The sequence below is a fragment of the Hevea brasiliensis genome, chromosome 11 (genome assembly GCF_030052815.1).
Source record: "Hevea brasiliensis isolate MT/VB/25A 57/8 chromosome 11, ASM3005281v1, whole genome shotgun sequence".
In the NCBI taxonomy this organism is placed as follows: Eukaryota; Viridiplantae; Streptophyta; class Magnoliopsida; order Malpighiales; family Euphorbiaceae; genus Hevea; species Hevea brasiliensis.
Window position 1 is genome coordinate 67,167,351 of NC_079503.1, and position 144,179 is coordinate 67,311,529.

The 144,179-nt window shown below is 35.4% G+C and overlaps 1 protein-coding gene across 3 annotated transcripts; it reads left to right on the forward strand.

Moving 5' to 3' along the window:
* Positions 1-40,236: 40,236 nt before the first annotated feature.
* LOC110663260 (vacuolar sorting protein 3) lies at positions 40,237-83,153 on the forward strand. 3 transcript variants are annotated; one of them, XM_021822523.2, is made up of 14 exons: positions 40,237-41,576; positions 43,615-43,890; positions 49,656-49,852; positions 49,939-50,080; positions 51,128-51,400; positions 51,481-51,553; positions 51,640-51,688; positions 52,174-52,462; positions 52,653-52,708; positions 60,408-60,476; positions 60,586-60,697; positions 61,407-61,496; positions 81,709-81,879; positions 82,721-83,153. In XM_021822523.2, exons 1-14 carry the CDS (start codon positions 40,398-40,400, stop codon positions 82,811-82,813), a joined length of 3,069 nt encoding a protein of 1,022 aa, XP_021678215.2. In that variant the 5' UTR covers positions 40,237-40,397; the 3' UTR covers positions 82,814-83,153. The 3 variants fall into 3 exon arrangements, with proteins under 3 accessions (XP_021678215.2, XP_057986078.1, XP_057986079.1); XM_058130095.1 differs by lacking the exon at positions 61,407-61,496; XM_058130096.1 differs by lacking the exons at positions 81,709-81,879; positions 82,721-83,153 and adding an exon at positions 78,786-80,737.
* Positions 83,154-144,179: the final 61,026 nt, after the last annotated feature.

Sequence of the window (144,179 nt, forward strand, 5' to 3'; positions counted from 1 at the left end):
CAACCATGTCTCTAACAAAATTATATTTAATATCAATATACTTACAGACACCTTATTATCCAATGTTGATATCTACTTATCAGCTCAACAACATAAGTAGATATTAGGTCTTGTACAATCATAGAGTACATCAGACTACTAATTACAATAACATAAGGAACTCTTCCCATTTCCTCCCTTTTGGTAAATCAACTAATGCCATTTCCTTAACATTTGTCATTGGCCTCTTTATCACCTCTTTCTTTATCTTGTGGAGTAACTATAAATGTTTCCCCTTCAATCTCAAAATGATGAAGGGGAACATGCATATGATTTGATCAACGTAATTAAGATTGATAAATTGACTTGTCAGTGTTTATGTTACTCCCGCTAGGACCAATAATATCAAATGGATTTACTACACATGGCATTTCAATGTCAATAGGAACCAATTCCTTAATAAATGAAAACACTCACACTAAAAAAATAAATAAATCGATTTTGAATAGTGGAAAGGATCTAATCTACAATTTCATAAAGAAAGATTTGACCTATCTTACCCTCACGAGGAATCTCATTCTTTAAGAATGTGACATCTTGTGATTCAAATTCAGTTATTGTGTCACTATCTTGTTCACCTATAGAAACATATCCTTTTGATTGTTATGAGTTTTTCCTTCCTCTTGCACCTCATTTTTCATATTTATAAGAAGGATTATGAACAAAAATAGCACACTCCAAGGTTTCAAAAAAGCACTTAAGTCAGGTATTCTAGTAAGCCTATACTCATATAGAGTTATAATAACTGATATTGAAGGTACTTTGATTAAGGAAAAATGCAACAATAACTTATATATCACCCCAATTGGTAATAGACAAATTAAGAGACTCTTGCTCTTCTAAGATATATGGGATTTTCATATTGATATATAAATATAAACTAATATGAGGCAATATGTAATAAAGCCTAAACTCATATACACAAATATCCTATACAATAATTAATTATGCTAACACTTATTTCACATTAAACTTAGAATCAGAAGTTCACTAAGTTCTTAATCATCATTTAAGATTCTAATATGTAATAAGGTTAACGTAATTAATTTTGTAAGGAACTATAACCTTAAATTACTCAAATTAAAGATTAAACAACAATATATTCAATATTTAATATTGAAATATTTAATAATAAGACAATACACCCCAAGTAAAATAAAACAATGAAAATTCCATATTCAGCTCAAATAAATAATTTTATTCAATTTCTAATCCAATTAAATGTATAAAATTTCTAAAAAAAAATTAGAATTTAAAATTAATTTTTAATGAAGTCAATTAAAACTAATTTTAATTGAATTCATCAAAATATTAATTTTAGTTTGCCTCATATTATTTTAGAAAACTCCTTATCTAAAATTTAAAATGAATTAAACACTTCTAATTCCATTTTGTAATCATATTAGGAATATTAATTCTAAAACAATTTTAAAATTAATTAAATTAATTTTAAAATTTTTTAATTTTGATGAGATCAATTAAAACTCATTTTAATTGAACTCATCAAATTAATTTAATTTGCCCCATTGTTTGCCATTTTTAATCTTAGAAAATAATTTTTCTAAAATTAAATATTGAATTAAACAATTTAATTCAATGCAAATAAATTTATTTACCATTTAAATAATTCTAGAAACTAATTTCTAAAATTAATTTTGAATTAAGCAATTTAATTCAATAAATTTTTCATCCAATTGCCCTTTAATTAATTCTAGAAACTTATTTCTTAAATTAATATTGAATTAAACTTATTTTGATTATGGTCCTAATTGAACCAAAATAAAATTACAGTTTTATTTGTTCTAAAAAAAATAATTTTAACAAAATAAAATATGCAATTTACATTTTAGTTAAAATAGGAAAGATCAAGGGCAATTAGGGCAAAGGAAATTTTAATGACAAAGTTGTAATTTCAAGTAAAAAATTATGGCATTCTTGTGATTTTCATTAAAATCCAAGGCAAAATAGAAAGTGGTAATATCGTAAATATTGTAAAAATAAAGGTGCAAGTAAAATCTTAGGACATTGACCAAAAGCCATCTTCTTTCTCATATTGGTTCACGAAAAACCAACATAAAAAAAAAAAAAAAAATTGCATGATACACATTCACCATGATTTTTTCCAAACTTAGAAAGGCCATAACTTTCTTGTTGTTAATCAAAATGGAACCTGCAATATACCATTTGAAAGAACTTCATTTCTACTTTTTAATGGTGTTAATATTGCACAAAAATATAAGTCATACAAGAAGATATAAAGGCCTAAAGTATGCCTCTTGATCAGATTTTAAAATTCCATAACTTTAACTATACAATTCCATAACCTATATAAATTTATTCTAACTTATAGAAGCATGTTATAAACACATGAAAGACTAGGAAATAAATATTAATGCTCCAATACCAATGAAGAAAAAGTTAATAAATCTAATATATGGATTCAAATATATGGGTTCTAACCCATATTTATACAACCTTAAGACTCCACCATATTGTTTTATTAGTCTATCATGTAATCACGAATTTATAATGAACTTCATAGATTTATTCAAGGTCTAGATGTATAACTTATTTGCATAAACAAATTGCTCCACAACTTATTTAAAATGAGAGCCTCCAAATATTAAAAACCAAGCCAAACTTGCACACGCACAAATGCATACTCATTTATCCTTTTGTTACACCTTACAAAGGCTTGTAAGGTTCTTATATATACTATTGAAAGTGTGCTAACCTTTTGGCCAAAAGATGCATCTCTTCATGCATATAGCATTTGAAGCATTTGTACTACTTCTATAACCATTTACAAGCTGAATGATCCCACCATCAATTTGGAGTTGCATTCTGTATAAGGATTGATCTTCGGCTGCCTAAGTATGCCTGGTCAATATCTACACCAACTGGACCACTTTTTTGCCATTGCTCTTCTGCCACCCCTAACTCCTCTGCCACCCCTTGCTCGACTGCCTATGGTGCTTGGTCCCTCATTCAATCTCACATCATTAACTGCATTCACTTGTCCAGTAATCTACAATTGCACATAATTAGACATTATCCCAATAAATTACATCCCATACATGTTGGCTTATAAACGTAATGTCACACCCTATCCCTCAGTAAGATGTAACATGATCCCATAGTACATCTAATGAATTACTATACTTCGCCTACCGGTAACCCATTAAATATACTACAAGGAATTTTAAAGCAATTTTCTTACTTTTCGAAGGTGGCGAGCACTTTTGGTAGGAATTAAAAACTTTTACTTGAAATTTAAAGACTAGTTAAAATTTTGTACATTTTTATTTTTACACAAATTTTGAAAAATTTTCGGCAAAGTGTCGTCTACATTTGGGAAAAACAGTTCTTCAAACACCTGTAAAAACACTTCCAATAATTCATTTCATCAAAATCAATCACTTTCACAACACAAATCAACATCATTTCTCCTAACTCCATAATTCAAAACAATTATCAATTTAGTTATTTTCAAAAATAATATTAAATGACTTCATTCATATTCCACTAAAGAAAATTTCATTTACATTCATTACAAAACTCAAAAATAAGTTTGAACATTACAATAATTTGCATTTCATCACATACCAAAATAATATTACAAAAGTTTTTGTACAACTGCTCAAATAATTTACACACATATATTTACATGCATAATCAAAATCTAATATACAAGGGTATACCTATAATATACCCAAGGCTAGTTACAAGCAGTCTTCAAGGTGCAGCTGTAGGAATCTCACTCAATTGTTCTATCTCTACTCTCACCTGTGACAGCATACAAAGCTATCGCTGAGTGGTGAACTCAGTGGTGCACAACTATAATTTAAAATGTAATACAATATACATTGACAATAATTATACCAAAAATTTTGAAATCTCGAAACTTAACCAGTTTCCAAATGTCAAAATTTTCATTGCCAATAATAATAGTCACTTGTTAAAATAACTTTGATCAAAATTTCAATTTGTCAAATCACAACTAAACAATAAAAATAATTCCTGCAATTATGGAAATAAACAATTATTTTAACAAAATTATTTGTGCATAATCTCATTTAAAATCACAATTTCTTATCAATCAAAACCCAATCTTTATCTTACTAACTATGCAAGACTAATCCGAAAGGGCCATTTTTGGGGTGATTCTAACTCCCTATGATCGGGGAGGTTGAATCGGGATTCTAACTCTCTATGGTCGAGGAGGTTGAATCATCGTGCATAGCACACAACACAATAATGAAACTTCCGATGGGTCAATAACAAAAACTTAGATCTAACCTCTAATAAGAGGAGAATCTAAGCCTGTGCACATACCATGGTATTCAAAACAAAACAAAGCTAACTCCATTGTTTCATCAACAAATGATATGGAGACAGGTAATAACCTAGTCAAGCATCTATAGTGAGATATAAAATCATATCATGCATTTCTTTATCCTTTTTGTGAGCATAAATCACAACACAATATTAATTCAAGATAAATTCCAATATTCCAAAAAATTTTTTATGCTCATCACAGTCCAAAACAAAATTTTATATTTTATTCATGCAAATTGCCCATCACAATTCAAAACATAATTTATCCAGTCCAAAACAATATTCAATAATTGTTGAAATAGTATTTTAAAAAACTAAACTCATGCTTGCTATACTCATTTCAATAATCATTGAAATAAATTCCATAATTGATAAACATAGTGCATAAGGAAAAATAAAATCATTTAATTATGTAAAATATTCAAAACAAATTCAATTAAAAACTAGTTGTGCACAAACCTCTTTTGTTGACTCAATTTACTCAAACTTTCATTTATCCTTTAAAGATCCCTTTTCAACTGAAACACATAAATTTAAAGTGCTTCAATATCCATTTCTAATACTTAAATTTCAACAATTTCTTTCCAAACTTATCCTACCTATTACGGTTTATAAATTTTGGGTCTTTCACATTTTTGTGCATGGTGGCACTATTAAAGTCAAAATGTTGACTTTTCTATACTTAATAGGTTTATTAGTTCTAATGGCATCCATATACCACATTTTTTGTGTCAATTTTGTTAGCATTAATTACCAATTCAATTTCTAAGTCTCCTAAGAGATTATAATTTTTCACTTTTAGTCCCTTGTTTTCTATTATTCCATTGTGTAATGCCCCCGTTGCATAGCCTGGTATATTTCACTGTTCCGGTGACCGGTGTCGGTCCGGACAATTAATGGGACTAGGGCCACACTTAAGACAATTTGAGAAGCCATAAACACAAATAATTAGTAATGTTTAATTAGTTAACTATAAACAAGAAAAATAGAACATAAGAAGTTAAACGAGCCGAGAGTCACAGCGATGGGTGACGTTCTCGGGAAGGACTGCGAAGTAGTTTTAAACTCAAATTTTGAACCGTAAAAAGTGACGCTGCGGTCCTTAGGACCCTTATGAACACAGTGGAAAAGAGAAAATCACGAAAAAGAACTGTTAAGCCAGTCAAATAATTAGGTCAGGGAGCCGGAAGAAATATTGGATTATTTGCAAACCGGGATGAACCGGCGAGGGGCAATTTGGTCAATTGACCCCGAGAGCTGACTCCTGACCTAACTGTCCAATAAAATCGGAGAAAAGAAAATTTCAGAATCGAGAATTAAATTAAAAAACTAATAGAAAAAAAATAAATAGAAAAAAAAAGAGGAAAAGATGGAAAAGTCAAAGTTGATGACATCATTAATGATGTCACAAACAAATTTATTAAATTATTTATTAAATTAGATTTTTGGTCTTCTTTAAGTGATAAAGATGAAAGGAAATAAAAGAAAAAAAAAACAAAAAAAAAGTCTTCTTCCTTCCTTTGGTTGCCGCCTCCCATTTCCCTCTCCCTCACCATGATTAAAACCTCCATTGAAGCCATCTAAATCTTCCCTTAAACCCTAAATCTTTCCATGAAATCTTTACATCTCATAACTAAAACTTATATTTGAACTTTGATAAGAAGATTGGGAGCAAATAAATCAAGCAAAGTTGAAGAATTGGATAGACAAATTCTGCTCACTTAAGGTAAGCTAATCCAACTTCTCTTTTTAGTATATATGATGGATTTAGGGTAGAAATGAATGAGATTATATGGGAAATTGAAAAATATTGCATGTTTAGAAAGAGAGGAAATTTCGGCCAGCATTGTGAAGAGTGTAATTTGCATGGCTTGATTGGCTTGGATAGGAATATGAACCTTAATGAGTTAAGTGATGATAGTTAAAGGCATTGAAATGGTTAAATGCAAGAGTTAGTGAGATTGGGGTTTCAATGCTAGGGTTTATGAACCAAAATTTGGAGAAATGCATAAATGGCATGTTTGACCTATTGTGAAATGAAATAATGGTCAATTATGACCAAATAAGTTGTGTGGGAATTGTTGGAATGAAAACCAAATTCGTAGGTCCAGCAGCATGACCAAACCCACTTTGAAGGACCAAAACTCAAATTTTACAAGTCCAATTGATATGCCACCAATTGGGGATGAAAATAGACATAAAATAGCACAATTTTCATTAAGGAACCATGGCCAAAAACTGACCAAAACTTAGTGAAACAATTGACCAAAGTGAAATGAGAGCAGGCTGCCACTGCACAAACTGACCAAATGAATAGTAACTGTTCATTTGGTCATAACTCGAGCTAGGAAGGTCAAATTGACTTGAAATTTTACCAGCAATTAGATAAGATATAGACCTAAAACTTTCATGAAGAACACCATCCCAAATTATGCCATTAACCTAGTCAAATTATTGAGCAAAGTGGAGTTACTGTACCTGCGATTCTGCAGAATTGCCATTGAGCAGTAAAGTTCCAATGGCTATAACTTTCTCTACAAAACTCCGATTGGGGTGATCCAAAAATGAGAATACACGTAAGACAATAAGGAACATTTTCTATGAAGGAAGTTTTGCCAAATTCCAACAGTAGATTGACCAATGGAACAGTGCAACTTCGGAGCACCAAAACCGAAAATTGGCAATTTTGCCAAAATGACCTAAGCTTTGAGAAAATGACCAAAACCAACAAGTTTAATGACCAAAATGTGGTATGTGGGTGAAGTTGGAGTTCCCATACCTATTAAGCCTTAAAAAGTCAACAATTTGACTTGAATAGTGCAGTAAATAGTAACCCGAAACACAAAAACTTCGAGAACGTCGAATTTAACGCAATAGAGCTAGTTAAAATGAAGTGAAATTTATTTTTGGATTTATGCTAAGTTATGGTACTGAAACACTGTGAAATTGTGTGTTTCAGCTGAAAAAGACTTGGAAGCCCTTAAAGACTGAGTCAAGGCCTAGAGGCGACTCCAGTCAGGTTTGTGCACAATAAATTTATGTAATTGTTTTCCAATTGAAAATTTGAATTGCTATACTTTATGAAATCGCTGTGTTATTTATGAATTGTGTTGCCACTTTGTGACTACAAAAATGACTTTGAAAATTGTTTGGGATCTCTCGTAAATTATTGAAAATAATTGTTTTAAATTGATTTTGGATTCACACTTAGCATGACAGTATCACATTTTCTCCTCCATTTATGGGGTTGAGATCGTTTATTTTCCTCCCTCTCTGGCTTGCCAGTTGAGGTTGTAGATCGGATGAGTACTCATTAGCTAGCTAGCCACCTCCCTCATTGGTTTCGATTAATGGGGTTGAGATTGCTTTGTCGTGGTGTACAACACGACATTGATCGGAAATTTTGTGTCATGACTTAAGTTGTATATGACTTTGGCAACACTGTGTTTATGAAATTGTTTGACTAAACTTTGTTTAATAGATTATTTGACAAATAGTGTTATTATGAACTTTGATCATTATTGAAATGTGATTGAGAAACATTTGAATTGTGTTTGCCAATGAATGATTTATTTATGGCATTTTAAATTTTTATTGTGCACCACTGAGTATTTTTATACTCAGCGATGGCTTATTTTGCTGTCGCAGATAAGAGCAAGGAAAAAGCAGCAGAGTGAGCTACGATTAAATCGAGGATTACATTGATCTTTTGTACGGGTATTATTTTATGCCCTTGTAGATAAATTTTGATGTAAATATGGAAATGTTGTATGTATCAATATAAAGTCGAGCAGTTGTAAATAGATTGTAATAATATTATTTTGGATTTTCTTCTGTAAATTAATATTTGTACATATAAATTTCCTGCTTTATGTTTTGTAAATGGAATTATTAAATATTCTGAGTTGACAAATTTGATTTGGATTGTGGAACTGTTTTGGAATGAATTGATTTGAGTTGAATTGTGAATTATTGAAGGTTGGGAGTTGTGAAATATTTTTGGAAGTGCTTTTTTACAGGTCTTTGAAGAACTGGTTTCTCAAAATACAGAGGGAATTCTGTCAAAATTTTTATAAAATTTGCGGCAAAATTTAAAATGAATAAAATTTTTACTAGTATTTAAGCTTTGAATAAATGGTTTTTAATTCTCACTAAAATGCTCACCACTTCCAAAATGTAAGAAAAACGTTTTAAAATCCCTTGTAGGATATTTAATGGGTTATCGGTAGGTGAAGTTCGGTAGTTCATTAAGTATTCTACGGGATCATGTTATGCCTTACGGAGGGGTAAGGTGTGACACATTGGTCAAGTTGCTATTCAAATTTGGCTAAGTTTTCTTCATCAAAGTTATTCCTTATTATCTTAGCTTTAATTCCTTTTTTGAATCACTCCATTTGGAGTTTTGTTGACCAATTTATGCCTATTTTCCTAAGGCTGGCCGGATTTAGTGTTACCCAGAATTCTTGGCATTTTTTGGATATTGGCAGTTTTTGGTGTGTTGATTGCATATGATTTTTCAGATAGGTTATGGTCAAAATTTGGGTTTGTTTTCTCTATAAAAGTTGTAGGGCTATGTCTCAGCTTTCATCGGTATAAAATTCAGGTCATTTGGACCTTCCTAGACCAAGTTATAATCATTTAAGTAACGACTATTCATTTAGTCATTTTTGTACAAGGCAGTGTGCCCTAATCCGAATTTGGCCCAATTGTTCACTAAGTTATGGTCATTTTCTGGGTATGATACCTAAATGAAAAATGGTCCATTTTGTGTCTTGTTTCATTCCCAATTAGCTTCACACCAATTGGGTAAGTAAATTTTTAGTTTTGGTCCCTAAAAAGGACCTAGGTCAAGCTGTCTGCATATTGACCTTAACCAATCCGAATTGAAACTTGATTCTAACAATTCACACACACTACAAATGGTCACAATTGACCATTTCTCAACTCAAATAAGGTCATTTACATCAATTGACTAATTCTTAACTTTTTCTCCAATTTTTCACATGCTCAAAACCCTAATTACATAGAGTTCAAATCTAATGCATTCAAAGTGCACATTCAATGTTTACATACTTCATTCAACTTAAACAACTAATCAAACACATCAAACTCGTTCATTTCAAACCCTAACTAAGGCTGGACAAAATTCTCTTTTGGTCCTCCAACAATTGTTTTTTTTTATTTTAAGTTATGATCTAAGTTAATTGAGTCATAAACACAACAAATAAACTTAAATTTCTAAGTACAAGTGCTTACCTCCACTAGAATTTTCAATTCTTCCCTTCCTTCAATTTTCCTTTTCTTTTTCACCTTTAATCTTCAAATCAAGACCCAAGAACAAGTTTAACTAAGAAAACATCAAAATCTATGGCTGAATTTTTTGTTTAGAAAGCTTTAAAATAAGCTTTCATGGTGGGAAAATGGAAGAGATGAGAGAAAGAAAAGAGAGAGGGTCCGCACCTAATTGAGAAGAAGACCAAAATGATTTTTTTTTCTTCTAATTTGTTATTTTTATGTATATTTATCCCAACATTGACTTAGTCAATTTAATTAATTAAAGTATAATTAATTATGACCTCATTTTGGCATTATCATGATGATGTCATTAATCCTTTATTCTCTTTTTCTATTTTCATTTATTTTTATATTAGTTCTTTAATTTAATTCTTGATCCCGAAATTTTCTTTTCTCCGATTTTATTAGACAGTTAGGTCAGGAGTCAGCTTTAGGGGTGAATTGACCAAATTGCCCCTGGGTGGTTCAATCCAGTTTCCAAGTTATTCGATATTTCTTTTTAATCCCTGACCTAATTATTTGACCTGCTTAACAACTCTTTTTTATGATTTTCTCTCTTCCACTGTGTTCGCAATAGTCCTAAGGACCGCGCCGTCACATTTTTCTGTTCGAAATTCGGGTGATTGACCTCGCAGTCATTTCCCGGGAATGTCACTCATCACTGTGCCTCCCTGCTCATTTAATTTTTTATGCTTTGTTTTTCTTCTTTACACTTAACTATTTGGCAATTACTAATTATTTGCGTTCAGGGCTTATCTAGGTGTCTTAAATATGGTTCTAATCCCCTTAATTGTCCGGACCAATACCGGTCACCGGAACAGTAAAATATACCAGGCTATGCAAATAGGAGTGTTACAATTCTACCCCACTTAAAATAAATTTCATTTTGAAATTTTACCTGGTATCAGTCTCTGAACAGCTGTGGGTGCTGTCTCCTCATGTCCTCTTCACGCTCCCAAGTAGCTTCCTGGCCTGAATGATGGTTCCACAGCACTTCAACCAATACTATTTACTCATCGATTGCTCACCTCGTGTGCTAAGTTTCTTATGAGCTTCGGTCATAAGTTAGATTCAAATTCATTTCAATTTTAGAGGTAAGCAAATCTGTGTGCTGGTGGACCCACTTTTTCTAGGACCTCGTATGATCCTATGGGTAAGAACTTAGTTTTACTCTTTTCTTACCAAATCTCTTGATCATTTGATGCAACCTTCAGTTTAGTTTGGAAAATTTTAGTATTTTCTTACTGTTGTTTTAGCAATTAATTTCCTTTGTAGTCTTTTTTTTTTTTTTAAATGACCCTGTTGGTCATATATGAACTATTTATCTCTTTATTGGCCATAGGTCTATAACCATTATCTTACCATCTCTATTTATAACTAAGGCCTATGTGCCATTTTGCACTATCTTGTTTGCTTTTGTTTAACTTATTTCTTTCTTGATAAAATAGTTTGGAATATCGTTACGCGTCTTAAATAGGTTGTTTGCCTTGGTGGCAGTTTCTCATCTAGTGTTTTTCTCATTTTTTACTGTTCTATTTGTTTCTTTTTCTTTTCATTTCACAACTTAACTTTAATTATTTTATTCCTCAATCTTATCTTCTTCCTTAACTTGACTGTCGAGTCATGATTTAGCACCTTGTATCATCCCTAATAAATTCGCTATACTTCAATATTACTTTGATTTGGTCCTCTGACCATTCTAGTCAACACTTTAACTAATATTCATAACGTTTCTTTATTACATTTGCACCAACTATTCTAATTTTTACTTCTATATTTTCTTTTATCTACCGATATCCTATAACTTATTTTCCGCTGGTTTGCGATCATTACCCCCTTTTTTTTATTGAACCATAAACAATTCTTTAACCTTAAGAAGAGAGTCTACCGGACTCTCTTTTTTCACATGCTATTCAAAAGTTTCGCATTAATCATAATCTAATCCTTATGATCCACACAATAAAATTATGCTCTTCCTAAAGAATGCCTGACCAACTAGTTCTTAGCGAATTACTGTTATCAATAGAACATCATTTCTTAACTGTTTTATAAGTTATAATTATCATCCAAAGCATCCTATCTCTTCCAGGGGAACAAAATCATATTTTGTGCCTTACTGCAACACAAATAGAATACTGTTCCTTACTAAACTTTGAGCAAAAAATCCATTGTAATACCATAACAACTATAAACCCCATATCAAAGACTGGATGACTTAGCCCTATAGGTGTTATTTTTAAATTTTGACCATACTAAAAGCTCTAGTCCCATAACAATTCCTAATGTACTGTAATTCGTGCTAGGGTAACGGAGTCGTTAACTCTCACTACCTTACAACCATGATCTTTTGATATTCTAATTATAGAGTTTTAAATCCCAAATTAGGATTTTCAAACTCAGTTCTAGTAATAAAACTCTATTTTAGTATATTTGTACCAGAGCAAAAGCCATTTGTAACTATTCTTATCCTTGTGTACTATTGGGTAGTACGTAGCTCTACACAATAAATCCCAAGTCAGTACTGTAATCTGCAGCTTACAGCATAAACATCAAGAATATTGCATAGCTACTACGATACATCCCAATAGATCAAACTTCCCTATATTTTAATTCTTTTAAATCCACTAATATCTTAAACTTATTTTAATTATGGTACCCACTGATATCTATCAGCAGTAATGCCCTTATCCGCATCTAAGTTAGCTATATTACTATAACTTACTTTTATGTCCTCTTACCTTACCTAATTAGGCTTACTAATTAACTTTATAATTTATCATAGTCTAGGAGATGTCTCTCACTAGAAACTTTTTCAAAATTAATTCCAATCATGCTTATTATCGTAATTCTTATCCTAAAAGACTAATCACTAACACATCAAAATTTATCTCCATGCAAGGGAATAGCAATAGAACATATAATTTTAGCATTAGCATATAAATAAGTAGAGCCGAAATCAAATAGTACATAATTATTCCTTTCAAAAGTTAAGAACGTACCGACAACTACATCTGAAGTCTTTGCTTCTTCCCCTCGATGCATGGCGTTCCATCTTTCTAGTGTATTCCTCAGCTCGAGTTGGTCCATTGTGCCAGGATTACCCGAAGTTCTGTCTCTACTTCTGCCTCTGCCTCTACTGAAAATTAATGAGCCTCTAAAATCAAAACCTTAGACTGATTTCTCTGGTGTAGTATGTGGCATAAATCGACTTGCGCTAGTACAATCTCGGGCGTAATGCCCGATTCCACCATAATTGAAGTAGGCTCCAGTAACCCTATAGCAAATACCCCCGTGTAACTTGCCACATACCTCACAGACACGGATAGGGTAGAAACTTCTAATTATTTGCCGATGGGTTCTCAATTGCTTCCACCGTGAAGATCCGCCTCTGTCATATCTAAAAGTTCGGGGTTCCTCAAATTCTTTTCTTTTCCCCAATTGCCTATTCGAGTTCTGACCCATAGATTTCTCACTCTTTTCTATTTCATACTGCCCTTGTGGGGGTTGAGTCTGTACTTGGGCTTGAGCTTGAGTTTAAGCTTGGGCTGACAAACTATCAGCCATTTGTTGGAAGAAGGTGGCCATTTGCTGCGCCACTTGTGCAGTGATTTGTACTGGTGGAATTGGTATAGTCGAGCCTTCGACACTCCGAGGAGCTGAGGCCTCCTCTTGTGCCTCAACCGTATCTAATTGTTCTACTGGTTTATTCCCCTCTTCCATTTCTATTCAGAAAATTTTCCTTTCTCGGGATAACCAACACAAGGAGATTTCTCTCCATTAATTCATATTTATAATGCAATTGTACTATATGTATCAAATATTTGAGACGTTGTATGTACCAACAAAATATTTCAAATTCACAGTTCAAAATTTACTTTAAAACCATTGCTCTTATACCACTAAACATGTCACACCCTACCCCTCAGTAAGATATAACATGATCCCGTAGTACATCTAATGAATTACCGTACTTCGCTTACTGGTAACCCATTAAATATACTACAAGGGATTTTAAAATAATTTTCTTACTTTTCGAAGTTGGCAAGCACTTTTGGTAGGAATTAAAAACTTTTACTTGAAGTTTAAAGACTAGTTAAAATTTTTGTACATTTTTATTTTTACGCAACTTTTGGAAAATTTTCGGCAGAGTGCCATCTATATTTGGGAAAAACAGTCCTTCAAACACTTGTAAAAACACTTCCAATAATTCATTTCATCAAAATCAACTACTTCCACAATACAAATCAACATCATTTCTCCCAACTCCATAATTCAAAACAATTCTCAATTCAATTGTCTTAAAAAATAATATTAAATGACTTCATTCATATTCCACTAAAGAAAAATTAATTTACATTCATTACAAAACTCAAAAATAAGTTTGAACATTACAATAATTTGCATTTTATTACATACCAAAATAATATTACAAAAGTTTTTGTACAACTGCTCAAATAATTTACACACATATATTTACATGCATAATCAAAATCTAATATACAAGGGTATATCTATAATATACCTGAGGCTAGTCATAAGCAGTCTTCAAGGTGCAGCTACAGGAATCCCACTCAACTGTTTTATCTCTACTCTCACCTGCGATAGCATACAAAGCTATCGCTGAGTGGTGAACTCAGTGGTGCACAACTATAATTTAAAATGTAACACAATATACATTGACAATAATTATACCAAAAATTTTGAAATCTCGAAACTTAACCAATTTTCAAATGTCAAAATTTTCATTGCCAATAATAATAGTCACTTGTTAAAATAAGATCATTTACATCAATTGACCAATTCTCAACTTTTTTTACAATTTTTCACATGCTCAAAACCTTAATTACATAAAGTTCAAATCTAATGCATTCAAAGTGCACATTCAATGTTTACATACTTCATTCAACTTAAACAACCAATCAAACACATCAAACTCATTCATTTCAAACCCTAACTAAGGCTGGCCAAAATTCTCTTTTGGTCCTCAAACAATTGTTTTCTTTTGATTTTAAGTTAAGATCTAAGTTAATTGAGTCATAAACACAACAAATAAACTTAAATTTCCAAGTACAAGTGCTTACCTCCACTAGAATTTTTAATTCTTCCCTTCCTTCAATTTTCCTTTTCTTTTTCACTTTCAATCTTCAAATCAAGACCTAAGAATAAGTTTTAACCAAGAAAATATCAAAATCTATGGCTGAATTTTTGGTTTAGAAAGCTTTAAAATAAGCTTTCATGGTGGGAAAATGGAAGAGATGAGAGAAAGAAGAGAGAGAGGGGCGGCACCAATTTGAGAAGAAGACCAAAATGATTTTTTTTTTCTTTTAATTTATTATTTTTATGTATATTTATCCCAACATTGACTTAGTCAATTTAATTAATTAAAGTATAATTAATTATGACCTCATTTTGGCATTATCATGATGATGTCATTAATCCTTTATTCTCTTTTTCTATTTTCATTTATTTTTCCATTAGTTCTTTAATTTAATTCATGATCCTGAAATTTTCTTTTCTCCAATTTATTATACAGTTAGGTCAGGAGTCAGCTCTAGGGGTGAATTGACCAAATTGCCCCTCGCTAGTTCAATCCAGTTTGCAAGTTATTCGATATTTCTTCCAAATCCCTGATCTAATTATTTGACCTACTTAACAACTCTTTTTCGTGATTTTCTCTTTTCCACTGTGTTCACAATAGTCCTAAGGACCGCAGCGTCACATTTTCCGGTTCGAAATTTAGGTTACGATTGACCTCGTAGTCATTTCCCGAGAAGGTCACCCATCGCTGTAACTCCTGGCTCATTTAACTTTTTATACTTTGTTTTTCTTCTTTATACTTAACTATTTGGAAATTACTAATTATTTGCATTCAAGGCTTATTTAGGTGTCTTAAACATGGTTCTAATCCCCTTAATTATCCGAACCGATAATAGTCACCGAAACAGTAAAACTCATGGAAAAGCAATTCCCAAAATCATGCCTGATGACGTGACAACCAGTCTATTCCCAAAATCACGTCAAACTCATGGAAAGGCAATTCAATCAGGTCTGCCAAGAATTCATACCCCTGAATCCTTAACGGGCAACCTTTGTACACCTTATTCACTACCACACTGTGGCCCAATGGATTAGTTACCAGAATGTCTTGGTCACTCTCCCCTACTAGTATCCCCCTTTCTACGGGTAGGTTGATGCAGATGTATGAATGAGTGGATCCTAGATCCACCAATGCATGCACAGATGTGGTGTAGAGGGAGAACATAACCCTGATGACGTCCGGGGCATCTTGCTCCTAAGCTCTCATGGCATAAACTCTGGCAGGTGCTCTGACCTCTGGCCTCTCGGCTGGCTCAGATGCAGGTCTCTGTGATGGACCAACTACCTCAGATTTACCAGACTTCCAACCCCTTTGAGGTACAGGGGAAGGTCTATCAGCTTGCATTGGAGCAGCTGTAGCAGTTCTGTGTGGATAGTTCCTTAACTGATGCTCTATCGACCCACAACTTAGACAGGCACCCTTCACTCTCTAACACTCCCCCTTATGCCACTTCAGGCAATGTGGACAGGCAGAAAATATTGGGGTTGGTCCCCTGAATACGGTCCCTAGAGAGCTACCCATTGATGGTGTGGACTGGCCTCTCCGAGGTGTAAATTGTGGCCTGGGCCCCTGGGACTGACCCTAACCTTGCGGTTAACCTGAACTCTGAGCAGGTGGACCTTTGAACTTCTTCCCAGGTGTAGGAGATGAGCTAGACTGATCTAGACCCCTTTTCTGCTGTCTCTCTCTTCTGGTCTGCTCACTTATTCTAACTTTCTCAACTTTTATTGCAGCTTCGACTAACTTGGTGAAGTCTGTGATTCCCAAGGTAGTGATCATTATCTTTATGTTGTCATTTAGCCCCTCTTCAAATCTTTTACACCTCTCGGCCTCATTAGGGACTATCTCCCTTTCATAACGGCTTAGTCTAACAAATTCTTTTTCATAATCTACCACTGTCAACTATCTCTGCCTCAGGTTAATAAATTCTCTTCTTCTCTCTTTCAGATATACACTACTCACATACTTCTTTTTGAACTCTGAGAGGAAGAAGTCCTAGGTTATTTGTTATGGCTGCACTTCACTGGACACTGTATCCCACCATTGATAGGCATCATCTTGTAGTAGAGATACAGTAGCTTCTAAGTTTTGCTCTGGGGTGCAGTGAAGTTGTTTTAAAACTCTCCCTATTCTGTTCAACCAGTTCTCAACTGCAGCAGAATCATCTTCTCTCTTGCCAAAGAAACCCACTGCTGCAAATTTTCTCAGTTTTTCCAAATGGGATTTCTGCTGTAGAGGTGGTGGTGGCATTACCTCTACTATTTGTCTGAAAAACTCGGCCATTTGCTGAAACATGGCCTGTGGAGGTTGAGCAGGCTCTACTGGAGCTGGTGGAGCAGGTTTTCCCCTGCCCCTAGTTTCAGCTGCTGCAGGTGAAGCATGACTCTCCACTTCCTCCTCAACTGCCCTCTGAGACGTGGGGTCCATATCCTAATCAAAATAAGAAAACCAAACAGATCTGCATTAGTGTCACCTCGACTCTTACAAATAATGCAGGGTATGGACTCGATCTAGACCCAGAAACGCCTAAACCCTGCTCTGATACCACTAAATGTGACACCCCTTACCCGTCTACAGTATAGCCGAGCAAGATATGCCACACTGTGTACCGGAACACCATATTTTATCTCAATTATTTTTATCTTTCCTTAATTTATTTCTTTATGATGATGAAATGCAATTTTGGAGATTTGACTCATTTAAGTCATTTATAAAAATTATAAATTCATTTAAGGTTCCAAAAATTTTATAGAAAATCCTGCAGAAGACCGGCTAAAAATGGAGAAAACAGTTCTTCGGAACCTGTGAAAAATACTCCCAAATATTCATCCATATTCTCAAACTCTAATAACCATTAACATGGTCTCAACAATTTTTAATAATTTCTCATCAATTTTTCAAACTTTTCAATCATTCAATTCACATCATATTTATACTCAAATCATAAATAAATACTCAATTTTCATTTATGAACACCATTTATAGATACTTTCATTAATACATAATCACATGAGTTTCAATATACATGACAAAATAAAAGTTTAATTACAAAGTTTACAAGATACAAAACACAAAATACAAAATGAAGCCTAGCATTCTACCAATGCACTGTAGCTGAGAAGTAACACAGGACACTAGCAGATCTGACTCTCTCACGCTAATTGGGGTCTACTGGGATCGCACTCTGTATCTCCAGTACCTACGCGTATCAAAAAGCAACGCGCTAAGCAATAATGCTTAGTAGTGCCAAAAATAAAATAAAAAGAACTGAAAGAAAATAAATATGCAGTGTGTATATTGATGTCTCATGCAAATAAATTTTTTATAATTATTTATAGTCTTATTTATTTGATACTTGTTATATCCATTATTTTATTAAATTTATCAACTTTTATTTTTGATTGCCTAAGTAACCTATACTGAATGACTAGACTGGATAAACGGGTAAACTGGCACGGGTACCAAGTACCTCGGGCCGTCACACCATCGGTCACATATGTATCTCCCGGTGTGCAACAGAACAGCTGATAAGCTGTAATAAACATTAGGCACAAGGCCAAGTATCATCATAATATCAAAATGGCTAAAATCCATAATGTGCAGTACTGCTAACTGAACTCTATTGGCATGCCAACCTATCCAAACCAATCTTACTAGGTGTACTAGGGCACATTACTAAGTTGTTGATTGAATTTTCATGCTTTACATGTAAGGTTACTATTCATTTTACTATTTAGGTCAAATTATTGACTTTTCAATGCATAATAGCTACATAAGTCCTAATCACATAAATTTACCACATTTTGGTTCCCAAAAGTGTTAGCATTAGTTGCCAATCCATACTCCTAACCAATGGTGAATAAATCAGAAATTTCAGTTTTGGGTGCTAAAGTTCACTGTTCCATTAGGCCATCTAACAGTGAAAATTTAGCCAAATGTTCTTTACCAAAGTTGTTCCTTATTGTGTCTAGTTACATTTCACTTTTTAAATCACTCCATTTGGAGTTTTATAACTCAAGTTATGGCCTAAACACCATAACTGGCCGGATTGCTATTTTTCAAGAATTTCTGAGCAGAATCAATTCTGCAGTTTTTGTACACTGGTTATAGGTAAGTTTTTAGACATATTATGGTCAAAATTTGAGTTTATTTTCTTCATAAAAGTTGTAGGGCTATGTCTCAGCTTTCTACTGGTAAAAATTCAGGTCAATTGGACCTTTCTACACTGAGTTATAACCAAATGAATGAACACTGTTCATTTGATCATTTTGCCCAGGCATAATGTAAGTCACCCGGATTTGGTCAATTTTTAAGGCATCCTATATTTAGTTTCTGGACAGAGTTCTTTCACCAAAATTGTGCCATTATGTGTCTAATTTCATGTCCAATTGTCCTTGCACCAATTGAACCTACACAACCCAAGTTAGAGCTGCCCAAACATGCTGGACTCACATCTAAACCTGTAAGGCACTCAAGGTAGCACACCCAACCTCAAATCCCAAGCTGCCATTCACTTCAATTCCTCATTATACTTAGCCAAATGGTCAGTAATTGACCATTAAAACTTCCATTTACCCACACATAAGCAGAATCCAAAGTTTTCCCCCAAACCCTAACTCCAACAACTTCAATACTTCATATACATGCAATCAATGAGTCAAGGCATCAAGCTTCTATTCAATGGCAGCCATGTACAACTATAATTCATTCAAATTAAAGGAAACCTAATGTACCCTAAGGCTACCAAAATTTGATGAAATTCAGCCATGCAGAATTTATTTAAATTAGCTTAGTTTCATACTCATTTCATGTTCTCCGTGATGTATACACAAAGTAATTAAAACTAATTGGCACTAACCTTGATTTAGCTAATTCCCAAAGCTTGAGAACTCTTCTTTTTCTCTTTCTTTTTGTTGCCCAAGACTTGCTCTAGGTGTAAGGGTAAATATTTGTGAAGGGAAGCTGGGGTTTTGGGGTGATTTGGGTGGGTTAGCTCAAACTTGATCAAGCTCCCATGGAGTTTTCTTTCCTCTCTCTCTCTCTCTCTACATTTTGGCTGCCCAAAGGTTGAAGATAGCTATTTAGTTCTTTAATTTTTATCTCCTTTTATTCATTTTTAAGTAGTTTATAATGATGTGTCAAATTTTGGTTGGGTGAAAATATTTTAATTGCATCATGCTTATGTCATAAATATGACTTTTATTTCATTTTCTTTTCTTTTCTTTTCTATTCATTTTCAATTAATTTTTCTTCAATATTTATTCATATTTTATGTCACAATAATTATTTACTTAACTGGACAAGTCGGCCAAAAATCATCTCTGAAGACGAAATGACCAAAATGCCCTCCGTTTGGCTTATTGAGCCAAAATTATCTGTACCGATTGAAAAATTTTTCTAAGCCTTTTCTTAGCATTCTAATGCCATAAAAACCTTAATGACTCTTCTCTGGAGTCTCATAAATTATTTTATGAATTTTTTTCTAGATTTAGGGCTCCTAGTTGTAAAGACCACAACTTCCCACTAGGTTACCCATCGCTAGGGCACCGGCTCATTTAACTTGGTTGTATTTTATTTTTAAAATTTTTCCTATATTTTTCTTATGAATATTTGAGTTAATTATGACTCCTCACTTTAGTATAAATATTTTTCCAGACGTTCTAACTGTCCAGACCGACACCGGTCACCTGAATAGTATAATGTACGGAATTGCTACAATGAGGGTGTTATATGCTTAGTAATTGAGTTATAAGTACCTTTCTTCTTTCTTTCAATGGTAATCTTGCTCAACATTAATTATAATTATGTCATTTTTCCTTAGCCTCTTTCTTAATGTATCAGGCAAGTCTCTTAGTGTTGCTCTAGTTCTGCGTACAAGTGGAAGCCTTCCTCTCTTTTTATGTATGTATAATAATACCCATTGATTAAAGTTAGAACACATTAATGGAAGTATATCAAAGAACACACATAAGTTAAAATACTTACACCTATAATATTGTGCTCTAGTCCATTGTTCTCAGGTACAGTAATATGTAGATTCTTGCAAGATCTTTTATTGTGACCTTAGGTGTTACAATTTTTGCATTTCATCTTCAAACCAGAACTTGCTAACTTAAAAGTCCCATTTTTCTACTTAACTCTATCTCTGTCTTCATTTGGATCCTTCTTCTTATTTTTTCTTGGCCTACCAAGCACCTTTTTAATTGGTGGTGGCTGTATTGGCCATCCCTCAATAGCAGGCCACATTTTTTTACCATTAAATGGTCTCAATCCATTCTTGTAAGTGTCTATGTGTCTTTGGAATACACCTTATCAACATAATCAACAGGGTCTTGCCTCATGTAATTTACACAAGCAAACACATGATGACATGGTATACCAGTTAAATCCCACTCCTTACAACTACAGTGTTTACCTACCAAGCCAACAACAAATATTCGTCCTTAATCATCACCTCAAATGTATCACCAACATCTGGCTTCAGTGTGCAAAGTGATGTCAATTTCTTATTATTTTCTAACTTCTTCCTATCCTAGGACATATGACATCATCTTATCTTTCATTTGTGTCAAATTCTTATGCATTAACATAGACCTAACATCTTCAAGCATATCTATAAGTGGTTGTTTCCTAGAATTAGCAATGAAAGGATTAAAACACTCACATATATTGTTTTCAACTATGTCAACCTTGGTCATGGTGCCAATATAAGCTTCGCAAAACTTATTAGGATCCTTGGCCATGAAATCTTCATTAGCAGCTACTGACTCATTTTTCATCTCTTACATATTCTCCATAAAATCAGGGACATGTGTGTAATAAACTGCACCTCATAAGAGTTTCTTGTATTTTTCACCTCTACGTGTCTTCTTCTAATTAGCCCATATATGTCTAGCAAAATTCCTATGTTCAGCTCTAGGGGTCAATTGGTATATTGCATTAATTAGATCCTACATTAAGTCAATAAGTGCATTAAAATGAATAGGAATACTTATATGGTATGAACACAATATTAAAATAATTTAACAGTAATAAAACGTTTTATTGATCACTCATAAAAGTCCATCTAGTGCCATCTCTAATGTGAAGATCTTCAAACAGAATTTGGAGAAACCATAGCCAAGTCTCCTTTTTTTTTCACCCTCCACAAGGGCCCATGCAACAAGGAACATCTAATCATTTCCATCTTTTCTAGCTGTAGCTAATAAGGCACCACTCAAAAAGGCTTTCATAAAAGTACCATCAAACCTAATGAATGGTCTAAAACAATTTAAGAACCCTTTCCTTAGTGTACTAAAACCCACACAAAATCTCTTGAATATTGGCTTCATAGATGTTGGATCATTATCAAGAAAAGAATCAAAACTCCCCTCTCGTCAGTCTTCAATATCTCAGCTTTATAAAGCTTAAGCAATTCATAATGTTGTTAAAGGGACCCTCTCAGAATATTCAAAGCCTTCCACTTCCCTATGTAGCATTGAGTCATGCTAATTGTCAAAGTATACTTGTCCTTCAACATAGACAACATGTCTTTCACCTCCATATCAGGCTTTGCTTTAATTTTTTAAAGAAACTCATTTGCAATCCACTCAGATGTTGCTTGTCTGTTTGTATGGTATTTAAAACACTTATGCTCCTTTGTATAGGTCTTTATCACAAAAGTATGCTCATTTTGCATTGCATCCTTACACTGCTTACTATCCACAAACCTCATGCCAACTTTAAAGTCAATATTTATATGACCACAATCTATGTCATGCAGAATTTCCTTTCTCTTCTGGCTAATATGTTCTTTAAATTCATATTTATCACTAGAAGCTATAATGTGTGACATCTCATCAGAAGATATTTCACAACGCAAGTTAATATTGGTTAGTGAGATATCACAATGAGATTAATTATTTATTTCCATGTCATTCACATTCATCAAAATCATTGACTTCCTCTACACATACTGTATTTTTCTTTTTTCCTAAGCTGAATTATTGACTAAAACTCACTGTCATCAATCAAGGAGTCATCAAAAGCTTCATTCTCCAATTCAACATCAACATTCTCTGCTTTATCCTCAACTAGATCATAATCCCCATGATGACCGTTTTCATCATCTCCCATTACTTCAACACTCTCATTTGGAGTTTTTACACTATTTTCCTCACCATAACCTATTATACTACCATCTTCATCAACCAATTCATAATTCTAACTAATTGCATCATTTTCATTTAGCTTGGACTTTTGTGTACCCCGCATTTGGCCACAATCAATCCTAGGCTGGTTTTGACCCTCAAAATCATTTCCTTCAACAGCTTCAACAAACAAATGGATATCCCCATTCTCATTCCACTTCAGCATCTCTAACACATCAGTATCACTATATTTCCTAACATATCTAATACTTTTCTTCTTTGGCATCCCAAGTATGAAGTATGCCATTTTAGTTATCTCCCCATATCCCAATTTTTTTAATGCATCCTCTATATCTAGATAAATAATGCAATCAACATCATGGTCTTCCCAGTAAAACACCTCACCACCCTCGTATTCAAAGCTACTACTCCCGTAAACTAAAACCCCACCATGGTGAATAAATAATGAAACATACACTATCCTTTGTAATCTATGTCATGCACAAAAAGAAGAAAGAAAATGGACTCGCTACAGATATACATATTACATGCATGAAAACATATTTTACACCTACAGAGAAAAGAGAAGAATAGAATAGAAAATCATACCTTGACTAGCATAAACCTTGTCGACTAAAGGAGGCAAGCAAGGACCTCTCACTGTTGTTGGCACCAAATGCTCTATTGGTCCAGTAAATAATACACGAAAGGAAGGGACCACACTCTCGGGCATGGAATCTCTACTGTCTTAATTAGGGATTTTAAAATTGTAAGTCAATTCTAATTTGGGGATATAAGGGTTTAAATAATGGGTCATTTAGGAATTCAATTAGGGATTATATCAGGGGTTGATGTGGCATGCCATGTGGGATTTATGTTTGGGTGATGTGGCATGCCCATCACTCATTTAACTGTATGAGTAATGGTAGGGTAGAATTGAACAACTTCTCAAAGTATAGGGTTTAATTGGTAATTTTGAAAGTATAGGGTAAAATTGAAAAAATTTTGAAAGTACAAGATTTTTGTGGTAATTTTCCCTAAAATTTTATAATAAAATTTTAAAAATATGAAATATAAAAAAGTAAATAATAAATTATATTATTGAAAATAAAATAACAAATAATTTGTGCAACACTTGAGTAAAATGACTAATTAATTTTATAAATTCAAGTATTTAATAGGCCATGATTTTAATTCAAATGTTTAATAAGTTAAATTAAAATATTAAGAAGTGTAATTGTGTTTTTGGTCTAGGATAAAACTTAAACCCTTTGTTTTTTATTGAGAGAAATGGAGAGAAGAGAAAATCAAAAAAAATTTGATTTTCTTAAATTCTCTTATTTGGATATAAAATAGAGGAGAGAAAAGAGAAAAAAGAAGAGAAATTACATTTTTTAACTTCTTGAATTTAACCTAAAATATTTCTATTTAAATTAGTGGGAAATGGAGGGAGAGAGAGAGAGAGAGAGAGAGAGAGAGAGAGAGAGAGAGAGAGAGAAAGATATATATATATATATACTACATGGCATTTTCTATAGTATTGCTACATAGGTTCTTTATTTAATTCTCTTTTCTTCTTCTTTTAAGTATATTATTATTACTATTATTATTATCATTACTAATTTTTATTTAATATTCATATATATATATATGGAATTTATTTATAAAATATAGTTTATTTAATTTTATTAAATTTTCTTTAATTTTTATTAATTAATTATTCAATTATTTTAAATTATAATTAAGTTATTAATTCTTCAATTATGTATATGTAAGTTACAAAATTATTTAATAGTTACTCTTTTAATACTATAATATATAGTTCTTATTATTATAAGGTAAGTTACAATGCATTAACATATCTTGATTATATATATTTGCAATTTTATATAGTGCATATATATAATTTTATTTTCTTTTTTCACTTTATTTATGCTTTTTCATATTTTTAATATTAGTTTTAAGAATAATATTTATATTAATAAATAAAGATAATATTTGAATATGTTATATTTCTTTAACATATTAAGAGGATATAATAAAATTTTGATTTTTAAAAAGATAAAAATATTCATATGATTGAACTAATTTCAAATGATTTTATATTCTTAATCTGTGATACCCCTTACTCGTCTACAGTGTAGCAAAGCAAGATATGCCACGAGTGTACCGGAACACCCTATTTTAATTCAATCATTTTTTATTCTTCCCAATTTATTTTTTTCATAGTTATGAAGTATAATTTATGAAATATAATTCATTTAAGTCATTTATTAAAATTATAATTTATTTGAGGTTCCGAAAATTTTATAGAAAATCCGGCAGAGTACCGGCTAAAAATGGAAAAAACAGTTCTTCGGAACTTGTGAAAAACACTTTCAATAATCATTTCCAATCATTCTCAAACTCTAATAACCATCAACATGGTCTCAACATTAGTAATCATTTCAAGTTCTCAACATTAATCTACAATTTCATTCAAATTCAAAATCAACTAAAGTTTTATGAAGATATTCTCAAATTATATTAATTAACAAAATTCTTCAAATATGTACATCAACATATGATTACATAAATTTACTAATTTACATGAGTTCATAATTTACAAATCACAAACCACTACCTATTACAAATGCAAAAACATAATTTCAAAAGGGACCTAAAGATCCTACCACTAATGCACTGTAGATGAGAGGTGACTCTGACGTTAGGCAGATCTGTGATCTCATCCAGTCTGTGGTCTGCTGGGCTCTCTGTCTGTCTCTCTAGAGCCTACGTGTGGCAAAAAGCGACGCGCTAAGTAATAATGCTTAGTGGTGCCAATAATAAAATAAAAAGAACTAATAAAAAAATAAATATGCAGTGAGTGTATTAATATCTCATGCAGACAAGTTTTTCATAATTATTAGTATTCTTATTTATTTGGTACTTGTTATATTCATTATTTCATTAAATTTATCAACTTTCATTTTTGGTTGCCCAAGTAACCTATACTGGATGACTGGACTGGATAAATGGGTAAACTGGCACTGGGTATCAAGTACCTCGGGCCGTCACACCATCGGTCACATATGTGTCTCCCGGTGTGCAAAATGTAGCTAATAAGTCAGATAACATTAGGCACAAGGCCAAGTCTCAACACAATGTCAGAATGGCTAAAAGCCATGAAATCACAGAATGGCATAATGCCATGTGTAGTACTGCTAACTGAACCCTATTGGCATGCCAACCTATCCAAACCAATCTTGCTAGGTGTACTAGGGCATGTTACACTTTTAAACTTTACAATTCTTGAAATTTAAGTTTAGGTGTTACTATTCATTTCATTGGTTAACTAAAATATTGACTTTTGCATAGACAATAGGTGCAATGGTTCTAATACTCTCAACATACCATATTTTGCATTCTAAAGTTGTTGGTATTGGTTGCCAATACCATTTCTAAGCTTAGTATTAATTATTCACAATTTTCATATTTCAAACCTTATGTTTACTGTTCCATTGGTCATTTGTACAGTAGGAATTTGGTAAAGTTGTCTTCATGAAAGTTGTTCCTTATTTTGTCTAGTTACATTTCCTTTTTTGAATCACTCCATTTGGAGTTTTGTAGCTCAAGTTATGGCCTAAACACCATAACTGGCCGGATTGGACAGAATCCAAAATTCTGGGCAAAACTGGTTCTATCAGATTTGGTAACCTAAGTTTGGTTGGCAATTTGACTAGGTTATGATCAGAATTTGGATTTCTGTTATTCACGAAAGTTGTAGGTCTATGTCTCAACTTTCTGCTGGTAAAATTTCAGGTCAATTGGACCTTTCTACACTGAGTTATCACTAAATAAATAAACACTGTTCATTTGGTCATTTTGCCCAGGCAGAATGCAAGTCACCCGGATTAGGGCAATTTTTAGGCCAACTTAGTTTGGTTTTCTGGGCAGGGTTTCTTCACCAAAGTTGTGCCATTATGTGTTTAGTTTCATGCCTAATTGGCCTTGTATCAATTGAACCTATACAACTCCATTTATGGCTACCCAAACCTACTAGACTCATGGTCAGTCCTGCAGGTCAGCCAAGGCAGCTTACCAATCTCAAATGCCAAGCCACAACTCTCTTCATTTCCTCATCATACACAGCCAAATGGTCACTAATTGACCATTTAAACTTTCATTCACCAACACATGAACAAAATTTAAGTTTTATGCCTCAAATCCTAACTCTAACAACTAAAATTTTTATACACATACAATCCATAGTTTATAACACCAACATCATGTTCAATGGCAGCCATACACAAAATTTTTAGAATAAATTGGCACTAACCTTGACTTAGGCACTTTCCAAGGCTTAAAAACTTCACTTTCTTCCTTTTAAATTGCTGCCCAAAGCTTGTTCTAGTGGTAGGGATAATTTTTAATAAAGGTAAATTAGGGTTTTGAAGTGGTTTAAGGTGGGAATTGAAGCTTTGATAAGCTTTCAATGGTGGTTTGGGTGTGGAAGAGGAAATGGCTGGAAATGGGGAAGGAGATGAATCTGATTGCTTTTATTTATTTTTGTCTTAATTATCCCTTTTTAATAGGCTAGCTTAATTGTGATTGGTGGGGAAAGGAATGATGACATCATGTGATGTCAAAATTGTCATTTAATCTCATTTTCTTTCCTTTTCTTCTATACTCATTTTCAATTTAATTTTTAGCAATATTTGTTCACATTTTTGTGTCATAATAATTATTTACTTAACTGGACAAATCAGCAAAAAACTTCTCTGAAGACAAAATGACCAAATTGCCTTCTGTTTGGCTTAACAGACTAAAATTGTCTGTACCGATTGAAAATTTTTTCTAAGCATTTTTTTGGCATTCTAATTCTATAGAAACCTCAATGACCCTTCTCTGGAGTCCCAAAAATTATTTTATGAATTTTCCCCCAGGTGTAGGGCTCCTAGTTGCGAGAACCGCAACTTCCTACTAGGTTACCCATCGCTTAGGCACCGGCTCATTTAACTTGATTGTATTTTGTTTCTAAAATTTTTTCTAAATTTTTCTTATTAATATTTGAGTTAATTATGGTTCCTCACTTTAGTTTAAATATTTTTTCGGACGTTCTAACTGTTCGGACCGACACTGGTCACCGAAATAGTAGAATGTACGGAGTTGCTACAGGGAGGGTGTTACAACTCTTCCCCTCTAATTTAAATTTCGTCCTCGAAATTTACCTGATGCAAACAGTTGAGGGAATTATTGCCTCATCGTCTCTTCACTTTCCCAAGTTGCCTCCTCAGTGTTGTGGTGCCTCCAAAGCACTTTCACTAGTGGAATCTACTTATTTCTCAACTCTTTCACTTCCCGAGCCAGGATCCGTATGGGTTCTTCTTCATATGTCAAATCCGGTTGTACTTTAATTTCTCCCATGGAGATGACATGTGAAGGATATGAGCGGTATCTTCTTAGCATAGATACGTAGAACACATTGTGGATCTTGTCCAGTTCTGGTGGTAAAGCTAGCTTGTAGGCCACTGGACCCACACGTTCAATGACTTCATATGGACCAATGAACCTAGGGCTTAACTAACATTTTCTTCCAAACCTTAGTACCTTCTTCCAAGGTGACACCTTGAGGAACACTTTGTCATAAACCACATATTCTATTTCTTTTCTCTTCAGGTCGGCATAAGATTTTTGTCTGTCTGAGGCAACCTTCAGATTGGCTTTGATTAGTTTTACCTTCTCCTCAGTCTGTTTCACCAGGTCTGGCCCTACTAATTTATCTTCACCCAATTCAGTCCAGCACACTGGAGTTCTACATTTCCTCCCATACAATGCTTCATACGGGGCCATTTGGATGCTAGCTTGGTAGCTATTATTGTATGCAAATTCTGCTAGTGGGAGGTATCTATCCCATCTTTCCTCAAATTCAATGACACAACTCCTCAGCATATCCTCAAGGACCTGACATATATTTCACATTATTATTACTATTTCAGTTCAATATGTGTATTAATTCAATTGGTTTCAATTGCTTACCTGGATTACTCTTTCTGATTGCCCATCCATCTGAGGATGAAAAGCTGTGCTGAAGTGGAGTTGTGTACCCAAGGACTCATGCAACTTCTTCCAAAATCTCGATGTAAACCTTGGGTCTCGATCAGATATGATGGAAAGTGGAATTCCATCCAGTCTAACTATCTCACTGATATATAATTCTGCTAACTTCTCCAATGAGTAGTCAGTCCTTACTAGCAGAAAGTGTGCTTACTTCGTCAATCTATCTACTATCACCCATACTGCATCATGCTTCTTCTGGGTGATAGGTAGACCACTTACAAAATCTATGGTGACCCGATCCCATTTCCATTCAGGTATGCATATAGGCTATAGCAAACCCGATGGAACTTGATGTTGCACCTTGACTTGCTGACATGTCAAGCATTTAATCACATAGTCAGCTATGTCCTTCTTCATACCAGGCCACCAATACTGAAGTTTCAGATCATGATACATTTTTGTACTTCCTGGGTGCATAGCATAAACACTAGTGTGTGCCTCTTTCAGAATACTGGCTTTCAATTCCCCATCATCTGGTACACATACTCGTCCTTTGTAGTGCAGACGCCCATCTGCTTTCATCTCATAGTCAGTTGCTTTCCCTTCTGAGATTTTACTCACAGTAGTCATTAATTTCTCATCTACCTTTTGCCTATCTAAAATCTGCTGTAGCAGGTTTGGCCTCACTTACAACTCAGCCAAAATAGCTCCATCGCGAGCTAAGGATAGACGGGTATTCAATGATTCAAAGTTATGATGGATTTTCTACTCAAAGCATCTGCAACTACATTTGCCTTCCCAGGATGGTAGTCAATTACACAATCATAGTCCTTTAGGAACTCAATCCATCGCCTCTATCTAAGGTTGAGCTCCTTCTAGGTTGGCAAGTATTTCAGACTCTTGTGGTCTGTGTAAATGTAGCACTTTTCACCATACAAGTAGTACCTCCATATCTTCAGTGCGAAGATAATTGCTGCAAGTTTTAGATCATGGGTAGGGTAATTCTATTTATGTGGCCTTAGTTACCTGGAAGCATAAGTGACCACCTTCCCCTCTTGCATCAATACATACCATAACCCATTATGAGAGGCATCACTGTAGACCACAAAGTCCTTTCCCGACACTGGCTGTGTTAAAACATTGCCTCTGTCAACATAGCCTTCAACTTCTCAAAATTAGCCTGACACTTGTCATTCCAGTCAAATCTGACATTCTTGTGTAACAACTTGGTCATTGGAGCAGCTATTAACGAAAATTCCTTCACAAATCTTCTGTAATACCCAGCTAGCCCTAAGAAACTTTTGAGCTCAGTTATATTTCTGGGAGGCTTCCATTCCATCACCGCTTCTATTTTCTTGGGATCCACCCTAATCCCATCAGTTGACACTATGTGTCCAAGGAATGCAATCTCATTTAACCAAAAGTCACACTTGGACAACTTAGCATACAGCTTCTTTTCTCTCAAGGTTTGTAGAATAATTCTCAAATGCTCATCATGCTCTTCACTGGTCTTGGAATACACCAAAATATCATCAATAAAGACCACTACGAACCGATCTAGGTATGGATGAAAGATACGATTCATAAGGTCCATGAATGCTGCTGGTGCATTTGTTAGGCCAAAGGGCATCACCAGAAACTTATAATGCCCATACCGGGTCCTGAATGCAGTCTTTGGCACATCTGCATCCTTCACCCTCAACTGATGATACCCTGATCTGAGATCAATTTTGGAAAATACTCCTGCTCCCTTCAACTGATCAAACAGATCATCAATTTTAGGCAACGGATATTTGTTCTTCACTGTCACTTTATTCAACTGTCGGTAATCGATGCACAACCTCAAAGTCCCATCCTTCTTTTTCACAAACAGCACTGGGCTCCCCATGGTGACACACTGGGGCATATGAACCCCTTATCCAGTAACTCCTGTAACTGGATTTTCAGTTCTTTCAATTCTGTGGGTGCCATCTTATAAGGAGCAATAGAGATTGGTGTTGTACCCGACAGTTTCTCAATAGCAAATTCGACTTCCCTTTCTGGTGGCAAGCCAGGCAATTCTTCAGGGAACACATCTGGAAAGTCTTTTACTGTGGGTATGTCACATAGATCTGGCTTAGCCTGCCTAGTATCCACCACATGTGCTAGGTAAGCTTTACAGCCTTTTCTCATCAGTTTTCTTGCAACTGTGGCTGAGATGACATTGGACAAGAAATCTGTCCTTTCCCTTACAACTGTGATCTCATTACCCTCAGGAGTTTTCAAAGAAATCCTCTTCAGTTTCCAATCAACCATTGCCTGATGACATGACAACCAGTCCATTCCCAAAATCACGTCAAACTCATGGAAAGGTAACTCAATCAGGTCTGCCAAGAATTCATACCCCTGAATCCTTAACGGGTAACCCTTGTAAACTTTGTTCACCACTACACTGTGGCCCAATGGATTATTGAGCAGGATGTCTTAGTCACTCTCCCCTACTAGTATCCCCCTTTCTACGGGTAGGTTGATGCTGATGTATGAATGAGTGGATCCTAGATCCACCAATGCATGCACAAATGTATTGTAGAGGGAGAACGTACCCCTAATGACGTCCGGGGCATCTTGCTCCTCCTAAGCTCTCATGGCATAGGCTCTGGCAGGTGGTCTGCCCTCAGGCCTCTCTGCTGGCTCAGATGCAGGCCTCTGTGATGGTCCCACTACCTCAGATTTGCCAGATTTTCTACCCCTTTGTGGTGCAGGAGCAAGTCTGTCTGCTTGTGTTGGAGCAGCTGTAGTAGTTCTGCGTGGACAGTTCCTCAGCTGATGCTCTGTCGACCCACACCTTAAGTAGGCAGCAGTCACTCTCCAACACTCCCCCTTATGCCACTTCAAGCAATGTGGACATGCAAAAAATACTGGGCCTGGTCCCCTGAACCCCGTCCCTGAAGAGCTGCCCACAGATGGTGTGGACTGACCTCTCCTAGGGGTGAACTGTGGCCTGGCCCCTGAGACTAACCCTGACCTTGAGGTTGACCTGAACTTTGTGCAGGTGGACCTTTGAACCTTTTTCCTGGTGTAGGAGTGAGCTAGATTGACCCGGGCTCCTCTTCTGCTGTCTCTCTCTTCTGGTCTGCTCACTTATTCTAACCTTTTCAACTTTTATTGCAGCTTCCACTAACTTGGTGAAGTCTGTGATTCCCAAGGCAGTAATTATGATCTTTATGTTGTCATTTAATCTCTCTTCAAATCTTTTACACCTCTCGGCTTCATTAGGGACTATCTCCCTTCTATAACGACTCAGTCTGACAAATTTCTTTTCATACTCTGCCACTGTTAGCTGTCTCTGCCTCAAATTAATGAACTCTCTTTTTCTCTCTTCTAGGTATACACTACCCACATATTTCTTCTTGAATTCTGAGAGGAAGAAGTCCCAAGTTGTTACTTCTGGCTGTACTTCACTGGACACCGTATCCCACCATTCATATGCACCATCTTGCAACAGAGATATAGTAGCTTCTAGGTTTTGCTCTGGAGTGCAATGGAGTTGTTTTAAAACCCTTCCTGTTCTGTTCAACCAAATTTTGGCTGCAACAGAATCATCTTCTCTCTTGCCAAAGAAATCCACTACTCCAAATTTTCTTAGTCTTTCCAGGTATGATTTCTGTTGTGGAGGTCGTGGTGGTGGTGGTGGCATTACCCCAGCCATTTGTCTAAAGAATTCAGCCATTTATTGGAACATGGCCTATGGAGGCTGAGCAGGCTCTGTTTGAGCTGGCAGAGCAGGTTCTCCCCTACCCCCAGTCTCAGCTGCTGCAGGTGGAGCATGACTCTCTACTTCCTCCTCAACTGCCCTCTGAGATGAAGGGTCCATATCCTATTTAACAAAGACAACAGATCTGCATTAGTGTCACCTCGACTCTTACAAATGCAATGCATAGTATGGACTCAATCTAAGCCCAGAAACGCCTAAACCATGCTCTGATACCACTAAATGTGACACCCCTTATCCGTCTATAGTGTAGCCGAGCAAGATATGCCATGTAGTGTACCGGAACACCCTATTTTAATTCAATCATTTTTTATTCTTCATAATTTATTTTTTTTCATAGTTATGAAGTACAATTTATGAAATATAATTCATTTAAGTCATTTATTGAAATTATAATTTATTTGAGGTTCCGAAAATTTTATAAAAAATCTGACAGAGTACCGCCTAAAAATGGAGAAAACAGTTCTTCGGAACCTGTGAAAAACACTTCCAATAATCATTTCCAATCATTCTCAAACTCCAATAACTATCAACATGGTCTCAACATTAGCAATCATTTCAAGTTCTCAACATTAATCCATAATTTCATTCAAATTCAAAATCAACTAAAATTTCATGAAGATATTCTCAAATTATATTAAATAACAAAATTCTTCAAATATGTACATCAACATATGATTACATAAATTTACTAATTTACATGAGTTCATAATTTACAAATCACAAACTACTACCTAATACAAAATGCAAAAATATAATTTCAAAAGGGACCTAAAGGTCCTACCACTGATGCACTGTAGATGGGAGGTGACTCTGACGCTAGGCAGATCTGTGACCTCACCCAGTCTGTGGTCTGCTGGGCTCTCTGTCTGTCTCTCCAGAACCTACGCGTGGCAAAAAGCGACGCGTTAAGCAATAATGCTTAGTGGTGCCAATAATAAAATAAAAAGAACTAATAAAAAAAAATAAATATGCAGTGAGTGTATTGATGTCTCATGCAGATAAGTTTTTGATAATTATTGGTAGTCTTATTTATTTGATACTTGTTATATTCATTATTTCATTAAATTTATCAACTTTCATTTTTGGTTGCCCGAGTAACCTATACTGGATAACTGGACTGGATAAACGGGTAAACTGGCACTGGGTATCAAGTACCTTGGGTCGTCACACCATCGGTCACATATGTGTCTCCAGGCAGTAAATGACTAATAAGTCAGATAACATTAGGCACAAGGCCAAGTCTCAACACAATGTCAGAATGGCTAAAAGCCATGAAATCACAGAATGGCATAATGCCATGTGCAGTACTGCTAACTGAACCCTATTAGCATGCCAACCTATCCAAACCAATCTTGCTAGGTATACTAGGGCATGTTACACTTTTAAACTTTACAATTATTGAAATTTAAGTTTAGGTGTTACTATTCATTTCATTGGTCAATTAAAATATTGACTTTTGCATAGATAATAGGTACATTAGTTCTAATACTCTCAACATACCACATTTTGCATTCTAAAGTTGTTGGTATTGGTTGCCAATACCATTTCTAAGCTTAGTATTAACATACCACATTTTTCATTCCAAAGTTGTTGGTATTGGTTGCCAATACCATTTCTAAGCTTAGTATTAATTATTCACAATTTTTCAGATTTCAAGCCTTATGTTTACTATTTCATCGGTCATTTGTACAGTAGGAATTTGGTAAAGTTGTCTTCATAAAAGTTGTTCCTTATTTTGTCTAGTTACATTTCCTTTTTTGAATTACTCCATTTGGAGTTTTGTAGCTCAAGTTATGGCCTAAACACCATAACTGGCCGGATTGGACAGAATCCAAAATTCTGGGCAAAACTGGTTCTGCCAGATTTGGTAACCTAAGTTTGGTTGGCAATTTGACTAGGTTATGATCAGAATTTGGATTTTTGTTCTTCATGAAAGTTGTAGGTCTATCTCTCAGCTCTTGGCTGGTAAAATTTCAAGTCAATTGGACCTTTCTACACTGAGTTATTACCAAATGAATAAACACTATTCATTTGGTCATTTTGCCCAGGCAGAATGCAAGTCATTCAGATTAGGGCAATTTTTAGGCCAACTTAGTTTGATTTTTCTGGGTAGGGTTTCTTCACCAAAGTTGTGCCATTATGTGTCTAGTTTCATGCCTAATTGGCCTTGTACCAATTGAACCTATACAACTCCATTTATGGCTGCCTAAACCTGCTGGACTCATGGTTAGTCCTGCAGGTCAGCTAAGGCAGCTTACCAATCTCAAATACCCAGTCACAACTCTCTTCATTTCCTCATCATACACAGCCAAATGGTCACTAATTGACCATTTAAACTTTCATTCACCAACACATGAACAAAATTTAAGTTTTATGCCTCAAACCCTAACTCTAACAACTAAAATTTTCATACACATACAATCCAGAGTTTATAACACCAACATCATGTTCAATGGCAGCCATACTCAAAATTTTTAGAATAAATTGGCACTAACCTTGACTTAGGTACTTTCCAAGGCTTAAAAACTTCACTTTCTTCCTTTCAAATTGCTGCCCAAAGCTTGCTCTAGTGGTAGGGATAATTTTTAATGAAGGCAAATTAGGGTTTTGAGGTGGTTTAAGGTGGAATTGAAGCTTTGATAAGCTTTCAATGGTGGTTTGGGTGTGGAAGAGGAAATGGCTGGAAATGGGGAAGGAGATGAATCTGATTGCTTTTATTTATTTTTGTCTTAATTATCCCTTTTTAATAGGTTAGCTTAATTGTGATTGGTGGGGAAGGATTGATGACATCTTGTGATGTCAAAATTGTCATTTAATCCCATTTTCTTTCCTTTTCTTCTCTACTCATTTTCAATTTAATTTTTAACAATATTTATTCACATTTTGTGTCATAATAATTATTTACTTAATTGGACAAGTCAGCAAAAAATTATATCTGAAGACGAAATGACCAAAATGCCTTCCATTTGGCTTAACAGACTAAAATTGTCTGTACCGATTGAAAAATTTTTCTAAACATTTTCTTGGCATTCTAATGCCATAGAAACCTCAATGACCATTCTCTGGAGTCCCAAAAATTATTTTATGAATTTTTCCCCAGGTCTAGGGCTCCTAGTTGCGAGAACCGTAACTTCCTACTAGGTTACCCATCGCTTAGGCACCAGCTCATTTAACTTGGTTGTATTTTATTTCTAAAATTTTTTCTAAATTTTTCTTATTAATATTTGAGTTAATTATGGTTCCTCACTTTAGTTTAAATATTTTTTCGGACGTTCTAACTGTCAAGATCGACACTGGTCACCGGAACAGTAGAATGTACGGAGTTGCTATAGGGAGGGTGTTACATAATCAATATTTTTATTATATTACTATATTTTTATTATGAAATCTTCATTAAAAATTTTGATAGATTAAAAATTAATAAAAAATATGAAACAATATTTAATTAATAAAAAATAAAATTTGAAATAATTAATAAAAAATTTAAGAAACTATTTAATTTTCATATATTAAAATTCAAAAATATATATAAATTAATATTAATTATATATTAAAATTATTATTAGTCACATGGATTAGTACAAGCAATTCCCTAGTGTGTATTATTTGTATTAAAATGCTTAAATACCATTAATCTTTTAAAAGCCTCTCTTTCTTAACTTGTGAGAATATAATACTCGTTTCTCATTTTTTTTAAGAGAGAAATTATAATATAGCTAAATAATATTGGAAAAAAGATTAAATAAGCCCATATATTATTAGTTAAGGGCCAAAAAGCCCAAAATAAAGTTTTGTGCCAAACAAGCTCCTGTACTTTCTAAATAATACCAAATAAATCCACACATAATATTATTTTTTAGTAATAAAATATTATTTTTTTCTTATTTTTTAAATAATAAAATATTAAAAATAATAATTTTAACATTAAACAATTTTTTTACCATGTTTTTCAATTTCTTTTTTTTATTTTATTTTAATTAGAACTAATAAATAATTTTTAATATTTAAAATATGAAAAAGATAATATTTTATTAATAAAAATATTATTTTATTAGTTGTGGTCTTATTAGGCCTTATTAGAAAATATATGAGCTTATTTGATACAAAACTTAATTTTAAACTTATTTGACCATCTACTCAAAATAGAAAAGCTTATTTGGACTTTTTTCCAAACAATATCTTTTCTTTTCTCTTAATTTTTTTCTCTTTAATTTGCCAAATTTGATTTATGAGTTAGGTTAACTGGTGCTGTGCATGTGACTTTCTAGTACACTCTCATTGGGTGATGTGGCAGTTTGTTACTGGCTTGGTCCAAAGGCAGAGGCTAGGACCAGGATAAGTCATGTGTTTCCTGATTTCAAAACCTATCAATAATCGGAGTTGAAGCATGTCTTCTTCTTTTATGGCTTTCTCTACCAAGTCATAGTCCTCTATAAAATCCCTACCTGACAATCTCTTCACAATTCCATGGCTAAGCTCGATCTCTCTACTTGAATTATCTTTGAACCTCTCTCTAACATTGACCTCTTCTCCTACTCTGTCACTTCACTCCGATTTCTTGCCATCTTTTCAATTTCTGATTCTTAATCCCTAATCTACATTGGCACATTCTCTGGATTTGTTCTTCTATTCTCCACTAGCACTGGCGAAGATGCCACTGCTACTGTTACTGTTATTGCTATTGCACCCAAAGATGTGTAGTTTGCTCTCGATTTCAATGCTTCTAAAAGAAATATTTGCTTTATGAGAAGCATTTCTTTCGAGGATTCACCCACAAAAATACTGCTTGTGCTTCTTGAGATTGGGAAAGTTCTTATTCTTTGTGATGGTTACTCATTTTTTGTTGATACTCTTTTGTCTCGATCTATTAAGAAATTTAATTTTTTTAAGGAAGTTTGTGCAATTACGAGGAGGATTTTGTTATGGCATAAACATAACCTAGCATGGAAATAGGGAAAGGGAAGAAAAAGAAGGAGAGGAAGAGGAGGAAAGAGTGGAGATAGAAGAAGAGAGAAAGAAATAAAGTAGGAAGAAGAATTTTGTCATTCTATTCAATTGATGATTGTACATGTTCAGTATCAATGTATTTATACATCGTATGTGTAACTCATTCTTTATTACAACCAATTCAACTAACAGATCATCATATATGTTTATATCACAACATTACTCTCCCCATCAAGCTCATTCTTGTCCTCAAGAATGAAGTCTAGAAATCGCAATACCATAAAATCTTTATCCTCCTATGTAACATCATTAACATACAGATTACCAATGAACTAATACTAGCTTTACTGACCTGCCATGCTTTACAAGTCTTCACATAACTCTTTAGTAGCTAGTAGTCTTTTTTTTTTTTTTCCTTTGCTATAGTTCCGTATGTATGAGTGCCAGTGAGGAAATGCTGCAATCTTTTCCTTTGCCTTCTCCATATCTCAAATTCCAATTCTTAGATAATGATTGAAAATGTTGAATGCCATTTCAATACAAAACCCTCATAACTGCTCAAAGAACTATTTTCTTTTTCTTCCTCAATATTTTCCTTATTAATAAGAAAAAAATTTTGCTTCAAGCTTTGTATGCTGAAACTGACATTTTTACGAATATCTGGAAGGCATCCTTTCTCCATTGACTGAGAATCACAGCCACCATCAACTTGTTTCTTTTCCGTAGCACTTTCATGAACACAAAAAGACCTTAACACTATAGAATCACTCTCAATCATTTTGGTAGAATTGGAAGTCAAGAAAATATCCTTACCCTCTTGAGTTTCTAATGGCAAATTGTTTGTAGATTCAGTACTTTGCACCACATCAATTTGCTCAAGAGATTCTGAAACCTTTTCTTCAAAATCAAATTCTGGAATAGGCTCTAACAATTGTCCCGATTCTACTTCAATTTCCCTCAAGAAATCGAAAACTCCCATAAATTTTCCTCATCAGAATTTGTTCAGCTTCCAATTCTTAAAGAAAGGTTTTTAATTCTTCCACAAACCCACCATGTTTCATTAAGTCTTCTTGAATCATCCAAACCTTCAATAATTTCCTTCATAAGAATTAGAAAATTACATTTTAAAGAATGTAACTTCTCTCTAAGATTCTGAAATTTGGGATTTTCTGCCATAACTTTCTATAATTTTAGTGGTGATAAAAGCTAGGATTTGTGTTAAAGAAAAATGGAAAGAACGGATGAAATTTAATGAAAAGAAGGAATTGAAAATAGTGGGAAGATATCTGAATTCACAAGAATTCAGATTAGAGTGTTTGTAACCAAGAAATCATAGGAAAGGGGGGAAGATTTAGAAGAAAGAGGAAGGGATTCAGAGAGAAGGGGGCGAGGAAGAGGGAGAGAAGAAATTATGGAAGAAAAAGGAGAATTTTCCTTGATCAAATATGCTCTGGTACTAAATTGTTATGGCATAACCATAACCTAGCATGGAAACAGGGAAAGGGGAGAAGAAGAAGGAGAAGAAGAGGGAAAAGTGGAGATAGAAGAAGAGAAAAAGAAATGAAGTAGAAAGAAGAATTCTGTCATTCTATTCAATTCATGATTGTATGTGTTTAGTATCAATGTATTTATAATACATATGTGCCATTCATTCTCTGTTACAATCAATTCAACTAACAGCTCATCATATATGTCTACATCACAACAGATTCGAAGCAGTGAATTGTAGAGCAATAATTTAATGGGTATTCCTATACTTTTAGTTGTAGTCAAATAACTGCAAAATCAAGTTTTAATTTTAATAATTTTATTCGTTTTAATTAAAATTAAATAAATTCATTTTAATAAAATATAATTTTTAATAATAAAACATTATTTTTTTTTTATTTTTAAATAATAAAATATCAAAATAATAATTTTAATATTAAACAAATTTTTGTCATGCTTTTTAATTTTATTAAAATTTTATTTTAATTAGAACTAATAAATAATTTTTTATATTTAAAATTAAAAAAAAATATTTTATTATTAAATAATATTTTATTATGTTACACCATCGTTGGCTGATGTGGCGGCTTGTTTCTGGCTTGGTCCATAGGTGGAGATAGAGGTGAGCAGATTTCGGTTTAAACTGAAAAATTGAACTAAATCGAATTAATTCAGTTCAATCAGTTCGATTTTATATTATAAAAATTTCGATTATTTTACTTTAATTCGGTTTTGAAACGAAAAAATCGATTAAACCGAATCGAACTAAATAGTAATTTTATATATTCAAATCGAACTAAAATGAATTGAATCAATTTTTAAATTAATTTATTTTTATAAGAAATTTATGAATTATATTTAATTATATACATATAAATTATTTAATTTTATTAATTAATAATTATTAATTTTAAATTAAAGTCAAAATTAGATTAAATAATTTAAAAATCAAATCTAAATTAAAAAATTAATAAAAAAAATCAATCAATTTAAATTGAATTAAATTAAAATAAAATAATTAATTTAATTTTTTATTAATTTAATTCAATTTAATTTTTAAAATATGTAATTTAATTTACATAATTAAATTTTGTTCCGATCAATTTGATTAGAGACCGGAGCAAAGCCTGTGCCAGAATTTTCTGATTTCAAAACCTAACAGTAATCGGAGTTGAAGCATCCTAGTCTTCTTTCTTCTTCAATTTCATGGCTTTCTCAACCAAGTCATAATCCTCTGCAAATACCCACCTAACAATCTCTTCACAATTCGATGGCCAAGCCCGATCCCTCTGCTCGAACCGTCCTAGAACCTCTCTCTAACATTGACCTCTCCTCCTACTCTGTCACTTCACTCCGATCTCTTGCCGTCTCTTCAATTTCCGATGCACAATCCCTAATCTACATTGGCACCTTCTCTGGATCTCTTCTTCTACTCTCCATTAGCACTGGGGATGATGCCACCGCTACCGCTACTGCTACTGCTTCTGCACCCAAAGACGTGCAGTCTGCTCTCGATTTCGATGCTTCTAAAAGAAATGTTTCCTTTTTGAGAAGCGTTTCTTTCGGGGATTCACCCATAGAAACGCTGCATGTGCTTCCTGAGATTGGGAAGGTTCTTGTTCTCTGTGATGGTTACATGTTTTTGGTTGATGCTCTTTTGTCTCAGTCTGTTAAGAAATTGAGTTTTTCCAAGGGAGTTTGTGCAATTGCAAAGAGGATTCGAAGCAGTGAATTGGAGAGCACTAATTTATTGGGTATTTCTGGTAATAATTTGGAGTCTTCAAGTGCCAGTCAGCGGATTTTGCAGAAGTTGGGAGGTGGGATTAGAGCTAATGGAGTAAAAACTAAAGAACCTGTGCAACAGAGTGAAGGTAACAATGTTTTTGCTGTTGTAATTGGCAAAAGATTAATACTTGTAGAGCTTGTTTTCAGCAATAATAGGATAGGTAAGACTGACCGAGACATTGATAGTTCAAATGGGTCTTTTGTAATTTTGAAAGAGATACATTGTATTGATGGGGTGAAAACTATCGTGTGGCTTAATGATTCCATAATTGTGGGTACCGTCCATGGATATAGTTTGTTTTCCTGTGTTACGGGGCTGAGCGGTGTGATATTTTCATTACCAGATATATCTAGCCCACCGCAGCTTAAATTGTTATGGAAAGAGAGGAAGGTGTTAATGTTGGTAGACAATGTTGGAATTGTTGTTAATGAGCATGGCCAGCCAGTTGGAGGGAGCTTGGTTTTCCGTAGCAGTCCAGATTCAGTTGGGGAATTATCTCCTTATGTAGTGCTTGTTAGGAATGGGAAGATGGAGCTGTATAATAAGAGATCAGGTAGTTGTATTCAGACAGTTACTTTTGGTGGGGAAGGAGTTGGGCCATGTATTGTTGCCAATGAGGAAGTTGGGATTGGAAAACTTGTTGCTGTTGCTACACCCACCAAGGTATGCAATTGTTTTCTCTTAAATTGTAGTTTTTTTTTTCGCTCCTTACTATTATTCTGGGAGCCCTTTTTTGTCTCCTTCTCCTTCTTTCTTTATTTAATATTTTGAGTAGTAAATCTTAGTTCACCAACAGTTAGACTAATGTTTATAGCATGGTTTGGGGAGACGAAACCTCTTTTTAGGTGGTACAAATCTAGGAAGTAGTTTCTATAGTTAAAATGTTAAGCCCCCTATCCATCCTCTCATTACCTCTTGTTATTGCAGAATGAAATCATAAACATTATCTTGGCCAATTTTTGTAGGAGGAAGGCTGGATAAAAAGGGGAAAGGGAGTGGGAGGAAGGATATTTTATATCCCTTGTTTGTTTATGCAGGAAATTGAATAGAAAACTAATGGAAGTAAATAGAAAAAATTTTCAATTGAGGACTTGTTCTTTCTGCACCATCTAATCTATTTGGTAGGCCTAGTAACTATTTAGTCGTAGCCCTTAAGTAACTCAATTCCTAGTAGAGATATCTTCAAAGAAGAAAAAAAAAAAACTGTTGTATGTTTTTCCTCCAAGTTATATATGTTGACATGGTCTAAAATAAGTCAAACCATTGGCATTGAGACGTCGACACGTGTTAACACCTGCTGATTTGAATGGATGCATAAAATATCTGACTTGAGATCTCATTGAGTCACCCTATGAGGTTGAACATGACCCTTGAAAGGTCATAGGGATCGAGGTCCAATCAACACAACCCAAAGTCCCAAATGACAGAATGATAATCTGCGTCCTATTGAGATCAGTTTCAGAAGGACATTAACCTTTGATGCAGCATAAAGTTCATGGTAATTTTGCTAGAATCCTTCTTTATAGGAAGCATACACAAAAATGGATCATTATTTAACCTGTCAAACACTAGACTAGCTAGTCATGGTGGGGCTACTTTGGAAATTGAGATGCCTTCTCTGGTGGTTCAAGACATAGGCTATCTGTAACCTCATAATTTGCCTGCTCCAATCATTGTACCTTGTCTAATCACTAGACTGCCTAGCTAATATAATTGGAAGAAACAAAGACTCAAAGAAGGAGTCCATTGGGAGGTATCGAGATCATAATTCTCTTCATCCCATTTTGTTAATCCAGAGGCTAACTTAAGTATCGGAGGTTCACTGGCCAGGAACCCTCATCCCTGTTGTAGTCTTTCTCTGTTTTGCAGGTTTCACATGTCAACTCACCAGGATCTATTTATTTCAAACCGCATCATATGTATATCCTGCATAAAAACAAAAAGGAAACCATGCTCTATCAAATTGATAGGGAGATTTAAAATAAAAATTATTAAATGGTAACACAGATACTATAAGGGCTGATTCTCAATTCTAAGGGACAAGCTGTGCTTTATTCAAAAGCTGCCAAAGACAGCATGATGCTGTCTGGTGTTGTATGGAAGAGGGGCAAGTCAAAAATATATAAACTTGCTAGGTTTACAACTGAATTCTTGAGTTAATATAATTAAATCTGACCACAAGGAGGTTTACCAAAGGCCAAATTAATTACTTTTGATTATTTCTTCACTTTGGTCCTAATGTTGGGCATGATCATCTAAGTAATATGACCATATATATCTATTAGGGTTCTGACATTCTGTCATTAAAATCATTATGTGTTTGGTGTGAGTTATATTCCTTTAAACTTGGATGAGTTTAGCTTTAATGTTTAAACACTGTCTTATTGATGGATCCTTACAAATCAATACAATTATACCACTTAAAATTGGTTGTTGATTGTTTTGTTAAAATTATAATGTTTGGCCATGAGTTAAAGCCTGCTTAAATTCATGGGTTGATGGTATTCAATGAAACTATGTGGACCCTGGGTTATGACAATTTAATTGCCTTGGATTCTGAACTTAGTATTAAGGGATTTCCAGACATATTTGTTCTGGGTTTGTTGTCCTAGTTGCAAACTTATGACTTGCGTGCTTTTTTGTTCAGCCTTAGTTGATAAGAACTTTTACATTATTATGTTTCATCTTTGACTATTGCTAGGTTACCTGCTACTGCAAAGTATCTTCTGAAGAACAAATCAAGGATCTTTTGAGAAAGAAAAACTTCAAGGAAGCCATCTCCTTGGTGGAGGAGCTTGAGTATGAAGGTGAAATGTCCAACGAAATGCTATCCTTTGTTCATGCTCAAGTGGGTTTCCTCTTGCTTTTTGACTTGCATTTTGAGGAAGCGGTAAATCACTTTCTCCAGTCAGAGACAATGCAGCCATCTGAAGTATTTCCATTTATAATGCGAGATCCAAATCGCTGGTCATTGCTGGTATATCTTACTATAACCTTATAGGTGGTTTCTATAATTATTGTGTCATCCAGTGGTTCAGAGTATTCTTGGTGAAAACTGTTGCCTTAGTTTATGTCAATGTTATCAAACTTAAGCTTGCTATACATTACAAATTGAACAGTAAAATGGGAAGTGTAGATGAGTAAGAGCTTGCTAATTGTAAGGAAGTTTAGCTTGAAGCCTATTTATATGCTTTGCATTTCTGCTAATGTATTTTCTAGCACTTCCCTTGTTAGTATATGATTTCAGTTTGGCAGCTAGAGTTTTCTTATAATGGTCAGGTAGTGCAGTCCAGTTACCCAGTGCTGAATAGAGAGGGTTATTCAGGGGTTTCTATCTGGCTTTCTTTCTTTCTTTTCTTTTCTTTTTTTTTTTTACATTTATTTTCACTGCCTTTTCATGAAAATGTATTTTAGATGTCAAACTTTTGGATTGTCTCCTGGCTTTTTTCATCCTTGTTTACATGGGTAATTAAGGGAAAAATGAAAAATTGTTGATGGCTTATGGATCTACAAAATATGTTGTTTGATAAAGTAATTGGTAATAATGCCTTAACTGAATTTTGAGAGATGATCATTTGACCATTAATCCATTTTAAACAACAAAAGCTAAAGAAGTAATGGTTTATTATGAAAAAGAAAATGAAGAATTTTTGAATTGATTTAGTACCTGGTTATGCCAAATTGGAAGTGAAGTTCTTGATGTGTTTCTTTTGGATGCTTCGTGATGAAACATGTGTACTTTTACATGCAGACAATGTGTACTTTTACATATAGATTAATTAGTTAATGCGCCTAAGTAGGATGGCTAGCTGTTGTGAATGTGTTTGATTGACATAGATCAATAAATGGAGGAGAAAAAAGGCTCTTCTTTTGATCCGTGTATTTAGACTTGTATACTTGTGCATATGTTAATATGTTTACAGTCATAGTATTTGTAGAAAGAGATCATTCTCCTTAATTTCAATTAATCTGTACATGGGTATATATATACAATTGATTCCTATAATTGTGTTCTGCTAATTAGGAAGAAATCATAAATAAAAAATCCTAAATAGAAATACAGAATACAGAATATACAGAGAAATAATATAGTGATTGACTTTCCATAACACTCTCCCTTAAGTTGGAGCATAGATGTTAATCATGCCTAACTTGTTACAAATGTAGTCAATCCTAGCTCCATTCAGAGATTTTGTAAAAATATCTCCTAACTGCTCTCCAGTTTTAATGTGTCTTGTTGAGATGATTTGTTGTTAAATCTTTTCACGAACAAAGTGACAATCAATCTCAATATGTTTGGTCCGCTCATGAAACACCGGATTAGAAGCAATATGGAGAGCAGCTTGATTATCACACCACAATTTCGTAGGCAGGGAGTTCTTAAAACCTGTCTCATCTAGTAATTGAAGTATCCATATTACCTCATATACTGATTGTGCCATGGCTCTGTATTCAGATTCAGCACTAGATCGAGAAACTACACTCTGCTTCTTGCTTCTCCAAGACACCAAATTTCCTCCAACAAAAACGCAATATCCAGTAGTTGACCTCCTGTCAACCTTAGATCCAGCCCAGTCGGCATTTGAAAAATATTCAACATTCAAATGCTCATGATTACCATATAACAAATCTCTTCGTGGAGCGCCCTTCAAATAATACAAGATTTGTTCCAAGGCTTCCCAATGAGTAACAGTTGGGGAAGACATAAACTTACTTACCACACTAACGGCATAAGCAATATCAGGACGAGTGACTGTAAGGTAGTTCAATTTTCCTATCAATCTCCTGTATCTCTCTGGATCTTCAAACAACTCACTATCCCATGCTAACAATTGTAAATTTGGAGTCATTGCTGCAATACAAGGTTTAACACCTAATTTTCCTGTCTCTGTCAATAAATCGAGAACATATTTTCTTTGAGACAAGAAAATACCCTTCTTATTTTTCTTAACTTCAATACCCAAGAAATACTTTAACAATCCCAAGTCTTTGGTCTGAAACTGGGTTTGGAGGAAGGTTTTAAGAGATGAAATACCTGCAGAGTCACTCCTAGTGATGACAATGTCATCCACATAGACTACCAGGAGAATTAGACCAGCCTCAGATTGCCTATAAAATACTGAGTGATCACAGTTACTCTTTTGCATACTAAATTCTTGTACTGCTTTACTGAATCTCCCAAACCAGGCTCTAGGACTTTGTTTCAAGCCGTAAAGAGACTTCCGAAGCCTACAAACTTTACCCAACTCCCCCTGAGCAAAAAACTCAAGTGGTTGCTCAATATACACCTCCTCCTGAAGATTACCATGAAGGAAAGCATTCTTGATATCCAATTGGTGCAGGGGCCAATTATATGTAGCTGCTAAAGAGATAAACAAGCGAACAGAAGTAAGTTTAGCTACAGGAGAAAAAGCGTCAGAGTAATCAATCCCATATGTCTGAGCATATTCTTTTACTATAAGGCATGCTTTTAACCTAGTCACAGAACCATCAGGATTTACCTTTACTGTAAATACCCATTTGCAACCAATAGCTTTCTTACTAGTGGGCAAAGGTAACAGTTCCCATGTACCATTAGCATCTAAAGCCTCCATTTCCTCTTTCATGGCAGTACACCAGCTAGGATGAGACAGTGCCTCACCAACAGTATTAGGGATAGGAACAGAATTTAAAGAAGTAATAAAACACCGAGAATAAGAAGACAATTAATTATAAGAAACAAAAGAAGAGATATGGTAAGTACATGAACGTTTACCTTTACGAAAAGCATTGGGTAAGTCTAGATCAGAATCATGATCAGTATGAGATACAGGATCTCCTAACGAAGTAGCTGGTGGAGGATCTAAGTCTGGAATCTCTAATCTTCTGGAATAAACATGAACAACGGGAGGTCGAGTAGGTCTATAGATAGAAGGAATAGGCTGTAGGAGAGGACTAGACATTGATTGGACAGTATATATTAAGAGATCATCCTCCTCCCCCTGACTCTCATACATAGATAATTGAGGAAAAAATAGAGTGGACTCAAAAAATGTAACATCTGCAGAAACAAGATAACGATTAAGAGTAGGAGAGAAATAGCGGTACCCTTTTTGCAGCCGGGAGTACCCAAGGAAGACACATTTGAGAGACTTTAGTTCCAATTTAGTAACCTGTGGATGAACATCACGCACAAAACAGGTACAACAAAAAATACGGGGTTCAACAGGGAACAAAGATTTTGTAGGAAACAAAGCAGTATAAGGAATATCCCTATTAAGGACAGAAGACGGCATACGATTGATAAAAAAACATGCCGTAGAAACTGCATCCGCCAAAAAGTGTTTAGGAACTTTCATCTGAAAAAGAAGAGCACGAGTTACCTCAAGAAGATGCCTATTTTTTTTTTCCGGCTACGCCATTTTGGGATGGAGTATTCACACAGGAAGACTGATGAAGAATGCCATTTTGTGTCATATAAGACTGAAATTGTGCTGAAAAGTATTCTTTAGCATTTTCACTTCTTAATATGCACGCAGAAATATTAAATTGAGTTTTAATTTCATTACAAAAGGCATAAAAGATAGAAAACAACTCAGAATGATTCTTCATTAAATATAATCAGGTAACACGAGAGTAATCATCAACAAAAGTAACAAAATAACGAAATCCAGTCTTAGAAGTAACAGAACAAGGATCCCAAACATCAGAATGAACTAACTCAAAAGGGGATGAAGCCTGTTTATTGACTCTAGACACAGAAGGCAAACGATGATGTTTTGCAAACTGGCACGACTCACATTTTAGTACTGATAAAGACTGAAAGTGAGTGCACAGCTTCTTCATGGTAGACAAAGAAGGATGGCCCAATCTACAATGAGCTTCAAGAGGTGTTAAGGTACTGGAGCAAATAAGCGACCGCGGTACATAATTTTTAAGAATATAGAGACCACCTGACTCACGTCCTCTATCAATAATCTGCTTCGTCGTAAGATCCTGAAACAAACACTGGTCAGGAAAAAAGGAAACAGAACAATTTAAGGTACGAGTGAGTTTACTAACAGAAAGTAGATTAAAGAGAATTTTGGTAAACATAAAACAGATGACAAAGAAATTGACGAAGTCAGGTTCGCAGTTCCAGAACTCATGACACAAGAAGTAGAACCATAAGCTAAAGTAACAGTAAAGGAAGTGAGATTAGACTGAAAAATAGATAGAAGACTAGAATTACCTGTCATGTGATCTGTCGCACCAGAATTAATAACCCATTTGGATGAGGAAGACACAAGGCATGTAGTGGATTTACCTGACTCGTGATCGCGATGTGAGGAACCGTAGGCTTTAGAGATGCTTGATACTGGGAAAACTGTGCAAAATCCTCTACAGATACCAAAATAGTTTTTTCAGAGAAAGATACTGTAGAATCCTCTGCTGCTATATTTGCCATCTGTGATCGCTAATTTTTCCTCTGAAGTTGCGGACAATTATATTTTATATAGCCAGACTTATGGCAATAATAACAAATGACTCCTCTTGAGTCTTGATTAAAACTAGCCTCTCCATTACGCTGATTACTTTTGTTGCCTGTAATTCCTCCTCTGCTTCTTCTTCTATTACCATGTTGTCCATTTGGATTACGTCTAATAAGAGCACTACTGGCAAGCTGTGAAGATTGGGTACTCTCTGTACGAAGGACCCGTGTGAACGTTTAATGCAAAGAAGAAATCTCAGAACTGAAGAGGATATGAGATTTAGCAGTCTCATACTCCGAAGGAAGGCCTGCAAGAAAACTCATAGCAACCAATTGCTCCCGTTGGGCCTGCTGAATTTTCACATCAGGACTAAAAGGCAACAATACATTAAGCTCCTCATATGCCCGTTTAAAATTCCATAAAATAAGCCGTGAGAGACTTATCCTCTTTCTCAGCACGGTAGAATGCTTTACAAACATCATAAATACGGGAGATATTCTCTTTTCCAGAATACAAAAAATCTAAGTAATCCATCAATTCCTTAACAAATTCACAGTGATTAATTAAACTAATTACCTCACTGTGAATCGAGTTCCGAAGCTGCAAAAACAATCGAGCATCCTCCCTTAGCCAAGTTTGTCGTGTATCATCCGTAGGTGGATCTTTAGTAAGGTGATCATCCTTATCAATGCTACGCAAATAGACCATAACAGTCTTTCTCCACTCTAGGTAACTCGAACCATTAAGTTTGTGTTCCGTTATCGTAGTCATCACCGGAATCACATCAGAAATAGCATTCTTTTTGTCTGCCATTTGTTGAGACAAAGAAAACTAACCGAAACGTTAATTCAAAGTGTTTACAGCAGCAAAATAACCCAAAATCACAAATCAAGAAAATACCGAAATAGGATCTGAGAGCCAAACCTCAGAAATCCTTTAATGGTGTACTGGATCAGGCAACAGCACACAGTGGTGGAATGAGGGGGTTGAGGCGACGCCGACGATGTTTATCGGAGTCGAAACGGCCGGTTGGCGGCCAAGGTCTCTCCTGAGCTGGGTGGTGAGAACAAATAGTCACCCTAGATAGTTGACCTGCTCTGATACCATGTAGAAAGAGAATATTCTCCTTAATTTCAATTAATCTGTACATGGGTATGTATATACAATTGATTCCTATAATTGTGTTCTATTAATTAGGAAGAAATCCTAAATAGGAATGCAGAATACAGAATATACAGAGAAATAATATAGTGATTGACTTTCCATAATAGTATTGAACTTCCCTTTTCAGGTTCCTAGGAGCCGGTATTGGGGCTTGCATCCCCCCCCTGCACCTCTTGAAGATGTTGTAGATGATGGATTGATGGCTATCCAAAGAGCTATTTTCCTTAGGAAAGCAGGTGTAGATACAGCAGTAGATGATGATTTTATATTGAATCCACCTACTAGATCTAATTTACTTGAGTCAGCAATCAAGAACATTATCAGGTGTTTACGATTTTGACAGGATTTTCACATCTTATGTTTGTTGAATTTTGTTAGCCTGTAACTAATATTGCTTCTGTTTACTACAGATATCTGGAAGTTTCTCGTGAGAAAGAGTTGACTTTGTCTGTGCAGGAAGGAGTTGACACACTTTTAATGTATCTTTATAGAGCTTTAAATCGGGTTGATGATATGGAGCGGCTTGCTTCTTCAGAAAACAGTTGTATTGTGGTATACCCAATTTCCTTCTTGCTTGAGATAATAATAAATTGTTTCCATTGTTATCTTTAAAGATGGATTAGTTACTATCATATAAAAGTGATTGCTACATAGAGGTCAAATTTTCCTCAATCATTTCCCATGAATTAGCAGAAGCTTATATCATAATAAATTGAAATAACTTGAAAATCCTGGATTTTTTAGCAATGAATAACAAGATTATCCATTGTTCTTGCGTTTTTCCCCAGTGCTTATCACAGTAGTACTAGTCCGAAGAATGTAGGTTAGCCTTCCCCATTTTAAAAGCAGTGCTTGGCTTTTGGAGGTCAGTGGTGTTGGGGGGCAAGATATCTTAATTATGGCTTTCAGAGAAATATTGGTTATCCATTCTGATTGATGCTATTAGCTTGTTTGGAAATCATGGAAAATGATGGGAGAGAATTTCTGATGATTTTCTTTTTCTTGGTGGAAGAGAAAATAAATGAGAATCTTACCCTGGGGGCCATAATTTTTCCCCAAATTGTAATTTTAGTTTTTTTAGTATTGTTTCTACTTATTTTCTATGTTCACATTTTCTCTGCATCGAATAATAGAAGAGAAAAGCAAAAAATTTTCCCTCAATTTTCCATCCCTTCATTTTTCTCTCCTTCCTTTCTTTTATCCTCTATTTTTCTCCTTGTTTTACTCTTGATTTCATCTACTATTATCTTTTAAGTAATTCCTTCCTCTTCAAAAGAAAAATGCAAACCAATGGAAATTCCTTGTGCATCTTTGAGAAACAAGAATAAGGCATTTTAAATGAGGTCAGTTGAAATTCTTCTTTTAGAACAATTATATATAACTCAAAAGGAGGCATTACTGGCATCTACAGTTAGCCATCCAAGTTATTTTGGTCTGACATACTGCATTGAAAATTGTGTGTCAATGTCAAGTTAGCTTATAGGCCTCAAGTCAATGGTAGAATGTGGAATCTTAGTATTCCAATGCATTTCAAAACAGAGTGGCTGTTGTCAGGAGCTTGCTTGAAGGATGACTGTACAACTTCCATGGGCGGTGCAGGAGGAGTTAGAAACTCTATTAGATGACTCTGGGCATTTACGGACTCTTGCCTTCTTATATGCAAGTAAAGGGATGAGCTCAAAGGCTCTTGCCATATGGCGCATTCTGGCAAGAAATTATTCTTCTGGTCTATGGGAAGACCCTGTTGTGGAGACTGACTTGCAGGATGGCAGTAAAAATATTGTTTCTGGTAGAGAGATTGCTGCAATTGAGGCATCAAAAATTCTAGAGGAGTTGTCTGATCAAGAATTGGTTTTGCAGCATCTTGGATGGGTATGTGGTTTTTGAGCCTAGTGATTTCTTCAGAGTTTGTTTTGGAAGCTAATCACTAATTCTCTGGTGACTTCTATTAGATTGCAGATATTAATCCAGTTCTAGCAGTTGAAGTTTTGACTTCTAAGAAAAGAGTGAAGCAGCTATTGTCAGGTTGGCCTTGGTTTTAGAGAATTTTGAATTTGTTTCTTTGAAAGAAAAAACTGTGCCTCTATTTTGATTTTATCCTTTCTTTCCAGATGAAGTGATTGCTGCCATCGATCCAAAAAAGGTTGAAATCCTTCAAAGGTACATTCAGAACATATTGAATATATTGCACCTTTGTGGCTATACTATTATTTGAAATTTTTTTAGGCCTTACGAGCAACAGGCAAAGTCTTTGGTTATTAATTTCTTCCCTTACAAACCTTTTAGTTGAGTCATAGACTCATGTTTTATGAATTTTCTTTTTCATATTTATTTGCCCAGTTTTCATCATACTTGTATTCCTCTTAATGATTTATAATATCTGATCAGCCCAATCACAGGCCTTTGGAAGATAGTCCTGCATCCTGATAAGAGGAAGTAGCTATTGGGTTATTCTCCCAACTAAGTCCCTATATATTTAATTTTCAATTTCAAATTGCAAAACATTGTCTCATCATTACTGTTTGTCAGAATCTGTTGCTATAATGTTTTCCTTATGGTTTTTCTAGCTTTATCCTTTATCACCAAGTACTTTTGTTTTTGGACCTACATGGCAAGTACATCACATCAGGTTCTGTATTATGCAGGTATCTCCAGTGGCTGATTGAAGATCAGGACTCTATTGACACCCAATTCCACACATTATATGCTCTCTCACTTGCAAAGTCAGCAATAGAAGCTTTCGAAGTGGAAAGTATCTCCAAAAACCCTGATGATGAAAGGTTAGAGGGGGCAAAATTTTCTGATTTCGGTATGAAGTCGATCTTTCAGAGTCCTGTACGTGAAAGGTTGCAGATATTTTTACTATCATCAGACTTATATGATCCAGAAGAGGTCCTTGACTTGATTGAAGGATCAGAGTTATGGCTCGAAAAGGTTTGTTGGAGCTTCTTTCTTGTGTGGTCTTTGATCTTGTTTGATTACTATGGTACTTTGTGAAATCCTGGTGTTTGTGTCCTTTGTGTCCGTATTCTTAGGGAAATCATGGATGACCTATGCTTTTGGATTGCAAAATGTTCAGTTTTGCTTCTTGTTTACTCACTGAAGATTTGTTTTTATTTGACAGGCTATTCTATACAGAAAGTTAGGGCAAGAGACATTGGTGCTTCAAATTTTGGCCCTGTAAGCTTCAAATCTTTTTAGGAATATTGATGGCAGTAACCTGCGACCAACTTATTCAGACGTCACTTTATGTTGGGTTAATTTCATTTATAGTTATTGAACTGGTCAACTGTGCTGGAACAAGAAAAATTCTTTTAGGGGAGGCCAATGAAAGTATTATATTGAGTGAACAAACGAAAAATTTGGGGGGCCAATGAAACAAAATAATTCTTTATAATATGAAGTATAAATATGATAAGGAAAATAAAAAGATACTAAACATACTTAAAGAATGCATAAAAATCAACTTCTGTAAAGATAATATGAACGTAAAAATAAATATTCATATCTGTTTATGTTTTAAATATGACCACTGCTGTATAATTCAATAGAAATGATCTATTAGCTTGTCAACCCCCAAATTTTAAGCAATAATATGCAGTCAAATGATCTCTAAAAAAGCATCTTCTATCCTATATATTTTTAAAATTTTTAAGGTATATATATTTTTTAATTTTTTAATTGTTTTTATGTAACTACAATGACCATTTATATGAAAAGTGAAACTGAAATTTTAATCAGTTAAATTTTATTGACATTTCACTCGTATATAATAAAAAATAAATAATTTTATATTTTAAACTTTTTATAAGAATGTTAATGTTGAGTGAACAAATGAAAAATTTGGAGAGGACAATGAATATTTTATTGGGACCCATGAAAAATAAAATTTCAACTTCCTTGTTTATATATGTGAAATTTCTAAGGGGTCTTTTCCCCCAGTGGCTATGGCCCTGCTGGTCAATAAGTGTTATGTGTCACTAAATGTCTCTACTTTTCTTAAAACTCATTGGGTCCAAAGTTTGGCCAAATTCAAATCAAAAGTTTGCATGACAATTATATTGGCCTTCCTAATCTATTTTGTATGCTTATTAGGCTTCCCAAGACATTTTTCTCTCTTTTTTTTCTCTCCATCGCATTTACTCTCTTTGCTTTCTTTCCCACACAAGTTTTACTTTTTTATTTCATAATTTTGCTTACGGAAAGAAGAGAGAGAGAGAGAGAGAGAGAGAGAGAGAGAGAGAGATGGATGAGATGGTAGGAAGAAGAAAAAATTATCGAGTGGCCCACAAAGCATACAAAATATAAAAGTCCAATGTGGTGGTTTTATTCGAACTGAACATGGTCATAATTTGTTTTCAATATTTTATTGTACAAAAATCAAGGTTTAGTGATTTTTTTAAGAGACATTGAAATTTAATGCGTTTAAGGGGATTTAGTGACAACGGTAATATTATGAGTGAAATTAAACCCTTTAATTGATAGGATATGATGAGAGAATTTTCTCAGTATGTTTGAAATATATATATATTTTGTTTTCTAGTAAGATTGCCCAAAAATAATTACTTTAAATATCTCGGCTCAATCCTTCAAGTAGATGGGGGATGTGAGGAGGATGTTAGTCATAGGATTAAAGTCGGATGGTTGAAGTGGAGACGTGCCACGAGAGTTTCATGCGATCGCAAGATTCCTAATAGGTTGAAAGGAAAATTTTACCATACAGCCATACGACCGGCCATGTTATATGGTAGTGAGTGTTGGGCAATGAAAGAGCCGTATGTGTCTAAGATGAGAGTTGCAAAGATGAGAATGTTAAGGTGGATGAGTGACCATACTAGACTAGATAAAGTCCGTAATAAGAGTATTATAGAAAAGGTAGGCGCGGCACCAATTGAGAATAAGTTGAGAGAATGAGGATTAAGGTGGTTTGGTCATGTGAAGCGTAAACATACGGAGGCTCCAGTTAGACAAGTAGAGCACATTAGGTTAGAGGATAGTGTAGAAAGAGATGATTCTCATTTATTTCAATTAATCTGTACATGGGTATATATATACAATTGATTCCTATAATTGTGTTCTACTAATTAGGAAGAAATCCAAAATAAGAAATCCTAAATAGGAATACAGAATACAGAATATACAGAGAAATAATATAGTGATTGACTTTCCATAACATAGTGATTGACTTTCCATAACACTCCCCCTCAAGTTGGAGCATAGATGTTAATCATGCCCAACTTGTTACAAATGTAGTCAATCCTAGCTCCATTCAGAGCTTTTGTGAAAATATCTCCTAACTGCTCTCCAGTTTTGATGTGTCCTGTTGAGATGATCTGTTATTGAATCTTTTCACGAATAAAGTGACAATCAATCTCAATATGTTTGGTCCACTCATGAAACACCGGATTAGAAGCAATATGAAGAGCAGCTTGATTATCACACCACAATTTCGCAGGCAGGGAGGTCTTAAAACTTGTCTCATCTAGTAATTGAAGTGTCCACATTACCTCATATACTGATTGTGCCATGGCTCTGTATTCGGATTCAGTACTAGATCGAGAAACTACACTCTGCTTCTTGCTTCTCCAAGACACCAAATTTCCTCCAATAAAAACGCAATATCCAGTAGTTGACCTCCTGTCAACCTTAGATCCAGTCCAGTCGGCATCTGAAAAACATTCAACATTCAAATGCCCATGATTACCATATAGCAAACCTCTTCCTGGAGCGCCCTTCAGATAACACAAGATTTGTTCCAAGGCTTCCCAATGAGCAACAGTTGGGAAAGACATAAACTGACTTACCACACTAACGGCATAAGCAATGTCAGGACGAGTGATTGTAAGGTAGTTCAATTTTCCTACCAATCTCCTGTATCTCTCTGGATCTTCAAACAACTCACTATCCCCTGCTAACAGTTGTAAAGTTGGAGTCATTGGTGCGCTACAAGGCTTAGCACCTAATTTTCCTGTCTCTGTCAATAGATCGAGGACATATTTTCTTTGAGACAAGAAAATACCCTTCTTACTTCTCATAACTTCGATACCCAAGAAATACTTTAACGATCCCAAGTCTTTAGTCTGAAACTGAGTTTGGAGGAAGGTTTTAAGAGATGAAATACCTGCAGAGTCACTTCCAGTGATGACAATGTCATCCACATAGACTACCAAGAGAATTAGACCAGCCTCAGATTGCCTATAAAATACTGAGTGATCACACTTACTCTTTTGTATACCAAATTCCTGTGCTGCTTCACTGAATCTCCCAAACCATGCCCTAGGACTTTGTTTCAAGCCATAAAGAGACTTCCGAAGCTTACAAACTTTACTCAACTCCCCCTGAGCAACAAACCCAGGTGGTTGCTCCATATACACCTTCTCCTGAAGATCACCATGAAGGAAAGTATTCTTGATATCCAATTGATGCAGGGGCCAATCATATGCAGCTGCTAAAGAGATGAACAAGCGAATAGAAGTAAGTTTAGGTACAGGAGAAAAAGTATCAGAGTAATCAACCCCGTATGTCTGAGCATATCTTTTTGCTACAAGGCGTGCTTTTAACCTAGCCACAGAACCATCATGATTTACCTTTACTGTAAATACCCATTTGCAACCAATAGCTTTCTTACCAGTGGGCAAAGGTAATAGTTCCCATGTACCATTAGCATCTAAAGCCTCCATTTCCTCTTTCATAGCGTCACACCAGCCAGGATGAGACAATGCCTCATCAACAGTATTAGGGATAGAAACAGAGTCTAAAGAAGTAACAAAACACCGAGAACAAGAAGACAATTGATTATAAGAAACAAAAGAAGAGATAGGGTAAGTATATGAACGTTTACCTTTACGAAGAGCAATGGGTAAATCTAGATCAGAATCATGGTCAGTATGAGGTACAGGATCTCCTAACGAAGTAGCTGGTGGAGGATCTGAGTCTGGAATCTCCAATCTCCTGGAATAAACATGAACAACGGGAGGTCGAGTAGGTCTAGAGACAGAAGGAACAGGCTGTGGGAGAGGACTAGACATTGGTTGGACAGTATATATTAAGAGATCATCCTCCTCCCCCTGACTCTCATACACAGATGATGGAGGAAAAAATGGAGTGGATTCAAAAAATGTGACATCTGCAGAAACAAGATAACGATTAAGAGTAGGAGAGAAACAACGGTACCCTTTTTGGAGCCGGGAGTACCCAAGGAAGACACATTTGAGAGATTTTGGATCCAATTTAGTAATCTGTGGACAAACATCATGCACAAAACAGGTACAACAAAAAATACGGGGTTCAATAGGGAACAAAGATTTTGTAGGAAACAAAATAGTATAAAGAATATCCCATTAAGGACAGAAGACGGCATACGATTGATAAAAAAACATGCCGTAGAAACTGCATCCGCCCAAAAGTGTTTAGGTACTTTCATCTGAAAAAGAAGAGCACGAGTTACCTCAAGAAGATGACGATTTTTTCTTTCGGCCACGCCATTTTTGGATGGGGTATCCATACAGGAAGACTGATGAAGAAGGTCATTTTGTGTCATATAAGGCTGAAATTGTGCTGAAAAGTATTCTTTTGCATTGTCACTTCTTAATATGCGCACAGAAATATTAAATTGACTTTTGATTTCATTACAAAAGGCACAAAAGATAGAAAACAACTCAGAACGATTCTTCATTAAATATAACCAAGTAATACGAGAGTAATCATCAACAAAAGTAACAAAATAACGAAATCCAGTTTTAGATGTAACAGAACAAGGACCCCAAACATCAGAATGAACTAACTCGAAAGGGGATGAAGCCCGTTTATTAACTCTAGACACAGAAGGCAAACGATGATGTTTTGCAAACTGACACGACTCACATTCTAGTACTGATAAAGACTGAAATTGAGGACACAGCTTCTTCATGGTAGACAAAGAAGGATGACCCGATCTATAATGAGCTTCAAGAGGTCTTAAGGTACTGAAACAAACAAGCGACCGCGGTACATGATTTTCCAGAATGTAGAGACCACCTGACTCACGTCCTCTACCAATAATCTGCTTCGTCGTAAGATCCTGAAACAAACACTGGTCAGGAAAAAAGGAAACAGAACAATTTAAGGTACGAGTAAGTTCACTAACAGAAAGTAGATTAAAAGAGAATTTTGGTAGACACAAAACAGAAGACAAAGAAATTGACGAAGTTCAGCCTGCAACCCATGACACAAGAAGTAGAACCATCACTAAAGTAATGAGAGGAAGTGAGATTAGACTGAAAAGCAGATAGAAGACTAGAATTACCTGTCATGTGATCTGTCGCACCAGAATCGATAACCCATTTGGATGAAGAAGACACAAGGCATGTAGTGGATTTACCTGCCTCAGCGATCGCAGTGACAGGGGAACTGGTAGGCTTTAGAGATGCGTGATACTGGGAAAGTTGTGCAAAATCCTCTGCAGATACCAAAATAGTTTTCTCAGAGGAAGATACTGTAGAATTCTCTGCTGCCATATTTGCCATCTGTGATCGCTGATTTTTCCTCTGAAGTTGTGGACAATTATATTTTGTATGGTCAGGCTCATGGCAATAATAACAAATGACTCCTCTTGAGTCCTGATTAGAACTAGCCTCTCTATTACGTTGATTACTTCTGTTGCCTGTAATTCCTCCTCTACTTCCTCTTCTATTACCCTGTTGTCCATTTGGATTACGGCTAATTAGAGCACTACTGGCAGGCTGTGAAGATTGAGTACTCTCTGTACGAAGGACCCGTGTGAATGTTTCATGCAAAGAGGAAATCTCAGGACTGGAGAGAATCTGAGATTTAGCAGTCTCATACTCTGAAGGAAGGCCTGTAAGAAAACTCATAACAGGCAGTTGCTCCCGTTGGGCCTGTTGAACTTTCACATCAGGACTAAAAGGCAACAATATATTAAGTTCCTCATATACCCATTTAAAATCCATAAAATAAGCCGTGAGAGACTTATCCTCTTTCTCAGCACGGTAGAATGCCTTACAAACATCATAAATACGGGAGATATTTTCTTTACTAGAATACAGAAAATCTAAGTAATCCATTAATTCCTTAACAAATTCATAGTGATTAATTAAACTAATTACCTCACTATGAATCGAGTTCCGAAGCTGCAAAAACAAACGAGCATCCTCCTTTAGCCAAGTTTGTCGTGTATCATCAGTGGGTGGATCTTTAGTAAGGTGATCATCCTTATCAATGCTACGCAAATAGACCCTAACAGTCTTACTCCACTCCAGGTAATTCGAACTATTAAGTTTGTGTTCCGTGATCTTAGTTATCACCGGAATCACATCAGAAATAACATTCTTATTGTCTGCCATTTGTTGAGACAAAGAAAACTAACCGAAACGCTAATCCAAAGTGCTTATAGCAGCAAAATAACAAAAAATCACAAATCAAGCAAATACCGAAATAGGATCTGAGAGCCAAACCTCAGAAGTTCTTTAATGGTATACTGGATCAAGCAACAACACACAGTGGTGGAATGAGGGGGTTGAGGCGACGCCGGCGATGTTGATTGGGGTTGAAACGGCCGGTCGGCGGCCAAGGTCTCTCCTGAGCTGGGTAGTGAGAACAAATAGTCACCTTAGATTGATGACCTGCTCTGATACCATGTAGAAAGAGAGATTCTCATTTATTTCAATTAATCTGTACATGGGTATATATATACAATTGATTCCTATAATTGTGTTTTACTAATTAGGAAGAAATCCTAAATAGGAATACAGAATACAGAATATACAGAGAAATAATATAGTGATTCACTTTCCATAACATAGTGATTGACTTTCCATAACAGATAGAAAAAGAAGAAGAGGTAGATCTAAACTGACTTGGAGGAGAGGAATACAACATGACCTAGAGCCATTACACATTTCTGAGGATTTAATCCAAAATCGTTTAGAGTGGAGAAAGAGAATCGATATAGTCAACCCCAATAAATTTTTGGGATAAAGGTTAAATTGAGTTGAGTTGAGTTTGTTTTCTAGTAAGCAAATCTGCCACTTGCTGCTTATTGTATTTCCAACAGTTGTTCATTTTTAGCCTGTCATTGCTTGAACTTGTTTCAGTTAGTAATGAATTAACTCGGGTTTGGTCTTACACCAGCTGCAGCTTAGCTCGTGTGATTTTTGGACTATTTTGTTGAGTAGGCCATTCTCTTACACGTCTTGAACCTTTGTATGACTTTCAGAGCAGGTTTACAGATTCTGTATTTGTCTACATTATCTGGCAGTATGGTACATAATTTCCTAATTATTGTACTTGAGACTATACGTTAGGCATTGATATGTCTCTAGGTATTGAATTCAGCCAATCCATTATATTGAAGATGTGAGGAGGAGATTGATAGTCGTAGCTTTTGGTTAAGCTTGTGTGGGGAATTTGACATTCCTGGGTATAGGTTCAAGTATGATGCAGCATTCATACATAGTACAAAAAAAGCCTTGGACTTTGGAATGTAGGTTATGGATATTCAGATAAGCTGAATCAAGACACACATAATATAAGTTTAGCAAGCATAGGAATATAGATGAAATAAATAGATACTCCCAGCTGAATAGCGCCTTTTTGTCTCAACCACGAGGGCATTTTTTGTGTCCTTTTGTATGTGAGTGCACACTATTTCGAAGCCATTCTTATCACTGAACATTTAATTGAAAAGCAAACCTTTTTATATTCCTAAATAATCTCAATTGCACAAACAAATACCGTAAATAGTTTAGAGGCAGTTCATATAATATATATTGATTAGAAGTTGCCAGAATTTCTACCCTCTGCCCAAAAAAGGGTAGGGATGTAGATCTAACATATGATAATTTTGGCATATTTTAAAAAACAACATACAATGGTGTCTCAGGAAGCTGGAGGACAGTGAAGCTGCTGAACAATATTGTGCGGAGATAGGCAGACCAGATGCATATATGCAGTTTGTTTCTTTCCTTATTTTTCCATTGTCATTTTTGTCCTTTCCTCCAAACTCTCCATGCAATTTTCTAATATTACACTTTTTCAACCGACTGCAATGCGATCTGTAGGTTACTTGATATGTATTTGGATCCACAAAATGGTAAAGAGCCTATGTTTAAGGCTGCTGTTCGCCTTCTGCATAATCATGGAGAATCGCTGGATCCCTTGCAAGTTTTGGAGGTAAATGATTACTGTGAATGAGGCACATTGCCTAGCATAGTTTGCATATAAACTTTTTCCAAATTATGACCTGATTTTCTAAAAAGCATACAGCATTGCTTGTTTATATCTGGCCAATCAAGGAATTCAAGCAAGTTCATCGGACAATTTTTTAGTGAATATTAAAACAATTTATGAGATTTGCTTACTGTTGAATGTAGAAATCATCACATCTGCCAAAATGTGTTTACTTAAAATAATGATCAACCCTTAATTTTCTGTTTCACTGGTATAATTGCTGTATATAAGCCAGGTTTGGGAATCAACCAGACCCCAAACCTGATGTTGGTAATAGAGTCATTCCCTGTTCCAGGCCCACTGGTTTCCAAATCCATTGTATGAGAAAAAAAACTCACACAAAAATGATGATGATGACAATCAAGACACACTTGCCAAGTCTGCAAGGCCTTAGCTTAACATATCAAATTTCTATCACTCAGAATTCTGTGTATGTCAAGGAAAATATGTCTTGACTGCTCATTCAGTTGCAGCAAATAATGGAGTAGACCATGGTTGGATCCTTGTTATTCCTCCCAAAAGTTATAGATGCCATCATTTCATTATGTAATTCAAAGAAACACTTTGTTCTGCTCGGAAAATTTATGTTAATTATTACTTTATTATATTGGTTTTCCCCCCAATACTCGAGAAATAAAGTTTTGTGTTGCAGACATTGTCCCCAGATATGCCCCTTCAACTTGCATCTGATACAATATTACGAATGTTGAGGGCTCGGCTTCATCATCATTGTCAAGGACAAGTAAGATATTTCACTTGAAATTATATGAGAATCCTATACAGGTCTTCATGCTCATTTTCTTGTTCAATTAACATTTGTTAATCTTCTAGCTTTGCTGTGATTCTACTTCTATCTGAAAATGTCAATATAGGGATAGGTAGACAAGATAAGTTCTAGATTGTGCTGTGACATTGTATTTTGAATTTTCTTTATTAAAAAACATAAAAAGTAAAGATTTCCCTTGATATCCCCATGGGTTTCCTCCCCTTGCAATGTGATAAGTGTAATATTTCAAATAAACATTTTCTGTGGCATCCAATCAAGCTCCTCGTGGATGCAAAAAATAAAGCTCAGGGAATAAAGTTTCCTCCTTTACATTGAATCTGGTGTTGGCCTGTTGGGGTTCGGTAGATAACTTGGTGATTTATTTTGATTTTGGAACCTACCTTACACAGGTATGGGGTCTCATTGTCTTCTTGAAAGTTACTTGATGAGTAAGAAAATTCACTCAAGTTCATTGAGGGGGTTTCAACTCATGTACAAAAACTAGATCATGTACTGGATTGGGAATCCACAAAACAAGAAAATGCATGAGCATCAACAAAATATTGTCCCCTATACTGAAAATGAAGAGTTTGGAGCTATTTATCTAGAGTAACAAAGAGATGGATTCTATCTCTGAAAAGTCTTCATTCTAATATGTCAACATGAAAATAGGAATCAGGGCTGCAAGTTGAATGACTACCGACCAGGTATCAAATTTAATAAGTAGTTGTGAGTGAAAAGTTATGAACTCACCTTTGTCCTTGTCTTGTTGTTTCCACTGTTTTTTCTTTAATGTTGTTGCTCTCTGTTATGTTCCTAGGTTTGGGATCACGTCACAAGACGATTAACCACAAAATCTTCTTCAATGACTGAAGACATTGCCTTATTGAGATTTCTTCCCCTTGAAGAACCTATGTTTTCTATTGGAAATAATTGTCCCACATGGGAAATATATAAAATAAAAAGGCAATATATAAGTGGTTAGATTGTAATATTAAAGTGGCTAGTTATTTGGATGTGTAAAGTAATATAATTAATTATATAAACCCGAATTAAAATGAATTAAATTATAATTTGACCAACATTCTCTCCAAATTTAACATGGTATCAGAGCCCAGACTGGATTGGAAGTTTCAGTTGCCCATAAGGTTATATAATTGGGCCTGTGTTGGGTTAATACTAGCTAATTGTCAAGTGACAACCATTTGGTTGCACTTGAGGGGGGAGTGTGTTACGTACTATAGAAAGAAATATAAGAGAATATGATTAGATATTCTAGAAGTTGGGAAAGTAAGGAATTGGAAGGAAATGTGGATGAGTTGTTAGGGAGCCAGCTGTTCTATAGTTGGCAAGTGAGCTGTTCTGCAGTTGGCAAGATGAGATAGCTGAGGTAGTTATGAGATAGTTGTTGTATAAAAAACTTAGCTATATCTTTCTTGTATTCATTCCAGAATTTACAAGAAATACAATATCTACTCTATTATCTTCTCTCTATCTCTCTCTCTCTGCTCTTCTATTATTTTCTGTTAGAGTTCTCAAACCCTAACATTGGTATCAGAGCTTTGCATCTAAGAAACTAGTGGGTAATTCTTTCTTAATGGTATCTAGAGTAACAAAGAGATGGATTCTATCTCTGAAAAGTCTTCATTCTAATATGTCAACATGAAAATAGGAATCAGGGCTGCAAGTTGAATGACTACCGACCAGGTATCAAATTTAATAAGTAGTTGTGAGTGAAAAGTTATGAACTCACCTTCGTCCTTGTCTTGTTGTTTCCACTGTTTTTTCTTTAATGTTGTTGCTCTCTGTTATGTTCCTAGGTTTGGGATCACGTCACAAGACGATTAACCACAAAATCTTCTTCAATGACTGAAGACATTGCCTTATTGAGATTTCTTCCCCTTGAAGAACCTATGTTTTCTATTGGAAATAATTGTCCCACATGGGAAATATATAAAATAAAAAGGCAATATATAAGTGGTTAGATTGTAATATTAAAGTGGCTAGTTATTTGGATGTGTAAAGTAATATAATTACTTATATAAACCCGAATTAAAATGAATTAAATTATAATTTGACCAACATTCTCTCCAAATTTAACATGGTATCAGAGCCCAGACTGGATTGGAAGTTTCAGCTGCCCATAAGGTTATATAATTGGGCCTGTGTTGGGTTAATACTAGCTAATTGTCAAGTGACAACCATTTGGTTGCACTTGAGGGGGGAGTGTGTTACGTACTATAGAAAGAAATATAAGAGAATATGATTAGATATTCTAGAAGTTGGGAAAGTAAGGAATTGGAAGGAAATGTGGATGAGTTGTTAGGGAGCCAGCTGTTCTATAGTTGGCAAGTGAGTCTGCTCACAGCTTGGCAAGATGAGATAGCTGAGGTAGTTATGAGATAGTTGTTGTATAAAAAACTTAGCTATATCTTTCTTGTATTCATTCCAGAATTTACAAGAAATACAATATCTACTCTATTATCTTCTCTCTATCTCTCTCTCTCTGCTCTTCTATTATTTTCTGTTAGAGTTCTCAAACCCTAACATTGGTATCAGAGCTTTGCATCTAAGAAACTAGTGGGTAATTCTTTCTTAAGGGTATCTAGAGTAACAAAGAGATGGATTCTATCTCTGAAAAGTCTTCATTCTAATATGTCAACATGAAAATAGGAATCAGGGCTGCAAGTTGAATGACTACCGACCAGGTATCAAATTTAATAAGTAGTTGTGAGTGAAAAGTTATGAACTCACCTTCGTCATTGTCTTGTTGTTTCCACTGTTTTTTCTTTAATGTTGTTGCTCTCTGTTATGTTCCTAGGTTTGGGATCACGTCACAAGACGATTAACCACAAAATCTTCTTCAATGACTGAAGACATTGCCTTATTGAGATTTCTTCCCCTTGAAGAACCTATGTTTTCTATTGGAAATAATTGTCCCACATGGGAAATATATAAAATAAAAAGGCAATATATAAGTGGTTAGATTGTAATATTAAAGTGGCTAGTTATTTGGATGTGTAAAGTAATATAATTACTTATATAAACCCGAATTAAAATGAATTAAATTATAATTTGACCAACATTCTCTCCAAATTTAACATGGTATCGTGAGCCCGCATCGATTGGAAGCTTCACTGCCCATAAGGTTATATAATTGGGCTGTGTTGGGTTAAGTCTAGCTAATTGTCAAGTGACAACCATTTGGTTGCACTTGAGGGGGGAGTGTGTTACGTACTATAGAAAGAAATATAAGAGAATATGATTAGATATTCTAGAAGTTGGGAAAGTAAGGAATTGGAAGGAAATGTGGATGAGTTGTTAGGGAGCCAGCTGTTCTATAGTTGGCAAGTGAGCTGTTCTGCAGTTGGCAAGATGAGATAGCTGAGGTAGTTATGAGATAGTTGTTGTATAAAAAACTTAGCTATATCTTTCTTGTATTCATTCCAGAATTTACAAGAAATACAATATCTACTCTATTATCTTCTCTCTATCTCTCTCTCTCTGCTCTTCTATTATTTTCTGTTAGAGTTCTCAAACCCTAACATTGGTATCAGAGCTTTGCATCTAAGAAACTAGTGGGTAATTCTTTCTTAAGGGTATCTAGAGTAACAAAGAGATGGATTCTATCTCTGAAAAGTCTTCATTCTAATATGTCAACATGAAAATAGGAATCAGGGCTGCAAGTTGAATGACTACCGACCAGGTATCAAATTTAATAAGTAGTTGTGAGTGAAAAGTTATGAACTCACCTTCGTCCTTGTCTTGTTGTTTCCACTGTTTTTTCTTTAATGTTGTTGCTCTCTGTTATGTTCCTAGGTTTGGGATCACGTCACAAGACGATTAACCACAAAATCTTCTTCAATGACTGAAGACATTGCCTTATTGAGATTTCTTCCCCTTGAAGAACCTATGTTTTCTATTGGAAATAATTGTCCCACATGGGAAATATATAAAATAAAAAGGCAATATATAAGTGGTTAGATTGTAATATTAAAGTGGCTAGTTATTTGGATGTGTAAAGTAATATAATTACTTATATAAACCCGAATTAAAATGAATTAAATTATAATTTGACCAACATTCTCTCCAAATTTAACATGGTATCAGAGCCCAGACTGGATTGGAAGTTTCAGCTGCCCATAAGGTTATATAATTGGGCCTGTGTTGGGTTAATACTAGCTAATTGTCAAGTGACAACCATTTGGTTGCACTTGAGGGGGGAGTGTGTTACGTACTATAGAAAGAAATATAAGAGAATATGATTAGATATTCTAGAAGTTGGGAAAGTAAGGAATTGGAAGGAAATGTGGATGAGTTGTTAGGGAGCCAGCTGTTCTATAGTTGGCAAGTGAGCTGTTCTGCAGTTGGCAAGATGAGATAGCTGAGGTAGTTATGAGATAGTTGTTGTATAAAAAACTTAGCTATATCTTTCTTGTATTCATTCCAGAATTTACAAGAAATACAATATCTACTCTATTATCTTCTCTCTATCTCTCTCTCTCTGCTCTTCTATTATTTTCTGTTAGAGTTCTCAAACCCTAACATTGGTATCAGAGCTTTGCATCTAAGAAACTAGTGGGTAATTCTTTCTTAAGGGTCGCAGCCGTGACTAGGTCTGTTGTAGTTGGCCCAGAGATGGTACGGATTGCAGAATTGGAGGAGCAAATGAGGAATTTGCAGGAAGTAACTCAGAGGAATGATGAGGAACTGAATGATTTCAATAAGGAGATGAAAGAGGAATTAAACAAAGACTTCTTTAACAAATAATGCCATTCTGGAGGACTTGCGACAAATGATGATCACTCCTATGGTGGAAAGGAATAAGGGCAACAGCAGTTCAAATGAGGGTGGAAGCAGAGTCGAAAACAGGTGAATGCAATCTAACCCTGTAGTGTGGCCAGTTCCTGTGCTACATTCAGTCCCTGTAATCCAGTCAATTCCTGCAGATAGTAGGGGATTATTACCTATTCCTAACATGGGAGGTATGTCTCCATTATTGCCTAAAATTGAATTAGTTACTTTTGAAGGCAAAGAACTTAGGGCTTGGTTGAGAAAATGTGTTAAGTATTTTGAGGTGTATAGGGTCCCTCATGATCAAAGAGTGCAATTAGCAAGTCTTTTCTTGTTTGATAGGGCTGATGCTTGGTTCCACAATTGGGAAAAAGGAGAGAAACATTCTTGGGAGGAATTTGAGAAGGAAATTTGTAGTAGGTTTGGGGAGGATGGATTAGAAGATATTCAATTTATGAAACTGAGACAACAAGGGACAGTGGGGGGAGTATCAAGATGAGTTTGAGGATTTAAGAATAAGGATGGAGAGGCTATTACCTAATTTGGGAGAATCTTACTTTTTGTCAGGATTTATAGGAGGTCTAAAAGATGAAATTAGATTAATGGTAAAGATGATGAAACCTGTTTCTCTTTCCCAAGCTGTGGAAATAGCTAGATTGCAAGAACAATTGTTAGAAAACACCAAGAAACTTGGATCTGCAACTAATTCTTTCAAATTCAAAGCCATAACTATTAGTTCGACAACTTATTCCAATTCTTCTTTCAAGTATTCCAGACCTTATCAAACCTATCAATACCCTCCTAGACCACCAAATTTTGATTCTCAAAATAAACTCAACCCCCTTGTTACCAAGCAACAATCAGGAGGTAGTACTGCTACAGCTACTAATACTTCCACAGCAGCATTAAAACCTAATACCAATCAGACTCAACCAACAAGAAACACACCGAAACCATGTTTTAGATGTGGTGAAAAGTATTTTCCTGGCCATCAATGTAAGCCAAAGACATTGAACTCTTTGTGTATGGATGGGAAAGATGAGGAATTGGATGAGGAGTGGCATGATGTGGGGGCTGATATAGAAGAATTGGGAGAGGTTGGTTCCACCTTATCTGTTCATGCTTTAGAGAGTAGTCATGGGGTTGACACTATAAGAATGTTAGGGATTTACAAAAATAGGCAATTGGTGATCCTCATTGATAGTGGTAGTACCACTAGTTTTGTGGACAAGAGGATAGCACAAGAATTGAAATTAGACTTAGTGCAGATTCCATTTAAAGTAGTTACTGTTGCTGATGGAAGAAAATTGGGTTGTAACCATTTATGTCAACAATTTAAATGGAAAATGCAGCATAATGACTTTATGTTTGACTTCAGAATATTGGAATTAGGTGGATTTGACATGATTTTGGGGGTTGATTGGTTAAAAGATCATAATCCAGTTCTTTTTGATTTTGCTACATCTCGTATTACAATTGCAAAGGATGGCGAACTCATTCAATTGCAGGGAATTGGTGAGGAAAATTTGCAATCTGGTCTGTGGCATTCTGATAATTTGTTGAACAAAGGATGGGTGGATTTTCAAACTCCTTTATTCTGTGTTGTGAATTTCAGCTTGTCAATAGATTCTATGGCTACTGCAACTGCTGTTTCTGTTCCAAATGAGAGGCTGTAGGATTTAATTTAGAAGTGTAAGGGTGTTTTTGCAGAACCTAAGGGGTTGCCTCCATTTAGGAGTCACAATCATGCTATTCCCTTACAATCAAATGCTCAATCCATCAATATTAGACCCTATAGGTATCCTCATTATCAAAAGGCCGAAATAGAAAAACTTATAGCTGATATGATAGAATCTTCAATAATTCAGCCTAGCACTAGCACATATTCTTCTCCAGTTTTTTTAGTGAAGAAAAAAGATGGCACATGGAGGTTTTGCATTGATTATAGAAGGTTGAATGATCAAACAATAAAAGATAAGTTTCCCATCCCTATTATTGAAGATCTATTGGATGAATTGAATGGGGCTACAGTGTTTTCTAAGATAGATTTAAGGGTTGGATATCACCAAATTAGGATGTTGCCTGAGGATATTCCTAAGACAGCCTTTAGAACACACCATGGGCATTTTGAATTCAAAGTGATGCCTTTTGGGCTCACTAATGCTCCTGCAACATTTCAAGCCTTATTGAATCACATCTTCCAACCATTTTTGAGGAAGTATGTATTAGTATTTTTTGATGACATTTTAGTGTTTAGCAAGGATATGGAGTCTCATTTGCTGCATTTGGAGGAAGTTTTTAAAGTATTACAGGCCCAACAATTATTTGCAAGGCAGTCTAAATGTTTTTTTGGGCAAGCTGAGATTGAATACTTGGGGCATATAATTTCAGGGGCAGGGGTATCTATAAATCCTAAGAAGGTGGCTGCCATGGTTGATTGGCCTATGCCTTCGTCTGTTAAAGAACTCAAAAGTTTTTTAGGTTTCACAGGGTATTATAAGAAATTTGTTAAGCACTATGACATTATCTGCAGGCCTCTTACTGAATTATTGAAGAAAGATTATTTTCATTGAAGAAAGATTATTTTCATTGAAATAAGGCAGCCCAAATAGCATTTGATACTTTACAGCAGCAAGGGCATCCAATTGCCTATATTTCTAAGGCATTTGGTCCTAGGAGTCAGGCTATGTCAGTATGTGAAAAAGAATTATTGGCTATTACTTTTGCAGTTAGCAAATGAAGACATTATTTGGAGCAAGAGCAGTTCTTTATTAAGATTGGTCATGAAAGCATTAAGTATCTTTTGGAGCAAAGGTTACATAACAATTTACAGTAGAAGGGTATTTCAAAGTTGCTAGGTCTGGATTACAAAATTTTGTATAGAAAGGGTATTGAAAATAAGGTGGCAGATGCTTTATCCAGAAGGTGTGTTGATGTGAATTCTCATTCTCATGCTATGCATTCAGTGGTGGTTTCAGTTTGGATGCAAAAGTTAATTGCTAGTTGTGAAAATGATGGGAAAGCCTCTGACTTAATCCAGCAGTTGTTGTTGGATAAGGATGCAGTTTCTGGGTATCAATTGAAGAATGGTATTTTGTATTATAAAAATAGAATGTATGTGGGGACGACTACCAATTTGAGGCAGGTATTGTTGGAATCTTATCATAGTTCAGCAGTGGGAGGCCATTTAGGTGTTCATGCTACTTATTTGAAATTAAAGAAAATTTTCTTTTGGCCTGCTATGGTTAATGATGTCATGCAGTGGGTTCGTACCTGTGATACTTGTGCTAGATGTAAGGGAGAGCACTGTGCCTATCCAGGGTTATTACAACCTCTACCAATTCCTACTCAAGCTTGGCAACGGGTGTCTATGGATTTTATTGAAAAATTGCCCATGTCAAAGGGGAAAGACACTATTTTGGTAGTTGTTTGTAGATTTACTAAATTTGGCCATTTTATTTCACTAGCACATCCATTTTCTGTGTTTTTTGTCCAAACTTTTCATTGATCACATTTTTAAGTTGCATGGAGCTTCTTAAGTTATTGTTTCTGACAGAGATAAGGTGTTTACTAGCCTATTTTGGCAAGAATTGTTCCGAAGTATGAGAATTAAACTTAATTTTACTTCTGCCTATCACCCTCAGTCTGATGGATAGATTGAAAGAGTTAATCAGTGGGTGGACAATTATTTGAGGTGCATGGTTCATTTGAGGCCTACTAATTGGAGCTCTTGGTTACTTATGGCAGAATGGTGGTACAATTCCTTTTATCAAAGTGCTATTCAGATGACTCCAGTTGAAGCACTGTATGGGTATGCTCCACCTCTGTTTCATGAAAATTTTACTCTTGATACCTCAGTTGGGGCTGTAGGGAGATTGTTACAAGAGAGACAACATCTTAATAATCTCTTAAAGGAGAATTTACAAGTGTCCCAGTATAGGATGAAGCAGCAAGCTGACAAGAGGAGAACTGAGAGGGAATTTGCTGTTGGGGATTGGGTGTATTTGAAACTTCAGCCTTATAGGCAGACTTCAGTATCAGTCAGACAAACCCTTAAATTTTCTGCTAAGTTTTATGGGCCATTCAAAATTCTTGCTAAGATTGGGAAAGTTGCTTATCAATTAGACTTGCCTCCAATAGCTACTATTCACCCCGTTTTCCATGCTTAAGAAGAAGGTTGGGGATGGTGTGGTGGTTGCTACTGATTTACCTGTTATGCAAGATGACCAAATTAAAGTTGTTCATGAGCAGGTTTTGCAGACCAGAATAATTGAAAGAGGAGACTAAAGACTGGAACAGGGACTTATTAAATGGCTTAATCTATCAATAGAGGATGCCACTTGGGAAGATAGAAGCTTTATTGAAGGGCAATTTCCTGAAGTCTTCCTTTCTTGGGGACAAGAAAGTGCTAAAGGAGAGGGTATTATTATGTACTATAGAAAGAAATATAAGAGAATATGATTAGATATTCTAGAAGTTGGGAAAGTAAGGAATTGGAGGGAAATGTGGATGAGTTGTTTGGGAGCCAACTGTTCTGTAGTTGGCAAGTAAGCTATTCTGCAGTTGGCAAGATGAGATAGCTGAGACAGTTATGAGATAGTTGTTGTATAAATAACTTAGCTATATCTTTCTTGTATTCATTCCAGAATTTACAAAAAATACAATAACTACTCTCTATTATCTCTCTCTCTCTCTCTCTCTCTCTCTCTCTCTCTCTCTCTCTCTCTCTCTCTCTCTTTTCTCTCTACTCTTCTACTCTTTTCTGTTAGAGTTCTCAAACCCTAACTGAGTGTTGGGAATACTTATCCCACATGGGAAATATATAAAATGAAAGGGCAATATATAAGTAGTTAAGTTGCAACATTGAAGTGGCTAGTTATTTTGATGTGTAAAGTAATCTAATTACTTATATAAGCCTGAATTAAAATGAATTAAATTGTAATTTGACCAATACTTTCTCCAAATTTAATAGTGTCTGAACACTAGAACTCGTTAGAGGGAGCTCTATTACCTCAAGACCCATTAAGAGAGAGCCTTAAACCTCACAAGAATTGGAAAATAATTTGCTTGATTTTTGTTAATGGAATGCCGTCCCTATATAGAAATAACTTTAGATTAAAACAAGAATTAATATCTAATAATAAAAGGAAGTAATCCTAAAAGATCAACCAGCTTTGCTAAGGGTCCCATGTCAATTGTAGTGCTTGCCCACAAATGCATCCAAAATATCACTCCCCTCCTAGAGAAAAAGCTTGTCCTCAAGCATGATAGTGGGATAAGCTTCTTGAAAATGGGAAATAGTTTTCCATGTGGCATCAGACTTTGGTAATCCTTCTCATTGCATCTCAATTTTCCAATTGCCACGATTAAGACGTGCACGGACCAACTTGGATGTCACAGGTATCACTCGATTGTTCGCTGTAGGAGGCATGGTTAGAGTAGTAGTGGGCATAATACCTTTAAAAGGTTTCAAAAGAGATGCATGGAACGCATCATGCAATTTGCTAGTGGAAGGAAGTTCCAATTGATAGGTGTCCTCCCCGACATGACGTACGACACAAAAAGGGCCATAATATTTGAGGTCGAGCATATTATTTCACTGATTGGTAATAGAGAGGTGCTGAGTTGGAGATAAGTACAACCAAGCGAAGTCCCCTGTATTAAAATGCAACTCACGATGCCCTTTATCATACTATGCCTTCATATGGGCTTGTGCTTGTTCTAAATGATCATGAATTTTTGCCAAAACATCTCATTCAACTAGTGCCTGATCCACGACTTCAACACAGGAAGCACCGGCATCATATGATAATAACGTAGGAGTTCTACCATAAACTACTTGGAAAGGAATAGTTCGTAAGGTTGAGTGGCATGAAATGTTGTTGTAGCAATTTTCCAAACAAGATAGCCAATTCACCCAACCTTTCGACTTATCTTCCACAAAACAACATAAATACATTTCGATTGTATGGTTAACCACTTCAGTCTGCTCATTAGATTGCGGATGATAAGCAGAGGAGAATGATAATTTTGATCCAAAAAGGCAAAATAATTCCCTTCGAAAATTGGTTGTGAATACATCTTGATCACTAACAATTGTTTTAGGTAGCCCATGGAGACGAAATATTTGGTGAAAAAAAATAGGAGCAACACTAACAACATTGCAAGGATGAGTAAGAGGTAAAAAATGTGCATACTTCATGGTCACTAGCAAAACTTTCTTGCCTCCCACTTTGGGCAATCCTTTGTTATGATAATGAAGAGAATAGGAGCTGTGATAATGTATAGGGATAAAATATTATAAATAGGGAGCATTATAACTAAAGAGGGTCAACTAAGAATTGAATAATAAAAGCACTTCTCTCTCTGTTTCTCTTTCTCTCTCCCTTCCTCTTTCCTTCTTTCTCGATATGCTTCCTTTGTTGTTCTTCCCTTCTCTTTATTCTTATTCTGCAGGTTTGGGTCTTGGAAAACAAGTTGGTGTCAGAGCTCTGTTTGAGGATGGGCTTTGCTTCCAAATTAATTGTTAAGTCCAGATTAGGGGCTACCTTCCTTTACAGGTTTCTTTCTTCTTTTTCTTATGTTTCCTTTTTCTTCCTTTCTTCTTTCTCGTTCTCCTTCTTTCTTGAAATTCTCTTCTTCTTCTTCCTTTCTTTCTTGAAATCCATATTTCTTTCTTGAAATCCATATTTCTTTCTCTTTATATTTCTTTCTTCCTTCTATAATTCTCTACAATATCTTCTCTCTTTTCCTTAATTTCTCTCTTTTCCCAAAAACCCTGAAATTAGGGTTTCTTTCTTGAATTTCTTCTCTATTTCAAATCCTTTCATTTTTCAACTCTTTTACCCAATTTTCTTGGAAATAAATCTTTCCTTTCTGTTTCTGTCATAACCCACACCAAGCCCTTTTACTATTGGGCCATGGAAATAAAACCTTGGCGACAATAGATCATTCTAGGTTTGATTGAATGTTTGTAGAGAAACATTAAAAGACAAATCATTATTGGAAAAATGGGATCGGAGATGGGAAACTTTTCAAAAGTCAATTCAAGATGCAGAAACTAGCAAACATGTAATTGAGAATTCTTGGAATAATGCTAGTAAAATGGGATTCCTGGTTCAAAACAAGAGACAAGAGATTTGGATGTTAAAGATATTGATATTATCAGTGATGGAGAGGAGATTGTTCAAGAATTTCAACTTGAAGATTCAATACAACAAAGTTTTAAAGATGATGTAAATGGTGTATATGGTGAGAATAATCCAGGTTTTGAGAATGGGAACAATGGAGCTGAATTGGGATTACCAATTCGAGGAAAGACCGTTGTAGGCCGAGCTGGAAAAACAGATCTTTGGCAATCAAAAACAGATATCTGTAGAGTATTGGACGGAGCATGTATTGACTTGAATGTGGAAATTGAGGATGTGGTAAATATTCAAGATGGTCTAGAATTTCTCACCAAGGTGGACCAAATTGCAGATTTTGGTACAAAGTTTGGAGGTGACAATTGTAAGGAGGAGGTGTTTAAGGAGCAACAATTTATGATAGACCAGGCTCCTACAATTGCTACTTTGCATTTGAAGAGATTCAATGCAAGGGGATCATCATTTATTGAGAAGATTGGCAAGCATATAGAGTTTCCATTAGAATTGGACTTGAAACCCTACACCAATGGTAGTCAAGGGAGTAATGACAGTCAGGCACACTATGGTACATGATGGATTTTTACCACTTGTGGGTATTACCTTTGGTACATGTCCGAGCATTATTTTTGCTGCATGTGGGCCTTCCCAACCACATGGCATAAGCTAGATGGCTCAAAGGTAATTGAGGTTGCTTTTGGGTTTTATGGTTATGATTTGGAGTTGGGTTCTGCTGAGATTTTACTTCTAAAAGAGGATGAGTATGAGAAGTGGCAAAGAAATAAAATAAAATTAAGTTGGAGGGAGAATGTACAATGGCTGATTATAAGACAGTATGTGCAGAAAATTTTCAGCACAGAATCCACTTTGAAGGGAAATCTAGTCCAGATAAAATGCTTCCTACCAATCGAGTTCTAACATTCAAGTGTAGCTTTCACCTTAGCATTCAAGATGCTTGTATAGAAGATTTTTTCTTTTATTCATGGAACCTTTTCACATTGATTCTTGAGGACGAGAATGATCTCAAGAAGTGGAGGATGTTATGATAATGAAGAGAACAGGAGCTGTGGTAACGTATAGGAGTAAAATAGTACAAATAGAGAGCATTGTAACTAAGGAGGGTCAGCCAAGAATTGAATAATATAAAGTACTTCTCTCTCTATTTCTCTCTTTCTCTACTTCTTTCTCTCTCCCTTCCTCTTCCCTTCTTTCTCGATATCCTTTCTCTATTGTTCTTCCCTTCTCTTTATTCTTATTCTGCAGGTTTGGATCTTGGAAACTCTACTATGTAACACCCTTCTACTAAAACCATGGAAATATCTGATCGAATTTGAGTTGGCAAGGATAAGGGCTTGAGGAGACTAGCTAGATGAAGATTAGAAGTTTTGTGCTGTTGACAAATTGCACAATACTACACAAATTTCCGAATAGTTGCCTTGATGCCCTTCCAATAGAAATCACTTCGAACACGTTGAAGCATCTTTTGGACACCTTCTAATTTAAGCTAATATTTGCATGGTTCTGCAATTTTGCAATCCAGTAATGGCATGTATGGAAATTGCTGGTTCCCCTATGTTCGCGTTTTTGGAGTCTTTAATTGGTTCTTTTGATTCATCCATCTCCAACCAAAATAGTTTCTTGCATTGGTGTCCAAAGGAGTATAATTAGTCTCAGTTATAACAAAGTCCCTTTGTCCTCTGTTCAACCACCTTTGCTGGGTTAGCCGTTTAACAAAAGGCATGTTCACACTACTTGTACTGGAGGCTGTCCTTGTCTGTGCTTTGTACCCTGACGATGTTGGCGGCCATGCAGTAAGTTTAAAATTGGCAGAAGTAGCTCGCTGAACATTCCCCATTCTTCCAAGCTAACGTTTCCTTTTGGATGCCCAAGCTGAATTCATCACAGTTGCTAGATTTGGGGGGTTTTTTTATCTCCACATCTAACCTGATGCTTTTGGTTAAACCTGTTGTAAAAAGGTCCATCTGTTGATCAACCCAAGCCATGGTGGCACGGGCTAACAAGCTCTGAAATTGTCGTTGATACTCCTCAATTGTCCTAGTTTGATTCAGATTGACCAATTCACCCAAAGGATTTCCTCGAAGTTGCGGCCCAAAACGCAAGTTACAGTAGCCCTTGAATGTATTCCAAGTCAGCCCTGGCTCTTCATGTTCCGATTGATAAAACCACAATTGCCTCTCCAATCGTACAGAATGCTGCCAGGCTCACCTTGTCCGTTTCTAGTGTTTTCTGATTAAGAAAAAGTTGTTCACATCTATGGAGCCATCCTAACGGATCCTCAGAACCATCAAAAGTGGGAAAATCCAGTTTGGCATAGCGTGGAACTATTCTAGCTGTTGCTCTTTTTTCCTCCAACCTACCACCTGGGTTAAATTAATGACTGCTGTTGGTGCCATCCGATTGTTTCCCCCGACTCCCATTGGCGTTACCGAAAATTTCTTGCAGTTCCGAGACTGTTATGGAAAGTCAATCACTATATTATTTCTTTGTATATTCTGTATTCTGTATTCCTATTTAGGATTTCTTATTTAGGATTTCTTCCTAATTAGTAGAACACAATTATAGGAATCAATTATATATATATACCCATGTACAGATTAATTGAAATTAAGGAGAATCAATCTTATTCTACATGGTATCAGAGCAGGTCATCTATTTAGGGTGACTATTTGTTCTCACCATCTAGCTCAGGAGAGACCTTGGCCGCCGACCGGCCGTTTCGACTCCGATCAACATCGCCGGCGTCGCCTCAACCCCTTCATTCTATCACTGTGTGCGGTTGTCTGATCCAGTATACCATTAAAGGACTTCTGAAGTTTGGCTCTCAGGTCCTATTTTGGTATTTGCTTGATTTATGATTTTGGGTTATTTTACTGTTGTAAGCACTTTGGATTAGCATTTCGATTAGTTTTCTTTGTCTCAACAAATGGCAGAAAATAAGAATGTTATTTCTGATGTGATTCCGGTGATGACTAAGATCACGGAACACAAACTTAATGTTTCGAATTACTTGGAATGGAGTAAGACTGTTAGGGTCTATGTGCGTAGCATTGATAAGAATGATCACCTTACTAAAGATCCACCTATGGATGATACACGACAAACTTGGCTAAGGGAGGATGCTCGGTTGTCTTTGCAGCTTCGGAACTCGATTCACAATGAGGTAATTAGTTTAATTAATCACTGTGAATTTGTTAAGGAATTAATGGATTACTTAGATTTTTTGTATTCTGGTAAAGGGAATATCTCTCGTATTTATGATGTTTGTAAGGCATTCTACCGTGCTGAGAAAGAGGATAAGTTTCTCATGGCTTATTTTATGGATTTTAAACGGGTATATGAGAACTTAATCTATTGTTACCTTTTAATCCTGATGTGAAAGTTCCGCAGGCCCAACGGGAGCAACTGGCTGTTATGAGTTTTTTTGCAGGCCTCCCTTCAGAGTATGAGACTGCTAAATCTTAGATTCTCTCCAGTTCTGAGATTTTCTCTTTGCATGAAACGTTCACACGGGTCCTTCGTACAGAGAGTATCCAATCTTCACAGCCTGCCAGTAGTGCTCTTATTAGCCGTAATCCAAATAATAGAAGAGGAAGTAGAGGAGGAATTACAGGCAACAGAAGTAATCAGCGTAATGGAGAGGCTAGTTCTAATCAGGACTCAAGAGGAGTCATTTGTTATTATTGCCATGAGCCTGGCCATACAAAATATAATTGTCTGCTACTTCAGAGGAAAAATTAGCGATCATAGATGGCAAATATGGCAGCAGAGGATTCTACAGTATCTTCCTCTGAGAACTATTTTGGTATCTGCAGAGATTTTGCACAGTTTTCTCAGTATCAGGCATCTCTAAAGCCTACCAGTTCCCCTATCACTGCGATCGCTGAGTCAGGTAAATCCACTATATGCCTTGTGTCTTCCTCATCCAAATGGGTTATTGATTCTGATGCGACAGATCACATGATAGGTAATTCTAGTCTTTTATCTGCTTTTCAGTCTAATCTCACTTCCTCTACTGTTACTTTAGCTGATGGTTCTACTTCTTGTATTATGGGTTCTGGAACTGCGAACTCGACTTCGTCAATTTCTTTGTCATCTGTTTTGTGTCTACCAAAATTCTCTTTAATCTACTTTCTGTTAGTAAATTTACTCGTACCTTAAATTGTTCTGTTTCCTTTTTTCTTGACCAGTGTTTGTTTTAGGATCTTACGACGAAGCAGATTATTGGTAGAGGATGTGAGTTAGGTGGTCTCTACATTCTGAAAAATCATATACCGCGGTTGCTTGTTTGCTCCAGTACGTTAACACCTCTTGAAGCTCATTGTAGATTGGGTCATCCTTCTTTGTCAACCATGAAAAAGCTATGTCCTCAGTTTCAGTCTTTATCAGTACTAGAATGTGAGTTGTGTCAGTTTGCAAAACATCATCGTTTGCCTTCTGTGTCTAGAGTCAATAAACGGGCTTCATCCCCTTTTGAGTTAGTTCATTCTGATGTTTAGGGTCCTTGTTCTGTTACTTCTAAAACTAGATTTCGTTATTTTGTTACTTTTGTTGATGATTACTCTCGTGTTACCTGGTTATATTTAATGAAGAATCGTTTTGAGTTTTTTTCTATCTTTTGTGCCTTTTGTAATGAAATCAAGACTCAATTTAATATTTCTGTGCGCATATTAAGAAGTGACAATGCCAAAAAATATTTTTCAGCACAATTTTAGTCTTATATGACACAAAATGACATTCTTCATCAGTTTTCCTATGTGGATAACCCATCCCAAAATGGCGTGGCCGAAAGAAAAAATTGGCATCTTCTTGAGGTAACTGGTGCTCTTTTTTTTCAGATGAAAGTTCCTAAACACTTTTGGGTGAATGCAGTTTCTACGGCATATTTTTTGATCAATCGTATGCCGTCTTTTGTTCTTAATGGGGATATTCCTTATACTGCTTTGTTTCCTACAAAATCTTTGTTCCCTGTTGAACCCCGTATTTTTGCTTGAACCTGTTTTGTGCGTGATGTTCGTCCACAGGTTACTAAATTGGATCCAAAGTCTCTCAAATGTGTTTTTCTTGCGTACTCCCGGCTGCAAAAAGGGTACCGCTGTTTCTTTCCTACTCTTAATCGTTATCTTGTTTCTACAGATGTCACATTTTTTGAGTCCACTCCATTTTTTCCTCAATCATCTGTGTATGAGAGTCAGGGGGAGGAGGATGATCTCTTAATATATATTGTCCAACCAATGTCTAGTCCTCTCCAACAACGTGTTCCTTCTGTCTCTAGACCTACTCGACCTCCCGTTTTTTATGTTTATTCCAGGAGATTGGAGATTCTTCACTCAGATCCTCCACCAGCTATTTCGTTGGGAGATCCTGTACCTCATATTGATCATGATTCTGATCTAGCCTTACCCATTGCTCTTCGTAAAGGTAAACGTTCATGTACTTACCCTATCTCTTCTTTTGTTTCTTATAATCAATTGTCTTCTTGTTCTCGGTGTTTTGTTACTTCTTTAGACTCTGTTCCTATCCCTAATACTGTTGGTGAGGCACTGTCTCATCTTGGCTGGTGTGCTGCTATGAAAGAGGAAATGGAGGTTTTAGATGCTAATGGTACATGGGAACTGTTGCCTTTGCCCACTGGTAAGAAAACTATTGGTTGCAAATGGGTATTTACAGTAAAGGTAAATCCTGATGGTTTTGTGGCTAGGTTAAAAGCACGCTTTGTGGCAAAAGGATATGCTCAGACATATGGGGTTGATTACTCTGACACTTTTTCTCCTGTAGCTAAACTTACTTCTGTTCGCTTGTTTATCTCTTTAGCAGCTACATATGATTGACCTCTGCACCAATTAGATATCAAGAATGCTTTCCTTCATGGTGATCTTCAGGAGGAGGTGTATATGGAGCAACCACCTGGGTTTGTTGCTCAGGGGGAGTTGGGTAAAGTTTGTAGGCTTCAGAAGTCTCTTTATGGCTTGAAACAAAGTCCTAGGGCATGGTTTGGGAGATTCAGTGAAGCAGTACAGGAATTTGATATGCAAAAGAGTAAGTGTGATCACTCAGTATTTTATAGGCAATCTGATACTGGTCTAATTCTCCTGGTAGTCTATGTGGATGACATTGTCATCACTAGGAGTGACTCTGCAAGTATTTCATCTCTTAAAACCTTCCTCCAAACCCAGTTTCGGACCAAAGACTTGGGATTGTTAAAGTATTTCTTGGGTATTGAAGTTATAAGAAGTAATAAGGGTATTTTATTATCTCAAAGAAAATATGTCCTCTATTTATTGACAGAGACAGGAAAATTAGGTGCTAAGCTTTGTAGTGCACCAATGACTCCAAATTTATAACTGTTAGCAGGGGATAGTAAGTTGTTTGAAGATCCAGAGAGATACAGGAGATTGGTAGGAAAATTGAACTACCTTACAGTCACTCATCCTGACATTGCTTATGCCGTTAGTGTGGTAAGTCAGTTTATGTTTTCCCCAACTGTTGCTCATTGGGAAGCCTTGGGACAAATCTTTTGTTATCTGAAGGGCGCTCCAGGAAGAGGTTTGTTATATGGTAATCATGGGCATTTGAATGTTGTATGTTTTTCAGATGCTGACTGGGTTGGATCTAAGGTTGATAGGAGGTCAACTACTGGATATTGCGTTTTTGTTGGAGGAAATTTGATATCTTGGAGAAGCAAGAAGCAGAGTATAGTTTCTCGATCCAGTGCTGAATCCGAATACAGAGCCATGGCACAATCAGTATGTGAGGTAATGTGGATACTTCAATTACTAGATGAGATAGGCTTTAAGACCTGCCTGCCTGCCTGTGAAATTGTGGTGTGATAATCAAGCTGCTCTCCATATTGCTTCTAATCCGGTGTTTCATGAGCGAACCAAACATATTGAGATTGATTGTCACTTTGTTCGTGAAAAGATTCAACAACAGATCATCTCAACAGGACACATCAAAACTGGAGAGCCGTTAGGAGATATTTTCACAAAAGTTCTGAATGGAGCTAGGATTGACTACATTTGTAACAAGTTGGGCATGATTAACATCTATGCTCCAACTTGAGGGGGAGTGTTATGGAAAGTCAATCACTATATTATTTCTTTGTATATTCTGTATTCTGTATTCCTATTTAGGATTTCTTATTTAGGATTTCTTCCTAATTAGTAGAATACAATTATAGGAATCAATTGTATATATATACCCATGTACAGATTAATTGAAATTAAGGAGAATCATCTCTTTTTGCAGAGACAAATTTTGTAATTGAGCTTCCAAGCGAGACTCTGATTGACCTATTCTTACCCCCTTCCTTGACTCGGCCTACACCATTCTTGCCTCATTTTATGCCTATGCTTCTTGAAAGAGGGATCACAATTCTTATTTTGCTTTTGTCAAATCTCCCATGATGTTTGGCTATGATACCAATTTGACATGCTCCTGGGTTTGGGATCTCGTCACAGGACGATTAACCACAAAATCTTCTTTAATGACTGAATTCTTTGCCTTGTTGTGATTTCTTTCCCTTAAAGAACCTATGGTGTATGAATACTAGAACTTGTTAGAGGAAGCTCTATTACCTCAAGACTCATTAAGAGGGAGCCTCAAACCTCACAAGAATTGGAAAATAATTTGCTTGATTTTTATTAATGGAATGCCATCTCATATATACAGAGACTTACACTCAATATGAAATCCTAATAATAATAGAAGTCCTTATGTAAAAGGGGTTACAATTCTGAAAAGGGAATAACTCTAAATTAAAACAAGAATGAATATCTAATAATAATAGGAAGTAATCCTGAAAGATCAACCAGCTTTGTCGAGAGTCCTAGGGTTGCCGAGGGTCCCAGTTGCTTGTAGTGCTTCCAGAGTTGCATCCACAACATTCTATGTGAAAGTTTTCTTTTTATCCTTTCTTAATTTCATTAGTTCTTCCATTCTGCCTTACTGATTTTCTATATTGACTATTTTGAAGATTCATGTCTCCTTTGATCACAGTGCTTTTCTCACCTTTCTGACATTATCTAAAAAATTGAAACTGTGTATGTGCATGATGTAGCTATTCCAAATTAAAATTTAAAATTTCATCCTTATTTGTGGTGAAAAAAGAATTTATTTATTCATTTATTATTATCACTTTTTTTTTGTGCTTTGACCTATCTTCTACTGCATATATGTTCTTTTTCCCCATGCCTCATTGTAGTGCTTATATTGATCTTTTACCTGCTTTTCAGATTGTACATAATCTGTCTCGTGCTATAGATGTTGATGCAAGACTTGCAAGATTGGAGGAAAGATCACGGCATGTGCAGATTAATGATGAGAGCCTCTGCGACTCTTGTCATGCACGCCTTGGTACAAAACTCTTTGCTATGTACCCAGACGATACCATTGTCTGTTACAAGGTTGGTTGTTATTGTCACATTTTTCTGTCTATAATTATTATTGCAAATTTCAAATTCAGTTAAACAAAAAAAAAAGGGTTCATAGTCATGCAGATAGCATAAAGCTATTATCCCTTTCGCAACTTACATTGAAGATTCTCTCAAATTCACTATATTACCAAAGTTTATGAATACCTTAGTCATAAAAAATATTTGTAAGGCTGTGGGAGTCTCTCTTTCTATCATGTTTCCATTTAGTTCCCTTTTTATGTTCTACAATTTTTTGGAGGTTTGGCAAGATGCACTGCAAATCCGTCAGAATGGTTTTCATTGCATTGCACTCGTTCGCCAGGATCTGGTTGTTTCTTCATTACACTCGTTCGCCAGGATCTGGTTGTTTCTTTCTCTCTCCTTTTTTCTTCCTTTTCTCTCTCTCTCTCTTTCCACCCCACCCACCCCCTCCCTCCCTCCTCTCTTCTCTCAAAGGTATCTGGTGGCTTTGTGATAAGGTGGAGGGTCAAATTATATTTTAAGAGACCCCCAATTGTGTGTTGGATTCTACATGTTAATCTCAACTAGCTCTAGGACTGAGCAAGCTTCGTATGAGCAGAGAAAAAAAAAAGTTAAATACATTGACTGATAATGGCATTTGGTCAGATGAGGTATTGGGTTTTATTTCTGTCTTGGAGGAAACATAAAATGTAGATTGCAGGAATAAAACACCATGATCTGACTGAATTCATGCCACAATATCATCAAATTTCATCAAATTCTGATTTCCCATTAGATTTCCACCTGATACGTGTCATGTCAAAGTCCTAAATTTTGATAATCTGAAAACTATATTTTGCCATTGTTGCAGTGTTTCCGTCGTCAAGGTGAGTCCACTTCTGTCACAGGCCGGAACTTTAAGCGAGATGTACTATTAAAACCAGGTTGGCTTGTAACTCGCTGAGCAAGGAACACTATATTGGAGGAATTAAACGCTGGCATATGGTTCTGGGCTCTCTGCTTGAAGGTCCTAAAGGTTATGCTCGGATGAGTGTCTTCATGGTTCTGGGCTCGCTGAGCAAGGAACACTGTATATTGAATTAAAGGTTATGCTCGGATGAGTGTCTTGGCAGCAGGCCAATTGATGTTTGTATGCGAACCATGAACCTTGGTTCTGATAAAAGAAAAAGGTTGTAGAAAACAAAAGGCTTATTTGTAGAGTAATTTATTTTATTTTATTTTAGATGGGTGGATTTTTATTCGTAGTTTAATGGAGGAATTGATATAGGTTATTCTGATGGTTATCTAATGGTTTTCTTAATTTATCATGTGGTGGCAAACTGGCAATTGTAATAATTTAGGTGGTTTCCACTGTTTATTTAAAACGCAAAATTACTTACTTTTTTAAAAATAAATTTACAAAACTTTTATATTGAAAGTGATGTTTATATTTTGTGAAGTGTTGTGAACAGAGGAATCAGAGAAATGAAGTAGGGAAAGTATGGAAAAATTCATGCATCACTTTTGTAGGTTGCACTTTTGCTTATTTATACAAGAGTTATATTATAGAAACAATAGTCCAATTACAGGTTAGCCCTAATACAGAAAATAAAACTACATAACAAAAATCAATTCAACAAAAATATATACCCTTCTCAAAAAAAAAAAATAAAAAATATATATATATATATATATAATTTCCCATCTCATAGCTCATGGAAAATCCTTTTTGCTTTGCTTAGCCTTATTATGAAGATCGTATTTGGTCAAACCATGACTAACAGTGCCAACTAAGCATTTAAATTCTCTTTTTTCGGAGGATTTCATTAACCCATTACTCGAATTGGCAAATTGGCAATCAGTCTATAAGCTCTACTTTACAACAACTTTAATTCATTTACATGTGTAATCAATTGATAAATAATTTTTTATTTACTTATATAAATGAGATGTATTTAATAATATTAATAATGATGTAAATCTTAATAGTTTTTCGGGTATTAAATCTCGTCGAGTACAATTATAGGAATATTTTTATAATATTTTATTATATACTGACCTGGATTTTTTTTTTCTAAACCTCTCTTATATATATATATATATATATATATATATATATATATATATATAAAAGAGAGATTACCTGTAAAAATTTCTATTAAATTACTTAATTCTTTCGTTGAATTTTTCATTACCCATACTATTCACACTATTATATAGTCCATCTATTTTAAAGAAACTAATTAATTGATACTTGTATTTTAAAAAATACTATTATTTAGTCTTTCTATTTTAGTAAAATTAATTAATTGGTTCATGTATTTTGCAAAATATATTCTTATATAAAAATAAAAATTTTATTATATGAAGACTAAATCTTAATTTATATTTTTTTAATTTCTAATTTTTTGAACATCGTTTTTATGTTTTCTTTACTTAAAAATAATTTTCATTAATTTAAAGAAATTGATTAGCTTTTTTGTGTAGACAACTTACACCATTTTTGTTGACAAATGAAAATAAAGAGATAATAGGGCAGAAAAAGTTTGAGCGTAGAGGAAAAGAAACATGTAGAGTGAAATTAGAAAGGATAAGAAAGAAATAAAGGGGAAGAGAATTAGGATAGTTTAGGTATAAAAAATAAATATGGAACTAAATAGTTAATTGAGTCAAATTATAGGGACGAACTAATATGTTTTTCCACAATATAGGGACTAACTAATTAGTTTCTCTAAAATAGAGGGATTAAATAGTAGGTTGACTAATATTGACTAACAAAAAATTTGATGGAGGAACTAAATAGTTTAACAAAAATTTTTACAGGGTCTAAATAGTATATTTTTTAAAATATAGAGATCAAATAATTAATTTTATTAAAATACAAGGACTAAATAATAATTTTTCCTTTATTTTTTTCTATTTCTATGCTTAGTTCATAAAAATCAATCATTGAAGCATAAACATAAAAATATGAACCATTCAATGAAGGTCAAATGATAAAAAAAAAAAAAAAATTTACGTAATTTGTCAATTATAGTCAATTCTTTTAATTTTGTCAAATTTGATGTGAATAAAATCATTGTAAAGTATCGCCACCCTATTCCTAGATTAGATGATTTATTGGATGAGTTGCATGATTCTTGCATTTTTAGTAAGATTGATTTGAAGAGCGATTACTATCAAATTAGAATGAGAGTTGGTGATGAATAGAAAACCGCCTTCAAAACAAAACATGGCTTATATGAGTGGCTAGTGATGCCTTTTGGTCTCACTCATGCCCCTAGTACTTTCATGAGACTTATGAACTATGTTTTGAGAGCTTTTATTGGAAAGTTTGTTATTGTCTACTTTGATGATATTCTTGTCTATAGCAAAAGCATTGATGAGCATTTGCGTCATTTGAAACTTGTGTTTGATGTGTTGAGAAAAGAAAAGTTGTATACAAATGTGAAAAAGTGTTATTTTTGCTTAGAAAGAATTGTGTTTTTGTGATTTTTTGTGAGTAGCAAAGGTGTTGAAGTAGATGATGAAAAAGTTAAGGCAATTAGAGATTAGCCAACACCTAAAAATGCATATGAAGTTAGGAGTTTTCATGGATTAGCAAGTTTTTATAGAAGATTTATGCCTAACTTGAGTTCATTGGCTGCTTCATTAAATGAACTTGTCAAAAAGAATGTGACCTTTGTTTGGGTTAACATGAACATGCATTTGCTATACTTAAAGAGAAATTGTGTTCTACACCTTTATTGATTTTGCCTAATTTTGACAAGACATTTTAAATTGATTGTGATGCATCAGATGTAGGGATTGGAGCTATTCTCATGCAAGAGAAACGCACAATTACTTACTTTAGTGAAAAGTTGCATGGTGCCACATTGAATTATTCTACATATGACAAAGAATTGTATGCATTAGTTAGGGCATTAGAGACATGGCAACATTATCTATGGCCTAAAGAATTTGTTATACATTCTAATCATGAGTCTTTAAAGTATATCAAAAGCCAATATAAGTTTAGTATGAGACACGCTGAATGGGTAGAATTTATAAAGTCTTTTCATTATATTGTAAAATATAAGCTGGGCAAAGAGAATGTGGTAGCTGATGCACTCTCCCGTAGGTATAATCTTCTTACTACTCTTGATTCTAAATTGTTGGGAGTTGAGTATGTTAAAAAATTATATGAGCATGATGATGACTTTACTGCCATATTCCATGCATGTGAGAAATCTGCATTCCAAAAGTACTTTAGGCATGATGGATATTTGTTTAAAGAAAATAGATTGTGTATGCCTAGAAGTTCTTTGATGGAATTGCTTGTAAATAAGAGTCATAGTGGTGGCCTTATGGGGCATTTTGGTGCCTCCAAAACACTAGATGTCCTTAGGGAGCATTTCTTTTAGCCTCACATGAGAAAAGGTGTTAAAAGACTATGTGCTAGATGTGAAACTTGTAAGAGAGCAAAGTCTAAGGTGATGCCTCATACACACTTCTACCTGTGCCTAAGCATCCTTGGGTTGATTTGTCTATGGACTTTGTTTGGAGTTTGCCTAGGTCACAAAGGGGTCATGATTCTATTTTTATTGTTGTGGATAGGTTTTCAAAAATGACTCATTTTATCCCATTTCACAAAACTGATGATGCTACATTGTTGCTAATCTATTCTTTAGGGAGGTTGTTAGGTTACATGGTATACCTAGAACCATGGTGAGTGATAGGAGTGTCAGGTTCTTGAGTCATTTTTGGAAGGTTCTGTGACACCTCTTACCCGTGTACAGTATACCCGAGTAAGCAATGTCACACGGTGTGCCGGCACACTCTAATATACCTTAATTAATTTTTATCATGCTTTTGAATATAACTTGTGAAATATAATATATTTGAGCCATTTATCGAAATTATAATTTATTTGAGGTTTCGAAAATTTTGTAGAAAATCCGGCAGAGTACCGGCTAAAAATGGAGAAAACAGTTTTTCAGAACCTGTGAAAAACACTTCCAATATTCATACTCAATCATTTCTCAAACTCCAATGTCATCACAAACTCAATATTTTTCAACAACATTTCTCAGGGTACTCATGTATAAGCAATGAATAAATACTCAAATTTTTCCATACATAACCACAAATCTTCATTATTTACATGAAGCTCAAAATACATTACATAAGTTCAATTACATATGAGAAAATAAAAATTAGTTACAAAATACCAAAATGACACATAGTGTCCTACCAATGCACTGTAGAAGTTGAGGTGACACGGACACTGTGCAGAGCTGCAGGATGGAGTCACCCAGTCTGCGGTCTACTGGGCTCACGATCAGTATCTCCAGAACCTACGCGTGGCAAAAGCAACGCGCTAAGCAATAATGCTTAGTGGTGCAAATAATAAAATAGAAAGAAATAATAGAAATAAATATGCATTGAATGTATATGTTTTATTTGTTTTGTATTTGTATATCCATTTATTTCATTAATTTTGTCCACTTTCATTCATTTAGTTGCCCAAGTAACCTATACTGGACGACTGGACTGGATAAACGGGTAAACTGGCACTGGGTATCTAGTACCTCGAGCCGTCACACCATCGGTCACATATGTATCTCCCAGGCAATGTAATGCCTAACAAGTCAGAATAATATCGTGCACAAGGCCACATCTCAATACAAGGTCAGAATGGCTAAAAGCCATGAAATCACAGAATGGCATATTGCCATGTGCAGTACTGCTAACTGAACCCTATTGGCATGCCAAACTATCCAAACCAATCTAGTTAGGTATACTAGGGCATTTGATACTTTTGAATTCTTTAATTTTTGAATTTCAAGTTTTGGTATCACTATTCACCTCATTGATCAACAAAAATGTTGACTTTTTGATAGAAAATAGGTACATTGGTTTTGACACTCCCAACATACCACATTTTGCATTCAAAACTTGTTGGCATTAAGCATTTATACCATTTCTAAGTTTAAACCAAGGGAAGTAGAATTTTCAGTTTTTGTAGCTCAACTTTACTGTTCCATTGGGCCTGTTGCAGTGGGAATTTGAGGAAATGGTAAACATGAAAGTTGTTCCTTATTTTGTCTAGTTGAATTTCTTTTTTTGAATAACTCCATTTGGAGTTTTGTAGCTCCAGATATGGTCCAAAAACCACAGCTGGCCGGATTTCCAATCTGCAGAATTTATCATATCTATAGTGCAGTGAACAGTGACTGCCACTGCCATGTTGGATGGGTTCTGGCCATAATTTGGGGTATGTTTCTTCATGAAAGTTGTTTGTCTATGTCTTAACTTGTTGCTATAAAAATTTCAGGTCAATTGACCATTTATACAGTGAGTTATGGCCAAATGAACAGTTACTGTTCATTTGATCATTCTGTAGAATTGGCTTGCAGGGTACCCAAATTGGGGCCAACTTTTGGTCCTCTTGCTTTGGTCTTTTGGGCATGGTTTCTTCAGCAAAAATGTGCCATTATAAGTCTAGTTTCATGTCCAATTGGCCAAACACCAATTAGACCTACACAGCCAAAGTTATGGCTGTCTAAGTGGGCTGGAATCACAGCCTCATTACTGCTGTCTCTAGGCAGCCTGCACATTTCACTTTGCCATGCATTAGCTCACTTCAAATTATGATTAACTTGCCTCAAATGGTCACTAATTGACCATTAGAATGTCCTTTAATCATTACATAAGCCAAGTCAAATTTTCACTCTCAAAACCCTAGTTTCCATTATAAATTTTCACAACATACCTTAATTATTAACTCATTCACTAACCACATGCATACATGCTTTAAACATGATCTCTAATCCAATTTAAGTCCATCAAAACACTCCATCATTGTTCCTTCCTTAGGGCTGTCGAAATTCATGGTAGGCATACACACAAATTTGGTTCATTTAATTCACAAATTCATGTTGATTTCAAGTCCCTAACATGGAAAATAAGAGTTTTAAGTAGATAGGTGTACTAACCTCTTGTAGGGCAGAATTTTCCAAGCTTCAACTTCACTTTCTTTTGTTTTCTTGGCTGCCAAACACTCTAGCAAGGTTGGGTGACAAATTTTAGTGAAGACAACTAGGGCTTTTGGTGGAAGAAAGCTAGGGAAAATCAAGCTTGAAAAAGCTTGCAAATAGGTAACAATGGTGGAGGTTCACGGCAAGAGGAAGAGAAAGAAAGAGAAGTCTGATTTTATTTCCATTTTCCAGCCCATTTTGGCTTTTTAAACACATTTATGCCATGTGTCAACACTTGAGTGGGTAAAGGCACACTAATGACATCATGTGATGTCATAAATTTCCATTTAATTCATTTTTTTTTCTTTTCTTTTCTACTCATTTTCAATTCAATTTTTAGTAATATTTATTCATATTTTAGATCATAATAATTATTTACTTAACTGGACAAGTCGGCCAAAAATCGTCTCTGAAGGCGAAATGACCAAAATGCCCTCCGTTTGGCTTAACGGGTCAAAATTGTCTGTACCGATTGAAAAATTTTTCTAAATATTTTCTTGGCATTCTAATGTCATAGGAACCTCAATGACCCTTCTCTGGAGTCCCAAAAATTATTTTATGAATTTTTACCCGGGTCTAGGGCTCCTAGTTGCAGGAACCGCAACTTCCCTCTGGATTACCCATCGCTTGGGCACCGGCTCATTTAACTTGGTTGTATTTTATTTCTAAAATTTTTTCTAAATTTTTCTTATTAATATTTGAGTTAATTATGGTTCCTCACTTTAGTTTAAATATTTTTCCGGACGTTCTAACTATCCGGACTGACACCGGTCACCGGAACAGTAGAATGTACGGAGTTGCTACCGGGAGGGTGTTACAACTCTTCCCCTTTAATTTAAATTTCGGCCTCAAAATTTACCTGATGCAAATAGTTGAGGGAACTGTTGCCTCATCGTCTCTTCACTTTCCCAAGTTGCCTCCTCGGTGTTGTAGTGCCTCCAAAGCACTTTCACCAGTGGAATCTGCTTATTTCTCAACTCTTTCACTTCCTGAGCCAGGATCCGTAGAGGTTCTTCTTCATATGTCAAATCCGGCTGTATTTCAATTTCTTCCCTAGAGATGACATGTGAAGGATCTGAGCGGTATCTTCTGAGCATGGACACGTGGAATACATTATGGATCTTGTCCAGCTCTGGTGGTAAAGCTAGCCTATAGGCCACTGGACCCACACGTTCAATGACTTCATATGGGCCAATGAACCTAGGGCTTAACTTACCTTTTCTTCCAAACCTCAATACCTTCTTCCACGGTGACACCTTGAGGAACACTTTGTCGCCAACCGCATATTCTATTTCTTTTCTCTTTAGGTCGGCATAAGATTTCTGTCTGTCTGAGGCAACCTTCAGATTGGCTTTGATTAGTTTCACTTTCTCCTCAGTATGTTTCACTGTGCAGCCCCACGGTTTGTCTTCGCCCAATTCAGTCCAGCACACTGGAGTTCTACATTTCCTCCCATACAGTGCTTCATATGGGGCTATTTGGATACTAGCTTGGTAGCTATTGTTGTATGCAAATTCTGCCAGTGGGAGGTATCTATCGCAACTTCCCTCAAACTCAATGACACAACTCCTCAGCATATCCTCAAGGACCTGACATATATTTCATGTTATTATTATCATTTTAATTCAATATTTGTATCAATTCCATTGGTTTCAATTGTTTACCTGGATTACTCTTTCGGATTGCCCATCCGTCTGAGGATGGAAAGCTGTGCTGAAGTGGAGTTGTGTACCCAAGGACTCATGCAACTTCTTCCAAAATCTCGATGTAAACCTTGGCTCTCGATCAAATATGATGGAAAGTGGAATTCCATGCAGTCTAACTATCTCACTGATATACAATTCTGCTAACTTCTCCAGTGAGTAGTCAGTCTTAACTGGCAGAAAGTGTGCTGACTTCGTCAATCTATCCACTATCACCCATGCTGCATCATGTTTCTTCTGGGTGAGAGGTAGACCACTTACAAAATCCATGGTGACCCGATCCCATTTCCATTCATGTATACGTATAGGCTGTAGCAAACCTGATGGAACTTGATGTTCTTCCTTGACTTGCTGACATGTCAAGCATTTAGTCACATAGTCAGCTATGTCTTTCTTCATACCAGGCCACCAATACTGAAGCTTCAGATCATGATACATCTTTGTATTTCCTGGGTGCTTAGCATATACACTGGTGTGTGCCTCTTTTAGAATACTGGCCTTCAATTCCCCATTATCTGGTACACACAGTCTTCCTTTGTAATACAGACACCCATCTGCTTTCACCCCATAGTCAGTTGCTTTTCCCTCTGGGATTTTGCTCATAATAGCCATTAACTTTTCATCTGCCTTTTGCCCATCTAAAATCTGCTGTAGTAGGTTTGGCCTCACTTGCAACTCAGCCAAAATAGCTCCATCTCGAATCAAAGTTAGACGGGCATTCAATAATCTCAAAGCTGTGATGGACTTTCTGCTCAAAGCATCAGCAACAACGTTTACCTTCCCAGGATGGTAGTCAATTACACAATCATAGTCCTTCAGGAACTCAATCCATCGCCTCTGTCTAAGGTTGAGCTCCTTCTAGTTGGCAAGTATTTCAGACTTTTGTGATCCGTGTAAATGTAACACTTTTCACCATACAAGTAATGCCTCCATATCTTCAGTGCGAAGATAATTGCTGCAAGCTCTAGATCATGGGTAGGGTAATTTTGTTCATGTGGCCTTAGCTGCCTGGAAGCATAAGCGACCACCTTCCCCTCTTGTATCAATACACACCCTAACCCATTATGAGAGGCATCACTGTAGACCACAAAGTCCTTTCACGACCTTTGCGTGTTAACACTGGTGCCTCTGTCAACATAGCCTTCAACTTCTCAAAACTGGTCTGACACTTGTTATTCCAGTCAAATCTGACAATCTTGTGTAACAACTTGGTCATTGGAGCAGCTATTAAGGAAAATCCCTTCACAAATCTTCTGTAATACCCAGCTAGCACTAAGAAGCTTCTGACCTCAGTTGTATTTCTAGGAGGCTTCCATTCCATCACTGCTTCTATTTTCTTGGGATCCACCCTAATCCCGTCAGCTGACACTATGTGTACAAGGAATGTAATCTCATTCAACAAAAAATCACACTTGGACAACTTAGCATACAGCTTCTTTTCTCTCAGGGTTTGTAGAACAATCCTCAAATGCTCATCATGTTCTTCCCTAGTCTTGGAATACACCAAAATATCGTCAATAAAGACCACTACGAACCGATCTAAGTGTGGATGGAAGATACAGTTCATAAGGTCCATAAATGCTGCTGGTGCATTCGTTAGGCCAAAGGGCATAACTAGGAACTCATAATGCCCATATCGGGTCCTGAATGCAGTCTTTGGCACATCTGCATCCTTCACCCTCAACTGATGATACCCTGATCTGAGATCAATTTTTGAAAATACTCCTGCTCCTTTCAACTGATCAAATAGATCATCAATTCTAGGCAACGGATATTTGTTCTTCACAGTCACTTTATTCAATCGCAGTGTCGATGCATAACCTCAAAGTACCATCTTTCTTCTTTACAAAGCAACCTTGGAGCTCCCCATGGTGACACATCAAGCGTATAAACCCCTTATCAAGTAACTCTTGCAATCGAAGTTTTCAACTCCCTCAATTCGATGGGTGCCATCCTATAAGGAGCAATGGAAATGGGTCTTTGTGCAGCGGTGTCTCAATAGTAAATTCAACTTCCCTTTCTGGTGGCAAACCAGGCAACTCTTCAGGAAATACCTCGGGGAAGTCTCTTACTGTGGGTATATCACTCAGGTTTGGCTTAGCCTGCCTAGTATCCACCATATGTGCTAGGTAGGCTTCGCAGCCTTTTCTCATCATTCGTCTTACAACTGTGGCTGAGATGACATTGGACAAGAAATCTGTCCTTTCCCCCACAACTGTGATCTCATTACCCTCAGAAGTTTTCAAAGAAATCCTCTTCAGTTTACAATCAACTATTGCTTGATGACATGACAACCAGTCCATTCCCAAAATCACGTCAAACTCGTGGAAGGGCAACTCAATCAGGTCTGCCAAGAATTCATACCCCTGAATCCTTAACGGGCAACCCTTGTATACTTTGTTCACCACTACACTGTGGCCCAATGGATTAGTGACCAGGATCCCTTTCTACGGGTAGGTTGATGCAGATGTATGAATGAGTGGATCCTGGATCCACCAATGCATGCACAGGTGTATTGTAGAGGGAGAACGTACCCCTGATGACGTCCGGGGCATCTTGCTCCTCCTGGGCTCTAATGGCATAGGCTCTGGCAGGTGGTCTGCTATCAGGCCTCTCTGCTGGCTCAGATGCAGGCCTCTGTGATGGTCCCACTGCGTCAGATTTGCCAGATTTCCTACCCCTTTGTGGTGCAGGAGCAGGTCTGTCTGCTTGTGTTGGAGCAGCTGTAGTAGTTCTGCGTGGACAGTTCTTCAACTGATGCTCTGTCGACCCACACCTTAAGCAGGCACCAGTTACTCTCCAACACTCCCCCTTGTGCCACTTCAGACAGTGTGGACATGCAGAAGATGCTGGGGCTGGTCCCCTGAACCCCATCCCTGGAGAGCTGCCCACTAATGGTGTGGACTGACCTCTCCTAGGGGTAAACTGTGGCACAGGCCCCGAGGTGACCACGACCTTGTGGCTGGCCTGAACTCTGTGCAGATGGACCCTTGAACCTCTTCCCAGGTGCAGGAGATGAACTTGACTGACCCAGGCCCCTCTTCTGCTGTCTTTCCCTTCTAGTCTGCTCACTGATTCTTACTTTCTCCACTTTTAATGCAGCTTCCACTAACTTGGTGAAGTCAGTGATTCCCAAGGCGGTGATCTGGATCTTTATGTTGTCATTTAATCCCTCTTCAAATCTCTTACACCTTTCAGCCTCATTTGGGACTATCTCCCTTCCATAGCGGCTCAATCTTACGAATTCCTCCTCATACTCAGCCACTGACAACTGTCTCTACCTCAGGTTAATGAATTCCCTTCTTCTCTCTTCTAGGTATACAGTACCCACATATTTCTTCTTGAATTCGGAGAGGAAGAAGTCCTAAGTTACTATTTCTGGCTGTACTTCACTGGATACCGTATCCCACCATTCATAAGCATCATCTTGCAATAGAGATATGGCAGCTTCTAGGTTTTGTTCTGGGGTGCAGTGGAGTTGTTTTAAGACTCTGCCTATTCTGTTCAACCAATTCTCGGCTGCAACAGAATCATCTTCTCTCTTGCCAAAGAAGTCCACTGCTCCATACTTTCTCAATTTTTCCAGATGTGATTTTGGTTGTGGAGCTGGTGGTGGTGGTGGTGGTGGTGGTGGTGCTGGCATTACCCTAGCCATTTGTCTGAAAAATTCGGCCATTTGCTAGAACATGGCCTGTGGAGGCTGAGCAGGCTCTGCTTGAGCTGGCGGAGCAGGTTCTCCCATACCCCCAGTCTCAGCTGCTGCAGGTAGAGCATGACTCTCCACTTCCTCCTCAACTGCCTTCTGAGATGTAGGGTCCATATCCTATTCAAAATAAGAAAGATAAACAGATCTGCATTAGTGTCACCTCGACTCTTACAAATGCAATGCATGGTATGGACTCAATCTAGGCCCAGAAACGCCTAAACCATGCTCTGATACCACTAAATGTGACACCCCTTACCCGTGTACAGTATACCCAAGTAAGCAATGTCACACGGTGTGCCGGCACACTCTAATATACCTTAATTAATTTTTATCATGCTTTTGAATATAAATTGTGAAATATAATATATTTGAGCCATTTATCGAAATTATAATTTATTTGAGGTTCCGAAAATTTTGTAGAAAATCCGGCAGAGTACCGGCTAAAAATGGATAAAACAGTTCTTCGGAACCTATGAAAAACACTTCCAATATTCATACTCAATCATTTCTCAAACTCCAATGTCATCACAAACTCAATATTTTTCAACAACATTTCTCAGGGTACTCATGTATAAGCAATGAATAAATACTCAAATTTTTCCATACATAACCACAAATCTTCATTATTTACATGAAGCTCAAAATACATTACATAAGTTCAATTACATATGAGAAAATAAAAATTAGTTACAAAATACCAAAATGACACCTAGTGTCCTACCAATGCATTGTAGAAGTTGAGGTGACACGGATACTGTGCAGAGCTGCAGGATGGACTCACCCAGTCTGCGGTCTACTGGGCTCACGATCAGTATCTCCAGAACCTACGCGTGGCAAAAGCAACGCACTAAGCAATAATGCTTAGTGGTGTAAATAATAAAATAGAAAGAAATAACAGAAATAAATATGCATTGAAAGTATATTTTTTATTTATTTTGTATTTGTATATCCATTTATTTCGTTAATTTTTTCCACTTTCATTCATTTAGTTGTCCAAGTAACCTATACTGGACGACTGGACTGGATAAACGGGTAAACTGGCACTGGGTATCTAGTACCTCGGGCCGTCACACCATCGGTCACATATGTGTCTCCCGGTGTGCAACAGAACAGTTAACAAGCTGTAAATAATATCAGGCACAAGGCCACATCTCAATACAAGGTCAGAATGGCTAAAAGCCATGAAATCACAGAATGGCATATTGCCATGTGCAGTACCGCTAACTGAACCCTATTGGCATGCCAAACTATCCAAACCAATCTAGTTAGGTATACTAGGGCATTTGATACTTTTGAATTCTTCAATTTTTGAATTTCAAGTTTTGGTGTCACTATTCACCTCATTGGTCAACAAAAATGTTGACTTTTTGATAGAAAATAGGTACATTGGTTTTGACACTCCCAACATACCACATTTTGCATTCAAAACTTGTTGGCATTAAGCATTTATACCATTTCTAAGTTTAAACCAAGGGAAGCAGAATTTTCAGTTTTTGTAGCCCAACTTTATTGTTCCATTGGGCACTGTTGCAGTGGGAATTTGAGGAAATGGTAAACATGAAAGTTGTTCCTTATTTTGTCTAGTTGAATTTATTTTTTTGAATAACTCCATTTGGAGTTTTGTAGCTCCAGATATGGTCCAAAAACCACAGCTGGCCGGATTTCCAATCTGCAGAATTTACCATATCTATAGTGCAGTGAACAGTGACTGCCACTGCCTTGTTGGATGGGTTCTGGCCATAATTTGGGGTAGGTTTCTTCATGAAAGTTGTTTGTCTATGTCTTAACTTGTTGTTGTAAAAATTTCAGGTCAATTGACCATTTATACAGTGAGTTATGGCCAAATGAACAGTTACTGTTCATTTGGTCATTCTGCAGAATTGGCTTGCAGGGTACCCGGATTGGGGCCAACTTTTGGTCCTCTTGCTTTGGTCTTTTGGGCATGGTTTCTTCAGCAAAAATGTGCCATTATAAGTATAGTTTCATGTCCAATTGGCCAAACACCAATTAGACCTACACAGCCAAAGTTATGGCTGTCTAAGTGGGCTGGAATCACAGCCTCATTACTGCTGTCTCTAGGCAGCCTGCACATTTCACTTTGCCATGCATTAGCTCACTTCAAATTATGATTAACTTGCCTCAAATGGTCACTAATTGACCATTAGAATGTCCTTTAATCATTACATAAGCCAAGTCAAATTTTCACTCTCAAAACCCTAGTTTCCATTATAAATTTTCACAACATACCTTAATTACTAACTCATTCACTAACCACATGCATACATGCTTTAAATATGATCTCTAATCCAATTTAAGTCCATCAAAACACTCCATCATTGTTCCTTCCTTAGGGCTGCCGAAATTCATGGTAGGCATACACACAAATTTGGTTCATTTAATTCACAAATTCATGTTGATTTCAAGTCCCTAACATGGAAAATAAGAGTTTTAAGTAGATAGGTGCACTAACCTCTTGTAGGGTAGAATTTTCCAAGCTTCAACTTCACTTTCTTTTGTTTTCTTGGCTGCCAAACACTCTAGCAAGGTTGGGTGACAAATTTTAGTGAAGACAACTAGGGGTTTTGGTAGAAGAAAGCTAGGGAAAATCAAGCTTGAAAAAGCTTGCAAATAGGTAACAATGGTGGAGGTTCACGGAAAGAGGAAGAAAAAGAAAGAGAAGTCTGATTTTCTTTCCATTTTCCAGCCCATTTTGGCTTTTTAAACACATTTATGCCATGTGTCAACACTTGAGTGCGTAAAGGCACACTAATGACATCATATGATGTCATAAATTTTCATTTAATTCATTTTTTTTCTTTTCTTTTCTACTCATTTTCAATTCAAAGTTTAGTAATATTTATTCATATTTTAGATCATAATAATTATTTACTTAACTGGACAAGTCAGCCAAAAATCGTCTCTGAAGGCGAAATGACCAAAATGCCCTCCGTTTGGCTTAACGGGTCAAAATTGTCTGTACCGATTGAAAAATTTTTCTAAATATTTTCTTGGCATTCTAATGCCATAGGAACCTCAATGACCCTTCTATGGAGTCCCAAAAATTATTTTATGAATTTTTACCCTGGTCTAGGGCTCCTAGTTGTGGGAACCGCAACTTCCCTCTGGGTTACCCATCGCTTGGGCACCGGCACATTTAACTTGGTTGTGTTTTATTTCTAAAATTTTTCCTAAATTTTTCTTATTAATATTTGAGTTAATTATGGTTCCTCACTTTAGTTTAAATATTTTTCTGGACGTTCTAACTGTCCGGACCGACACCGGTCACCGGAACAGTAGAATGTACGGAGTTGCTACCGGGAGGGTGTTACAGGTTCTATGGGGAAAATTGAGAACTAAGTTACTTTTCTCTACTACTTGCCATCCCCAAACTGATGGCCAAACAAAAGTAGTGAATAGGACCTTAGTCACACTTTTGAGAGCCTTAGTGAAACAAAATTTAAAATCTTGGGAGGAATGCATACCATACATAGAATTTGCATATAATAGAGTTGTACATTCATCTAGCGGATACTCTCCTTTTGAGCTTGTTTATTGTTTTAATCCACTTCCTCCTTTAGATGTGTTAATATTCATCATGTTGCTTCATTGGATGGTGAGAAAAAGGTTGAAATGGTTAAAAAGATGCATGAACAAGTTAGGTTGCATCTAGAAAAGAAAAATGAGCAATATGCATCTCATGCTAATAAGGGGTGAAAGCCTATGATTTTTGAACCAAGTGACTTGGTATGGATTCATTTGAGAAAGGAAAGGTTTCCAAACCAAAGGAAATCTAAGTTACATCCTAGAAGTGATGGCCCTTTTCAAGTGCTTGAAAGAATTAGCAATAATGCTTATAAGATAGAATTGCCTAGTGATTATGGTGTTAGTAATACTTTTAATATAACTAATTTTACTCTTTTCCTTGGTGCAGAAACAAATTCGAGAATGAATTCTTCTCAAGTGGGAGGGGATGATGAGGATCATCATAGAGCACCACCACCCTTCAAAGGAGCAATCACTAGTGTAAGAGCCAAGCAACTTCAAAGCATGCTCATGGACTATAAAAGAGCTTTCGACTTAGGAGGGAGGCGCATAAGGAAGGCTTGGCTTGCTTGCTCCAAGAATTCAAGTGGATCACCATGTGCCAAGTTGGAGCTTCCATTGCCACATTACTAGCCACGTCAGCTTCCATTGCCATGTCACTAGCCACATCACCAGCCATTTTGGACATGCCTCACGCCACCTTGGAGTCCACTTGGCAGCTACCATGATGTTTATAGGGTTCACACCACATGGAGGGAGTTCATTAGTTCAATTGAAATAAAGAGAGCTACTTTTTAATCAAGTGGGCCCACATATTCTACCACAAAGGGAGAAAAGCTGCTGCTAGTCTGCTGTCACCTTTTGTCTTTATAATTAATGCACTTACTATTCTTGTTAGGATTGCCAACATGGCATAATTATTTATAACCCTTGTCTTAACATTTTCAGCTTATGTTTTTTTTTTAACCCTAGGTATATAAGGAAGAGAATATCATCTTCTTCCTTTAGTTTTTTTTTTTTTTGGTTGAATAGAAGAGCCTCCATAGAAGAGAGTTTTTAAGTTTTTTCTCTTGCTATATTCTGGAAGAATGAGAACTTGGGCAATCTGATCACTTGCCTAGTTTACTTGATGATCAATGTAATCTCCCATGAGTTAGGTAATTATGTTGACACTTGATCTATTTTTCTTTGAATATATATTCTGAAGTTTCTTTTTCTATAGAGATTGCATCTTATTTTGTTCAAAGAAATGCTTGATTGATGTTGTGATCCTTGGCTGCCATTAGAGGTTTGCTTTCATGGGTGTGTCTACATTGGTGCCTATCACATCCAAGGTGACTTGGCAAAGCATGTGTGGCATCTTATGGAAGTGTTTAGTATCTTAAATTAGTTGTTGTCCTTAGAAGATTAGGATTTAACTTTTCCAAGATTATGAAATATATTCAATTAATGTGAGATTCTCTTCTTCCTAATAAGAGAGAATTCTTTCTTAATGATTATGGGAGACCCAAACTAGACAGATTTTATGTAAGGTATTTCTATTCAAGACTGGTGAACACTAAAGAGGAAGAATTGCATACAAATCCTACTTAGGGAAGGAGAAAAGTGGTATACAATTTAGGCACACCAAAAGTGTCAAATTTCTTGAATGGGCAGCCCTAGTTGTACCTCAAATACTATAAAAATTTAACATACAAGAGGCTGCATGTGATAAGCACTCCTAGGATGCCAAGAAACACAACATCTAAAGATTGGAACCAAGATCGTTAATCATCCAAACAAGGTAGAATTTCATATTGAAAACCCAAGTGTCAATACAGTAACAAGCTAAAGCATATTGATCATCAAAATAAGACTAGCAAGGGGTTCATGCTGCTAGAATCCAAGTTCTTTCAAGAAACATGGAAGAAACATAGAAGAAACTCAAGCTCCAGCAATGGAGTTCTCTCCCTAATGCTCACACTAAAACTAGAAAAATGAAGGCTGCCCAATACAATCTGAATATCTTAGGTTATATATAGTATCTCTATAAAACCCTAAAAGTGTGCCAAAACCCTAAAAGTGTGCCAACATGGCTAAAAAGACAAAAATACAAGGCTCCTTAATCAGATGGGGTGTCTCCATAGGGGGGGGGGGGGACCATTTGGGACCACTTGCTTTATGGCAGCCCTTTATGTAGTGGGGACCATAAGGTGGTAGCAACACTTTAGGTGGTAGCAGGCTTTTTTTAATGTAGTGGGGACCAATAAAAGGTGTCAGCACATGGCAAATCCAAATAAGCATAAGAAACTCCTCCAATCCACTTGGCCGAATGGTCTTGTGCCAAGTCATGCTGATGTGGCAAAGTCACGCTGAAGTGACATCACTTGTCAAGTCTCCCATGCCAACTTGTGTGAGAATGATCCACCTAGATTCCAACAATATGCAAGAAAGTCCAACATGGCAATTTTGATCCCCCTTGTGCTCACAATGCTTTAACACCAATGCTTGCACCTCTCTAGCTCTGGCTTTGGTGATGGGTCCTCTAAATAATGGCATAGGCACTGGTGCTTCTTCATCAGCATGAGTGGACTCTTCCTTTGCTCTTTGGTGTGCACCATCTCATCTCTTTAGCTTGGAATTATGCTTCTTCAAGACCTTGCTTTAGTGAATCACTTCTCCTTCATCTTTGGTGTGTTTTTTGGTGTGTTTAATGTGTCTAGTTCATGAGAAAGTGCTGCTAGTTTGGTGTGAAAGTGTTCTTCCCTTGGTTGCACAACCTTTCTCAATCCTCTCCTTTATGGCGTGTAGAACTCCTTCAAGCTTCTTAGCGGTATATCAACACTCCATTAAAGGGCAACATGTTCTTATTTGTTCTAGTTATTTTTATTGTATGTTCTTTTGCTACCATGAGTGATTGTTCAATAGAAAGGATTTTTGAAACCATGGAATAATTATCATAAGACAATTTTGAGCTGTCAATTAAATCAATATTTTCTTCACTTGAATATCTATGTTTCTCTTGTAATTCATGAAGAGATGGCATGTTTAATTATTTAGGAGGCCTACTACTTAATTATGCATGTTGATCTAATGCTAGTTAGAATGATTAAGTTTGTAATTGCTTGATTTGCCTAACATAAGTAGGAAAAGTGATATTGTTTGAATTCATCATGTTGCTCTGAGAATCATAGTCTGATGCCTAACATTAATGATTATGCCATTTTTTGTGAAATTGTTATATAGAACTGGTGATATTTCTCTAGTATGTTAAAGCTGCCAATGAGCTAAATCTTGCGCTTGACTAAGGTTGTTCAATTTGTCAAGGGTTAATTAGATGCTTGCTTTGATTAATCTATTAAGTAAGGAGAGATAGGAAAATTGATGCTTCTTTTATTTCTACAGCCAATTTGTTTAAGTGAATGAATTATTGCATTAGTTTCAATGATTGATTATTTAATTTCCATGGTGGATACACATCTCTCTACTGAGCTGCTCACCATATTGTGTTATTTGTGTTAATTGCATTCTTGTCACTTTGATCATTGGTGATTTGAATACTTTTAGCTTTTAGTTTAATTTGCTTAGTTCAGTGTCCTTAGAATTACTAAAATTCAAAACCCCTATTTTCTTTATTGTTAGTGTGTGTGAGTACTTGAGTTCACCTTGCTAATTAGTCAATCATTCTCTTTGGGATTAACCTTTGCTTGCTCTTGCTATAAGTTAGTTAGTTTAGCAGAGTATTTTATTTAATTGGTGTTTTCGGCGCACATCAAATTTTGGCACCATTGTTGAGGAATGATTTTTCATTGATTAATAATTTGAATTCAAGTGTGTTTAAAGTTTGTTTTTATGTTCTCTTACAGGTTGTATGTCTGGTGAAGAAAATGACATTTTAAGGAGCTTGTGAAGTAAGAGCTAGAATCTTTAAGTTTATCTTAAAGCATCCCTTTTGTTGCTAAAAGAGTGCCATCTATTAAAAAGCAAATTGAAAATCCTTTCATTCTACCTTTAGAAGAATAAGCTAAAATAATACCAATGTGTAACACCCTCACTTTAGCTAGTCCGTGCATTCGATTGTTCCAGTGATTAATATCGGTCTGGACAGTCAGAATGTCTGAAACTATATGTAAACTAGAGTGAGGAGTCATAAATAACCCAAATAATGGCAAGGAAAAATTTAGAAAAATTTAAGCTATGAAATACAACAAGGTTAAATAAGCCGGTGCCCCGGTGATGGGTGACCTAACGGGAAGTTATTGTCTTCACAGCTAATAGCCCTAAACCTGAGGGAAATTCCATGAAATAAGTTTTGGGACTCCAGAGAAGAGTCACTAAGGTTTTGATGGCATTATAATGCCAAGAAAATGCTTAAAAAATTTTACCAATCGATACAAATGATTTTAGCTCCTTAAGCCAAACGAAGGGCATTTTAGTCATTTCGCCTTTAGAGACGATTTTTAACCGACATGTCCATTTAAGTACGTGAATTATATAACCTAAAATGTGAATAAATGTTGACAAAAAATTAATTAAAAATGAGTAAAGAAAGAAGAAAGGAAAAGAAAACAAAAAAATAAAATAAAAATCAAATTATGACATAGGATGATGTAATTAACACAATATCTGAAAGAAGCGAAAGCATGAAAAACATACGTTTAGATCATTGAATTCAAAAATTTTTATCTAGGGTCACATGCATCATGCAAGATTCATTTTTATCTATTTGATTTCAATGATAAACAGCATATTAAAACTCTTTTAATATGTTTTTGGATCTATATTTGCCATTTAAGATTTTAGAATTAACAGACTAATTCATTAGAACCCTAGATTAGATCAAGAACAAGTGCACTAACCTTTTTGATGCACTACAGTGTGTTTGGCACCTTTGGGATGCGCCTAGGACACCAGATGTTGTCCCTCTAGCTTGTCCACACTAAGATCACCATTGGCAGCCCCTTGAACAGCTTCTCAAGCTTTTCCAATCAATTAGAAATTTAAGTTTTGCCAATTGAGAGATTAGAGATGTATACAGGACACTAGAAATGATTTCTAGTATTTTTAATTTAAGAGATTGTTGGAAAATCTCTTTGAATTATTGAGAGATGAAGAAGAAGAGAGGAAGAGGTAACCAAGGGTGGCGACACCAAAGAGAGAATGAGCAGATTGTATTTTGTTATTTCATCCTTTCCCTTATATAGCTTGGTCACTACTTAAAACCCTTGCCACATGTCACCTTCTGATTGGCTCTAGGTTTAATTGACCCAATCACATTGTGCCAAGTGCCAAACATATATTTAATCTTGACTTTGATCATCTTACATGATTAAGAGACATATGGTAAGCTTATGTGTAGTGCCATGTGTCACCATCTCATGGTGCCACATGTCACCCTGTGAAATGACTAAAATACCCTTGTGTCTTAATTTTGAGTTCTCAACCCAAAATAATTATTTCTCTCATTCTAATCAATTTATATCAAATATAAATAAATTAATTAATCTTTATTAATTAATTTATCATAATTAAATTCATATTTAAACACTTTAAATATAAATTTAACTTATACTATACATCCAATAACCTAGATTTGGTTTCAAGTCATGCTAGGGACTTTGCAATCTAATTGCAAACCAAGTCTATTTAATTAATCAATTAAACTTTTTTTAATTAATTAATTAAATCATATTTAATTTGGTGATTACTTGTGTATGTGTGTGACTTACTAGGCTCATCACTAATTGGCAATGAGACATGATATCAACTCTTAATATCATCAGAACTCTTTCTTACCATAAATGATTTCTCTAAATCATTTTATGTAGCTCATAGACTATGGTTAACACCTAGCATAGCATGCCATAGCCACCCAATCAGTAATAAGGTTTACCTTAGAATATCTCTATTACAAAATTCCAATTCAAGCTGGAGTTATGGTTTATGTCAAACCCCATTTGCTATGAATATTATGTTCTCTTTTAATTCCAGTTCTTGATTAAAAAGATTTTCTCATCAGAAACTCTTTTCTGATTAAATCTATCTGTCCTGGCCAGGAACTTGAAACATCAGGAACAATTAAATGAATATAGGATTTTATCCCTATTTACTTAGGGTAACAGAATCCATCTTGATCAACACGTACCTCCATATATAACTAGTAGGAGCCAACACATGCCCATATACCCATACACAGTACAAGTATGAAAGCAGTATCAAACTCAAACCACCTATATATAAGATAACTGTGCTATCTCAGGTCTAAAGATTATATGCACTGATATGATTTATGACAATATATTGACAAGACTAAACTCCATGTGCTTATCATAAATGTCACTGGTTCGACCTACTTATCATATATAAGTGCCTATCATGTTTGTTATATGGCATGAGACTCACCATTCCATCTTATTTACATCTCATATAAATAACTTGGGAACAAACATGATTATAATATTTCTGGATAAGTCATGTCCTTATTGTGAAGTATCCTCGATTGTGAATCTATTTATGATACTTTGTGCTAGAAATACTGTCACTCATATTCTTAATAACTTAAGAATAGAATTTCTAACAAAATATCAATGGACCTTTTTTATTACACATAAATATATTATGTAAATGAAAAAGTGAAAATGTCTTTTATTAATAAAAACATGTACAAGATACATACTAAATGATATGCTCTAGGGCATACTACTAACAATCTCCCACTAGCACTAGAGCCATTCATTACAATATCTTAGACCCATCTTCTTAAGATATCGGTCTAGTTGAGTTTGTGACATAGGCTTAGTGAATGGATCAGTTGGATTTTTAGCTGATGCTATTTTCTACATGGCTACATCGCCTTGCCCAACTATTTCTCTGATAATGTGGTAGCGCCTTTCTATGTGTTTAGATTTCTGGTGAGATCAAGGTTCCTCAGCCTGTATGACTGCTCCATTGTTGTCACAGTAAAGTGGAACTGCTGACTCAATAGAAGGAACTACTGTAAGTTCTATCACGAACTTCTTTATCTAAACAACTTCCCTTGCAGCATCTGATGCAGCAATATACTCAGCCTCGGTAGTGGAATCTGCAGCCGTACTCTGTTTGGAACTCTTCTAACTGACTGCACCTCTATTACAAATGAACACATACCCAGAGGTAGACTTTCTATCATCGATATCTGATTGGAAATCAGAATCAGTATAACCATCCAATTGCAAGTCTCCACCTTTATGTATCAAGAATAAATCCTTAGTTCTTCTCAAGTACTTAAGGATATTCTTAACAGCTATCCAGTATTCTAAACCTGGATTGGATTGATACCTGCTAGTCAAACTAACAGCATATGCGATATCCGGCCTAGTACACAACATTGCATACATCAAACTTCCAAGAGCCAAAGCATATCGAATCCTGGCCATTTTATCTCTTTCTTCAGGTGTCTTTGGAGACATCTCTTTAGAAAGGTAGATACCATGTCTTACTGGTAACAATCCTCTCTTAGAATCAAGCATGTTAAACCTCTTTAATACCTTTTCTAAGTATAGACTTTGGGATAAACCAATTATTCTTTTCGCTCTATCTCTATAGATGCGAATCCCAAGAATATAGGTTGTCTGCCCTAAGTTTTTCATGGAGAGTGTATTTGACAACCATACCTTTACAGTTGTCAACATACTTGTGCCATTACCCATCAACAAAATGTCATCCACATATAAGACAAGGAAAGTGACAGCACTATCACTAACCTTCTTATATACACATGGCTCATCCTCATTTTTGATAAAACTAAATGACTTAATGGCTTCATCAAAACGGATGTTCCAACTCCTCGAAGCTTGTTTCGACCCATAAATGGATCGCTTTAGCTTGCATACCTTGGAACCATCTTGGCATTCAAAACCCCTAGGTTGTTCTATGAAAATGTTTTCTTCAATGTATCCATTGAGAAAAGCTGTTTTGACATTCATCTGCCATGTAACACCCTCACTGTAGCAATTCCGTACATTCGACTGTTCTAGTGACCGGTGTCAGTCCGGATAACTAGAATGTCTAAAAAAACATTTAAACTAAAGAGAGAAGCCATAATTAACTCAAATATTAATAAGACAAATTTAGAAAAAATTTTAGAAATAAAATACAACCAAGTTAAATGAGCCGGTGCCCCAGCGATGGGTAACCCAGTGGGAAGTTGCGGCCCTCGCAATAAGGAGCCCTAAACCCGGGAGAAAATTCATGAAATAATTTTTGGGACTCTAGAGAAGAGTCATTGAGGTTTTAATGACATTAGAATGCCAAGAAAATACTTCTGGAATTTTATCAATTGGTACAAAGAATTTTGGCTCAATAAGTCAAATGGAGAGCATTTTGGTCATTTCGTTTTCAGAGATGATTTTTGCCAACTTGTCCAATTGAATAAATAATTTATATCACATAAAATATGAATAAATATTGCTAGAAGTGTAATTGAAAATGAGAAATGAAAATAGGAAAACAAAGTAAAAAGAAAATGGAATTAAATTAGATTTATGACATAGGATGATGTAATAAAATTTGTATTAGCCAATTAGAACTTAATAAGCACATTTATAATACATAAAAAAGGGAAAAAGAAGTAAAAATTGAAAAGCAAAACTTGCTCTTCTTCTTCTTACTTTGTGACACCCCTTGCTCGTCTACATTATAGCGAATAAGATATGTCACACAGTGTACCTGAACACCCTATTTTATTTCAATAATTTTTTATTCTTCCTTAATTTATTTTTATTCATAGTTATGAAGTATAATTTATAAAATATAATTCATTTAAGTCATTAATTGAAATTATAAATTTATTTGAGGTTCCGTAAATTTTATAGAAAATCCGGCAGAGTACCGGCTAAAAATGGAGAAAACAGTTCTTCGGAACCTGTGAAAAACACTTCCAATAAGTTTTCAATCATTCCCAAACTCCATTTTATCAACGAAGTCTCAATATTTCTCAACAATACTTCCATTTCTCATTCATTCATTTCACATGATATTTATATACAAGTCATAAATAAATATTCAATTTTTCATTTATAAACATAAATTTCCACTATTTACATTAATACCAAAATATACTACATAAGTCTCAATTATACATGAGAAAATAAAAGTTAATTACAAAAAACTAAAATGAAGCCTAGTGTCCTACCAATGCACTGAAGTCTGTGAGGTGACACGGATACTATGCAGAGCTGTAGATAGTCTCACCCAGTCTGTGGTCTATTGGGCTCTCTGTCGGTCTCTCGAGAACCTATGCGTGGTAAAAAGCAACGCGCTAAGCAATAATGCTTAGTGGTGCCAATAATAGAATAAAAAGAAATAACAGGAAATAAATATGCAGTGAATGTATTGATATCTCATTGCAGACATATTTTCGATATTTATTTGTAGTCCTATTTATTTTGTACTTGTTATATTCATTATTTCATTAAATTTATCCACTCTTATTTTTGGTTGCCCAAGTAATCTATACTAGATGACTGGACTGGATAAACGAGTAAACTGGCACTGGGTATCAAGTGCCTAGGGCCGTCACACCATTGGTCACATATGTATCTCCCGGTGTGCAACAGAACAGCTAATAAGCTGTAATAACATTAGGCACAAGGCCAAGTACCATCACAATGTCAGAATGGCTAAAAGCCATAAAATCACAAAATGGCATAATGCCATGTGCAGTACTGCTAACTGAACCCTATTGGCATGCTAACCTATCCAAACTAATCTTGCTAGGTACACTAGGGCATGTTACACTTTTAAATTTTACAATTCTTGAAATTGAAGTTTAAGTGTTACTGTTCATTTCATTAGTCAACTAAAATGTTGACTTTTGCATAGACAATAGGTACATTGGTTCTAATATTCCCAACATACCACATTTTGTATTCTAAAGTTGTTGGTGTTGGTTGCCAATACCATTTCAAAGCTTAGTGTTAGTTATTCACAATTTTCAGATTTCAAGCACTAAGATTTCTATTCCATTAATCATTTGTATAGTAGGAATTTGGCAAAATTGTCTTCATGAAAGTTGTTCATTATTGTGTCTAGTTACATTTCCTTTTTTGAATCACTCCATTTGGAGTTTTGTAGCTCAAGTTATGGCCTAAATACCATAACTGGCCGGATTGTAAATTTTCCAGATTTTCTGGACAGAACCAAATCTACAGTGTTTTGTACACTGATTACAGGTCAATTTTTGAACATGTTATGATCAAAATTTGGGTTTGGTTTCTTCATGAAAGTTGTAGGTCTATGTCTCAGCTATCTGATGGTAAAACTTCAGGTCAATTGGACCTTTCTACACTGAGTTATGACCAAATGAATAAATACTATTCATTTGGTCATTTTGCCCCGGCAGAATGCAAGTCACCGGGATTAGGGCAATTTTTAGGTCAACTTGGTTTGGTTTTCTAGGAAGGGTTTCTTCATCAAAGTTGTGCTATTATGTGTTTAGTTTCATGTCAAATTAGCCTTACACCAATTGAACCTATACAACTTTATTTATGGCTACCCAAACCTGTTAGACTTACACTTAGTCCTGTAGGTCACCAAGGGCAGCATACCTAAAGTCAACTCCAACATCCTTACTCACTTCAATTCCTCCTCACACACATTCAAATGGTCACTAATTGACCATTACAAGGTTAAAATACCATTATATGAGCAAACCCTAATGTTGTTCAAATGTCCAAGTTTTCAAGTTCATTCATGCATAATCTTTGCATTTCACTTGCACAAACTTATTCAAACACTCATCTAATACTAAGGGCAGCTCATAGCCACTTTACTATCAAGCAAATTCATCAAACCCTAACCAACCTAAGCTGCCATAATTATTAGGGTGCACACACACACATTTTTATTTTATTTTCTTACATTTCCTACTCATTTCATGCCATTAAACATGAACTAAACCAAAAGTAGCAAAAGTTTGGACACTAACCTTGTTGGAGTTGAATTTCAAGCTAACAAAAATTCCTTTTTCCTTCCTCTTTTGGCTGCCTAGAGGATTTTCAAGTTGCAAGATCAATTTTTTGTCAAGCTAGGTAGTGGTTTCAAGGTGAGATGAGGTGAGGTTTGAAGCTTTCATTAAGCTTCCACGGAGGTTGGGGTTTGGGAAGGTTTTCGGCTCGTTGGGTTTGAGAAGAAGAAACAGATGGCTTTTTGTTTATTTTTACCTCATTTTACCTCTTTTTATTTATTTTAAGTGGCCTTGGTTAAATGTGATTGGTGGAAATGGCATAATGACATCATGGTGATGTCATAATTGGCATTTTCTTTCATTTTCTTTTCCTTTCTTCTCTACTCATTTCTAATTCAATTTTTAGCAATATTTATTCACATTTTGTGTCATAATAATTATTTTCTTAATTGGACAAGTCGGCCAAAAATCACCTCTAAAGGCGAAATGACCAAAATGCCCTCCATTTGGCTTAACAGACTAAAATTATCTGTACCGATTGAAAAATTTTTCTAAGAATTTTTTTGGCATTCTAATGCCTTAGAAACCTCAATGACTCTTCCCTGGAGTCCCAAAAATTATTTTATAAATTTTCTCCTGAGTTTAGGGCTTCTAGTTGCAAAGACCGCAACTTCCCACTAGGTTACCCATCGCTAGGGCACCGGCTCGTTTAACTTAGTTGTATTTTATTTCTAAAATTTTTCCTTAATTTTTCTTATTAATATTTGAGTTAATTATAGTTCCTCACTTTAATTTAAATATTTTTTCAGATGTTCTAGCTGTCCGGACCGACACGGGTCACCAGAACAGTAGAATGCACGGAATTGCTACAGTGATGGTGTTACACACTTGGCTGAACTCCTCTCCTCATCCCCTCTACCATTTTTAACTACTTTTTAAGCTCAATTTTCTTTAGATTCTCACTATCAAATTCCTAACCCCCAATATTAAACCTTAATACTTCATCAAGGAGAAGAACTTGGTGGGACAAAAGAAAGGGAAAAAGAGAAGATTTGGAGCACTTGAAAACTACTACAAGAGGTAAGTGCTCTTAACTTTAAGATTTAATGTTTAAATTGTGTGGATTAGTTGAATTGAATTGTAAATATGAAGAAAAATAGAAGAAATCATGGGTAATGGTTGAAAAGGAAATTCGGCCAGCTTGCAAGCAAGGGGAATTTCTATATTTTATTTAGTTTAAACTTACCTCCTAATGCTATTTAACATGTATATGTATGAATTTTTAATGGGAGTAGCATGTGTTGCAAGATTAAGAGAATTGGAGAATTAGGGTTTAGGGGTAATTAGAGTTTTGCTCAATTGATGGTGAAACAGTGTTCTAATGGTCAATTAGTGACCATTTGAGATGAATTGACTTTGATTTAGACTAAAATATGGCATTGGATTAGGAATTGGTATGCTGCCCTTTGTGATCAATTCTGGACTCTGTGAGTCTAGTGTGTTCATGGGGTTATATCTTAAGCTATGTTGCCCCAATTGGTGCAAGGCCAATTGGAGGTGATATTGGACACATAATGCAACATTTTTTGTGAAGAAACCCTGCTCAGAAAACCCACCTAAGTTGACTCAAAAATTACTTCAATCTAGGTAACACACAAGCTGTCCCTGGAAAATAACCAAATGAATAGTATTCATTCATTTAGTCATAACTCAGTGTAGAAAGGTCCAATTGACCTGAATTTTATACCGATAGAAAGCTAAGACATAGCCCTACAACTTTCATGAAGAAAATAAACCCAAATTTTGACCATAATATGTCCAAAAACTGACTTGCAATCAGTGTACAAAAACTGCAGAATTGATTCTGCCCAGAAATACAGGAAAAATTTCAATCCGGCCATTATGGTATTTAGGCCATAACTTGAGCTACAAAACTTCAAATGGAGTGATTCAAAAAAATAAATGTAACTAGACACAATAAAAAACAACTTTGATGAAGAACATTTGGCCAAATTCTCACTGTAGAATGGCCTAATAGAACAGTGAACTCTAGCAACCAAAACTGAAATTTCTGATTTATTCACCATTGGTTAGAAGTATGGATTGGTAACTAATGCCAACACTTTTGGGAACCAAAATGTAGTAAATTTATGTGATTAGGACATATGTAGCTATTATGCATTGGAAAGTCAATAATTTGACCTAAATAGTGAAATGAATAGTAACCTTACATGTAAAGTATGAAAATTCAATCAATAACTTGGTAATGTGCCCTAGTACACCTAGTAAGATTGGTTTGGATAAGTTGGCATGCCAATAGAGTTCAGTTAGCAGTACTGCATATGGCATTATGCCATTCTGTGATTTTATGGCTTTTAGTCATTCTGATATTATGATGATACTTGGCCTTGTGTCTAATGTTATTATAGCTTATCAACTGTTCTGTTGCACACCGGGAGCCACTATGTGACCGATGCTGTGACGGCCCGAGGTACTTGGTACCCAATGCCAGTTTACCCATTTATCCAGTCCAGTCATCCAGTATAGGTTACTTGGGCAACCAAAAATGAAAGTTGATAAATTTAATGAAATAATAGATATAACAAGTACCAAATAAATAAGGCTACAAATAATTACTAAAAATTTGTGTGCATGAGACATCAATATACACACTGCATATTTATTTTCTTTTGGCTCTTTTTATTTTATTATTGGCACTACTAAGCATTATTGCTTAGCGCGTTGCTTTTTGCTACGCGTAGGTACTAGAGATACGAAGTGCGATCCCAGTAGACCCCAGTCAGGGTGAGAGTCAGATCTGCTAGTGTCCTGTGTCACCTCTCAGCTACAGTACATTGGTAGGATGCTAGGTTACATTTTGTATTTTGTGTTTTGTATTTTTGTAAATTTTGTAATTAAACTTTAATTTTGTCATGTATATTGAAACTTATGTGATTATGTACTAATGAAATTATCTGTAAATGGTATTTATAAATGAAAGTTGAGTATTTATTTATGATTTGAGTATAAATATGATATGAATTGAATGATTGGAAAGTTTGAGAAATTAATGAGAAATTGTTGAAAATTGATGCGATAAATTGGGAGTTGTGGAATAAAATGATTAGGAAGTGTTTTTCACAGGTTCTAAAAAACTGTTTTCTCCATTTTTAGTCGGTACTTTGCCGGATTTTCTATAAAATTTTTGGAACCTCAAATAAATTTATAATTTCAAAAAATGACTTAAAAGAGTTAAATTTCACAATTACACTTCATAACCATGAAGAAATAAATTAAGGAAGGATAAAAATAATTGAAAATAAATATGGTGTTCCGGTACACTGTGTGGCATATCTTGCTCGGCTATACTATAGACGGGTAAGGGGTGTCACATTTAGATTAAAGGTCCCTTAGGCAAATCCCACATCGGCAAAGCACGGAGATGATCTTGGGTTCAAAAAGTAATGATATATAAAATGGGAGAACTAATCACCAGAGGCGCCTTTTGGTGGAATGGCCTGGAGAGTTGGAAGAACTCCAGGGTTAAGCATGCTCGCTTGAGAGAAATCCTAGGATGGGTGACCTCCTGGGAAGTTCTCCATTCCACCTATGGGATAAAATCGTGAGGCTTATGGCCAAAGCAGACAATTCCTCTAGTGGTTGAAGCCCGATCGTTACATACCAAATCTCATAATCATAATATGCAGCTATTGCTAATAGAATCCTAATTGATTTATGTATGGCAACAAGCGAGAAAGTCTCCTTATAGTCGATTCCTTGCCTTTGGCGAAACCCTTTCGCTGCTAGCCTTGCCTTATAGGTCTCTACCTTTCCATCAGAACCAATTTTCTTCTTGAAAACCCATTTGTTTCCTCTAAGTACAATACCTTCAGGTGGGTCAACAAGATCCCAAACTTGATTCTTATACATGGAATCAATCTCGAATTTCATAGCATCAATCCATTTTGAAGAGTTTATATCTGATATAGCTTCTTCATAGGTAAGTGGATCATCTCCATGATCTACTTCTTCATGAGTAGATAACTCTTATTCTTCTTCATGAAGGAAACCATATCTCACTGGTGGGTGAGATACCCTGGTTGTTCTACGAGGAACAGCTGTAGATGTTTCATCAATAGTTGTAGGCTGACTAGATGAATCTATATCCATCTGATCTGTTGGTTGGTCAGAATTCTCCAATTCCAACTCTATTTGCCTTCCTTTGCCTCCTTCTTGAACAAACTGTTGCTTGAGAAATGTGGCATCTCTACTTATCACAACCTTTTGTGATATAGGTAAATAAAAATAATATCCAAAACTATCTTTTCGATATCCAACAAATCGACCCTTTTCTGATCTGGTTTCCAATTTATCAGTGTTCAGCTTTTTGATATAAGCTGGAAAACCCCAAATATTAACATGCTTAAACTTGGTTTCTTCTATGCCATATCTCATAAGGTGTGGAAGATACTGATTTTGATGGAATCCTATTCAGAATATACAAAGCTGATTCTAATGCAAATCCCCAAAAGGAGATTGGTATATCAGTATAGCTCAGCATACTACGTACCATATCCAATAGGGTATGTTTCTCCTTTCAGATACACTATTCAGTTGTGGTGTTCCTGGAGGAGTCAGCTGAGAAACAATGCCATACTCTCTCAAGTATTCATCAAATTCAGTACTCAAGTATTCACCTCCACTATCTGATCGAAGAGCTTTAATACTTTTTTCTGTTTGATTTTATACTTCAGATTTAAATTCTTTGAACTTTTCAACGGATTCATGTTTGTATTTCATCAAATACAAATGCCTAAACCTTGATTTATCATCAGTAAAGGTAATAAAATAATGAAAACCGCCTCTAGCCATTTCTTTAAATGGACCACATACATCACTATGTATTAGCTCCAAAATATTTTCAGCTCTTAACCCTTGTCCAACAAAGGGTGATCTAGTCATTTTGCCCTGAAGGCAGGATTCACAGGTTGGAGTAGGTTCAGAACCCAATGAGGATAAAATCCCTATTTTCTCCAATTTTGTAATCTTATCTTCTGCAACATGACCTAACCTTAAGTGCCAAATATATTTTGAACTTGAGTTGATTTTCACCATGGCATTACATTCATTTTGTGTTTGTCATTATTATCCAAATAATAAAGATTATCATTCGTATAACCCGAACCAACATATTTATTTCCAAAATAAATATTGCAAACATCATCTGTGAACTGAAATTCATAGCCATTTCTAGTCAAACTAGATATAGAAATGATGTTCTTAAAAGCATCAGGTACATATAAAATATTATCCAAACACAAAACATGTCTAGACATGTAAAAAGATTTAGATCCTATGGCTAAAGCTTCAACAGTTGAGCCATCGCTATTCCGGAGTCTAACATTTTGAGAACGCAAGTTGCTACTATTTGCTAGTTCCTGCATATCATAAAAAATGTGAGAACTGGCACCAGTATCTAAAACCCAAGCTGTAGATGAACTATGAGTATCATCAGAATCTAAATAACAAGTTATGGACATACCTTCCGAAGGTGTATCCTTCTTGTCCTTCAAAGAAGTAAGATACTCTGGGTAGTTCCTTTTCCAGTGCCCATCCTTCTGGCAGTGGAAATACTTTCCTTTGCCTCCATCAGCCTTAGTCTTCCCTTTCTATTTACCTATTTTCTTGGAAGGACCAGGAATCTGAGGTTTCTTTTTCTTATTGCCCTTCTTCTTATTGGACTTTTTAGCAGAAGAAGATGTAATCAAAGCTCCCTCTTTTCCTTTATTGCCCGGCATATTCTTTTGGGCAATAACTAGCATGTTGAGTAAACCAGCCAAGGTGCATTCCTGCTTAGTCATATGAAAATTTATCACAAAATTCCCAAATGACTCAGGAAGGGACTAAAGGATCAAATCCGTCTATAGTTGGAAATCCATGTTAAAGTTAAGATGTTCCAACTGCTCAATCAGCCGAATCATCTTGTGGACATGATCCCCAACATTCTGTCCCTTAGACATCCTCATGCGGAACAGCTGTCTAGATATCTCATACCTAGCATTCCTACTGTGCTCACCATACAACTCTTGTAGGTGAAGGAGGATCTCACTCACACTCTGCATGTTCTCATGCTGCTTCTGTAACTCATTACTCAAAGAAGCAAGCATGTAACACTTAGCTCTCATATCATGCTCCTTCCACTTGTCCAAAGTTTCATGTTCCTCTTGAGCAGCCTCTGGAGGTAAGCGACCAGGAACATTTGAATCTAGAACATATCCTATATGTTCAAGGTTCAGGACTAGTTTCAAATTTCTTAGCCAATCAGATAGATTAGGTCTTGTCAACCTATTTCGATCAAGTATGCTTGTAAGGATATTAGATGGTGGTGGTTATTCTGTGCTCATTATTATCAAAAAATTAACTGCAAAAAATAACCATATTAATTAGTAAATGTATTATATATTTAACCAAAATGATTATGGTCTTTTAATCAAATTGGTCCTCCCACTAACTTAGCGAATCCTACATTTCCAAAGTAGAAAATGGAAATCCTAGTTGGATGGATTTCTAGTGGGTGATTGAATTCTTATAATTCTATTGATCATCTTCAGGGACATCCATTATTGGAATTATAATAAACTATAAGTGAGAAACTCCTTGCCCATCACATCTCATGTGAGGTTCAATCCTTTACCTAGCCCCTAATGCTCAAAATCTTAGGTACATCCATTATTGACTTATCTTGCATTAGTTAAGTTGATCTCATTGAGCTAGTAATTATGCAAATAATTTTAATGTCCTCAGGTACATCCAATATTGGCCCCCAAACCATTTACATATTTACAACATCTCATGCTTAACAATTATTCTTAAGAAAATCTCTTAAATTAATTGTATCTTATGCAAGTATTTAAAATTTTTTAAAATAATTGCTCAACGGAGGGTCCATGTTATAATTACTTTAATTATACCATTTCCAACTTAATCATTTGTTTGGAAGATTTTGTGGTCATCATAATTACTAATTACTATTAAGGTCTCACTTTTCACATTATCCAATTAGCATGCATATATCATATTCTTGCATACATATCCATACATCTCATGCATTCATGGATAATAAATATGGTATGATCATGGACTTTCTAAGGGATTCAATTCTGAGCCAACAAGAATTGAATCAGGGCATTCCTAGGTGCATTTCATTCATTCATATTATAAGAGTTGCTGAAGGAGTACATAATCAACACTTGATCTTGAATTCCTTCCACTGGTCCCACCAATGCTCTTGACCTCCTTGATCTTTTTGCAATCCAATTACATAGTAATCCTTGGCATACCAAGGTGAATTTACAAGAACTAAATAAATGAAATTACAACCCAAAAATATTACAACCTTTATAATACATGCCCAAAATAAATTAAAATAAATTAATTTATTTACAACCTAAAGAAACATAAAAGTAATAAATCTAATCACATTGGTCTTTTATAGTCCATGATCATCCATCATGCATATCACTATTTAACAATTAAATAAAACATACATACTTAAATTAAATTGAATATCTCATATTCAACTTAAAAATCCATATTTGATTATGATTCAAACAAATTTAAAAATTCAGATTTGAATCACATTCAAACAAATTTAAAAATTCAGATTTGAATCACATTCAAACAAATTAAAAAATTCATATTTGAATCACATTTAAACAAATTTAAAAATTCAGATTCGAATCAAAATTTAATTATGTGATTAAAACTCCTAATTAAACACTTTAATTAGTCATGGGCCTCATTATGGGCCTTAGAACCAAGCCCACAAACAAACCCAAATAGCCATGTGCATGGTTGAATGGATCAAACCATGCGCACCATGGTGTTCTTCCTCAAGCCGCCACCTTTGTTGGTCAAACCAGCATTGAAACAATCATCTCATGATCAAATCACACAATTAAATCATATATTCAACAATCTAAATGGCAAATATAGTGGCTCTGATACCAATTGAAAGGAGCAGAAGCATGAAAAACATAAGTTTAGATCATTGAATTCAAAATTTTTTATCTAGGGTCACATGCATCATGCAAGATTTATTTTTATCTATTTGATTTCAATGATAAACAACATATTAAAACTATTTTAATATGTTTTTGGATCTATATTTGCCATTTAAGATTTTAGAATTAACAGATTAATTCATTATAACCCTATATTAGATCAAGAACAAGCGCACTAACCTTTTTGATGCACTGCAGTGTGTTTGGCACCTTTGGGATGTGCCTAGGACACTAGATGTTGTTCCTCTAGCTTGTCCGCACCAAGATCACCATTGGCAGCCCCTTGAACAGCTTCTCAAGTTTTCCAATCAATTAGAAATGCAGGTTTTGCCGTTTGAGAGATTAGAGATGTGTACAGGACACTAGAAATGATTTCTAGTATTTTTAATTCAAGAGATTGTTGGAAAATCTCTTTGAATTGTTGAGAAATGAAGAAGAAGAGAGGAAGAGGTAACCAAGGGTGGCAGCACCAAAGAGAGAATGAGCAGATTGTATTTTGTTATTTCATCCTTTCCCTTATATAGCTAGGTCACCACTTAAAACCCTTACCACATGTCACCTTCTGATTGGCTCTAGGTTTAATTGACCAAATCACATTGTGCCAAGTGTCAAACATATATTTAATCTTGACTTTGATTATCTTACATGATTAAAAGACATATGGCAAGCTTATGTGTAGTTCCATGTGTCACCATCTCATGGTGCCACATGTCACCCTGTGAAATGACCAAAATACCCCTGTGTCTTAATTTTGAGTTCTCAACACAAAATAATTTGGTGATTACTTGTGTATGTGTGTAACTTACTAGGCTCATCACTAATTAGCAATGAGACATGATATCAACTCTTAATATCATCAAAACTCTTTCTTACCATAAATGATTTCTCGAAATCATTTTATGCAGCTCATAGACTATGGTTAACACCTAGCATAACATGCCATAGCCACCCAATCAGTAATAAGGTTTACCTTAAATGAACTTATAATCACCATGCACTAGAATCTCTCCATTGCAAAATCCCAATTCGAGCTGGAGTCATGGTTTATGTTAAACCCCATTTGCTATGAATATTATGTTCTCTTTTAATTCCAGTTCTTAATTAAAAAGATTTTCTCATCAGAAACTCTTTTTTGATTAAATCTATCTGTCCTAGTCAGGAACTTGAAACATAAAGAACAATTAAATGAACATAGGATTTTATCCCTATTTACTTAGGGTAACAGATTCTATCTTGATCAACACCTACTTCCATATATAACTAGTAGGAGCCAACACATGCCCATATACCCATACACAGTACAAGTATGAAAGCAGTATCAAACTCAAACCACTTATATACAAGATAACTGTGCTATCTCAGGTCTAAAGATTATATGCACTGATATGATTTATGACAATATATTGACAAGAGTAAACTCCATGTGCTTGTCATAAATGTCACTGGTTCGACCTACTTATCATGTATAAGTGCCTATCATATTTGTTATATGGCATGAGACTCACCATTCCATCTTATTTACATCTCAGATAAATAACTTGGGAACAAACATGATTACAATCTTTCTGGATAAGCCATGTCCTTATTGTGAAGTATCCTCGATTATGAACCTATTTATGATACTTTGTGCTAAAAATACTATCACTCATATTCTTAACAACTTAAGAATAGAATTTCTAATAAAATATCAATGGACCTTTTCTATTACACATAAATATATTATGTAAACGGAAAAGTGAAAATGCCTTTTATTAATAAAAACATGTACAAGATGCATACTAATGATATACTCTAAGACATAGGATGATGTAATTAACACAATATCAACCAATCATATTTAACCAAGCATAAAAGTAAAGCCAAAAGACCTTAAATTAAATAAAAAATTTTCATCTTTTTCCTCTTTTCCATTAGGCCGAATCCTCTCTCTAGAATCCCCCATTGAAGCCCTTGTCTCAAGCTTGATTCCCTTCACTCCCCACCATAAAATCCCTTCTTCTCTTCATTAAAACTTGTCCACTCATCTTGGGAAGGTGTTTGGCATCCAAGAAAAGCCAAGAAAGTGAAGGAAAATTTAAGATTGGATGAGGGAAAATTCTGCTCACACAAGGGTTAGTGCCTAATCCTTCTTCTTTTCTTTAGATTTTGTGTTAGTCTCATGAATTATGCTAGGAAATTGAGAAATTGAAGAAATATGAGCATGTTAGGGCAACTCCCCATTTTTGGCAGCCATGAGAGGGTTAGGGTTTTGAAGGTTTAGTTTCAATTAAATTTGTAGATTAATGTTAATTGATGTGTATATTGAGTTAGATGATGTTGTATATGTGTTGCATGAGATTTATAAAAGTTATAAGTTAGGGTTTAGTATGGAAATTGGGAATTTGATAATATGTTAATAAATTGATGTTGTTGAGATCAATTATGGACTATTTGAAGTGCATGGAATGTGATTTGAGATTGGTAGTAGTGTGGAATGGTGGTATTGGGAGTGTTGTGTTTATGTAGGATTTTTTGGACATTGAGTCTAGTGTGGTTTTTAGGCCATAAGTAGAGTTGTGTTACTCAAATTAGTGTGAGACCAATTGGAGATGCAACCTAAGATAATTTGACACAACTTTGATGCAGCAATCTTGCCCAGAAAACAAACTTAGGATAACCTAAAAATTGGCCAAATCCGGGTAACCAATTCTGGACTTGGTAAAAGTGACCAAATAAACAGTGTTTGTTCATTTGCTCATAACTCAGTGTAGAAAGGTCCAATTGACTTGAAGTTTATATCAATGGAAAGCTTAGACAATTTAGAACAATCTTCATGTAGAACACAAACTCAAATTTTGAACCTAACCAATTCAAATTGCTAGTCCAAGTTAGGACACCAAATCTGGCAGAACGAAATTGCCCAGAAATTCTGGGTACAGGTCAATCTGGCCAGTTATGGTAAAATGGCCATAACTTGAGCTACAAGACTCCAAATAGAGTGATTCAAAAAGGGAAGTAAAGAAGACACATAAAGGAACAACTTTGATGAAAAAAAGTTTGCCAAATTCTCACTGTAGCTTAGACCAATGGAACAGTAAATATAGGACACAAAAACTGAATTTTTGAAAATACTTTTAGGAGGCTTTGAATTGTAATTGGCAATCAATGCCAACAAACTTAGAACCCAAAATGTGGTATAAATATATATCAAACATTTGTGTACATATTATGAATTAAAAAGTCAACCTTTGAAGGAAAATGGTTAAGTGAATAGTAACTACCAAAAACATAAGTTGCTAATGGGGTCAATGGTACCCCACTTAAAGGACTTAATGTATATCTAAATTAAGAGAATAGGTAGATGGGAATTGTATTCTCATCACAAATAGAACTTAGGAGACATTGTTAATATATTTTGAAATGTGGTTTGGAAATCAACATAAATGAAAATGTTGAAACTAGGGACATGTAAAATGATGTAATAAATTAGATAAGGAATTAGAAAGGAAAAATAGAGGATATAATTAATAAATTGTGAATTATATAAATGATATTCATGAATATATGCATTAGATGAAAATGAGTCTAGATATTGTATTTCCACTAGGAAATAAAGTTTAGAATGTTACAACAAATATATATATATATATATAATGGAATATATAATGAAATAATTGTTACAAATTGTGATCATATGAATGACATAATGAATGAATAAATAAATCATATTAATGTATGAATGAGACATTAGTTCTCATTATTGTGAAAAGGACAAATACCTTGAGTACAATAGTATAGAAGGATAATTGATGTGAATTGCGATCATATGAATGATCAAATGAATGTATAAATTATAATTGGAATTTGTCATGAAATAATGAAGTCATAAAACATAATATATTAACATTTAATGGTACTATGTGCCCATGTATTGCCTAGACACGTGTGTCAGATTGGATAGATTGGCATGCCAATAGGGTATTGTTTTAGCAGTACTGCGTAAGGCTTTATGCCCGCACTCATGACTTTTATGACCGATTATATGTTATCATGGCTTTTTAGCCATACTGACTGCATACGTGGTTGACGTTCTGCGTCCCATGGTATGACGGCCTGAGGCACCACAGTGTCCAGTGCCAACGACTCGTTATCCAGTTTAGTCAGCCTGTCATAGGTTACTTGGGCAGTGAAATTTATTGAAATGAGTAAAGAATATTAGCAACTGAAAATATTAGCAATTAAATAAATGAGTAAGAATATTTAAAATAAATTAGATTAGTTATTTAGTAGAAAGAATTGAAATGAATTGGAACGATATTAAAATTTAATTATTATGAAATAATCTGTGATAACTTAGAAAGTGTTGAATGAAATGATAAAAAGATTTACAAAAGAGATATAAGTATATTACTACTATGAATTTAGGAATAAATTGCTTCTTAAGAGGAATAAATTAGAATGAAAGATAGTTGATACTCGAAGTATTATATTAAATTAGATTAAATTCCAGAATATCCAAAGTATAATCCATTTCTTTCTTTATTTTTATATTATTTTCTTTGTTATATTATCGCACCACTAAGCAGCAATGCTTAGCGTGATAGATTTGTTTCCTCGAGCAGGTACTGAAGATAAAGCCCAGTGGATATTGACTAGGATTTTTGGAGTCCGGATCTGTAGAAGTGTCAAAAGTGCTTAAGGTTGTCACCTCCTCAGCAATGCATGTAGATAGGGCTCACATTAGTCATATTATGTAATTTGTCAATTATAATTATTTATTATGTTATAATGAAAATTAGGAAATTGTATGTAATATGCACCTGATGTAAATTATGAATTTATGTAATCAGTCTGTAAATCATGTAAATTAATGAAACTTGAGAATTTATATATATAAATTGTGCATAAATGGAAATGCATGGAAATGAATATGAAATTGAAATACATGGATGATATTTGAAATATGAGATGATTATGAGAATAATGGATGAGATTTTTATTGTGAAATATTATAGAAAATTTGAAGTAGGTGAATAGTGAAATATGCCAGCTGGATATAAAAAAGGGGAAACTCCGCTGATTTCTCTGTAGAAAAATAATTGATATTAAAATATAACGAGAACAAAATTTTTAAAAGAATAAAGTAAGATAAAATAGGGTGCTCCGGCATTGAGTGTGACATGCCTTGCTCGGCTACACTGTAATCAGGTGAGAGGTGTCACACAATGACTGTAAATCCAAATGCCAATCCTACTATAAAGGAGTTGGCTACTCCTAACACAAACCAATAACCATTGTGTATTTAGTGTCCTGCTTTAACAATGCCTTTTGAACTAAAATCTAGATCAAAACATATTTTGCCTTCTTTAAATTGTCTTACAGGTGAAGACCTTCATAAGCACATAAAAGAGTTACATGTGGAATTTTCTCACTACAAGGGCATGCAACTAACATGTGCCCAACATTGCAAGATGAGCCAAGTGAGCAAGTTAGTGCTATAGGCAGATTTCCTGGATAGCCACAAAGGAGATATGATCCTTACTCCAACACATACAATCTAGAATGGAGAGATTACCCTAAACATTGTAAGATGAGCTAAATGAGTAAGTTAATGTTGTGGGCGGATTTCTTGGATAGCCACAAAAGAGATAAGATCCTTACTCTAACACATACAATCAAAGATGGAAAGATCACCCCAATTTGAGCTATGGTGGTCAAGCTTCAAGGAATAACTTTTCTAATAGTCCTCTAGGTTTCCAACAAGCACAACCATAATACCAACAAAGGCAACCAGTTACTACATCTAAAAACCAAAGTATGTCACTTGATGATATGATCAAAACTCTTGTATCTAGTTTTATACCCTTTCAAAAAAAGATAAGGACTAGTATTCAACACTTGGAAAATCAAATGAGTCAACTAGCTTCCTTAGTGAGTAGATTAGAAGCACAAGAGTTTAGTAAACTCCCTTCCTAAACTCTTATAAACTTTAAAGAGAATGCTAGTGTTATTATGTTGAGAAGTGGCAAAGAATTGGAATAACCACCCAGGAAATCCAAAGAGGCTGAAAAGGGAAAATGAATAAAAAAGGAGCTTCAACCATCTAAGGAGGCAAGCTCATCATCTTCATCATCATCTAAGGTAACATGTCCTACTCTTAATCTTGATTTTAAGATTCCACCCCCTTCCCTTGTAGATTTACAAAGTCTAAGAAAGAAAAGGAAATAAAGGAGATTCTTGATATGTTAAGAACGATGGAAGTAAACATACCTTTCTTGGATGCTATTAAGCAAGTTCCTAGATATGCCAAATTTCTTAAAGAATTAGGCACTTCCAAGAGGAAGTTAAGAAGCAATAAGAAGGTAAGAGTGGGGGATCTAGGCATGTTTTGTAACACCCTCACCGTAGGTAGTCCGTACGTTTTACTGTTCTGATGACTAATATCTATTCGGACAGCTAGGATGTCTGAAACTACACTTAAATGATAAAGAGGAGACATAAAATGATGAAATACATGGTAAGAAAATACAAGAAAAATTAAGAGAAAATAAAAGAAAGGAAATGCAACCAGGTTAAACGAGCCGGAATAGTAGCGATGGGTGACCGCACCAGGAAGTCACTGCGTAGACAGTTGACGACCCCAGGACCGTGAGGAACCCCGAGAAATAATTTCGGGACATAATTAAAGGTCTACTGAGGTATAATTGATATTAAAAATATCAAAAAAAAATTTAGTGAATCGGTATAGGCGAAAATGGAAATTAAAGGAATCGGTGAATCAAGGATTTAATTAGTAGTACCGAAAAAGTTCGATTGTAACCCAAAAAGGGGCATTTTGGTCATTTAACACCTAGAGTTGACTTTTGACCTAAATGTCCATTAAAAATGAGTGGTATTAAAGTTTGAAAATTCCATGAAAATTAGAAGTTATATGTGTAATGTAAATAAAGTAAATATGGGGGGCATAATTAGAAATACTAAAAACCTTAATTATTATAATTAAATTATTAATGTTAGTGGAGATATAAAAGCACAAGATGACAAGTAACTTCCACTAACTCTCATCTTCTTCATTTGTTTCCAACAATGGCTGAATTTCCATCTCCAAAATCCTCTATGGAAGCTCTCACATGCAAGCTTCAAATCTTCCATTTTTCCACTTGAAATCATAAAGTCCCTTCACAAGAAATTGTCCTCACACCATGGGAAGACTATAGGCAGCAAAAGGAAGAAGAAATTTCAAGGTTTTAACAAGCTCAAGGAAGTGAACAAAGAGGTTAGTGCTTAATCTTCCCATTTTTCTTCATTAATTCTTGTTTTGAGCTTGGGACGAGTTGATTTGCTGAGAAAAATTGAGGAAATTGATGAGTATTTGGGGAGCCATGAATTCAGCAACCATGAAAAGCTTAGAATTTTGTTTAATTCTTACATGTAAATGATGATTAGTGAGGTTGATTAAGGTGATTACATGTATTAGAACTTAATTGTATGTTATGTTGGAGATTGATAATTTAAATTAGGGTTTTGAATTGATTATTGGAGAGTTGTGTAATTGCTGGAAATTTGATCAAATTGAGGTTTGATTGATGATAATTAGAAGTGCCATGAATGTTAATGTGGAGGTTGGGAGTTGGAGAATGAAAATTGGAAGTGCAATTTGTGTGCAGGTTGAGTGATTGTTTAGGCAGTGTGTATTTTGAGCCATAAGTGAAATTGTGTGGCCCTAATTGGTATGAGGCCAATTGGATGTAAAACAAGACTTAAACTGGACCATTTTTCATGCAAAAACAATGCCAAAATTCTGCCTAAAAAGTGACCTAAAAATTGACCTAATTCGGATTGACAATTGTGAACCCATAATTTTAACTAAATGAATAGTATTCATTCAATTGGTCATAGCTCACTGTAGACAGGTCCAAATGACTTGAATTTTATACCAATGGAAAGCTTATACATAGGGCTACAACTTTGGTAAAGAACAAAAAGCCCAGAAATATTATTAACTAAGTCAAATTGCTTGCCTAATTTGGGGTACCAAAACTGTCCAGAATTGAAATTGACCAAACTTTCTAAACAAAGGCAATCTGTTCAGCTTTGATAAAAAGACCATATCTTGGTCTATAGAACTCCAAATAACATGAAATCAGTGCCAAAATTTCAATAAGACATAGGCCTATAATATTGGTGTTTTGACCAAAACCCAGAAATCAAGAGAACTAGGTCAATTAATTAGGTCAAACCAGCATACCAATTCTGGAAAATTGTATAATTGACCAATGAATCCAGAATATTCTTTTAAGCATATCTTCTACTAGAAACCTTCAATTGAAATGAGCCATACCATTCTTGAAAGCTAAAAAATAGAACTAAAATGTTTCATTAGGAACCCTCCTCAAATTATGAATTTAAGAAGCTTGAATTATAGGTCAAAGCTACTGATCTAATTGAGGACCATGCTAATATAGGACACTTGAGTCCAGTCCAATAATGTGGCTATAATTAACCCTACAAAACTTGAAAATTTGCAACTAAAATTTTTTATTGACCATAAGACATAGGGAAACATATCCTATGAAGAATACTAGGCCTAAATATTACTACAAGCTATTCAAATAAATTGGTAAAATCCAGAACCAAAACTGCCTAGTAAGGAAACCAAAATTTAGAATTGACCTAGTTATGGTTATTTTACCATAACTTGAGTTATACAACTCCAAATGGAGTGATTCAAAAAGGAAATTAAAGAAGACATAATAAAAAACAATTTGATGAAGAGAATTTTGCTAAATTCCCACTGTAGCATTGGTCCAATAGAATAGTAAACATTGGCCATGAAATCTGAAAATTTGAAATAACATATAATGAGCCTTGAATTAAGATTGGCAATTGATGCCAACAAGTGTTAAACTCAAAATGTGGGATCATAGTGCAATTAGAACTAGCACATCTATTAAGTGTGAAAAAGTCAACATTTATGTTTGACTAGTAATGTGAATAGAATAGTAAACATAAGGACAAAAAAATGCTTTGAGTACAATGGTACTTCAAGACAACTGATGTGAATTGTGATCATTATGATGACATTTGTGATTTAGAAATTTGTGTTCCCATTAAGCACAGAATCAATTGTGATAAATTGTAATTGAACTTATAATTAAATAATGATATTTTAATATATATTAATGTTTAATGGTATTTATGTGCCCATGTATTACCTAGACACATGTGTCAGCTTGGATAGATTGGCATGCCAATAGGGTATCGTTTGAGCAGTGCTGCATAAAGCTTTATGCCTATATTTCTGGGGCTTATATGCCCGATTATCAGTTTATCTGTTAGCATGGCTTTTTAGCCATATTAATTGCATACGTCATTGACGTTCTGTATCTGTTTTTCTGTGTCTGTTAACATGACCTTTTTGCCATACTAATTGCATACGTGGTTGACGTTCTGAGCTTACGCGTCCCATGGTATGACGGCCCGAGACACTGCGGTGTCCAATGCCCAAGACCCATTATCCAATTTAGTCAGCCTGTCATAGGTTACTTGGGCAGAAAAATTTATTGAAATAAGTTAAAATATTAGCAATTAAAAATATTAGAAATTGAATAAATGAGTAAGAAGACCTGAAATAAATTAATTAGCAAAAGAATTATAACTTAAATAAACAGTACAAATGCGACTTACATAATAATATAAGCATAGACTTAATATTTAGATCATTTTTGATATTGTACATCGCTACTGTAAACTCATGAACTAAGCACCTCCAAAGAAGAATACAGTAGGATAAAGGATGGTTAGTATTAAAAAATTTAAATAGTATTAAATTAATTATAGATCTTAATTATTTGAACTCTGTTTTCTTTCTATCTTTATTTATATATTACTTCTTTATTATATTATTGCACCACTAAGCAGCAATGCTTAGTGCGATGGATTTGGTTCCTCGCGTAAGTACTGAAGATAAAACCCGGTGAACATTTGACTGGGATTTTTGGAGTCCAGATTTGCAGAAGTGTCAGAAGTGATCAAGGTTGTCACCTACTCAACAATGCATGTAGATAGGGCTCACATTAAGCATATTATGTATTTTATACATTATAAATGTTTCTTATGTTGTAATGACAATTAAGAAATTGTATTGATTAAGTATGTGATCTAATTAATTTGTATAATATGTAAACTATGAATTTATGCAATTAGTTGCAAATTATTTACATTAATGAAATTGAGAATTTTGATATATGAGTTGAGTTTGAATATGAATGAGATTGAGATTGAGAATGAGAATACTGGGAATATATGACATTGTGTAGAAATGATTGGAATTGTTCTTTTTCAGGTCCAAAAAACTGTTTTTCCGATTTTTAGCCGGCACTCTGTCGAATTTTCGATAAAAATTTTCAGAATACCAAATTAATTAGATTTTAATAAACAGCGTAAATGGCCTAAACCTTAGACATTCTTGAAATAATGAATTAAGAATTGAAGTGAAATAAGATAAGATAAAGTGCTCTGACACACTGTGTGACATGCCTTGCTCGGCTACACTATAAACAGGTGAGGGGTGTTACATGTTTTCTATTCCTTGCAAGACTGATAACACTAGATTTAAAAGAGCTACGCTAGACTTAGGTGCATCTATAAATGTCATGCCTAGATCTATATATGCTTTATTAAACTTAGGACCATTAGAAAATGCTGGTGTTATTATACAATTAGCTGATAGGTCAAATGTATATCCTGATGGTGTGCTTGATGACGTTTTAGTGCAAGTGAATGAATTGGTCTTTCCTACTGATTTTTATGTTCTTGATACGGAGGGTGGTTATTCTTCTATTTCATCTCCAATTTTGTTAGGTAAACCTTTTCTTAAGACATTTAGGACAAATATTGATGTGTATGATAGTTCAATCACTATGGAATTTGATGGTGAGATTTGTAGGTTTAATATTTTTGATGCCATGCAATATATTAGTGATGTGCATTCTATATATCATTTAGATATGATTAATGATTGTGTTGATGAGATTTTTGTGTTGGGTGATGAGGATATATTGAAGGTGGCACTTTGTCATGATTTGAAAAAAGAAGACATCACTAACTCAAAGGTGGCATTTGCCATGAGCAAGGACTTGGAAGAGAATGTTGTGGAGTTGCACCATTCACCTCTATTAAGGTATGAAGCTAAAACTCTTGAATTTCATATTTATCACACAAAGCTTTTTCGTGCTATTGTTTACGCAACTAAGCTTAAGTTAAAGCTTTTGCTTGATCACCTAAAGTATGTCTATTTGGGTAAGGATGAGACACTACCTATCATTATATCTAAAAAACTCACCTTAAATCAAGAAGAAAGGCTTATTTGGGTGTTGAAAGAGCATAAAAGTGCTATTAGATGGACCATAACCAACATCAAAGATACAAGCGCGTGCCGCCCCCCCCCCCCCCCTCACACCCCAACATGCATGCACCATATCTTACCAAAAGAAGGTGCAAAACCATATAGAGAGTGCTAAAGAAGGCTAAATCTGCCTATGATGTAGGTTGTGAAGAAGGAGTTTTGAAGCTACTTAATGCTGGAGTGATCTACCCAATTTTCAATTCCAAGTGGGAGAGTCCAATCCACATTATGCCTAAAAAGACTAGCGTCATAGTTGTGAAGAATCAAGATGATAAGCGTGTCCCTACTAGAGTTCAAAAGGGATGAGGAGTGTACATTGACTATCGCAAGCTTAATGTGACTTCTAGAAAATATCACTTTTCCTTGCCATTCATGAATCAAACGCTTGAAAGGTTAGCTCGTCGTGCTTATTATTGCCTTCTTAATGGTTATTCTACTTATAATCAAATTGTCATAGCACTTGAAGACCAAGAGAAATGACTTTTACCTGTCCTTTTAGTACTTTTACTTATCATCATATGCCTTTTGGTCTTTGCAATGCCCCAGCTACCTTTCAAAGGTGCATGGTTAGTATCTTTTCTCATTTTGTTAAGCACATCATTGTGTTTATGGATGATTTTACTATTTATGGTGACTCATTTGATGCATGCTTACATAACCTTACACTTGTGTTTAAGAGATGTGTTGACACAAACCTTATCTTGAATTTTGAAAAGTGTCACTTTATGGTAGATTAAGGTATTGTGTTAGGGCATGTTGTTTCATTTAGAGGTTTAAAAGTGGATAAAACTAAGATTGATACTAATGCATCTTTACCTTGCCCCACCAATGTGCAGGAAGTGTGTTCTTTTCTTTGTCATATAGATTTCTATCAAAGATTTATCAAGGACTTTTCTAAGATTGCTTTGCCCTTATGAAACTTCCTCACAAAAGATGTAGAATTTATTTGATGAGACATTTAAGGTTACATTCAACACATTGAAGGAGCACTTAACTTTAGCTCTTGTGATCCAACTACTAAATTAGGATTTGCCCTTTGAAATTATGTATGATGCTAGCAATTATTCTGTGTGGGTTACCTTGGGACAAAGAGTGGGTTGTATACCTCATGTGACATACTATTCTTCAAGGACCTTGGATGATGCCCAATCCAACTACTCCACAATAGAAAAAGAACTCTTTACTATTATCTTTGCTTTAGAAAACTTTTGTTTTTACTTGCTTTATACTAAAGTGATTGTGTATTTTGACCACATTGCTCTTAGGTACCTATTGAAGAAAAAGGAAGCAAAGCCAAGGTTAATTAGATGGATCCTATTGCTGCAAGAGTTGAATTTGGAGATTATTCACAAGAGAGGGATGCCTTACCCCTATATGTGTTCTTCCCTAATGAACAATTATTTGCACTTGGAGGTAATGCACCTTGGTATGCTGATTTAGTAACCTATTTGGTTACCAAGATTTTGTTAGGTACTATGTGTGGGATAAGCCATACCTATGAAAGCATTGCATGAATCAAGCTGTGAGAATGGGTGTTCCCCAACTTTAATTCCATTCCATTCTTACTTTTGCCATTCTTATTAGGGTGAAGGATGCTTTAGACCTAAGAGAACTGTGCATAAGGCACTTGAATGTGGATTTTTTTTGGCCATCTATTTTTAGAGATGCATATCTCTTTTGTAAGACTTATGCACAATGCCAAAGAATAGGTAATCTCTTTCATAGAGATCAAATGCCCTGATTACCTATGATTGCTTATGAAATTTTTAATGTGTGGGGCATTGATTTCATGGGACCATTCCCTTCTTTTTTTGGTAATGTTTATATAGTTTTAGTCATGGATTATGTTTCTAAGGGGTGGAAGCAAAAGCCACTCAAATTGATGATGCTAAAGTTGTTGTAGATTTTGTGAAGTCTTACATTTTTAATAGGCATGGTATTCCAAGAACTCTTATTAATGATAGAGGAACACACTTTTGCAATAGAGCTATTGAGGCTCTTTTAAAGAAATATCATGTAACTCATAAAGTTTCTACTACCTACCATCCTCAAATGAGTGGACAAGTTAAAGGTTCAAATCAAGATATCAAACCCATCCTAGAGAAGACAGTCAATCCTTCTAGGGAAGATTGGAGTTTGAGTTAGATAATGCACTTTGGGCATATAGGATTGCATACAAGACTCCAATTAGTATATCCCCATGTTTATTGGTGTATGGTAAGCCCCGTCATCTTCTTATGGAAATTGAGCATAAGGCATTTTGGGCTATTAAGAAATGCAACATGAACATTGATGATGTTGGAATATGTAGAAAGTTACAATTGCAAAAGTTAGAAAAAATTAGGAATGATGTCTATCAGAACTCTATAATCTACAAAGAGAAGACTAAAGCATTCCATGACAAGGTGCTTAGAAGGAAGAAGTTTGTGGTTTGTCAGTAAATACTCTTATTCCACTCTAGACTCAAACTTTTTTCGGGCAAGTTGTGTTCTAGGTGGGTTGGTACTATTGTTGTTACTATTTTTTTTTTTGTTTTTTGTTTTTTTTTTTATTTTTTTTTTATCATGGTGCAACTAAAATTCAAAGTCTAGCAACAAAGTGTTCAAGGTAAATGGGCATAGATTGAAGCCTTACTATGAGAGCTTTAAAAAGTATAATGTTGAAGAGATGGACTTAGAGGACCCCAAGTATGAAGAATGATCAAGATTGGGGAAGTCTAGCATGAGACTTTAAATAAATGCGCTATTTGGGAGGTAACCTAAGGAATCATATTTGCTTTCTTTATCCTCTTTACTTTTATGTATTGTTTCTATTTTCCTTACCCTTACATTGAGGACAATGATAGTTTTAAGAGTGGGGGAGGGATTAATGTCTTTTGCATATGTTTGTATGTGTTAGTGTTATTCTGTATTTTCTTTCTTTTTCAATTTTTATGTTTGCAATTGATGTCTTTTGTGTATTTAAGGTGCTTTCCAAGATTAATGAGAATAAGTATGTTATGTTTGATCTAGCTTGTGAGAACATAGATAAAATGAATGAGTTGAATTGAAAGGTTGAATATGCTAATATGGTGCATCAAGAACATTTATGTGAGCTTTTGAGTCTAAAATTGAGACATTTATGTCAATTTTTATTTCTTGTTGGGTGTGATATTCATTCATGGATATGGTAGCCAATTTTGAGCTACATTATTCCTATTCTTTATGATTTTAACCACATTACAAGCTTTGGCCTGTAAATCATATGTTTCTACCCTAGCCTTAGGATTAGTAAAGCATTTGAATATGTAAAAGGATGGGTTATGGTTGGTTCATATGGAAAGAAAGTGGTGAAGTGATTGTGTTATGTGGTTAATGTACATCTTGAAATCTTTTTATAAGTGAAGGGTTAGCTTGAAATCTTTTCTTTTTCATAAAAGAAACACAATCAACTTGTGGTGCACAACAAATATTAAACCATAAAACAATTAAAACACAATAAACTTGTGTTAAAACACAAATAACAAAAAGATTTCAAGCAAATAACACAATCAACTTGTGTTATGTGCTTAACACAACTTTGATGAAAAATCAAAAGTGAAGAGTCATGAAAATGCAAAGTAAAGAAAAATATGATATGACTCTCATATATGTGTTAAAAGCACAAGCTAAATTCTTTTTATAAGTGAAGGGTGAAAAAATAATAATAAAAGCAAAGAAAGAGAAAGTAGGAGCTTGTCACGTCTTACCCCTCTCCTAGACGAAACATGCCTCTCATAATATGTTCAATAGATGCCGAAATCGAATCATCAGAACCTGGTGAACATATTACAAGGGATTTGGTACAATTTAAAATCATTTTAATTCAAAATATAACAGAGTAAGAAACATTTTACTACAGAACTTCAGACTACAAAAAAGATTATCAAAACAATAGTAAATTAGAAATTCACTGTCACTCATTTTAATCTATTTTCAAGGTACTTTGCATCTATATATTTTATTTTAAAATTAAATGCAGTGCACCTTCTTAAGAAAATGATATAGTTTCTAATATGAGTTTCCCTATAGAAAAGCTTTAAATCACATAAATTTAAAATTTTAAAACTGCTATATTTTAGCTAAACCATTTCAAATAATACTTAAATTAAGACCTACGGAAACCTGTGGCAAGTACATAACTCAACAGTCCCATGGGTATCAGAATTGTATACTAGTTTTCTTTAATCAATTAACTAATAATGTAACATCCCCATTGTACGTGTTTTGTACGTTCTGTTGCTCCAGTGGCCAAATATCAGTTTAGGCAAGTTAGGATGTCTGGAACTATACTTCGGTGATAGTGAACAGACATATAATGATGAAATAAATAAAAAGAAAATACAAGGAAAAATCAAAGAAAAATGAAAGAGAGAAAGTGAAATTAAGTTAAATGAGCTGGCACTGCAGCGATGGGTGACCGCACAGGGAAGGCCGTTGCCGACCCCAGGACCATAGGGAACCCTCGAAATTTAATTTTGGGACTTAAGTAAAGGTTTATTGAAATGTAATTGACACTAGAAATATCAAAGAAAAATTAATAAATTAGTACCAAAAAAAAAATAAAAAATCGAGAAACAGACAAAAATCGGTGTTATCGAAAAATCGGGAATATAACCCGAAGTGGGGTATTTTGGTAATTTGACACCTAGAGTTGCTTTTTGACCTCAATCTCCATTAAAAATAAATGATATTGCACTTAGAAAATGTCATGAAAAATTAAATTGTGACACATTATGTAAATAGTGAAAAAGGGAAGGTAAATGTGTAAATAATGGAACTTGAAATAATTAAACATTTAACTTAAAGTTAGTGCTCCACTAACTCAAACCTTTGGACACCTATCTAAGCCATTTGTGGGCAGAATCACCATCTTCAACATTGAAAGAAAAACCAGCCGAAGTGAATCACTATTGAAAGAACTCAATAGCCGGCCATGGAAGGACCTCCATGCAACCCCATTCCAAGCCTCCTTTCCACTTGATTCCTTCATTAAAGCTTGCCTACTTACCTTGGGGAAGATATTGGCAACAAGAAAAATAAGATTTAGTGAAGTTTTGATAAGCTTCAAAAGTGATAAGTGTCCAAGACCTCTCCCTTGCTTTAGTAAACTTTGTGTTTAGGTTGAGGTGAGTATTTTGGTGAAGAGAAATGAAGAAAATCTTGAGGAATGAAATGGTCCATTTTCGGCAGCCATGACTATATGTTGTATTTGAGTTTTTCTTACCTCTAATGGATGGAAATTATGGTTGATTAACTCAAATGGAGGATGTAGTAAGTTAAAATCTAAGTATGTGCATATAGTACTTGAATTAAGGGTGTGAAATGGAACCTTAATGCTTTGGGCAAACTGCCATATTTGGCAGCCTATTAAATCATGAATTTGTATGTGAATATATAGTTTATTAATAAAATATGCTAGTGTTAAATTGTAGGCAGCATGTGCAAGTGATATTGAAGTATGATTATGTTGAAGTGTATGTGTAATATTGACATTGAGATATGTTGAATTTTGGTGGAAGTGAATGTTGAACTTAATGGTGAATTGTGTGCATTGAGCACTTGAATGTTCTGCCCAAAATTGTTGCTGGAATTGTGTACAATATATATATGGAAGTGTCATTGATTGAATATTGAAGTAATGAGGAGGAGAAGGAATATCAAATTGGAAGTGTATGTGCTTTGTGTAGGTTGTGTATTGAAGGCAGTACCTAAATCAGGTCATAAGTGCTAAACTGTGAACCCAATTGGTATGAGGCCAATAGGGGGTGAAACTAGACACCAAATAGGCCAAATTTCATGGAGAAATGTTGCCAAAATTCTGCCTAGAAACTGACCTTAAAAATGACCAAATTCGAAATAGCAACCTTGCAACCCAGATTTTTGACCATATGAACAGTAATCATTAGGATGACCATAACTCACTCGAAACAGGTCCAATTGACCTGAAATTTTTACTATGGATAGCTTAGATATAGAGCTACATTTCTTATGAAGACACCAAAGCCCAGAAATGACCAGAACCAAGTCAAATAGCTTGCACAAGTTCGGGTACCAAAACTGTCAGGACTAAAAGTGACCTAAAATTGACCAAATTTTGCACTAAAGGTGTAATCTGTCTAGCTTTAGTAAATTGACCATATCTTGGTCTATACAACTTAGAATGACCTGAAATTTTGCCCCGCGTGCAATAAGACATAGAGCTACAATTTTTCTTCTTTGACCAGAAGCTAAAAACTAAGAGAAATAGGACTTTAAGCTAGATCAATCTAGCACACCAAAAATTGAGAATTTGACATTTACATACAATGATGCTTGAAGCAATTTGGCAATGAATGCCAACTTGTAAAATTGGTAAATTGCACTATATTGGCAGCATATTGAATTACAATATGTGACATGTTCATGCTAGAAATAACTTATCCATAGTACCTAAAAAGGTCAACATATGCATTGACTTATGAATTGCATAATAGTTAGTAAACTCTAAAAATTGAAGAATTAAACAATTAATTTATAATGTGCCCTAGTTTGCCTAGTTGACTAGTTTGGATAGGTTGGCATGCCAATTGGATTCTGACAGTTGTTCTGTGAATGGCTTCATGCCATACTGTATTTTTACGGCTTATTATGCCGCACTGTGACTTTAATAGCCTACGGCTATACATATTGTGTATTTATTATTGGCTTATCGCCAGATTGACTATATAGCTTTTTAGCCATGAAATTTGCGCACCGGGAGATGCTTTGTGATCGATGGTGTGACGACCTGAGGTACTAGGTACCCAGTGCCAGTATATCCGTTTATCCAGTCTGGTCAGTATATAGGCTACACGGGCAGTAATTCAAGTACTATTAAATTCATATAGCTAAATCTAGTCTACTGACATACACCACCACCAAAAATTCGTAAACACTTTATTTACTTTATTTTAGTGTATATTTCTTTACATTTGGCACCACTAAGCAAAATTGCTTAGCGCGTTGCTTTTGTAACGCTTAGGTATTGGAGACACAGTTGGGGAGCCTAGCAAACCTACGACCGGGTGAGACATCGGATCTGCACAGGAGTCCAGAGTCATCTGCACTGCATTGCATACATGGTAGGACTTAGGATATCTTGTATTTTATACTTTTGTTGTATTTTTGAAATTCGGCCTTGTATTTGGTAATGTTATGAAAGCTCTAAAGTTTATAATATTTTGTACATATTAAATAACATGGAGATTTTCTGAATATATTTGAATTATTATGGACTATATTATGGAACTGTTTAATGACTGTAAAAGTCTATTGACTTTACTGAGAAATAGAGTGTGAAATATTTGAGATTTTGATATTATCATATTAAACTATTTTCAATAGGTTTGGAAGGACAGTTTGTCTGAAATATAGACGGCACCTTGTCAAATTTTTATTACAAATCTTGAAACACTAATTTTATCAAAGTATGAAAATAGTATCAGCATGATATGAATATTACATAAAAGACTTCTTAAAATCAAATTGAGCTTAGGAAATGAAATAATCATAGACTAGGTGTTTCGACACGCGGTGTAGCACGCCTTGCTCGGCTATTCTGTAGACGGGTGAGGGGTGTTACATTTAGTGGTATCAGAGCACGGTTTAGGCGTTTCTGGACCTAGATAGATTGCATATCATGCATTGCATTGTAAGTGTTAAGATGACTCTAATGCAGATCTTTTGATTTGATTTGTTATTTTGATCAGAATATGGACTCCACATCATAGAGAACGGTCGATGAGGAAGTAGAAAGTCATGCTCCATCTATGACTGAACCGAGAGACGGAGGAACCTGCTCCACGATGCAGTGCACGGCCACATTTCAGCAAATGGCTGAGTTCTTTAGACAGATGGCAGGAGTTATGCCACCACCACTACCTCCACAACAAAAATCTCATATGGAGAGACTCAGGAAGTTCGGAGTAGTCGATTTTCTGGGCAAAAGGGAAGATGATTCTATCACAGTTGAAAACTGGTTGGACAGAACTGGAAGAGTTTTGAAATAACTTCATTGTACTCCAGAGCAGAATTTGGAAGCTGCTATATCACTACTACGAGATGATGCATACCAGTGCTGGGATACAATAACTAGTGAGGTGCCACCAGAATAAATAACTTGGGATTTCTTTCTCATTGAGTTCAGAAAGAAGTATGTAGGCAGTGTATACCTGAAAGAGAAGAGAAGGGAGTTTATTACCCTACGCCAGAGACAGCTGACAGTGGCTGAATATGAAAGAGAATTTGTCAGACTAAGCCGCTATGGGTGGGAAATAGTCCCTAATGAGGCTGAGAGATGCAAGAGATTTGAGAAAGGACTCAATGATAACATTAAAGTAATGATTACAGCCTTGGGGATTACAGAGTTTGCCAAGTTAGTGGAAGCTGCACTGAAGGTTGAAAAAGTTAGAATGAATGAGCAGAACAGAAGGGACAGACAGCAGAAAAGAGGTCAGGGTCAGACCAGTACATCTTCTACCCCTAGTAAGAAATTCAGAGGTTCACCTACTCAGAGTTTCAGTGGAGCATCAAGTCAGGGTCAGTCACAGAGGCCCAAATCTCAGTTTGCACCAAGGAGAGGCCAGTCCACCCCTTCAATGGCTAGCTCTCCGGGGGGCAGTGCAGAGGACCAGCCCCAACAGTATCTGTTGCTTGCCCACATTGACAAAAATGGCATAAGGGTGAATGTTGGAGGATGATAGGTGCTTGTTTACGGTGTGGATCTACAGACCACCTAGTCCGAGATTGTCCTCGTAGAACTGCTACATCCACTCCGGTATCAACTGTTAGGCCTGCACCTCTAGCTTCAAGGGGTAGAAAGCCAGGTAAGGCTGAGGCAGAAGGTAGAAAACCAGCCAGAGCCTATGCTATAAGGGCACAGGAGGAACATGATGCTCCAGATGTCATCAAGGGTACGTTCCTCCTCTATAATACTTTTGTGCATGTATTAGTGGATCCTGGATCTACTCATTCATATATTTGTATCAAGCTGCTCGTAGAAAAGAGAATACCAGTAGAGGAAAGTGACAAAGACATCATAGTCACAAATCTGTTAGACCACAGTGTGGTAGTAAACAAGGTATATAAAGGCTATCCATTGAAGATTCAAGGGAAAGAATTCTCAGCAGACTTAATCGAACTGCCTTTCCATGAGTTTGATGTGATTTTGGGAATGGATTGGTTATCCCATCATCAGGCAATAGTAGATTGTAAACTGAAGAGAATCTCTCTGAAAACTGCTGAGAACGAAGAAATAACAGTTATGGGTGAAAGGACAGATTTCTTGTCCAATGTCATCTCAGCTATAGTTGCAAGGTGATGGTTGAGAAAAGGGTGTGAAGCCTATCTGGCACACGTGGTTGACACTAGGTAGGGTAAACTTGACTTGTCTGACATACCCACAGTAAGGGATTTCTCTGAGGTATTTCCTGAGGAATTGCCTAGTTTGCCACCGGAAAGGGAAGTTGAATTTGCTATTGAGATAATGCCGGGTACAGCTCCAATTTCAATTGCTCCATATAGGATGGCACCTGCTAAATAGAAAGAGTTAAAAATCCAGCTGCAAGAATTACTAGACAAGGGGTTCATATGCCCCAGTGTGTCACCGTGGGGAGCTCTGGTACTGTTTGTTAAGAAGAAAGATAGGACACTGAGGTTATGTGTTGACTACCGGCAGTTAAACAGAGTAATTGTGAAGAACAAGTATCCATTGCCTAGAATTGCTGATCTGTTTGATCAGTTGAAGGGAACCGGTGTGTTTTCTAAGATTGATCTCGGATCGGGGTATCATCAGCTAAGGGTTAAGGATACAGATGTGCCTAAGACTGCATTTAGAACCCGGTATGGACATTATGAATTCCTGGTGATGCCATTTGGGTTAACAAATGCTCTAGTAGCATTCATGGACCTGATGAACCGTATCTTCCATCCATACTTAGATCGGTTCATAGTGGTCTTCATTGATGACATCCTGGTGTATTCCAAGGATAAAGCAGAACATGATGAACATTTGAGAATTGTTCTGCAGACTCTGAAAGAGAAGAAATTGCATGCCAAATTATCCAAGTGTGAGTTCTGGTTGAATGAGATTGCATAGAAATTTTTCAAAGTCTGAGATAAGGAAATATAATACAATTTTTACAAGTCAAAACAGCTCATAATTATTTTACAACTTCAAGGTACAATTTGAATTTACAACTGCTCAAAACCAAAAATAAAATGTACATACAGTGTCATACATTACAGTACAAAATGCAAAATATTGGTATACTCATTATACTGTAATCCTCATTTGGATGTATATGCGGCCTAGTCTGTATACATGCGTCTCTCTACCTGCGACAGCAATAAAAAGCTATCACTGAGACAATGTCTCAGTGGTGCACAACATTAACCAAATATAAATTTAAATCACAATTCATAATTCAAATAAATGATGGATACGTAAAACCATAATTAAATTCAAGACAATAAATGTCGTAAAGAATTTAACACAATATCACATTAAATCTCAGTAATCGAAACATAGTTAAATTCAAAAGACAGTAAATGTCAATAAGAATTTAAACTTCATTTCACAAATTATCAAATCGCATAATAACACAATTTAGTCAAATAATTTAATAATATAGTGTTGCCAATTCATTCACAACTTAAGCCATGACACAAATTTCCGATCAATGCCGCGTTGTACACCACGACAAAGCAATCACAACCCCACTAATCGAAATCAATGAGGAAGGGAGCTAGCTACATAATGAGTACTCATCCGATCACCTCAACTGGTAAACCAGAGAGGGAAAAATAAACGATCACGACTCCATAAATGGAGAAGGAAAATAAACGATCACAACCCCATAAATGGAGAAGGAATGATACGATACTGTCATGCTAAGTGTGAACACAAAATCAATTCCAAACATTTTATTCAAATGATTCGTGAGAATCCAATAAATTTCCCAAGTCATAATTTCATTCACAAAATGGCAACACAATTCATAATTAACTTCAATTTTCACAAATCACACTAAACCAATTTTTCCACAATTTCAAACCATTTACAATGCTTTTTAAGCAATGAGTATCCATCAATATCATTCAAACAATTTCTCACAGTTTCAAATCATTTACAATGCTTTTCAAGCAATAAATATCCATTCAAACACATTTCCACAATTTAAAACAATAATGTACAAATAGTCAATATTTATTTCAATTGAAAAATTCAAAAGAAATAGTTGTTGTGCACAAACCTCTGATGTTGTCTCCTGTCGGACTCAGTGTTTCTTTCCCTTTTGCTGAGTCCTTGTTAACTGAGAAACACAATTTGAAGTGTTTCAGTGCTAAATTAATTTGCCTCTAACGATAATGTTCGATAAACAATTCACTGAATACCTTTATTTGTCTAATCAACCCATATATCGACCCTCGATGTTTTCTAGGTAAATTAGGTCTTAACGTTATTAATATGTCACATTTGATAGGGTTTTAGGGTTGGTACGTTTTACCAAACTCATTTCCTTGTTTAGTGCATTTTAATGCAACTTGCTGAATTCCGGAATACTAGTTTGACCTAGCCGGACGGCCTAGTTCCCTCGGTTTTCGGGTTTCGGTCAAAACTACAAACTTGTAGATCTATGTCTTATGGACCGCGGTGCAAAATTTTAGGTCATTCCGAGTTAAGTAGACCGAGTTATGGTCATTATACTATTGCTGGTCAAATGGCATCAAATTAGGTCATTTTTAGGTCAATTTGGTCAACTTTGGTTCGGCCAGTTTTTGGACCCGAACTTGTGCAAGTTGTTTGACTTGCTTATGGTCATTTCTGGGTTTTGGTGTCTTCATAAGACTTGTAGGTATGGGTCTTAACTATTCATGGTTAAAATTTCAGGTCAATTGGACCTGTTTTGAGTGAGTTATGACCTAAACACTCACTGCTGCCCAATTGGTCATTTTTCAGGTCCTAATTGCACCTAATCCGAATTGGTCATTTTCTTAGGTCACCTTGCAAGCAAAATTTTGGTATGCTTTCTCAATGAAAGTTGGCACATTTTGTGCCTAGTTCCACCTCCAATTGGTCTCATACCAATTGAGGTTACACATTTAAACTTATTGGCTAAAATGTACACTGCCCTTGGTTACTTTGCTTAACACACATCAATTACACACATTTACCTTGCAATATGTATACTTCCCTACCAAATCTGTTTTGGTACATTACCAAAAACACATTCCCCTTTACATTAACATCATTTTGGGCAGATTACAATTATCCTCAATACACCAATTAACACTCAATTTACAAGTTCTAAGTACAATCACATACACACCTAACCATTACAAATTTTTGCATATACTTTACACAACAAGTTCATATACATATCCATCAATCCCTCTATGTCAATATTCTGCCAACACTTCCATGAATACATACATTTATTCAAGTGTCCCCAAGCTGCCGAAAATCTTCTTCAACACCAAATTGTCCTACAATTCATCAATTCCCATCCAAGTGCCAAAAATCACCATATAAATATGAAGTAATTCACTAGGTTTATTAAATCATCATAACTAACATAATTCTCATCAAATATATGTACAATTACTTCATCAATACATGATTACATGGCTGCCCAAAAATGGATATCTCAATACTCTTCAAACTTAAAAATTTCCTTCACAAAACCAACACCCATAACATGTATACAAAGTTTATCAAAGAAATCTTCAAAAATGCTAACTTACCTTATGGTTGGAGCTTGTTAAACCTTGCTTAAACTTCTTAAATTTGGTATCAAACTCTTCCTTGTGATGTTTAGACAAACTTTAATGAAGAACCCTAGGTGATTGGAGTTGAAATGGAGGAGTGCATGGAGCTTGATTGAAAAATGGCCATGGAGGATTTTGGGGAGTTTTTCATTCACGGCAAATGGAGGTTTCAATGTTGAAGATGATCTTTTAGTGGAGCAATCTGCCCACTTATGCTTATTTTTAATTCATTTTATGATTCTTAGTGGTCCACTTACTTACTTTAAATCATATAATATGTTGAATTTCCACTTATTCCACATTAAACCCTTCATTTTTGCTATTTACTTTAGGTACCACTAAACTAATTTTTCATTTTATTTTCTAAGTATAATATTATTTATTTTTAATGGAAATTTAGGTCAAAAGACACTTCGGAATGTCAAATATTCGATTTTTGATATCTGAGTTTTATGCTTTTTCGATTTCTCACTTTTCTTTGTATTAATTATTTAATTTTTCTTTGATATTTATAATGATATTTATTCTTCAACAAGGGTCTATTTAAGTCCTAAAAATATTTTCCAGGGTTCCCCGCAGTCCAGGGCTAGTCAACGGTCCATGCCGTGGCTTCCCGGTGCGGTCACCCATCGCTAGGGTTTTCGGCTCTCTTAACTTGGTTACATTTCTTTGCTATGATTTTTCCTTTGTTTTTCTTGTATTTTCTTTTCTTGTATTTCATTATTTATGTCTCCTCATTCATATTGAAGTTTAGTTCTAGGCATCCTAGCTGTCCGGACAGCACTGGTCACCGGAGCAGTAGAACGCACTACCGAACTTAGGGATGTTACAATTCTCCCCCCTTAAATAAATTTCGTCCCGAAATTTTACCCAATAGCCATCTTACAATAGCCATACGTTTATTTTCTCCTTTCTATACGATCATATAATCTTCTTTTTGTACTGAACTATAACCTTTCGATATTCTAACTTTTAAGTTTTGGATCCCTAAGTAGGATTTTCAAACTTATTTCTAACAATTAAATTCTGTCCTGGCATAACTATACCAAAACAGATGCCGTTGGCAACTATTCTCATCTAGATATACTATCGGTTAGTATGTAGCTTTACACAATAATCTCGAGTTAGTACTAAAATCTGCAGCTTACTCAATAGATCAAACTTTCCTATCTTTTATCCTTTTCGAATTCACTGATATCCGAACTTATTCTGATTACAATATCCATTAACAATTACTAACAGTAACATCTCGGCCTTCATCTAGAGCAATTCTATTTCTGTAACTTACTTTTACATCCTCTTGCCTTACATTAAGTAGGCTCGCCAATTAGCTTTATAATTTATAGTGTGTCAGGAAAAACTTTGCGCTGATAAACTCTTCCAAAACTAATTTCACTTATTATCACAATCCTTATCCTAAGGGACTAATCACTAATGCATCAAAATTTATTTCCCTGACCTCCTGTCTTAGCGGACTTGTTACTAGCACCTCAAAGTCCATTTTTGTACATGGAACCACAATGCAATCAATGATGCTAGCACACACATAAGAATGGGTAGAACCCGGATCAAATAACACAAACACATCTTGGTTAAAAGTTGAGAAGGTACCAGCCACAACATCAGATGTCTCGGCCTCTTCCCTCTGCCTCATTGCATAGACTCTGACCGGAGCACTATCTTGCTCTGAATGTTTCACTGTGCCTTGGCTGCCTGCTGGGCTACCTCTACCCCTGCCTTTACCTCTGCTGGGTGGTTGCAAACTTCTGGTGACAGGGCTTTGAACTGACCCTTCTGCAGTAGTAGGAGGTGGTCCAACTCTACGACTACTGGTGCAGTCCTTGGCAAAGTGTCCTGTGCCTCCACAGTTATAACAGGCTCTAATAGCCTTATAGCATATCCCACCATGATATCTTCCACAATTTTCACATTGGCGGGAATGGTAGGAACCTCTGGTACTCTGCTGACCAGATAGAGGAGGTTTCTGTCCTGAATGTCTTCCCCTATCAGACTTCTTGCCACCTCTGCCATGTCCCCCATAGTTCTTCCTCTTTCCAGTATGACCACTGGAACTCTGTTCCACTGTTTTTTCCTCTTTCTCTGTCTTCTCTGATTTCTTTCTTTCAGGAGCAGTCTCAAACTCAATTATTTCCAACTCTAGGGCTTGAGAAATAAGTTCAGAGAAGTTAGTGTGTTTGAAGCCAATCACTTGTACTCTGATACTGGGCTTCAAGCCAGTTTCAAACCTCTTGCATCTCTCCCTGCTGGTAGCAAGTAGACTTACTGCATAATGGCTAAGGCGGGAAAATTCTCTTTCATACTCAACACCGATCCGCCTGCTTTGCACTTAGGAATTCTTGCGCTTCGGTCTACATAAGCATCGAGGACATATTTCGCTGAATTCACTGAGAAAGTCACTCCAGGTTAGCACTGCAGGTTCTACCAGACTGTGGGGAATGGTTTTCCACCAGTCATAAGCATCCCCCTGTAGTAGAGATACTGAGTATTCGAATCTGAGCTCCTCTGTGCAATGCAGTTTCTTGAATACCCTATCCATCCTCTCTAACCACTGCTCAGCTTCTAGAGGATCTACTGTCCCTTTGAACTCTGTAGCCCCATATTTCATCAATTTATCATATTGCCTAGTAGGAGACTGTGGTTGTACCACTGGTGTCTGTATTGGGACTTGAGTAGGTACATTACCAGCCATTTGTTGGAACATTGCAGCCATCTGCTGAGCGAACTGAGCAGGAAACTGGCATCGCAGGGCTGGTCTTCTTGAGCCACTAACATTTTGTAGGCCTGGGGCATCCCCTTGCACCTCAGCCTCAATAGATTGATTGACTGAACGATCATCCTCTTCCATAGTTAATGCGAGGATTTTAGCTTTCCTGAACAAATAACACAAGGATATTTACTCTCGTTAGTGCATATTTATACTGTAATGTACTGTATGTATCAAACAATGATATTGAGTAGTTGTACTATGAAGAAAGAACATTCAAATAACAGGTGAAAACAGAATTTAAAAACTGTGCTCTGATACCACCAAAACATGTCACACCCTACCCCTCTGTAAGGCATAACATGATCCCGTAGTATACCTAATGAATTACCAACTCCGCTTCATCGATAACCCATTAAATACACTACAAGGGATTTTAAAAACTTTTCTTACTT

Bases quoted from the DNA above. Each gene is read 5' to 3' on its own strand.
- LOC110663260 (XM_021822523.2), top strand. From the start codon at position 40,398: ATGGCCAAGCCCGATCCCTCTGCTCGAACCGTCCTAGAACCTCTCTCT. The intron at 50,081-51,127 runs GTATACCCAATT...TGGGCGGTGCAG, and splicing joins CAGAAAACAGTTGTATTGTG to GAGGAGTTAGAAACTCTATT. The intron at 81,880-82,720 runs GTTGGTTGTTAT...CCATTGTTGCAG, and splicing joins ATACCATTGTCTGTTACAAG to TGTTTCCGTCGTCAAGGTGA.